The sequence below is a fragment of the Lycorma delicatula genome, chromosome 9, assembly GCF_047948215.1.
Source record: "Lycorma delicatula isolate Av1 chromosome 9, ASM4794821v1, whole genome shotgun sequence".
NCBI classification, from domain to species: Eukaryota; Metazoa; Arthropoda; class Insecta; order Hemiptera; family Fulgoridae; genus Lycorma; species Lycorma delicatula.
This window is the reverse complement of record NC_134463.1, coordinates 18,839,394-18,953,384: the sequence shown is the minus strand read 5'-3', so window position 1 is coordinate 18,953,384 and position 113,991 is coordinate 18,839,394. Positions and strand designations below refer to the sequence as shown.

At 29.2% G+C, this 113,991-nt stretch overlaps 1 protein-coding gene across 8 annotated transcripts; it reads left to right on the top strand.

Moving 5' to 3' along the window:
- Positions 1–1,008: 1,008 nt before the first annotated feature.
- Positions 1,009–112,630, top strand: Usp7 (Ubiquitin-specific protease 7). 8 transcript variants are annotated; one of them, XM_075375776.1, is made up of 24 exons: positions 1,009–1,367; positions 28,976–29,089; positions 31,589–31,767; positions 34,577–34,673; positions 40,609–40,727; positions 57,420–57,563; positions 58,610–58,795; positions 62,527–62,607; positions 62,827–62,917; positions 69,120–69,312; positions 76,651–76,804; positions 80,593–80,787; positions 86,269–86,490; positions 87,575–87,869; positions 92,325–92,449; positions 93,249–93,343; positions 96,735–96,902; positions 97,014–97,167; positions 98,125–98,261; positions 98,530–98,625; positions 102,399–102,522; positions 103,981–104,052; positions 104,269–104,365; positions 105,606–112,630. In XM_075375776.1, exons 1-24 carry the CDS (start codon positions 1,304–1,306, stop codon positions 105,707–105,709), a joined length of 3,306 nt encoding a protein of 1,101 aa, XP_075231891.1. In that variant the 5' UTR covers positions 1,009–1,303; the 3' UTR covers positions 105,710–112,630. The 8 variants fall into 8 exon arrangements, with proteins under 8 accessions (XP_075231891.1, XP_075231890.1, XP_075231897.1 ...); XM_075375775.1 differs by having other exon boundaries at positions 31,586–31,767; XM_075375782.1 differs by lacking the exon at positions 1,009–1,367 and adding an exon at positions 10,114–10,261.
- Positions 112,631–113,991: the final 1,361 nt, after the last annotated feature.

Below are 113,991 nucleotides of genomic sequence, written 5' to 3'. Positions count from 1 at the left end.
TCCTTCATTACATATGCATGTATAATATGTGATGCCTCACATTTTAATTCAAAAGTGTATAAAAACGTTCTAGAATTTGCAGTTTTATAATTAAAGTCTTGTTCCATATTCTAAATTATGTCTGTTTATTTACAAGTCGAAATTGTGCAGTATTAAAAATCGTTATTTTCTTTTGCAGGGAAACATGAAATGACCCAAACAAGCTATATGTTAGTTTTTGTGAAGTGAAAGACTAGTTTTAAAAAAACTAAACAGTTTAAATCCCGCGCAAAGCTAGGTTTCGAAATCTTTCCCGAGTGGTATGCTAGATTTCTAAGACAGTTTTTAATTTTCAGTTCAACAAAATCGACAAAAATTGCACTTTGACAGTGCAGTTATTCAGAATATAAATCTTTTTCTTATTCTTTATTATTGGCGGTTGAGTAAACTCTTTGTTAGCGTAAAAAATATTTGTATAGTAATGTAATGAACTAAATTTAACTAGTACCAACACTAATATTACTTTGCAAATTCCGCTTGCAAGGATTGATATATTGTTCAGAGATTCGGAATAAAACCGTATTCTAAAACAAAAACTGAGTAATGTAATTTAGTTATAAAATCAAAATTTAACAAAAAATATATTGGGTTGAGTATTATTTAGGGTGTAGGCCTCGTTTTGAATACCATACGTTATAAGCGGCAACACGCCGGTAAATATTCTGTCTAATAGAAAGTTGTGCAGGATTAAAAATGTGAATGTAGTCTAGTGGATAAATAAATGGGAAGTGTTTTTCGTCTTGGGAATAAAACCATGTTGTTAAACTTCAGAACGAGAGCAATTGTTAACTATTTATCTCAAAAGAACGCAAGAAATCGCACTTCCTATTATTTAGTTTAACCTATTGGCTCGTCAACTAGCATCAGTTCAATAATAACTGCTTTTAAGGTGTGCATTTTTTGAATGACATAGAAAGCTCAAAGGCGAGTCTGCCTGTAAAGCAACGCATGCGCATTTTGAACAGCAATATACTTTTGAGTGTCAGCCATTTTGTTTATTTTCGTGTTTCATAGACTCTGCAACCAGCGTTATAAATGTGTTTTAATTTATTTGACAATTTGTGAAATAATAAATTATTTGTTATATATATGGTTGCGTTGTTTCCCCTGGTAACAGGGGGTGAAGAAATCTGCAGACATTGGGCGCATCGCAAGTAAACCCGTCAAACTAACCGTGTCGGGTAAAAACTACAGTGCAGGAGAACGTGTGGTCACTAGTCTGAAGAAATCGAAAATCCAAAATCAAATTGCAGCTAACGAGAATATGAACCACGTGATTGATAGAGAAAATCAGAATAATGATGTTGAGGATATGGATACTCAAGAAGGTAAATTTATTGTTTAATTAATTGGATTTCTTTACTGACGGCGTCCATTGATTGAACCGAATTCTGGGTTGTATTTTAATTCATTCAAGTAGTTTAACTTGCTTAATCTTGTACTGTCGGGTTTATTTTGAAATTTAAGGGCTTTATTTTTATTTGTAAACTTTTGTTTATTTATTTATAGTTCCACTTAGTTTTAACAGTTGTTAACGATGCTGTGATGAGTAGAAATTTTTAGCACGTTGATGTAGGGCTTCACCGCCCGCTGCTCTACACGTAGACGTTTTGTAGGTCAGATATTTTCTTATTTGTGTATTATTTATTTTTGAAAATAGTTACTATTGTCTTGTGCATCGTGTTTAGGTATTACAAATTTTACCAAATTATTTTTTTAAGGTATTCATATTTTTTTTTCTAGTAAAAGGTATACATGCAGTGTGTTCTTATGTTAATATTTGATTTATGGTCGTTGAAAACGTTTACTGTAAGATCATTTTTCAGACTGTTATTTTATTTACGAAAATGGATGTTTCAATAAAATGTCACCGAATTAATTAAAAAATTAGACGACAGTTTTCAATAATTAATGAAAAAAAAACTGGTGCAAGTCATTAATCAAGTTAAGAATTTGCATATACTTGTTTGAATGTGTTTGTGCTTTCTTAGAAGTAATGGTTAAACAATAATTACTATGTTTTTATGATCATATGATTTAAAAGCATGTGTTCAGTTCTGTATATTTACTTTCAAGCAATATATAGCCTAGTTTTAATTTAGGCTAGGATATTTATTTCCAGTCAGGTATTCCTTTTAAATTGATTTAAAAAATATTGATTTTTCATGAAATTTTTAGTCAAGTAATTGTAAATATGTGTTAAGAAATTTTAATAGGTGTGTTTGTTTAATGACTGCAAATTTTATCAGGTAAGTAAGATTGATTAACAAAAGGTATTGTGTTTTTTAAATTCACTTTTTTTCATTTTATTTGGCTTAGGATATGCAGTAGTATTGTGATGTTTATAAAAAGACTTAGGTGATATTTAGTGAATGATTACTTAAGTTGTAATTATTTTAAGTACACAATTTTCATTGCAGAATTTAATTTTCTAAAAAAAAGAAAAAGAAAGAAAAAAGAAATTTAAAGTAGTTTAGTTTCTAGGAACAAGTTTAATGTTTTCCATACAAGTTTATGTTTGCGTTACAAAGTTTAGACGTCTAGAAAATATATAGAGACAAGGGGTAGTGAAAAAACAAACTAGTTAATTTTTTCTTATTAACTCCACTTTTTTAATCAAAAAATGCCAATTGTTGTGTTACTTCTAAGAAGAGAAAGGTTGACACTAAGTTTGATTTATTTTGGTTTCATTTACAAAATCTTTTATTTCTGATAGTTGTCCTAGATTTTTAAGTAAGCACTTCAATAGTGAATATTATTGATAAATTGTTTATTGTAGAAATGCCATACCGGTGATGATTTTGCTGTTGCATAATTATTTATCTAACCTTAGGTTTATTTTATAATAAAAGTTTTTTTTTTATATATTATGTATACTTGAGTTTGTACATTTTTTCAGACTGTACTCTGTATCTGTAATTAAAAGTTACAGTAATTTTACCTGATAAAGGAATTTGTGTTAAACTAAAAGTTTGTTGGTTAATAATTACATTTTAGACATTGTGGTTGCAAAATTAGCACAGCAGTAAAATCAGTTTGAAATTTTTTTAATAAATATTATATGTTGCACCTTGTTATATTTTTGGTGGTTTTTATATTTATCAATTTGTGTAGTAATTTTATATGAAGATTAGGTAATTAATTAAATTATGTGGTTAAAAATTTCAAGTGTACTAGTGGGTAACTGATTGGTGAATTTTAAGTACTCATTGTTTTTTTATGTATACTCATTTAACATCGTTTATTAAAAAGTAAATTATAAAACTTCCTATAAATTATATGAAAATTCCTATATTTGATTAACTGCAGTATGTTATCTGAAGAAAGTTTTTAAACTATTTTCATTAGTATATTTAAAGAGCAGTTTTAATTGTTAAAATTTTATTTTACTATTAGATTCTAAGACATTTTTCTAGACTATCAAGTTATCTTTTAAAATAATGTTTTCATTAGTATGAAATTAATCAAAACTGTTGTGTTTCCAGTATGCAATTTCTGTCTTTGGACTTTGTGTACAGTAGGACTTTAGTTATTGTGCTGTTATTTTTTGACTTGAAGTATATAACACACCTTTATTATTATCTGTGTTTAGGCTTGATTCTAATTAATTGAAATTTGGATTGCAGAAAATAGATATAAAAACAATGTATTGTAAATTCAAGGATTTTTCTATTCATGGTGAAAAATGTTCATATTTTGGAATAATAGTTTTGTCATTTTTTTTTTAATTTTATATGTAAACATTTTTATTTTAAAGTAATTGATCTTTTTTTATCGATGGTGATTGTCCCATGTAGAAGAGTGTTATTTTTTAACTTAATTGATGTCATCTGTGTATTTTTAAAAGTTACAAGAAACATAACAAGAAAAAATTGCAAGTTTTTGTTTTAACTGGTTAGTAATTTAGATGTTTGGGTATTTTGTGGAAATTATTTTTGACATTACTGTACAGAAAGTTAGAAGAAATACAACCACTTTCAAGATTTTTATCTTTCAAGGTACATGAATGAACATGATTGAAATGATATAAAAAAAGCAACGTCTGTATCTTTAAAGTAATAAAAAATATCATTCCCATGAGCATATTTTCATAGGTTATTTAAAAAAATCACTGCATCCTGTTTATATTAGATGAAATTCAGGTATGCATATTTTTTACGTATAAGAAAATTAAATTTGCACTAATTTGTAACATTTTGCTGTTTCTGCTTATTGAGTAATAACATTCATGGTTGTTTGCTGTTAAAAACAGTTATGTTTATTTTAACAGAAGAAATTTATTACAAACAGCAATTCATACAGTTTAAGTTATACTGTAATTCACCTAGAGACTGATTGCTTGATAATATTTAGGATTCATTCTGAAATAGAATATTTCATTAAAAAAAGGTAATAGAGTAGAAAAATATATAAAGGTTTTCATTTGTATGAAATTAATTAAAACTGTTGTGTTTTTTGTAAGCAGTTTCTCATCTTTGGACTTTGTGTAGAGAAGGGGTTATTTTCCCAAAGACTGGTTAGGGTTCATATGAAAATGAAACCTTCACAGATAACATAAGAAATATTAATTTTTATTTGTAAGCACTTGTAGACTAGACATATTTTTATTGTTTTACAAAAAGTTTGTGATATAATGCCCAATAATTTTTCTCTTGTATGATTTTGTACCCATTATTCTTGAATGAAATTTTCTGAAGTTCACTATTTTTTTTTTTAATTCTCTGCATCGCAAAACCTTTTTTCTAAATAGTCTTTTATTTCATTTTGTTTTCTAGTTTTGCAATTAATTTTCAGAATTAAACCTCGTGAATAAGTAGATTTGCTAAAGTCAATGAAAATATAAAATTCGGGATGAAAAAAATTTTATCTCTAAAGTGATAAAGTTGATGAAAATATTGCACTATTGGGTCAGGTTATTCAGATTTAACCAGGAAAAAATTGCTAACAAATCATGCTTGGTAATTTATAGAAAACTTATCAAGGAGTTGTGGTCAATGATCTTCATTACCTTGGTTGATATTGATTAATATTTTTATGCTATTGTGAGTTCTTATTATTTTTTATTCTAGTCTACTTTTATAATTGCTCATAGTGAAATTATTCACTTAAACTGTGAGTTATTTTAATCATGCTATTGAGTATTTTGAATCATATGTTTGTTATTAGCTAGTTACATGATTTCCTTATTTAAGTTGTTTTGCAATTTTCTAAATTTATATATCTAATGGTTGAAGAATCATTAATGGTGTTAATTGAAATAAATTTGCAAAGAAAAAACTAAAGTAGCATTTACAAAATATAAAACCAAAATGATTGCTACTGAATGATCATCATTCAATTTTGAAGAATTACATAAAAGACAATAAATCCTAAAAAATAAATAAATGGAAAACCTTTTATTTTGGATTGTACAAAGTGATGTGTTATTTTTTAGTTAACAGTTTTGTTTGTGCTCTTTTACTATGTTTGCTTATATTTGTAATTAACAAATGTTGGAAGTTATTTTTCAGTTTTTACCTTTATTTTTACTTTTGTTAGTTTCTTTGTATCTATTGTTGATGTTTGTTCATAAATTTAAACTAAGATATATTTAGTTTCAGATTTTTTAATTTGGTAAAGTGTTCTTATTTTTTACCCAATGCATTTTTGAAAGTATGTTTTCAACCCTGTAGAATCCTAAGATTTTTTAGTTAGGCTCATTTTATAATTCATAAATATATGCTGTCATTTTGTTGTGTATATTTGAGTAACATTAAAATAAAAATTATTGCAATTTTTTTCTGACAGGTAATTTTTTTAAAAATCAGATATCAAATGAAAGTGTGGTTTTTCTCTTAGTTAAAAAAAATTCACTAAGTTGTTATGAAAAAATATTCATTTCTAGGTCAGAAATTAATAATAGTGTTATTTTTTTTGTATTTGGTTTTAAATTCAGTTTATGGATATACAGCATATTATTAACTTTTAATTTTTATATTTGAATATTGGATATCAGATGAGAGATCCTTTAGCCGTATTTTCTTGAGAAAAGAAATAGTGACCTATGCAAAAGTAAAATTAAAAAAATAATTGAGGTTACATGTAATAATTAATTTGATTGTATCATATGATAGATGAGACTTTGTAAAATAGTTGCACAGTATATCATAGCTAGTGGAATAACTTAAAAAGCTATTAGTTGGTTAATATTTGTTACTTACAACCCTAAATAATGTCATTACATTAAAATTGTAGTTAGTAATATTCTATTAAATTCAATCTTCTGTAGCTAACAGTTGTTAGCCAACGCAGCTCTGTTAAATATTCTACTTGTTTTAGATTTTAAATTATATTTAAAAGTGAGTTAGCTTCTATTATTTAATTTTAGGCTATTTTTTTTTTGTCTTCAGTCATTTGACTGGTTTGATGCAGCTCTCCAAGATTCCCCATCTAGTGCTAGTCGTTTCATTTCAGTATACCCTCTACATCCTACATCCCCAACAATTTGTTTTACATACTCCAAACGTGGCCTGCCTACACAATTTTTCCCTTCTACCTGTCCTTCCAATATTAAAGCGACTATTCCAGGATGCCTTAGTATGTGGCCTATAAGTCTGTCTCTTCTTTTAACTATATTTTTCCAAATGCTTCTTTCTTCATCTATTTGCCGCAATACCTCTTCATTTGTCACTTTATCCACCCATCTGATTTTTAACATTCTCCTATAGCACCACATTTCAAAAGCTTCTAATCTCTTCTTCTCAGATACTCCGATTGTCCAAGTTTCACTTCCATATAAAGCGACACTCCAAACATACACTTTCAAAAATCTTTTCCTGAGATTTAAATTAATTTTTGATGTAAGCAAATTATATTTCTTACTGAAAGCTCGTTTAGCTTGTGCTATTCGGCATTTTATATAATTTTAGGCTATAAGAATTATTAAAAATTTAAAAGAATCAAAATAATAACTTTTCAAATTTAACGACCTTTGTGGTTAAGGACTGGATTTTTCTCCCACTTGCATTAAGTTTATGAAATTCATAAAAAAAAATTTGTCATTTGATAGAATCATTACACTTATTATATACAATTTATTAGGAGTCATCTGCTAAGCACCTCAATTGGTTTTTGTACTTTAACAGATTGAAAAAAAAAAAAAGTGAATAACTGGACTAATAATGTAGGCAGTGCACTGACTCTAAGCAGTAACTATATGGTTTCTCATATCCTTAGTTCATGCCCAATGGGTGGTTAGCTAAAACCCACCCAAGATCCTAGGAAGATGCCATTCCTGAGCTTCAATCTTGTGTAATATTACCTTAAAGATGTATGCTCATTTGCTCATAATATCTCAGAAGACTGGGGTATATCTTTACCCAAAATAAGCGCAGCAGCACATTATTGGTAATTATTTTATTGGCCAGCTCCTAATATTTCTTCACAAATTTTTTCCCTTTGGATAGACATAGAGATCTCTAATGAAAACTCTCATCCAACTTAAAAATTGTGTGGGATGCAGAAGTATCTGACTTAATTACAAACTTTTCAGCCATATTTTTAATAGAAGGTAAATAATAGAAAATATTTATAAAAAAAAGTCTACTAGTCTTTTGATGTTTCTGACAGCAGTATTATCATAAATCGCTGCATGCAAGTCTTTAGTGCATTGCATTTTCAATAAATAAAAAATTTTCAATAATAAAAGGCTCTGTTATGATCAGATTGTCCTTGTATGAAGCCAGAAGAAATATCTACCCAGAGTTAGAGTTATGGTAGTAGTAACTAGATGGTTTCTAGAAGCATAAATTTCCACTAAAGATTGTATTGTTCTTATAAAGATATGTACTATATACTCATCATAAATATTTCCATTAGCAAGTACATCCAGTTGGATTCATGTCCGACTGGATGTACTTGCTAATGGAAGCAAGTCAAGTTTAAGCAAATATGTCAAATTTATGCGAACATGTCATTTGAAAATATATGAACTATATAAACATTGATACATTTGCTATGGCATTTCTGTACACTTAAGTGAAGCATATTACTGATCTTCAAAAGTTATTTCCCAGTAACATTCCATTGTGGGATTTCTGACTTATACAAGTGCTGTTCAAAAAGTAATGATAGTGACCTTGAGGGGAAATATGTTGCAAAGGGGTTGCTATACCATCGTGTAGCCCATTCTTTTTAGCCATCTATAATGACCAGTTTCAAGTCAGTCGGTGTAGTGAGAGGACATATGTGATGATTCGCGTAACGTGTGTTATGCTTACCATGTCCAGCATTGATAAAAAGTTAGAGCAATGTTGTGACATGAAATTTTTAATGAAACACTGGAAGAACAGAAAAGACACGTATGAATTATTAACTACGGTGTATGGTGAAGATGTTATGAACAAGGTGACCTACAATTTGTATAAAGCATTCGTGGAGGCTAGAGAGAGCATCGCTGACAAGCTGCACAGGGCGTCCTTCAGTGTCTTGCACCGAGATTGTACAGAATACGTCTGCTGCTGTTGACTGTGAAGTATGATGAATTACCATTAGGGAGATCACCGCATGTCTAGTTATTTCATTTGGCAGTGTGTTTACAATTTTGCATGATGATTTGGCCAGGTGACGCGTGTCTTGCAGATGGGTGCTATGTCTGCTCACATGAGCAAATGCAACATTGTGTGTCCATGTGTCAAGACCTGTTATCACGGTTTTATGAGGAAGCAAACAAAGAAATAAATGGAATCATAACCATTGATGAATCTTGGGATCCAGAACTGAAACAACAAAGTTCTCAGTGGTCCCCACCACCAAAAAAAGCCAAGATGAGTCACAGCACCGGTAAGGTTATGATAATTTTTGATTCCGAGGGTTTTATTTTGTACTAACATGCTGTCCCTTGGCCAGACGGTCACGGAAGATTATTAGAAATCGGTTTTGATCATGATTTTACGTCATTTTAAGAAAAAAAACGGCTGCACAATAACATTTAACGAAATTTTACTGCATCATGACAGTGTGCAGCCCCATGTTGCTCACACCGTAGTTGATTTCGTGAATGCTCGTGGCATTGCAACTGTACCCCACCCAGTGTGCAGTCCAGGTTTGGCCCCTTGTGACTTCGGGCTGTTCTCCGAAGTCAAGTTCCCACAGGGATGGAAATTGAAGACCAATCAAGAGGTCGTCAAAGCTGTGGAGGGGCAGTGCAAGGAGCTTGAGAAAGAAGGTCTGGCATTTGTGTTTAAAAAGTGGCAAGAATGGTGTGAAAAGTGTATTAGAACCAAGAGGGATTACTTTGATAAAGAGCATGTAGATTTGGAAGACTGAATAAATTTTTTTTTCTGTAGAGCATTTTTATCATTACTTTTTTTGAACAGCCCCTGTAATATATTATTTCTGAAGTATTACAAATTAAAATGTGGCCTAAAAAGTAATATGCATATTTCATTAAATTTGATGAACTCTAAGAAATTAATTTTGAATTATAAGAAAGGGTTTGTGTCTGTTTTTAGACTGACCCAGATTTAAGAAATTTATGTAAAGAATGAATGTTATCTTTTTATCCTTTTTTGTGTATTTTTGAAGCCTTTTTTACTTTATTATATTTAAAACTTTTATATTACGAAATTTGAAATTTCTCTATAATTAAAATAATGCTGAGTTTATGATAATTTATAGATAATTCTGTTGAAGATCGACTGACCATTCAATTTTTAATTTTTGTTTATGAATTTGGATTTGTTTAAATTAAACAAATTTGTTTAAATTTAGATTTAAGATTAAATGTTAACTTTTTTTTATACTTCTGGAAAACTGAAATGAAATTAAGAAAGGAGGAAAACACTCAAAGATCCTTACCATAAAAAAAAATAAAAAAAGCAGTTTGATTAATTATGAAAAAAATTAGTGACTAATTTTTTTTTTAATAGCAGTTATAATACATAATTATTTTATCGAATAACATTCTATGCATTATAACATTTTTATGCATTTTCTCCATGAAGTGTTATTTATGCTAACTGACGTTAAAATGTATTTTTACTTTATGGCAGTCAGCCAATGTTGTGGTGACTCTTCAGTTTGCAGATGGGAATGTTTAGAAATAAGTCTTGTCTTGTTTTCTTCTTTTTTTTTTTTGAGGTTACATTCGTTTTATATATATATATTTTTTTTTTTTTTAGAAAGTAGACTTACATTACAGATTGTACATAATGTTTGGTAATTTTAGTGTTCATTATTATTGGTATGTTTGCTGTTTATTAGTTTTATTTATGTTAGTTATTACTGAATTAAAAAGTCTTTTTAAGTGTTTTCCTATATTTTTTATTTAAGTATATATATATATATATATATATATATATAGAGAGAGAGAGAGAGAGAGTGTGTGTGTGTTAGTAAATGTTTTGTGATAAATTTGAATTAAATGGTTTGTGATCATTCCAAGTTTACTAAAAATTAGTTTTTGTTCTGTGGATACAAATTTAAAGGGACTCCATAACTCTTGTGTTAAGAATAAAAAGTAAGTACTTATAACAAAATAGTAAGCTTGAAGCTTTGGTATAAGTTAAAAAAAAATATTATTTTATACATTTAATAAATTATTTTCTATAAAATTTCAAATCTCAAGAAAACTAATTTATAACTATTCGTTTGTTTTTTGGAAAAAACTAGAAATTTCCCAAATATATTGATCAAAATTAACATTCTTTACTATAATTAAAGAAAAATCCCTCTCCACTGAAAATGACATTGTCCAGGAGTATATTATATATAATTTGTTTCTCATAACTTTCTAATTTGAAATTTAAAAAAAATGGTGATTTATTTTTAGTTCTTCATCCAGTTCAGACAAGGAATTGTTAGTAATTTGCATAACAGAGTACTTTGGAATACTGGTAGTTGTTTCTTTGAAATAATATGAAAAACAGTTGCTGAAAGTTTTTAAAATTAATTAAAAAAATACATTTGTAAGTAAATAAAAACAGAAAAAAATAACTTAATTCCAAGTAGTTATATATTTTCTGAAAATGTGCATGTCTTGGAATATTTTATTGTAAAAAAAAAAAAAATTGTTAGAAGCCACAGTTTTAAAATAAGATTGTTTAACATCAAACTACTCTGTTTTAGTGATTCAAGTTGTAGAATAAGACTTACTGTTCATTATTTGAAGATTAAGAAAATAGTAGGAATTGTATGTTACGCTAATGTGTCACCGCAAGTTAATGTGGTTAATTAAAAGAAGATTGTTCGTTTTTATTAGATGAACTTTAATCACCGCTTCAAAAGATATTCAAAATTCACACCTTAATCATTAATTTTACTTAATGGAAGAAAAAAAAATAGAAAATAGAAGTGAAAAAATTTCATTCTAAGATTTGTGTTGCTCTGAAATTGAAAATAGTGACCAAATCTTAAATTATTACTGCTGTTGAATAAAATGTGTAATAGTTATTTGCTAATCTTTTTATATATAAAAATATATATATGTAATGGACATTACAAAGAAAAACAAATAAAGTAAACAACTAGCACTAGATGATTTGTCTGCTATGTAATAAAAACTATATATTGTGAACAAAAAAAATTTGGCAGGTGTGATAAAACTGAATGCTTCAAATTTGAAATCATCAGGAACTGATTTGTATTGCAGAATTAAAAGTCAACTTTCTTTTTCAGAGAGTTAAAATAACATTTGACTGAATGATATTATCTTAGCCTCCTATTCAAATACATGGATTTTTTCATTCGTGGGAAAATTTCTATACCAAATTCCATATGTAAGGTTTGAGTTTATATGATTTTAAATAATGTGAGGTTTATGAGTTTGAGTGGTTGTGATATCTTCCAAGTTACTGCTTTCACACCTTGCAAATCTACAAATTTGAAAAGCTAGTCAAAATTCCTGTAGCAGATGGTATTACTGATTAAGGGAATATTATTATAATCTATATCAAATTATAGTTATGTTACTAGATTTTTTTTTTAGATAATCTTAATGTTTAAAGAAGTAGTAATTGAACAGTTTATTTATATCAATTGAATTGTTAAGAAATACCATTTAAATTCTTCTGATTTGGCGTTTTCATCTTTATATTTAGTTGTTTTTCTATTTACTGCAGATACCACTTTACATTCTTCAGATATGGTGTTTTCATCTTTATATTTAGTTGTTTTTCTATTTACTGCAGATTCAGTATGATGAAAGTATTTTAGAATTAATGAAAATTTTTATTTGGAAATCAAATTTATGATATTGATTACTTTATTATATTAGTTTTATTAATTCTACAACAGAATAAGAATTATTGCTTATCTGGTGGTGCAAAGTATGTATATAGATAGAATTTTTAGGCAGCAGCCTGTTTTGTTTATATTTTGCCTAAATTTTTTTTTGATCCTTTGGAAATAGCATATCCTTTTATCACATTTTATTTTACTTGAAAACAGTGTTTTAATCTTGTAGTATTAGTTTGTGTTTTGTAGTAACTATGGTTTATATATATTTATGAGGTCTGTAAATAAAGTAATGAGACTGTTCTTTGAGGTGTTATTTTAAAGTTTGGAACAGGAAAAAGTCGTTGGGACTCAAGTCTCTGATTGAGGAACTACAGGAATGTTTTTCTTTGCCAAAACTCATTAATTGAGTGCATTGTAGTGTTACAGCATACAGTTGTCTTTGATGGTTGGTCTCATACGGGCAACTCTTTTCCGCAGTCATTCAAGAATTTCTCAGTAAACATATTGATTTGCGGTCTGTCTTGCAGGCAAAAACTCCTTATGGACAATGCCATTGCTATCAAAGAAACAAATTAGCATGGTTTTGATTGCTCATTTTTGCTTTTTTGGGACGTGGTGAGTTTGAAGTGTGCCATTCGCTCGGGCGTTTTGTTTCTGGATCAGTTTTAATTCGCCCTAGAAGATCGCGGCACACTTCCACTCTGTTGTTTTTCTGTTCAACAGTGAGGTTTTTTGGGACCAATTTTTCACATCCAATTCATTTGTCAAAATTTGATTGCCTGTAGTATGGTTGAAATTCAGTTTTTCTGCAATCATTCTGCCAGTTGAACCCTATCAAGTTTGATTCCCTGAACATTGCCATCACTTTTTGACATAATGGTCTTCCAGAGCATGGATTGTCCACATCTGATTCCTGGCCATCTGAAAATGCTTTAAACTTCCTAAAAACTTGGGCTCATGACAGAGCATCATCTCCATATGCCCTTTTCAATTATGAAAAAGTTTCAGTAGCATTCCCACAGAGTTTAACACAACTTGATTGCACAACATTGCTCATAATTAGTATCACTCATTTTTGTAATGTACAACAAAAACTCTTTTCATGAAAAGTTTGTTTAGTCTCACGTGGCAACAGTAGACTAAAAATATTAATACCAAATGTAAATCAGCTGTACATATAATAAACAGAGTAAGTCAAAAGTATGGAAACCTCTCCACAACTTTAAAATCGTTCTAGTTAGAATACTGTATCTTTCAGGAGGATAAGGTATCTGTCAACTACAGGATGATTCACAAAATGTTCCAACATGTTTTGTTAAAAAATATTTATTTGAATCGCAATACAGAAATGTAGAATATAGCATGTTTACTATACCTGGAGATTATGTTCTGCTTATCAGGTGCTCAATATGACCACCACCACATCCAGCAACTTCTTCCAACATGAACTATCTTGTTAATAAATCGAAACATGTCCTCTGTTATCTCATTGCATGCCACAATGATCAACAGTTACAGTTGCATCACTGTACGAGGATGTTTAGTGAAAATCTTTTCCTTCAGAAATTCCCAAAGAAAATAATCACATGGATTCAAATCAATACTGTTTGGGGACCAGTTCTGTCCACATGTAAAACAGTTAGGAAAAAGGTTAGAAATGACATTTGCATTAAAAGTTTCATGCAGAAAGTCTAAAACAACATTAGCTGTGTACAGTCTGTCTCCATCCTGCACGAACCTTCCGTTTTCTAATTGAAACCCTTTTGAAAGAAGGTGAGGGACAAAATTATTATGCAGCATGTTTAGATAATGTTTCACTGTTCAAAAAAGAATGGTCCTATTACCCCAAGAATGGTCCTATTGCAGTCCATTCAGCGAATTCCATTCTTTGATGTTTGTTGTTAACTGTTAATTTAGGCAACACTGTTATTTTGTACAGGTACAAATGGAAATCAACTTTTAAAATTTGCTGCACATATCGCTTAGAAATCCCAAGTTGTGCTGCAGCTTTTCTTGTTGATTTGCCTGGGCTCCTTAGCAATGCTGCTCTACAGCTTCAACATTCTGTGAACGAACATTGGCAGGCTGTTCGTTTACTCTCAAGTAGTGAGCCATCACTGTTAAATTTTTCGTAAAGTCTATGTACTATTTTAAATGGAGAGTGACCACCGAATTTGAAGATGTGCACGAAACTGTTTTTGTGTAAGCACTATACGTTTTGTTTAATTAAAAAACAACACAGTCTTTACGTGCTGTTCAACAGTCCTTTGTCAGCCCTCTTGAAACGATTCTCAAATAGTGCACTCAGAAAGAAAAGAAACAAATATTCATGAACTGCTGTCACTTCTGCCCACAAAAAACATATTAATAATTAATTAACCTAAACTATTATTGCCAAAACAAATGTAGGATCTTTTCGTGCACCGTCCTGTACTTTATATTTTGACAGGAAATAGAAATTAATTCCTTTCTTGGGGGATGGCCAAGTAGTTGTAACTCAAATATTTTAAATTGTAACACTCTTTATGTGATACATTATTTTAAAGGTCTCTTTTTAAGACAAGAAAAATTTTATAAAGTAAATGTTGGTGCAATTTCTGTACCCAAATTGGTGGCAGGTTAAAGTTTGTATTTTGAAAATTAGTAAGTTCAAATAATAAATTTAAACAAAAAGAAACTCAATTGAATTAAATAAAAGTTTCTTTTAAAAGTTAAATTAAAATTTAAAACATTAAATTTTTATTTTTTAACAAAAAAAAATATTTTGTTCATATGTAATAAGCAAATAAACAAAAATATTGTCATCTATTATGCATTCTGATCAACTGATCATTAATGGTCTCTTACCATTGTTGCAAAAATGAAGCTTACTTCATTATTGTGTAATATTCTATTTAGAGTGTTTCTATATTGCACTGTTAAGAAGTTGAGTTTCATAAGCGAACTAGGACTAAATTTTGTTGTGATCAACCTGTCTGGTTGTATGTTGCGTTTATTTTGCCTTTTATTTCGAGACATTCATGTAGTTGGCTCATAATAAGTAGAACTAGGCGCTAGGATTGCGCTTCTGTGAGCTTTGTTAGCTAGTTTAGAGGGATACGATGTAGGACATTCAAGATGTCTGGATGTCTACAGTGAAGGCAATAAGCTGAGTTATTAAATCACCGATGAAAATGTTAACCGAGGCATTTACATTGGTGGCATTTCAACGAGGCCAGGCTTATTACTATGAGATGTAAAAAGTCAAAGGGCGATAGACGAATCCTGTTAAAGCCCAACAGGGCAAGAACGGGAGGTGGGGTTGGCGATCGGAACATCACTAGGCAGGTGTCGTCCCCTACGGGGTTGGGATGCACTGTTAAGCTTCTGAAAATTTATTGTAATCGGTTGGCTAATGGATTTTATCTACCTTTACCACATTTGTAAGCTACATTTATTGCTAGCTGCTAATATTGCTACCAACATGTCACATAGTGAAAAGTAGACTGTCATATTTAATGATGGAAATTTAAACACAATGAAATATGAATGACTTTGCTTCTCTATTATCATTCAAAACATTGTTGGCATCAACTTCCAAAACATTGAGTTTTAACAGGTTTGTACCCTGCCTCTTTTTAGTCTTCAGGTACGTGAAATTTTAAATGCGTTTTTTCCTAGAAGGTGGATTGGCCAAAAGGGACAAGCAGAATGGTCAGCGAAATCACCCGACTCGTTAATATTGTTTTACATTCTACAGGACCACTTAAAAAGTATTGTTTATCAAAATAAACCCCAAGATTTACAAAATAGAATTCGAGAATAAGCACAAAAAATCACTAGGAAATCATTGAATAATGCAGTATCATCCTTTTACAACTGATGGCATACTGTCAAACAACAGAAGGAGGACATTCTGAACATTTATTAAAATGAAACTTAAGTAAATAAGCAAACGTTATACTTAATAAATTTATATAACTTTTTTTTTAAAATAAATTTATTCAATAATATTTGTTAATCAAAATTTTTATAAATTTATTATTTGCAATAACACTTTCTTAAATTATTAATGTAATTTTTTTCAAAATCCAAACTTTAACCTGGCACCATTTTGGGTACAGAAATTGTACCAACATTTTATTTATACAATTTTTCATGTCTTAGAGACCTTTAAAATGATGTATCACACAAAGGGTGTTACCATTTAATAATATGCATTACTATTATTTATTTTTTCAGTAATAGATTATTAATGCCTTATCACATTTAAATGAATTATAGCTGATTGTTATGTATTTTAAAATCATTAAGGTGTCATTATTTGATATATGCGTAATCAGCAGAAATTGTTGCTGCTTGATTCTGTTTATAATTCTGAAATTTGTGATTAGTAGCAACTTGTCATGCATATATGAAAAAAAGATTTATATTGTATTTGGACTAACTTTTTTTTGTCTTAAGTCATTTGACTGGTTCAATAAAGCTCTCTAAGGTTTCCTACATAGTGCCACTTGTTTCATTTTGGTGTACCTCCTACATCCTACATCCCTAACAATTTGTTTTACATATTCCAAATGTTGCCTGCCTGCACAATTTTTCCCATCTACCTGTCTCCAATATCAAAGTGACTATTCCAGGATGCATTAATATGTGGCCTATAATTCTTGTCACTTCTTTTAACTATACTTTTTCAAATGCTTCTTTCTTCATCAGTTTCCTACAACACCTCTTTATTTGTTGCTTAATCCACCCATCTAATTTTTAATTCTTCTATAGCACCATATTTCAAAAGCTTCTAATCTTTTCTTCTCTGGTACTCCGATGGTTCAAGTTTCACTTCCATGTAAAGCTACGCTCCAAACGTACACTTCCAAAAATGTTTTCCTGATATTTAAATTAATTTTTGGTGGAAGAAAATTATATTTCTTACTGAAAGCTCGTTTTGCCTGTGCTATTTGGCATTTTATATCGCTCCTGCTTTGTCCGTCTTCAGTAAAATTCTACTTCCCAAATAACAAAATTCATCTACCTCCGTAATCTTTCTCTTCCAATTTTTATATTTAGTGGTTCATCTACATTATTTCTACTAAATTTCATTACTTTTGTTTTGTTCTTGTTTATTTTCATGTAGTAGCTTTTCTGTAGGACTTTATCCATGTTATTCATTCATTGTTTCTTCTAGATCTTTTTTACTCTTGGCTAGAATTACTATATTATCAGCAAATTGTAGCATCTTTATCTTTTCACCTTGCACTGTTACTCTGGATTTAAATTGTTCTTTTAACATCATTAACTGCCAGTTCTATGTAAAGATTAAAAAATAACGAGGATAGGAACCCTTTCCTTGTCAGACTTTTTTTTTTATTACAGCTTATTTCTTATGTTCTTCAATTATTACTGCTACAGTTTGGTTCCTGTAAATGTTAGTAATTGTTCTTCTATCTATCTCTATACTTGAACCCGAAAGTTTTTAAAATGCTGAACATTTTATTCCAATCTATGTTATAAAATTCCTTTTTTAAGTCCATGTATGTATCCTTTGTAAATACCATGTATGTTGTTTTTTTTTTCTTTAATTTTCTTTCTATTAAAATGAGCACTAAAATTATTTCCTTTGTCCCTATACTTTTTCTGAAACCACATTGGTCTTCTCTTAACTCTTCTTCCACTCTCCTCTCAATTCTTCTGTACAGAATTCTAGATTTTTGATGCAAGAGTAGTTAAGCTAACTATTATGTATTCTTCACATTTATCTTCTCCTGTTTTCTTTGGCATCATGACATTAACACTTCAAAGTCTGATGGAACTCCCTCTTTTTTTTAAATATTACACCCCAGTTTGTATAATCTATTGCTTCCTCACGTGAACTGTGCAGTAATTCTGTAGGTATCCCGTCCATCCCAGGCTTTCTGCCATTCAGATCTTTTAACATTATTAAATTCAGATCTCAGTATTGTATCTCCCTTTTCATCCTCTTCAACTTCCTCTATAACATTAGTTTCTAATTTATTTCCTCCATATAAATTCCTTCCAATAATTTCCACCCATCTATTGACCTTTTCTTTTGTATTATAAATTGGTATACCATTTTTATTTAACATATTATTAGATTTTAATTTATGTACTACAAAATTATCCTTTACTTTTCTGTATGCTCTGTCTATTTTACCAATCTCTCTTTCCACCTCTGAACACTTTTCTTTAATCCACTCTATAGTATTTCTTAATTTTCGATGGTTCCTTTTACCTTCTTCATCACTAGCATTTTTATACTTTCTATGTTCATCCATCAGCTGCAATATATCCTCTTTTTACTCAGACCTCTTGCAATGTTCTCCTCAAAGATTTTTTTATCTCCTCTTACTCAAACTTCTCTAAATTCCACCGATTAATCTGGCACCTTTTTAAATCTCAATCTACATTTCATTATCACTAAATTATGGTTGCTATCAATGTCTGCTCCTGGATTTGCTTTGCAGTCTACAAGTTGGTTTCTAAATCTTTGCTTAACCATAATATAATCTATCTGATACCTTGCAGTATTGCCAGGCTTTATCCATGTATATATTCTTCTATTATGACTTTTAAATGGTGTTGACAATTAATAAATTATACTTTATGCAAAACAAGTCGGTCCCTTATTTCGTTCCTTTTGTCCAGCTCATATTCACCCACATTATTTCCTTCCTTGCCTTTTCCAATACTTGAACCTTCCAATCTCTTACTATTAAATTTTCATCCCCTTTTATGTGTTCAATTGCTTTGTCAATTTCTTTGTATACACACTACCTCATCATCATGGGCACTTGTAAGCATATAGACATTAACAGTTGTCGGCTTAGGTTTTGATTTTATCCTTATTACAATGATTCTATCACTAAGCTTTTTGAAATACTCTACTCACTTCCCTATGTATCTTATTCATTATGAAACCTACTCCTGCCTGCCCTTTATTTGACTCTGAGTTAATTATTCTTAAAATCACCTGACCAAAAGTAAATTTCTCTTCTCACCAAACATCGCTACATCCCTCTTTACAATTTCTAACCTATCAACCTTTTTTGCACTTCTAACATTCCATCCTCTGACTCGTAGAATGTTATTTTTTAATTTTCAGGTGACCTCTTCATTAGTATTCCCCACTCAGGGATCCAAAATGAGGACTAGTACTTACTCAGGAACATTTTATCAAGGAAGATGCCTCCATTTTTGTTATATGAAAATTTAGAGCTACATTTTCTTGAAAAAAAAAAAAACAGTTGTAGTCCTCCTGATCACATCTTCCTTAAGGGGAGTTGTATACAAAAAAAAATTTTTTGCACAATCTTGTTATTCATATTTTTCTGATTAATTTGATATAATATTTATTATTGTACGATAATTATGAATATATTTAATAAAATACAGAAAATTATTTGACATGTTGCATATTTCAATATTTAAAAGTTTTGAAAATAAATGTGCTTTTCACAATTTGTATTTGACATAATTTTGAAGTGTTGGGTTGGCAGTATGATGTACAGCTTGATCTTGTTGTAGAGAAAATGTTTTGTTCTATCTTTATTATGTGTTTTGATAATTTAGCGAGTTGTTTGCTGTTTTCGTGTGTGTACGTGCCTTACCGTTTCATTAATAATTACAAACATTTTTACCTGGGTCACAAAAGGTTTTTATAAAGTGTAAAATACACCATAATTTCTGTACAAAAAATGATCAAAACGTAATCTTGACTAGTGAAGGGATATATATATGTGTATATATATATATATATCAACTCCTCCTCTTCAGTCTGATGTAAATAAAAGTTTTAGTAGAAGCTCTTCAGATAAAACAATTTCAGAATCTGCACAAGTGTAATGAATTAATGAATGTATATGATGAAAACATAATTATTTCATTATCATTACTTCAAAATATATTGTCAGAGGTAAGGCCATGATAGGGTTGTGGTGGTAATTTGAAAGTAAATTTATCTAAAAGAATTGGTCTTGTGTCATTGATAAGTGTTTCTTGTGATGCTGATACAAGCTTTTTCTTCTCATCCTCTAATAAAACCAATTGTGATGATAAAGAACAAACATACTTTATATGATGTAAATGTGTGGCTTGTTTATAGGCTTCGTGCGTTAAGCAGGGGATATACTTCTGCTCTTATATTGAGTGGGATTTTAATTCTTCCTAAACCCCCTCAATTCATTAGATATATTAAAATTATTAAACAGGCTGTTCAGTCTATTTGTGAAACTGTAATGCTGGAAGCTGTAGATGTTCAAGTGAATGAAGGAAGTACAGATTTAAGTTTAGTGCTTGACGGTACATGACAGGAATGTGGTTTCATGTCACTCACTGGTATCATTACAGCAACAAGCATGGACACAGGTAAAGTGATTGATGTGACCATCATGACCAGAAGGTGCAAATATAGACTGACCAATGAACACACAATTTCTTGTCAGGTGTACTACAGCGGTGTGAGTGGGGGGATAAAGACCAATAGAGCAAAGAAGATTTATGAGTGGTTACTTACCTGAAATGTGCAGTACGTGAACTATCTAGGATATGGAAATTCAAAAGCCTTTTCATGTGTTGAGGAAATGAAGCTGTATGGGATGATTGCAAAATAAAGAAGTTGGAATGCATCGACCATGAGTAAAAAAGAATGGGAAAGCGTCTTTGAAATCTGAAATTAAGGTGCAGAGGGATGAAATTAAGTAATGTCAGTTCTCTGAGTGGACATAATAGATTGACATACACAGCTATAATTAATATTCAAAATTATTATGGGTTGGCCATTAGGAGAAATACTAAAAGTTAGTATTCAGTGTATAAAGCATTGTGGGCTGAGTTTTTCCATTTGAGTTAAAATTGATGAAAAACCTCAACATGGACTATGTCCTCCTGGTGCGATAGCTGGTGTAAGTTTCAAAAGGGTCAAGGCAGAAAGGTAACCACACAATCACTCAAAGCACTTTCATTTTTACTTGCTGTTGTCATGAGTGAAGTAAAAGGAATATTTAGGGACCTCTCAGCTTCTTTCTTTTGGTAAGGTGCATAAAAAGTAACACAGAACCCTATTGAATCGCTCAGCAGCATAATTTGGGCATGGCTGCCAAAAAGTCTTCATTGGGTTTCAAACACTTCAGCTTGGTGTATATGAAACCATAAGCTCTTTTATTAATAAAGGGAATATCATCAAATGCTTAGTTTTGAAAAGACTAGGAATCACTCCGGGTGTCAATTGTGCCCAGGTGATGAAATCACTTGATGTAGGAAGGATTGAATGAACTGATCATGAACTGAATGAACTAACAGAAAAGGTTTCAAAAGATAAAAGCAAGGCTAAGAAAGTGTTAGAAAATGTCTTAGAAGAAGAGGATCAAGCTGTAGGCCCATCGTATGCTTCAGGAATGTATTGAAAGGTAAAAAATTATGTATTAAAAAAAACTTAAGGCTTTGTTTTCCGAAAACTTCATTTTTCTGGCTTTATGATGTACCTTTTTCTCAACTTCTAAGAAATATACAGGAATGATTTCTTTTTTTTGGGGGTATTCTCGTTTACATATATTAATTAATGTTTGAGGGAATTAGGAGTAATCGTTCCAAAAACTGTATATAAGCTGTATAAATTTCAAATCAATCAAATAACTGGATTCTGAGAAAAAGGAACATAAAATCTTCTAATTTAATTACAGAGCTTGGGGAATATGACTCCCTCTAACAACTACTAAAAGAGCTGCTGCCTTCTTTCAGGAATCATTCCTTAGTCTGGCTCTCAACAAATACTTCTGCAATATGGTTGCACCTTCAGTTGCAACTGCTACTGAAGCTACTCTGTAGTGCTGAGCATTCAAGTCCCCCTCACAATCGGCAAGGTCTCATGATTCATAGTAGGAGTAACTTGTTTAATAATTATATTTTGAATAATGTTGAATAATACGTGTGAAATAAAAGGTTTTATTTTGCTTGAATTATGAATATATTTGGTACGTTATTAATATATCTTGCATCGATAGATATATACAAGTTGTGATTGTCCAGGTTGTCACAACCAAAACAGATAAAAACAAATTCATTTTATCATGTTATTTTAAAAATCTTTAACCCCTTCCCAAAAAGAAAACAAGAAAAAACAATATAATTTGTAAAATAAGAATATTTATTTGTGAAGCAAATAAAATGCAGAAAAATAGTAATTTAGTTAAATAAAAAAATTAAAGAATTAAAAAGAAGTTTTTGAACACTATGAAAATCAAGTATTTCAAAGAGTTTTTTTTGTATTAAAATAAATTTTTATTTCCTGAATTATTTATAAATTGATTAAAGTATAGTGATGTTCTTCGTTCATTTTGTTCAGACATTAGTGTTTTGTAAATTTTAGTGAGTTTACTAATAATGCTGAGTAACATGTGATTATTAGTTTCTGTATAATGTTTAATTTTTGCATGTAAAACTGAAATGAAAAATTTAATAAGGGAACTTCAGTGAAATTAGATATTAATGCCTTTTTTGATCTAACTATGATTGCTTTCTTTTTAGTTTTTTTTTTTTATTTCAATATTTTATTTTATAAACAAAATAATTTATTAGCTGTATTGTAAAACAAAAACTTACATTTAACATTTGTGCTCTAATGAATAAAGTTTTTCATTATTATTTGTTGTTTGTTGATCACTAAAATATACCCTTATCTGTAGAATTTCAATTAGGTGATTGTATCTGTTAAAGTTGGAGTTACATAAAAGATTGCTCAAAAGGAATAGGAAAAATTATATTGTACATCATGCGCAGTACCCTCAAATATTAATGGTGTGAACACTAGCACCGAGGGGGGATTACGCTGTGAATGGGCAGTAGATTGGTAGTTGACAGTTGATAGTTTAACTTACACGAGATAATCTGGTTATGAAAGTAATATGGTAGGTGAGTAGGAATGACCTTTATTAGGTCTTGAAAAATTTGCATTGTAGTGATAAAAAGATACAGAACCATACTTAGGTTTATGTTACTGATGATTTTGAAAAGGAACCATAATTAAAAGATGTATAAATTGGAAAATTGTACAATAATTACTTTATTGTTATGGATGAGGTTATTTTGCTTATTTCCATATTTGTATAAAAAAAATTTTATGTATTTTGTACTGTGTTTATATGATGAGAAACGCTATTTGTGAATAACGAGGAACTGCTAATTTGTTTCATAAAGAAGACTTGATTGCAGTTCATTCTACATAGTGGAAATAACTGTATTGATGTTTATTACTGTGTTATACTTTTGCAACGTGTGTGCTGGTGTTAAATTATTGTGTTTGTCTATTTCACATATTAGTATTGATTATAAATCATTTTTGTAAATGATTTATTTCATTTCTGCCTTCAGTAAAATTGATTAGTTACAGTTTATAAAGATATCATCGATGAAAATATTGAGTTCAAAGAAATTCATGTGTATGTATAATTTTTTTTCCAAGTATTATATAGATTTATATTCCACGGACATAAATCATTAAGTTAATTTAAATATACTTTTTTTAAAAATAATGACAAAATCATTGATGTAGAAGGTCAAGAAGTTGCTTATAAAAATTTTGATAGGTGATCCTATTATTTTCCAGCAAATCTGTTGATTAATATGGTTAATAATTTAAATTAGTAGGGCATAAATGTGTAAACAGGGCAATTATGTGAAAATATTTCTTAATAAGAAGGAAATAACTGCAACAAATTCATTCTTAACCTGCCATGAAAGCAAAGAACATTATTTATAACATTGTGAAGAACTGTTATTTTTAATATTATGTGTAATAATTTTAATTATTTAGCTGATATGAAATTGAGGATAGTAAAAAACTGCTATAAATGTTTAGTTACACTATCATGACACTATTTTGATGATTTTTCAAAAAACTATATTTAGCTTAATTTTGAATAATATACATTAGGCAGTTGAAACTTTTTTTTTAACTTTAAATATATTCTTTCATATATTTTTTATGTGTATAAAATTCATCATGGAAGTATTAACTAATTTATTCCAGTTAATTACTTTTTTCTGTACCAATAAATTTATTTTTTTTTTTTAAGGTTTGAAGGAAGTATATTCCTTGAATATTACTTTCAGTTGCATGATGGAAGTGGGGAATGAAAGTTAATTTTCTTTATGTTTTGATGAGGTATGAAGACTGAAAATACCATTCATTTAAATGTGGTTTCCGTTTCCTTTGTGGCTTGAAAATTTTAAAAATTACTAGATTCATTTCATTGAAATTTAGATTTGCTGTAGTAGTATATCTTAAGTTGTGCATGTGAAAATTTGATGAAGATTGGTTGAGTTCTTGAGAAGTATAGGTCGAAAAAATTGAGCGGGGAAAGTTGGAAAATAATACAGCTTCACATTATACATTTTCAAAAAATGAAGTCTGTAAGATTTTTCTTTATAATCAAATTGGCTATATTATGAATATTTTTATTTTTTCAACTGAAAGTGTTTCTTCATTTATAATGTAATATTTGTTTTCTGTTGTAATCAAGCTGCTTTTTTTGAGTTGTCACTTATTTGATTGGTTAGATTGCAATTCTTTATTGCTTTCTAATGTTTATTAACTTGAGCATAGTAATGCGTCTTGCATCCTCAGCTAACTTTTATAAACTCCAATACTTGGCTTCTACAGCTTTTATCTTCTTAACATAATCTTTCACATCCCTTAACAAAACTATATCATCTGGATATCTTTATAACTTAGAAACGTAGTTGATTTCTTTATAAGATTCTACCACAGATTTTTGTGCTCTTCTAATCATCTTAAGATCCCTTTATTTAATAAGTTATTAACCTTGCTAATACCAACTCCTATAATGCCATATTTTTCTATACCTTTCGTTTCTATTTGTGTTTTGGTACCATAAAGAGCTACATTCCAAACAAATTCTTTTAAGAACATCTTATTAATCCTTATATATTCCTAGATATCTTAGGTATTTTTACATATCCTGCCTGCATAAATGCTCTCCTTTTTTATCTCCACCTTGCTTTTTCCAGGTATAATTTAAGTTACCAAATATCAAAATTCTTCTGGTGTATAATCACTTATCCTAATTTTTTAATTCCTCTTATCCTCCATTACTTTTGTTTTATTCTTATTTATTTTCAAATTGATTTTTTTCTCTTAGCAATAAATCCCTGTTCAGAATTTCTTTTGTACCAAGAAATTGTTGTCAGTGAATCTTAGAATCTTTTTCTCTCACCTTAAATAATTATTCCACTCTGAAATGTTTCTTTCAATTCGTGAGTTGCTTCTATAAGTTAACAAAGTAATAGAGGACATGCAATATTGGCATACGCGTGCGTGCGTGTTTTACTTTTATTGCTATAGAACTCACAGAAATATTGCTATAGAAATAACAGTTTACATTGCATTTACTTTTATATACTATACATAAAAGATCTTGTTAATATGTGTTTGTGTTACTGAAGAGCTTGATCTCATTTGCTGGCTCTCTAGTCATTAACTTAAATCTTGGGTTTGATTTTTCATTGAAGAATCAGATTTTTTGTCAGAGATCGTGAGGGGGGGGGGAGAACAGTGAGTGAGTGAGAGAACAAACCCTTTTAACCCAAGAGTATATTTTAAGGTAAATTCTATTATTTTAATATTTGGTTAATAATGGGGTTATTAATACTTGATTGATGTAAAGGAATGCTTAGATTTGCTCCTATTAAACTAGTTTTGTTTTCCATTTAAATGCTTTCTTCTTTTAATATTTCATAACATGTATTTTGTTGTTGTTGATCTGTGATTGATATTAAATTATCTCTTTTGTGTTTATATAAATCACACTGCTGTGTTAATAATCTTTTGAGCATGAACAAATTGTTCATTTCCAAAAGATTTTTAATTAATTAAGAGATATTGTGTTGTAACAGAAAGCTGTACATTAATTAGTTGCTTTACTCTGTCTGTCTCAAGTCATAAGATTACAATGTTTGTAAATCACCAAAGGCATTCAGAATTGCTTTCTTTGAGAATAATGAAGTTTACCTAACAGCCATCTCATGGAATGAACCTAGCGTGGGACTTTTATTCTCTTGAATGTTGTATCTATTAAGTCACTTATGATTTCACCACTTATTATGGTTATAGTTGCAAAATTCACATATTGTGAGGGATGAGTGTAAAATGGCAATGAGGACAAAAGTTTATATTAGAATATCATTGAATCAGATAAAGATTTAACCAAAGAGGTAGAAGAAAATAAATTGCTTGAGTCTCATAGTGAAAATAGTATTGTTGTGAAAAATAGAAAAATAATGCAGCTTTAATTATTTTGTCAACCCTCATTTAGTTGAAGATAACATAGGATTATTTTTTCTGATATTAAAAATGGATAATATTTGAGGACAAGATTTTTATCAAATTAAGAAATCTTATTAATTGTATTTAATGTGAAGGAATATGTTTATATAAACTTTGATTAAGTGTAAGATTAAGGAAAGGGAATTGAAACTATTTTGCTGACTTCTAGAAACTGACTGGTTGTTTTCATCAGTAAAAAAAATAATTTTTTTTTTGCAAAGATCCAGGTTGCCTGATATAGGTTATAGGTTATGAGTAAGTAATAACATAATTAAGACAGGGCCATGTGCAGGCCCAGAACAACTGCGGGTAGGTATACTGGCTGTTTCTTATCTGTTATTATTTAATGCTTAATCAGAATAAAGAATAGTTTTTTGATTTAGTGTAATTTTACACCAACAGTAGAATGAAGTGCTATTTTTATTATTTTATAGTTGATGGTGACAGTTTCTGAATGTAGATGGAGTTATTGCTTCTGATTGGTCAATAATAATTAGTCTGTTAAGGTAGTAGCATGATGAGTTAGGTATATTATAATTTTATTTTTTGAATTAGGTTGTAGCTTTTAAACTGAAAATGATTTCTAATTGGATCTTATGATCCAGTTGTCGGTCGTGTGATATTTTATTTCTTTATAGTTTTAAGATGAAAATTTTTTTCTGTTTTCATATTTATTTAATTAGGCAGATCTTACATTTGTAATGAATAGGTAATAAACTGAAAGTAGTAAACATGAATGATCAATATAGTAAATATGATTTCCAATATATACAGTAACAGTGCATAGTTGAAGAAATGTTTAAGCATAGTCGATGAAACTTGTTTGGACCGAAACAGCTTAGGCGATTGGAAAAAATATCACTATTTTTCACATGTAGATACATGGGAAAGGCATGTTGTACATACATGATTGTTATGAAGGTTTTACTCAAATTACATAAAATTAAAAATTATTTTATAAAAGTACATTTCAATGACTGTAAGAGACCATATGTTGTTACGAATAACAAATACTTATATGCTGAAAAAAAATGGAAACAAGTGTAGAATGGGAGTAAAACATGAAAAAAGTATTTATTTACGGTATGAGTAGGAATATAATTATTGTGAGTGAAGCTGTTGTCAACTGTTTTACCAGGCGGAAGAAAGGACAGTACTTTTCAAGTTGACAAAGTTGTTAGTAATTGATGTCTGATGTAAGGAGTATCAGCAGCATGACAGATAATAACTATGGAAACAGTCATCGATCATATTATAAGTACTGGGGTACCGTAAGAGATTTGTGTGTGTTTGTAAGAACTATAGCTGAGGTGCTACTTATCGTGTGATTTGGGAGAAGCTTCCAGTTAGTGTCTAAACGAAACTATCAACTCCCAATGACATGTTAATGATTCACATAATTAGGAAACTATGCGTTTAGTTAGCTTTGTTTTATGCTCAGCATAAATTGTATTTAATATTCATTCAAGAAATTTGTGAGTAATGCACTAGGTGGTTTAGAAGATATGTTTTATGGTAAAATCCTGATGGTAACTTGTTATTTATGCAATGGTAAATATTTTTCTACCAACATTATTAAAATATGGTCTGGCTTGGTCTCCCGACTATCTATTTTACCTTCTGCTTGGGGAGCGAATTAACTGTCTCTGGTAACCCCTGCACTTAATAAAAAGTGTAATTAGTAAAGAAAGAAAAAATTTTTTTTTTTGTAAAAAGGGATTTATAAAATTAAAAACATTGAACTTAATGTAGCTCATATATGAAATATTAAAAAAAATTCTTTTTCCTTTCCATAAATCATTAGTGGTTATAAGTTGATTTTAATTTTTACTATTTTTAAATTATTGATCTACTTTTTGTAATGGGCTGAAATTTTAATAAAAAAATTATTCAAAGTTACATTACACCTACTGTTGTCTAAAAACACGAGTCAAGTGTCTCTTCTGTCTGAGGATTTATTTATTTGCGAATTATATGCTCAACATCGTGCAATAGTTTTGCTATCATTCAGAATAGAAAAAACATTAGTGTTTGTATACGACTAGTAGTTGAAGTAACAAGTTTAATAACTAACAGTAGACAGTGAATTATATTTAAACCTTTTTTTATAATTTTTGATTATACATTAATTCTGTTAACCAAATTTTATCAAACTTTGACTTAATATGTATTTCTATAGTGTCAGTTAGTTTATCTGAAACTAATTGGAAGAAACGTGGAAGATAACGTAAATTTTGTTATAAAATTATTGGATACCGTTGAAAATTAACAGCAATATTTCTTAATTATTATTTAATTATGAGCATTATAATTATATTAATTAATAATATTAAGTAGTATTTATGTGAAACTTTTTAGAGTTACTAATTGCTTTTGTATTTTCAGTGGAGGCTATGGAAACAACAAATGATGGTGGTGGAGATGGAACTGTTGATGGTAGAACTGTAAATGGTGAAGTTCAAGAACAAGCTATATCACAAGATACAGAAATGGCAGAAGGTATTTTCATCCATCGAATATTTAAATATATATAAATAATTTATTTTACATTGCTGAATGTAATTAATCATAGTAAAACTAGAAAAAAAATTAAAAAAGAGAAAACAAACTGTATTAAAATTGGATTTTTGCTGTTAATATTTTTTCTAGGTGTTTGATTAAACTACTTCAATAGGTAGTTAATAATATTCTCTGTATTAAATTAGATAGTTTTACTATTAATTTATTTGTTACTATTAGTTATTATCTGTTTTACTTACTTACTGTACATTAGTGTGTGAAGTAAAACTTGAAAAACTACTCTTTCAGAGAAACTTGATCATGCTGTAAGTTTAACATATATATATATATATATATATATATATATATTCAGTATTAAAGATTCACTTTTAATTTATAACTATGTTATTACTTTTTAGTCTTGGGTATTTATTTTTCGTTATGTATATATTTTTTTATGCTAACTGCACAATGGCTACAGGTTGGTAAATTTTATTGTCAATACTGTTTTATTATATATTGTGCTAAAGTAATTATAAAATACAGATTATAACTCCTGTTTGTTGATTCTAGACAAATGGTTTTAACGTCTGCAACAAGTATTATTTACATTTCAGCATGTTAACTTCATAATTAACAATAATTAAGTATGCGTACATGTTTTTTCAGTTTGAAATAAGTAGTTGAAGAAATTGTTAATTGAATTGATAATTAATTTCCCCAAGAATTAACTATTAAATTAATGATTCTTGTTGATTTTTCAAATTTTAACAGTTGTAGATGTTTTTGTTTGTGGCATCTCATCATCTATAGTTTATATTACGTTCAAGAATAGGTAGTAAACATATTTTAGTCAGAAAGATCAAAGTGGGGCAGATTATGTGTTAGTGAAGAAATGAGGCTGTGATTATGTTTTTTTTACATACATTTTGTTAGTGGTATTTACTGCCCTGTGGTTATATGTAGCTAAATTGTGATGTTTGTGCGATCTAAAAGAATTAACTTTACTATAATTGAATCTAGTTTTGTATGTTGATGTTTTTCTTTTTCATTCTATCAATGAATTTCCAGCCTGCTATTACCTGAAATATATAACAATACCCATAGGCTATTATTATTTAAAGCACAAGATTCTGATCTGTGCTTATCATTATTTAAATGATAGTAATTTATTTTGTTTTAAAATTCTGCTGTCAAAGTTTTTACGTTTGATGATCATTTATTTGTAATTTAAAAATGCGTTTCAATATATCATCAATACAAAATGAAAATTCTCTAATTTCCACTTATTTGTGTAGCAACTAACATATTAAACAAGGAGAATCTTAAAATTAGCAAAAAAACTCAACTACAGATAGCTCATGTTGCAATTAATTTTGTCAGTATATTCTGTAGTAGGAGAAAATGAACTTATTTAATTGTGAAAGAAGAGGAAGAAAGAAGCCATATATCAATTTCTCATAACAGAGCTATCTGGAATGGAAGTGGTTATTAGGTTTTAAAATATATATATATATATTTTTTTTTTATTATGAATGCATAATGCTGTTATAGACCATTGCAATAATAAATCTTTAAAGTATTCTGTAAAGTTTATTCAGATTGCAGTTTGGGAAATCATATTTACCATTTACAGTTTTAAAAAAAATTGTTTTACCTGTTATCATTTATGCAGTTTTAGACAAATCGCTTAATCCAGATTAGTTCATTCTTTTTCCTGTTATAAAGTGTTCAAAATTGAGATAAGTAGTGAGATAGTTGGAATAATATTCAAAGTTTTAATTTTTTTCCTTTTGTTATATCAAAATATATTTATTTTATAAAACGTCAGAAATCTACTCTTTCGTGCGTGCGTGCAAACACACACATGTGTGTGTGTGTGGAAATATAGATTGATTAATAAATAAAGTTTTCATTTAGAAATTAACTATTTATTTAATTTATGGCGATAAATTACACATCAACTAATAATTCTGATAATTTTAGTAGAATATGATCAAAGCAATTAAGTTGTCCGTAAGAGCACTTGTTTTATGTTAATTTAAAACTGTTGTGAGATATAATTGTATTAACTTATAATAGTGGTTTATATTCAGCTATATTTTTAAAGGCATTAAATACATTACTCTTTATTTATTTATCTTTGTTCAATTTACAAGTGATGACTTTTGATTTTGGAAAGTTAGCACTAAAAATCAAAGTAATGTAAACATAGATGATTAAATGTGATGTATCACATTTAAGCACATAAAGAGTGTTTTTCTATTGAAATTACAAAATTTGTATTTAGATATAGATTTTCTATTATTTGTTGCTGCAATTTTTGTTGAAAAATGTTGCAACTGTGCAGGAAGGTGGAAATAGTCAGAATGAATCTTGTTTAGAGTGGATACTACCTTACTTGAAATCAATTTTAAAGGTTAATATATTTATGAATCTTAATTAATTTTTTTGTTTTTTAATAATGGCTAATTAAACTTTTATTTTCTTTTTAAGTAGATGAAGCAAGATCAGATGCTACATTTCAATATACTGTACATAATTTTAGTAAACTGAAAGAGTCTCAACTTTCACCACCATGTTTTGTAAGAAATCTACCCTGGAAAATTATGGTTATGCCAAGACTTTCCCAGACACAGGAGAGACAGCAACAAAGGAGCCTTGGTTTTTTCCTACAGGTAATTTGGTGTAAGCATGTTGTTTTACTGTAAATCTTAAAAATTTGGTGGTGTCAAGCAGTTTATTTTTAATTAATTTAGTTATAATCCTAGATTTGAATTCGGCATCTGTTTACTTGTGAGAACGATTTTACTGAAAAGAAAGGAGATAACCTCTTACATTTAATGTGACTAGTGTATTCTGTTCTGTCATGACAAAAAATTTTTAATGGTGAAGGCAGTTTTAACAAGTGGCTAGAAGGAGGTAGACTAATTTATTGTTTTAATGATAAAACAGGTTCATACTCTATTACAATTTCTTTCTTTTTTTTACTTATTTATAATTTTTTATTTTTTAATAAGGTGATTTTGTAGCATGCAAGAAATGACAAGACTAATGGGATTTCATAATTCTAATGACCACTTTATAGAAAAATCATCTTTCTTTTCTTTTGTTCCTTCTGTTCTTTTTTCTATCTTTGTTATAAAGAAGTTGTGCAACATCTTTTATAGATTTATACACATAGTCTTTCCCTTTAAGTATGTGCTCTGGAGTTCTAAATGACAAATGATGTCATGATTTAATAATATCTGTAATGTCTTTTTATTTCCCTGTAATTATACAGTAACGAAACGTGAATGTATATATGTTGAATGAATGATCAGCTTTTGTGTCTCATCTGTATTAAAAGTGTTTTAAATGGTAAAGACAGCATCAAGAGCATAATTTTCAATATTGGCTTTGTTATTTATTGATTCTAGTATTTTGATATTTAACCCTTATGTGGTCCAAGTTTAATAGAAGGCTGAACTCTTCTAGGTAGTTCAGATGAAGCAGTAGTTTTCATTGATTTAAATTTTCATTAGCCTTGTGCAGCTTCATCAATTTTTATTTTAAAAATGTGAAAAAAAGTTAGGCATACAAGGATCTATACTAATGTATCAAAAACTCAGAATGATATGTTGATTTTTCATGGAAAATATGGGTCTTTTGGAATAAAAAATTAATTACAAGAAAATTTTGGTAAACTTTTTTTGAGTAAAATATTTTTTACATTATAAAAGTTTAGTAAATAAAAAAAATATTTAATAGATTTAATTTAAATTAAAATCTATTTTTTGAGTTATGTGATAAAAAAATGTTTTTGCTTTTATCACTGAAATTCCATAATAATTAATAGTGTTTGGTGTTGACTTCATTCTTCAGAAGGTAGATTAGTTTAATATTTTATTGCTTTTTTGTTGGATAAAAAATAAATGATTGTATATCTACTTTAATAAATTAATTTATTAAGTTAAATTATATGAGCAGTTACTTTGCATGCTTATATTAAATTATGTAAGGTCTCTGCAAGCACGCACCATTGATTTTTTTAAAATTGTAGTTTTCTTAAAATGATTATGTATGTGCTCTATTGAAATTAAAATTCACATTGTTAATTATTCTATTATATTAAGTTATACTTAAATTATTCTTCCGTCATTGGTGGTACAGTAGGATATTTTTGATAGAATGTTTTGTACGGTTTGTAGTTTACTTAACTACATTATTTCATTAATAGTTGTACTTTTTATTCAATAAAATTGATAATAAATTCTTAGAAGTTCTTAATCTCTTTGTTGTTTACAGTATTAAAATTTCTTTCTAATTTTTTTTTTTATGTTGGGTGATCAGGTTTTAATATACTATTTGTTTGGGTAGATCTCGGTGTTGTTTTCTTGGAAAAATATATAACGATCAACAGCCTCTACTAAGCGTTGCAACATGTTTTTTTATGCGAGTTTATGATTTCAATTTATCAAAAAAACATTCAGTATATGTTTTCAAAAAGAATGCCTAGGATTTAATGAAGAGGGCTAATGATAGATTTTGTGAACAGTTATTTTAACCATTTTACGAAAATTACTTGCTAACCAATAGTTTAAGTGCAGTGATGACTAGATCCAGTTCAGATACTTTTAAGAAATTCTGTTAGGGAAAAGAGAAAAAACTGTTACTTCTAATGTGTACAAGAAGATTTCTTGGCAGTTGCATAGTGTTAGTATCAGACCAGAATGATGTGGAAATTCTAATGTTGCAGGAATATTGTATATGTATATAGGTGATAGATAATGTATTAATATAAGAAAAAAGTAATAAGTATTGTAACAAGACTGGTGTAACGAACGTGAGCAATTTGGAGTGAAAGTACTTTATACTAGTCTTATCTGTGATATTGTTGTTAATACAAGACTAGTGGTTAAAAATGTTAAGACCCAGCGGTCATGCTAACGTCTTTTGTCAGTGGGGCTGAATTATATTTAACAGTGTTGAATATAATTCAGGATTTCCTGAACAATTACTGACGATTACTTTAAATTGTGTTTTGCATGAAATCACTGTTTATTATTATTATTATTATTGACATTTATTATTATTATTTTGATTGTGAGTTGTTTTTATTTTTGTTTATTGTGGTTGTTTATTATTCTATTGTCATTGTTGTTATTGATTTGTTTTATTTTATGTTTTTAAATTAATAAATTGTAACTACATGAACATTTTCAGTTGTCAGTCTCTCAATATCCTGATCTAGTCGTAAACATGCTACAATATTTAAAGAATTGACAAATTCTGCAGGTATATTGACTAGACTGTAAACTAATGTAGTGAACTGAATTTTGAAGTTTTTATGTCACAGAACATTTAATATTAACAATTTATTCATTTGAGTAAAATATTATTTTATTTTTAAATATAAAAAAATAGATTTAAAAATATTAATATAAAATTATTAATATTACTTTATAATTATATGTTATATTATTTATACAATTTTTTTTTTTTTAGTGCAATGGTGAATCAGAGAGCTCATCATGGAGCTGTTATGCAACTGCCGAATTAAAACTTTTAGCTCAGAAAGAGGGCTGTGAACCTTTCTGTAGAAGTGAGTTAAACTGGATAATTATGATTAGTTAATGAATTATTAATTCTTTTCACTGTTAAAAAGCTGGTCTCATTTTCTTGAAGAACTGCTGAGTTCTTAGCAGATGGCTCTGATTTTTATTTCATTATAGGCTTATGAATATTCAACATATCGTGTTGGATATCTTTACATCAAATTATTATTAACTATTGAAATTAATTATTTTCACTGCTTTTTATTCTAAAGAACTGGTGGCAAAATTATTACTTATCGTTAAGTAGTAAGCTTCCTATCAAAGAACATTATAAACTGTAGGTAGCATTTTATTTATTTTATGTGCTGTATCATTAAGCTACTCTTACATTATATTTGTGTTTGTTGTGTTTCATTAGTTTGCATAGACTGTTTAAAGCATTTTGATCCCTAATTTTGGCATCATTGTTAAATATTTATTTTGCCTATATATAGTGCTGACTAAAGTATAGTATTTCACCTTGGGCTTTTAAAAATGTTTGAAGTTATCAGGACTCAAATATAGGGTGTCAGATAGTTTTGTTTGGCGCCAGCAAATATTGTTCAACAAGTAGAGTGTTTTTAATAAATTTAAAATTTTGACATTTCTGTAACATTTACCTGCATTTTTGTACATTAGTACAAATTCGCCTAAGTAAAAAAATAAAGGAACAAAAAATTACCTAGGCTTACAAAATAAAATATTCATTTGTATTAAAAAACAGGTAACTCAGTTCTTTGTCTTATGAAAAAATAACTTCTCAGTTTCTACCAACAATTATCAGGAATAAAAAATTTACACGATTATAATTTTCCCTGATAATTTACATGAAAAGGCAAGTTATCTATTTAAACTAAACAAATGCTTTCTTCAGATCATAATACAATTATGTGTACTACACATCATGAAAGATAGGTTTGCTATTTCACAGATGACAAAAGTGAACTGCTTCAGCATTTGCCAGGAATAAAAACAATGGGGAAACTTTGATCAGACAAAATTTTGAATATTGTTTGCCAAAAAAATCAATAAGGGGTTATACTCCAATTAATTATTATTTTATACTTAAAATAATAATTTAAAAAAAATTAATTTATGCTTATTTTTCTTTCAACAAAATTCATAATTTTCTCTGAACGAAGTTTTCCCACTGCTTTTCTTTCTGACAAATGCTGGAGTAGTTCACTTTCATTTGTGAAATAGCATACCTATCTTTCTTGATGTATAGTATAAGTAATTGTATTATGATCTGAAGAAAGTGTTTAGTTTATTTAGATAAAACTTGCTTATTGTGTAAATTTTAGGGGAAAAAATTAGTAGATATTCAGTTTTCATTAAATGTTTATATTCAGTTTTCATTAAATGTTTTCTGTGTTGGTTGATACTTTATTTGTGTAGGCTGTGGATTCTTCTAGTTAATATTGTATTATTATTGTAAATTAATATATTCAATTGTTGATTATTTTTCCTTTATTTAAAAAAAAAGAAAGAAAAAAGGAATCCAGTTTCTGCGTTATTACTCATTTTAATTGTAAATAGAAGGAATTTTTTTGGAGTACTAAAAAATTGTAAAAAAGATTAATTTATATTTAAATGTTTTTTGTTTTTTATTTTTATTCAAAAGTAATGATGCAGATTTTGGATCTCATGGGTTATACAACCACCACTATAAATACATGTCCATGATCAGTTAAGAGATAACCAAATATATATATATATATATATATATATATATTTATTCAATCTAAAAGTATGAATATAATTTAACCTATAAAGTATAATATAATCTTAACCTCACTTTGCTTGCTAGTCAAGGTTAACGAATGTAAAGGTCTAGTTTAAGAACATCAAGGTTAAGTTTGGTGGATCTTAAAATAAATATATATATTTATTTGGTTATCTCATAAACAAACATGGACAGATATTTATTATGTGGTTGTATAACCCATGAGACCCCAGATTTTTTTTTTACTAAAACCCTTTCTAGTTCTGGACCATGCTCAACTTTAAATTATAAGCTTTGTCCTCTTGTCAGGCACAGTGTAGACATTATGTTTATTTGTCTGGTCTCTGATCAAGGACATTTTTGTAACATCATATTTGTGCAGCTATGTAAGCATATTTTTAACTTACATCCACAGAATTGCAGTTAAATGACATGACAATTACAAAGTCTATATACATATAAATATTACTGTGTTTACTTGGGTTATGTTAGCTAGTGAAATAGCATCATATGACGAGGTTCTGTATATAATAACTGTGCAGATCATTATTTTTATGAGATTCATTTTTTAATATAAAACTTTTACTTTTGCTGTGAATATTGCTGATTTTGAACTACTTTTTAAATATATTATTTTCCTTATTTAATTATAAACATAAACATTATAACAGATAAGTTTATGAATTGCAGTTATACATTATAAACTATGTATGGCCCTAAATCTATAAAATTAATTATAAATTTCTATTTATTAACTTTAAAATTCTGTTTTTTTTTGTGAATCTTGGCCTTACTCACCTAAAATGTATATTTAAAGGTTATTGTAACTTTTTTCTGGGTGTGTTACTTCTCAAAATAAATTTTAAATGTAGAGATAAAATTATATTACGTAAAAGTTGATAGAAAATGTTGTAAAGATATAGAAAACAAAAAGTTTAAGATTAAAAACTTTTAGAGTGGTTTTTTAAGGATTTATAACAACCAGTTTTTTTTTTTTACATAATGTTCCTCTACTACTATTTCTTTGATGTAATTAGAGTATATTGATAACTACATCCAAAGGGTTCAAAATTGACATTGTACATTACAAAAATAAGTTTTGTAGATATAGGAATTTTTGTAATTCATGAAATTGCAATAAAGCTGTATTTGTTAAAAAGGTCAGGAGCAAAAGAATTAACTTATGTGCTTTTATTTATTCAGATATTAAACAGACAAATGACTATTGAAAAATTATTTATTCAATGGCATTGAAACTAACTACTTATCAGCGTAATTCCTGGCTATATTTAGGTACTTCTTCAATCTTTCTGCAAGAAAGATTCTGGATGTGAATGTGGAACATGAACAGTTTAGACACCAATTTGAAGAATTCTTTACTACTGTAATAGGAAAAAAGAATTCTTCAACTAGGTGTCTGAACTGTTTGTATTCCACATCCACATTCTTGATCCCGCTCATTATTGCAACATAAAAATTCTGTAAGAGAACTAAACAAAACAAAAAATCTTATAGTATGATATTGGGAATAAAAGATGTTTGTTGCAGTGGGAAAAAATTCCCAATCCAACTTCTGATTGGTCGTGTGTTTTTGAGCGATATGGTGGTGGGCGTTAGCATGCCAATGAATTACCCCTTTTGGGAGAGTACTTGGATATCTTATTTATGTGGGTTTCACTGTACTCATATTTACTAGCATGTAACAATAGTACTCACTGTTGGTTGTATATTATTCTTCCAAATAATTGCTATGAGGGTAAGTCAATTATTATCTGCAATGTAGTTATAAATTTTATTTCAATACAAATAGGAAACTTACATGTACAGCATTTTTAAACATAGTCCCCTTGCATTTCAATGCACTTGGTCCATCGTTGCAGAGAAACTCCTGATGTCCTCATAAGATAAGGGTTTCGGTTGAGCTACGAGCCAGGAATGCACCGCTTCTTTCGCTGTTTTGTCTGAGGTAAATCGACGGCTCCTTAATTCCTCTGAATCGACCAAACAAGTGGTAGTCAGAAGGGGCAAAATCAGGACTATACGGAGGATGAGCCAGTACTTCAAAGTTGAGTTTCTGGAGCGTTTCAGCAGTACGTGGACAGGCATTGTTGTGCAACCTTTCAACAGCAGTCCTTGGCGTTTGCTTCGAGTTGCAGGCTTCAGTTGGCAGTAAGCATCTCACTGTAACGTGCACTGTTTATTGTTGTGCCCCTTTCCTCATAATGTTCCAGTACTGGGCCTTGTTAGTCCCAAAAATATCTATAAGCACCAGTTTTCCTGTGGACGGTTGGGTCATGAACTTTTTTTTTTATAAGGCAAATTTAGATGTTTCCATTCCATACTGTGCCGTTTACTTTCCGGCTCGTAATGAGGGATCTGTGTTTCGTCACCGGTGATGATTTTGTCTAAGATGTCCCTTCGTTACCATAGCGATCCAAATGTTTTTGGCAGATGTCCAAGTACGTTTGTTTATGCAACTGTGTTAGTTGTTTTGAGACCTGTCTTGCTCAGACTTTATCAAACCCAAGTCTATTGTGGAGATTTCGTAGGCAGAACCATGACTAATTTGCAGACGATGTGCCACTTCATCGATAGTTACTTGTCTGTCTAAGAAAACCATGTCATGTGCACACTCAATAACTCAATCTTTTCCTCATTTGTGGCGGTAAACGGTCATCTGGCTACTTTGTCGTGCGTAACACTTGTGCAACCGTTTTTGAATTTTTCAGTCCGTTTGTAGACACTCCGTTGTGGCAACACACGGTTCCCGTACTGTACCGAAAGTTTTCGATAAATTTTGGCCCCGATACACCTTCCGACCACAAAAAAGGATCACCAAAGGTTGCTATTCTTTGGTGCAAACAGAAAGCGAAGCAGCGATGGTTAATGGCAGGGCAGCGATAATAGAATTATCGCTAGCAGCATCAAACCTCCACAGACATAACGACAATTAAACCACTCATGCGTCATCTGTGCATCACGACAGTATTACCAACATAAACAAAAATATAACTAAATTGCGGATAATAATTGACTATCCTCATATAAATTTGACTTTTAGAGTCACAAATTACTGTTAACGTTACCAATTGACGCATAAGTTTTGTGAGGTTTTTCCCAACTGGAGAACTCAGAAATTTGCATTCCATACCCTGACAAGTTATAGCATCTCAAAAAGATTACCTTCTGCTAAAAACTATTGTTTAAGTTTTTAAAAATGTCAGTTCAAGTATCTGTGGTTTTGAGGGGACTGTCTGAACCTATCTTGAAGATATTTTGTATTAATTTAGCTTGTTGTGGACAATGAAATGAGCAATGCCAATACTTACACTACAAATTTCTTAAATTTTTGTACTTCTGTCCTTATAAATAAAATTATTAATGTGATTTTGCAAAGAGTTAGTGTAAACTTTCATTACAATGATAATCAATAACATTTATTGTGTTCAATTTAAACTGTTCAGTCCACTTATATAAACATTTTGCATGCTTATATAGTTTTACTGTATTATTTTAAAATTTGTAAAATTTAGGATGGTTTTATAGCTTTACAAAAAAAAATCTTAGCAGAGAGCACTGTTCTTTTACAGTACACATTTTAAACAGAGCCAACTGTTTGAAATAAACGAAAGAGGTTATAATAATGGAGATTCTTTTTCAACAGATAACATTTTCTATGCCAGAGGTGCCACTTGAACGTCAGACAGTTGAGTTCTAATTCACAGTTTTACTGCTGTTATCTATCATTTGTCTCTTTAATTGTTGAACAACCCTTATGTTATTTCTTTATTAATGTGTTAGTCATTAATAGTTAATCCATAGATTATTGGCTATTATTATTAATTTTGTGTTTCTTGGATGTATGCTGTTCTGTAAATAAATGTACTGAAAACAATAAATTATATTAAAAAAATGAATAAATTCAGTAAATTTGTTTCTTTATGATTGTAATTGTTATTTTAAAAATAATCTCCTTGTTGTTACTAAATTAATAGTAACAAATTTAACACAGCTTGCATTCATTTTTAAAGAATTAGTGTTCATCTATGTTACATCCTTTTAAAAATTCTTTTCTCTATTATAAAAAAAATTGTTTTGATACTGTACTTAAAGTATAATAATATTATATTTGTTTGTGTGTAATTTAAACAATTTCCAATTAGTTTTTATTATTTCTTAATAATTGGATTCACAGTGATTAATGTTTTTTTTCCCAGAAATTCAGCATTTATTCTACTGTAAAGAAAATGATTGGGGTTTTAGTCACTTTATGGCCTGGGCAGATGTTCTGGATCCAGATAAAGGCTACATTAAAGATGATTGCATTACACTTGAGGTTTGTGTTTGATTTAAGCTCTTAAATTATTGGGTTTTTTATTTTGTTTTTGGCATAATTTTTAATTTTTTTCAAATCTTGTTATGCATGAACTAGCAGATTTTTTTAAAAATCTTAAGTTGTTGCTAGCTTATTCCATATAAGGTTGTGTTTTTTTTTCTATATCTTAGTTTTGTTTTCTGTTAGGCTCAAAACTCAACACTCAGATGATGTCGAGAGATCTTGTATAATGTGCAAGTCATTCATTAACATAGCGACTGAGACATAGACCTCAGAAATCTAGACTACTGTTTCAGAGATTTAACAGACACGTATAATGTTAGCAAGAGTTAACAGCCCATAATAACAATGACTTGGAGAGTCAACTGGCCCTTTATAGCTCATATTTGATTTCTCCTGTAATTTATATCTTTTTCCAAAACTAAAAAAACCTACTAAAAAGGGAACTGAATTGCTATAAATCAGAAAAACATAGAAGTTGACAGCAATAAAAAAAAGTTTTCAGATTGTGGTAGGTATATTGAAGTAAGTTTGAGGCCTTAGGGAAAGAACTTTGTTAAAGACACTAATACTTAGTGTTTTAACAAAGTAACTTTAAGTAAGTTACTTTTATTGATTAAATGACTGAATATTCTAAGGCCGACATCATATTACAATAATACTTTAAAATTAATAGATTTAAAGCAACTCGCATTCTATGTGAGTTCCTTCTGTTGCTATTATTGTAATATGATGTCGGCCTTAGAGTATTCAGTCATTTAATCAATAAAAGTAACTTACGTATGGTCATTTTACTTTAGTGTCATTAACAAAGTTCTTTCCTTAAGGCCTCAAACTTATTTCAATATACCTTCCACAATCTGAAAACTTTTTTTATTGCTGTCAGCTTCTATGTTTTGTTCTTAATCTGATTAACAGTAATTCAGTTCCCTTTTTAGTAGTATTTTAGTTTTGGATAAAGCTCTAAGTTACAGGGGAAATCAAATGAGCTATAAAGGGGGCCAACTGATTCTCCAAGTCATTGTTATTATGAGCTGTTAAATCTCTGAAACAGTAGCCTAGATTTCTGAAGTCTGTCTCAGTCGCTATGTTAATGACTTGCACATTACACAAGCTCTCTCAACATCTTAGAGTTGAGTTTTGAACCTAGGAATGTGGTTGGTCATATATGCTCTTTAACATTTTGTTTGGTTGTCTTTGCTTGCTTTGGTTACGTCATTGCTTTGTTGTTATTCGGTCATCAAAGCAGGTTAATGATTTCGTAATTCATGATTTTTCATGTACGATTTGAAGACCACTTTAGAATTTTGGTGAAGACCACTTGATGATTTTTTGTTAGATTCGGTTTTATGCTAAAAAAAACAACTGGGCAACTTGTCAGACAGACAATTTGGCAAAATTTCATCGGTTTCAAGATTATGTTTATACTGATCATATTTGGTTGTCATGGCAATTATGACAGTCTGCCTAATAGAGGTTAATGTTTGTTGTTGTTGTTTAAAGTCTCACATGATATTGCAATTAATATTCGGATGATAAACAAAAATAATTATTATTTTGAATTTTACGACTGTTAATGTTTTTATTTTTAGAGAATATTTTATTGTGTTGACTGCATAAATGTAAATATTGTTCATTAGTTATTGTTTTAAGTTTGCCATGAAATTGTAGCTGGTTAGGAGTGAAAAGGAATGCTTTATTTTATTTATTTTTTTACAATACTCCATTTATTGATGTGTTGCATAGTACGTAGATGGGCTGAAAACATTGTGCATTTATCTTTTTTTTTAATTGATTATGACATTCGGATTGTAATATTATACTTATATCATTTTAGTGTTTTTTTTTCTGGCAACATTATTAGCGAGTTGCTATAATATGCAAAATGACCGGGGTACTTCGAACAACGAGTGGAATAGATCGAGAGTGTTCACTCTAATTGAGTTTTGTGTACAAACAGTTACAAAACTTTATTTTACAAATTTGACTTAAGTTTATCAATTTCTTGCCAAAAATCTTGAAATTTTCAGGTTTGACACAAAAAATGTCAACAATTCAAAAATTCATGATTTCCATAATTTTTTTATTTTTATTTTGAGTTAAGTGACTTCAATCTCATTTTTTGGGATTTTTTTTATTTCTGTTTTTGGGTTCTTTAATATCAAGAAAAGTTTTCAAATAATATATGACTAAAAAAAAAAAAAACATTTTTAGTTTATAATGCATGGTTTTCTTACAGTTTAAAAAAAACTGCTAAAAATTATTGATAATAAAAAGTTTATAAATTTTTTAGCACAAGCTTACAAAGAGTCACTATAAGGCCTGTAAAAGTTTTTACCAACAATAATATAAGCATGCGATTATTTTTTTTAATCTCCAAAATAGATCTGCTCCTCAAAGGGAATTATCTCTTTGAAGTTGGTCTTTTGGCATTGGTTTAATAAAGTTAATTTCATAAAACCATGTTTTACTATATTTGTTTGAATTTTTTTTCTTTATTTTTGAATTTTATAAGGACAATAACAAAATATTTTTCTGTTATAAAGTAATCATTCATTTTTCTTTTCCATTTAATATTTGTAAGCTGTAGGTTTTTAAAGCTTATGTAGTATTAAAAATATGAGTGCATTTTTTTATTTACATATAAGCCTTTATTTGGATAATTATTAAATGATATTAGGTTTATTTTGACCTCAATATTTGTTATTTTATTGGTAAAATATGAAAGTGGAATATCATTAATTAATAATAATTGAAGCAATTCCTTTCTCTGCCACTTTCCACTTTCATTTTAAGATTGATTTTTATTAAGAACTGTATTTGAATAAAAAGATAATGAGTTTGGTTTAATAAAAATATATATAAATATATATATATTTATATAATTTAATTAGTATATTTAAATTTAATAATTGATATTGAAGAATCTGTGTTAAAAGAACTCCAATGAACTTGAGTTTTCTAGACTATTTTATGAACTTTAGAACAATTCATTTATTGGAATCAATAAAAGATAGTCCAGAATATTTCTGTATAATGATTATTCCACTTTATCTTTTACATTTCTCAATTCATTTTGTTGCTTATTCTCTACAGTTTTATTAATCTAAATTAAGTTTTAAATGTAAGTACAGTATGTTGTGATGATGGTTAAATCAGTATTAGATTTAAATCCGTGATTATTGTAAATTATTTAAGAATTGTAACTTCCTTGCTTAAATGTGTATATAGAGTATAAAAATAGTTTAATTATTATTTCATGGGAAGAAAATATTTTTGTTTACTAACAGAACTGTCAGCCCCCATTATTATGAAACACTGATCTGGTCTAATGTATGTTAATAAATTACATAACTGTATTGGGAGAAAGGTTACTTCTGGTACAGATGATAAAAGTAACACAGTCTTTATTTAATATTTTATACATTAAGGGAGTAGGGAACCTTTAGTACTGCCCATGTTAAATTAGCAATTTTCTAGTACCATTTTCTCAGCTGGTAGGTAATTATTAATTGAAATTAATTTTCCAGATTTTCCTTTATAAGGTAGACCATTTTTAACCTGTAGTTTTGATTGGTAAAAACCAGAAGACATGCTTTAATAATTGACTTCCACTTATTTTTAATGAAAACCAGCTCCAAACTCACAAAAGTCTTTCTCTTAGGTGTTCTTTCTTAATGTTGGCTTCATCAGATTTTTTTTATAACACTGCTTTGTAAACTGTAATATTTCAATACTTGAAGTCCACATACAGTATTAGTGTATTTTTACACCCCATTCTTTCTGATACTTTAGATTTAGCTAGATTGCCATCATTAAATGTAATAACTGCATCTAAAACGTCTATCTTCATTGTACTGCATCCCATTGGGGTTCTAGGTTTGTCTGTGTATACATTTTTTTCAATAGTTATTTGTCAGCTAAGTCTCTAAATATGGGGATTTCTTTCTTTCAATACTGTTACTGTTATAGAATTTATATTCTATATTGTTCGCCAGTAATAAAACTATGTTTATACTTGCACCAACTGGATACTCTGTCCGGTCGAAGGACAGTGTTGGTTTATCATTCGTTGCTAGATTATGTGAAAAAATAAAACTTATATCTTTGTGTTTCTCAATGGCTTATTTTCTATAACAGTTTTAAAAACCTTTGAGTCTCCATCTCAAAGATATTTCGTATACTTTACACCTCTCTTTTCATCAAAATATGTGAATATATTTACAGCACCAGCCGACTTCATGACTCCACTGGTGCCTTTGTAATTACCCTGACAAACATGAGGCTTACTTGTGTTCCCTTTGCAAATATGAGAAAATTTGGAAAAACATTTTACATTTAAAACCTTTCCAATTTCAATGCTAGCGGCTGACATAACATCATGAAGTGAAGCGTGTCCTCGCTTTTGCCATATTCTGTCAAAGGTTTTGTTGTGTGTTCACTCACTAATGGATTCAGTAGCTGCCTGTTTCATTGAAAAGTCGGCCACGGATTCAATTGCTGAAAGTAAAATTGTATAAACATATTTTTTGGATGGAGCAGGTGGATAAAGGATAGAAGACAGGATTCTACCAGCAGCAGGCCTACAGCCAATCAATTTTAGACAAAACAGTTGGACACAGAATATCCTGTTGCTATATCCTATTCCTATTCCAAAATGGTGTTTTTTTATTGTGTTATCACATAATTGAGAGTAAGAAACTGTAAGTCCATAGCAACAGTTGTCATGGTGGGAAAGTTTTCTTTCAGCCAGTACTTACAAATGGACTTACTGGTAAAAGCTTCTGTAATAATTTAAATTTATGATACTACTACCTACAGCAACTTTTAGTTTACTTTTTGTCTTAGAACTACATTTGTAGGAATAATTTTTTTCGTGTATTAATACCAGATGCACTAGACAAACTTTCATCCACAGACAACTTAGAGACTCTGACATAAGTATTTTGTTGTTTTTTTGTTGCCATAAAACTTCTTTTCATCTTGATTTTTGGCATTGTAAAGTAATAATAAAGTTAAAAGATAATTATTTGTAACAAATAAAATAACAGTACAGAAATTAATACTAGTTACTCATGAAACTAAAACATATGATTTTACTTCAGACATCAGGCCAACATAACCCTACTTCTTTCATTAATAATATTTTCGTTATAATGGTTCACAGCAGTTTCATTTACAAAGATTGGAAGATGAAGTGGGCTTGATAGTCATTAATTGTCTACCATTTTTTTTTGTCCTCTATACAGAATATGAATAAATTTTTTTTTTGAGCAGCAAAATAACCTCATCACTGTGGCGTGTGATATTAAATTACAGAAAAAAAATTTTTTTTAGTGAAAAATGTTCTTTTCTCTGTAAATGATCATACCAAATTACTCAGAAAAATAGAAGACTATAATATAATAATAAAATGTAAATTTCTTCATTTTGAAGGTTCCCTACCCCCTTAAGATTTTATTTTGTTCAGTATCTTTACTTGTGCTCTATATATTGCTTCTAACTATGATATTACTCAGTAACTTAAAAAAAAAAATCATTGATAAAAAACATTTATATACATCTATTATTATATAATGTTTTTTGCTGTTTAATCTTTACTCTGTGGTGACTTTTATATGCAAATATATATTTTCTTCCTGATATATTCATTTATCAGATAAATTGTTTAATCTGGTATGCTCAATTCTAAATAAAATAATGTTCTCTTATATTTTTTACTTTTGTGATGTTTAATTTTTTAAAAGAATATAACTTCTTTTTGAACTTTGAAATTGTAAATTATATATTATACAGAAAGATAGAGAGAGAGAGTTAGAAACAAATTTATTCAGAAACTAAAACTGATTAAACACATAAAACTAAATGTACATAACAATCTAGTTGTAAACAAGGCTTTGCTGTATGCAAGTGAATTGTGGAATATTGGAAATTTGATATTATTTGTAATTAAGGAACTTTATTCATAACTGATTTAGAAATTAACAAAATATTTGTATGAAGTCGTAAATTTGCTGTTTGTCACATATTTAATGATTAGTTCAGTGGATTCATCTCATGTCATAGTAACATTGTATAGTATAAATTATAAGAGATTAATTTTGGGTAGAAGAATCATTTCCTTTTACTTCTGGCTTAAAAAGCCCTACTTCTATCTTAAGTGTAAAATTTTATGAAGAAAAAAATAAATGAATGAATGAATTTTGAAGTAGTAATAATATTCATGTATGAAAATCTTAATTATGATTGAATTTTTGCTGAAATTTCCGAAACTTTTTCTTCTGTATTATTAATATATATCACTAATTTTCATGTAACAACTTTTTTCTAAAAAAACCATGTGTGATTTATTATTTCTTAGCACTATGTAGATTAAAAATTCTTTAATTTACTGTATGTCTAATTATGTAGGAAACTGCATTGTACGAGGGTTTTACTGTCTTAATTGATGGTAAATTTGTCATTTTTGCGGCACCTCTTTTTGTCACTAATTTGTAATTGAATTTTTTAAACATAGAATTGTTATAATAATTGAATAAGTGATTTAAGAATAATTATATGTTAATAGGCATTTCTTTTTTAACTGTTGTATTTTCAGGTGACGATTTGGGGGGTTATTTTAGTTACAAACATACTTTTTCTCTTTGGGAAGTACGTTTGTAATTAGAATAAACCTTGTAAATTTCTGCTCGGCTGTGTTTCTTCTACTCAAATGGGAATTAATGTTTTAGCAGGGTTGTACTATATTTTATGGTAAAAAATGTATTTCTGTTGAGAAGGGTAGTTTCTTTACTATTATCTATCTTATTAGTAAGCAATTTACCAGGACTAAAAGTCTGTTTCTGTAGTAATTAGTAGAGTTAATAAAAAAAATAAAAACTTTTTTTATTATGTTACAAATCAAGTAAGTGTTTAAAGAATCCTTTTGTCCTTATGCGTTACTAAGTGTTAAACATTTTTTCCCGTTACAATTCTGTTCCAGTTATATAAAACCAACAGAATTTCCAATCATCCACTTTGAGGCATTTCAGGTCATTTAAATTTGAAGTAAATATTATCTTCAATGATTTTTATGCCTCTGATGATTTCTCAGAATGAAAAGCTGTAAGGTTAAATCACTTGACTGCAGTAGCCCTTAATTGTCCCTTGGCATATGGTATCCATTCAGGAAACTGCTGCTACTAAGTTTGAAGACCTCTGTGGGAGGCCAGTCCCAAGCTACCAAGCATAAGCATAAGGATGACCAATGTTGTCATAGATTGTTTAATAGCTTCAGAGTAACAACATCTTAAGACATGAGTACCCTGTTGCTGCACATCTGTCAAAAAGTGAATTTCAAGCATTTTTGAGCCCACACACAATTATTAGGGAGCCCACACCAAAATGAACTCAAGCTGTATTACAATACTTATTGATAATTATGCAAGACTTATATCAAACCAATAAATATTACTGATATATACTATAATATCACGGAGATAATAAATTCATCAGATTTCTTTCTTCTTTCAAAATCATTTTCATAAATTTCCAAATAATCTTGGCTAGTACTACATTAACTTTAATTTCTTTAAAACCTCTGGATATATCTAGTGGAATGGAAGCCATTCTGGTTGAGATTTAAGGGTTCCTTAATATATTATCATTGCAACAAATTAAAATGCAGTTAGTTTTAGGCATACCTGGCCATGAAGCATTTCCAACACTTCCAGTATTTCCAAATTTCATATCCAGCTTTTGTGAATGCTAACAGGTTAACAACAAGTAGTGTTGCATTACTTGTTACTTATTTTATTCATAAACATTTTTAGTATTATTTTTCTACCAATACTGAAGCATAAAAATTTGTTCTTTTTTTAAATGTCTGTTCTCAATACAGGTATGGTATAAAAATGGACTGAACACCAATTGGATTATAATTACATCAGCTGTGTGCTATAAACTGTAAAACCAAAATTTTCCACTTGTTAAGAGTTTAAATATGCGTGCAGAGAAACATACTTTTAGTCCTCCCCGTAACGTATCCTATGAATAGGTTACTTGGAATTTTGATTGGCTGTAGGAATTTTTATTTATTGCTCAATTTTGACTAAAATTTATTTTTGCATGTAAACAAAAAAAAATTTAAATATGAATTATTAGCTTCTTTTTTCATATAAAGAAATGGTTACATTTCAAAATATTAAAATTTTAAATATTTTGAAAACTAGGTTTACAGTGAAAACCACCATACATGATCACAAAGAGCTCCAAAATTTTCCTGAAGCCCTGAATTCAACATATGTTAGATCATTATTATCATCACATTTATAAAGATAAGTGATAAAGAAAAGTTAATAATTAATAATGTTTTTAAATTTAATTTACCAGATAATAAGAATAAAATTATAAAAAATATTGCTATCGATTCTGAATTTAATATTAATAAAATTTACCATATTGACAAAGATAAAGAAAGACTATGTAATATTATTGGTAATAATGTTTATAAAATTAAAAATATTTATGTAAATAAGAAACCACTTTTTAATAAGAGGACAGTATATAATTTAAAAGATAAGTTAAAAGAAAATAGCTGCGTTATGTTAAAATCAGATAAAAAAAATACGTCAGTTATTATGTTAATTGAAAAATATAATAATTTAATGGAAAAGTATATAACCTACAATAATTTTAAACAAATAAAAGACCTAACCAATAAATTTTTAAAGATTACAAAGAGTTTAATAACAAACTAGACAATTTTTTATCATGATAATAAATTGAAGTATCACACTAGAAGATTATATCCATTTAAACAATTTGCCCCGAAACTTACTGGTCTTCCTAAAAGCAAGGTAACCCAATGTGTCCATTAATTAATTTTAAATCTGCACCTTGTTATTTTATTACTAAAGTAATTGATAAGATACTTAGATCTAAGATTGATTTACTATATAAATATAATATAAAAAATGGGTATAATTTGGTTAACAAATTAAATAATTTAACTATAAATAAAAACACTAGAATGATAAGTTATGACACAAGCAATACATACCCTAATATTCCTGTAGATAATACATTTGGATAATAAAAAATATATAATAATGAGAATCCAAAATTTATTGATGATTTTCTCACCATTATTAGAAACATGTGTCAGCAGAACTATTTTGAATTTAATATGTGTATTATACAAAAGAGAATTCTTTACCGATGGGGTTTCCTTTATTGGCCATTATGTCTGAGATTTATTTGCAGGGGTTCAAAAATAAGGGAGTTTATGATATTACTCATATACACAAAATTCTATTATGGTTTCAATATATCTTTGAACCTATTATAAATGATGAACATTTTATAATATAGAGAATACTCATTTCCTATCATGACAATTTAAAATTTACATATGAAACAGATACGTTCAGAAAAATAAAATTTTTAGATGTTAATATTGAAATCGACAAAAAGAATCATATTTTAACATCAGTATATAGAAAACCTACAGCAAGTAAAATAACTACTAATAGAAAATCAAATCATTCATGGCCACACAAAATTAATATATTTACAAACATGTTAATTAGAGTGATACATTGCACACAGAATAATAGAGAAAAATTAGATGCAGAAATAAAAATTACAAAAAGTGTTGCAGTAAAAATGGATATAAAGCCTTGTTAATTCATTTATAAAAACAAAATTTAAAATCTAAAATGTAATCACATTAAAACCTATAAATAATACACACAATGTTGATAATATCCATATAAAATTCTTTTATACTAATAATATTGAAAATTTAATTAGTATTTATAATGATGAAAAGTATAAACCAGTATATAAGCCCAACAATCATATATTAAGACATTTAAAAATACTATATTGATAATAATGATTTTAATAGTTTGTGGCGTTTATAAAATAATATTTAATGATGGCGATGAAATTTATATTGGGAAAACTAATAGATCATTTAAAGTAAAATTTGCAGAACATTTTAGATATAAACAATAAATTTGGTTATTCTAATGTTGCAGACCATGAATAGTGAACAAACATTCTTTTTCTGACTTGGAAACTAATTTAAAAATAATCAAAGTCAAAAGAAAATGATAATAATAAAAAATAAGACATTTTAGAAAAAAAATACTCTTATCAAAGCTGCTATAGATAGCAGCTTTGTCACTGTGGTCACTGTGGCACCATTAAATGCTATAGATAGCAGCTTTGATAAGAGCAAGCACTTATGTCAGTATTAGGTAAAGTTTATATTGTATTAGTACAGTGCTGTTTTTAGTAGCTGGCCACAAACATGTTAATTATTTGACTGCGTGTTATTATGTCTCATATGTAATAATATTAATGTTTTAATTTGTAATTAATTTTTAATTCTAATCAACTGATGATGAGGAATTTCCTATTGATATATAGAAAAGAAAAGAAAAAAGAAAAATAATGAGATAAGGTAAGAGCTCTTTTTGATTCTGTACTTTGGTGGATTGTGCTGAATTTTGTTTATGCTTTTGGAATTAGCACAGAGGAATATATGGATAAAAAAAAGATTTTACTAAATTTGTGTGTTTATGTTCAAATACATCCGTAGACAGTTTAAACCTTGTGAACTTGAAAGTTCTATCTAAACATAGGTAAAATGTTTGAGAACTGGAGTTTTTTTAAAAGTTACTTCTTTTTTTGTCTTCTGCTGTAAAAAAAATGCTGATTTTCAAGATTGCATATTTTTTGTGCAGTTTCAAAAAAAAATTAAAAAAAGATAAATAACTGTAGTCAATCAGAAACTGAAAACTCATCTGGGATGTATTTTATTAAATTAATTATTTTGTGTATCAAGTGAATATTTACAATAAAATCATAATTATACAGTTAAATGTTTTTTACCATTGTATTTTAAATGAGTTTTATTGTGGGGAAGGTTTTCATTTAGTCATTTTTTTCTCTTGGAAATATGTTTATAATTATATTTAAAAAAAATTATAAATTATGTACAGAGCTATGTTTTCTTCAGTAGATTTTTTCTAATAATGATGTAATTGTAGTTTTATGTTACGAAATTTTGTAGGGGTTTATTAGTCATATGCATACTTTTTATCTCGAAAGAATGTTTATAATAGGAAAAAAAACCTTAGAGATTATCTGTTGTATGATGAGTGTATAACATATCCATGGTTTATTTGTATAATACAGGTGTTAGTAAAATTATATTAACACACTTCTTTAATGGAAGAAGTATCTAATTAAAATAAATCCCTTGAAGTTTATCAGCTAGGTTGTGTTCTGTATAGGCTATGGGTTAAAATGACATCATTCTTCATTGAGTCTGTAGTAGGGGTTTACTAAAATTACATACATTCTTTTTCTCGTAGAAGAATGTATGTAATTTTTAAAAAAACCTTATAAAATTTCTACTGTGCTGTTACTCTTCTAAGCCAGCATTTGTAATAATGTTGCCTGATATATAAAATTTTTAGGGTTTACTAAAATCACATACAAACGTTTTCTCAAATGGAATGTGATATAAAAAAAAAAAACTAATGTGTTTGTTTTCTTCTGAATATGCATTATAGTGGAAATGTCATATTTCTGTGCGAGTCTGTAAAATGGGGGTGGGTTTGCTAAAATTCCATTAATACATTTATTGTTAAAGAATTTATATACTTTTTTTACAAAACCTTACAAATTTTCTTCTAAACTGTTTTTATTTCCTGTTTGAACATTGGTAGTAATTTGGCAATCACACTTAATGAAGTTTTATTGAAAATGCAGATCCAGTTTTTCATTGGAGTGTCTATATTTAAAAGTAATATTGTATTTAAATTCACTTAAACAAAACTTCCTACTAGTGTATAAGTAGAATCACTGTAATAAGGATAAAATCAAAACCTAAACCGACAACGATTGTTAACATCTATATGCCTACAAGCACCCATGATGATGATGAGTTAGAGTGTGTATACGAAGAGATTGATGAAGCAATTAAACACGTAAAAGGAGATTAAAATTTAATAATAGTTGGAGATTGGAATGCAAGCATTGGAAAAGGCAAGGAAGGAAATATAGTGGGTGAATACAGGCTGGGCAAAGGGAGTGAAAGAGGGAACCGACTTATAGAGTTTTGCACGAAGTATAATTTAGTAATTGCCAACACCCAATTTAAAAATCATAATAGAAGAATATACACTTGGAAAAAGCCAGGCGATACTGCAAAGTATCAGATAGATTATATCATGGTTAAGCAAAGATTTAGAAATCAACTCGTTGACTGCAAAACTTACCCTGGAGCAGACATTGATAGCGACCATAATTTGGTGATTATGAAATGTAGATTGGGGTTTAAAAACCTGAAGAAAAGGTGTCAGATGAACGGTGGAATTTAGAGAAGCTTGAGGAAGAGGAGGTAAAGGAGATTTTTGAGGAGGACATCGCAAGAGGTCTGAGTAAAAAAGATAAGGTAGAAAATGTAGAAGAAGAATGGGAGAATGTTAAAAAGGAAATTCTTAAATCAGCAGAAGCAAACTTAGGCGGAATAAAGAGAACTGGTAGCAAACCTTGGGTTTCAGACGATATATTGCAGCTGATGGATGAACATAGAAAATATAAGAATGCTAGTGATGAAGAAAGTAAAAGAAACTATCGGCAATTAAGAAATGCTATAAACAGGAAGTGCAAACTGGCGAAAGAAGTGGATTAAAGAAAAGTGTTCAGAAGTGGAAAGAGAAATGAACATTGGTAAAACAGACGGAGCATACAGGAAAGTTAAGGAAAATTTTGGGGTACATAAATTAAAATCTAATAATGTGTTAAACAAAGATGGTACACCAATATATAATATGAAAGGTAAAGTCAATAGATGGGTGAAATATATTGAAAGAGTTATACGGAGGAAATGAATTAGAAAATGGTTTTATAGAGGAAGAAGAGGAAGTTGAGGAGGATGAAATGGGAGAAACAATACTGAGATCTGAATTTAAGAGAGCATTAAAAGATTTAAATGGCAGAAAGGCTCCTGGAATAGACGGAATACCTGTAGAATTACTGCGCAGTGCAGGTTAGGAAGCGATTGATAGATTATATAAACTGGTGTGTAATATTTATGAAAAAGGAGAATTTCCGTCAGACTTCAAAAAAAGTGTTATAGTCATGATACCAAAGAAAGCAGGGGCAGATAAATGTGAAGAATACAGAACAATTAGTTTAACTAGTCATGCATCAAAAATCTTAACTAGAATTCTATACAGAAGAATTGAGAGGAGAGTGGAAGAAGTGTTAGGAGAAGACCAATTTGGTTTTAGGAAAAGTATAAGGACAAGGGAAGCAATTTTAGGCCTCAGATTAGTAGTAGAAGGAAGATTAAAGAAAAACAAACCAACATACTTGGCATTTATAGACCTAGAAAAGGCATTCGATAACGTAGACTGGAATAAAATGTTCAGGATTTTAAAAAAATTAGGGTTCAAATACAGAGATAGAAGAACAATTGCTAACATGTACAGGAACCAAACGGCAACAGTAACTATTGAAGAACATAAGAAAGGGAGTCCGACAAGGATGTTCCCTATCTCCATTACTTTTTAATCTTTACATGGAACTAGCAGTTAATGATGTTAAAGAACAATTTAGATTCGGAGTAACAGTACAAGGTGAAAAGATAAAGATGCTACGATTTGCTGATGATATAGTAATTCTAGCCGAGAGTAAAAAGGATTTAGAAGAAACAATGAACGGCATAGATGAAGTCCTATGCAAGAACTATCGCATGAAAATAAACAAGAACAAAACAAAAGTAATGAAATGTAGTAGAAATAACAAAGATGGACCACTGAATGTGAAAATAGGAGAAGAAAAGATTATGGAGGTTGAAGAATTTTGTTATTTGGGAAGTAGAATTACTAAAGATGGACGAAGCAGGAGCGATATAAAATGCCGAATAGCACAAGCTAAACGAGCCTTCAGTAAGAAATATAATTTGTTTACATCAAAAATTAATTTAAATGTCAGGAAAAGATTTTTGAAAGTGTATGTTTGGAGTGTCGCTTTATATGGAAGTGAAACTTGGACAATCGGAGTATCTGGGAAGAAAAGATTAGAAGCTTTTGAAATGTGGTGCTACAGGATAATGTTAAAAATGAGATGGGTGGATAAAGTGACAAATGAAGAGGTATTGCGGTGAAGATGATTGCGGTATAGATGAAGAAAGAAGCATTTGGAAAAAATATAGTTAAAAGAAGAGACAGACTTATAGGCCACATACTAAGGCATCCTGGAATAGTCGCTTTAATATTGGAAGGACAGGTAGAAGGAAAAAATTGTGTAGGCAGGCCACGTTTGGAATATGTAAAACAAATTGTTAGGGATGTAGGATGTAGAAGGTATACTGAAATGAAACGACTAGCACTAGATAGTGAATCTTGGAGAGCTGCATCAAACCAGTCAAATGACTGAAGACAAAAAAAAAGTGTATAAGATATAATAGGGATTTATTGAAATTTTAAATATATTTTTATCTAAGAAAAACAGATGGTGTCTGATCTGAAGTCCTAAACAACATAAGGAGTGTATTCACATAAACAAAACCATGTACTTTTATTTTGGAAGTATATTTCAGAGTAAAGAACACATAGTCGTGGAATAACTACAATTTTTCCTTCTTTTTTGATATTATTAACATTAGGTACATATGTTTATTTTAATTGCGTTAATTTTTCTTAGATTATTAACTAGTTTAGATTATTTTAACTAGTTTCAAGTTTTAGACGTTACACTGAATTTACTTTGATAAAGATACTACACATACAATATCTATTTTAAAGATAATTATATCAAGGAATCATTTAGAATGTCTCTTGATAGTTTGCAGTTTTGCAATCTGAAGTCATGTACTGTTTTTTAAGATTATATATTTGTTTAAATGTATCCGATTTTGATGTGAATAATAGTTTATATACATAATTTTTAATTAATTTATTCAGGAATAATTACAGTATATTATTTAAGCGGATTGCTGTGGTACCAAGCAAGAGGTAAATATAAATTAATAGACCTTTATTCATTTCAAAACAAAATGATTAAGTGCTTGTATGAATTATCTATTTATCTACATAATAATTTTATAATGTTAATGGGATTGTTAATGTCACCAAAAGGATAATCTTAATCCAAATTCTGTGGTCATAAGTAATACATTTGTTTTTCAGTAGTGAGTTATCATGAATTGACTGAATCTATACTTGGATGTATTGAGTATAAGTGTTTTAAAGAAATAATTGATACAAACAAGTTATATTTCATAGTAGTAATTGTTGTGTGATAATTGTTTGGATATTTTTAACTAATGAATAATTCTAAGCAATTTTACTTGATTTTTTTAAGAGAAAAATGTATTGTGTAAACTAAATTATTCATAAATTAATAACAAATAAGAATTAAGTTTTTATCTTATACATTGTTTGTTATTTACGTCTGTATACTTAGTAAGATTATGTAAGAAATAGTTTTATTTAAAATAGTAAAACAATAAAGTAATTTAATTTTATGCGGTTTTTAAATTGTTGTTGTTGGGTAAGTAACACTTAAAATATTTTCTTTAATATGTATTATTTTATAAAGATTTATTATTTAATAATATAATCTGTAATTATGTATGTGATGTACAAAAAAATATTTATTTTTTGTGTCAATATTTTCTTGCATGAAAAGTATAAATATATATTAGCCGGTCAGGGGGCTCTGCCCGTGGACCCCCAACGTATGTGTTTTCCTCATGGTTTTGAGAATATTAAAATATTATACAGATATTAAAGAAGGAAGAATTAGTCATTTTATTTCTTTTGCCATGGTGACAAAAATACAACAAAAGAAAAGGATTAATTTTTGTTTCTTTAATATCTTAATTTGCAGGGGGGCTAGGGCCTTGATCTAGGCTTAAAATCTTCCCTGAAATAATACAAATGAATCCTGAAAATTTGAAAGCAGTTGGTTCGGTTTGTTCTTGCGTAATACTGATGCAAACAAACAAAAACAGATAAAGTCACATTTTATATATATATTTTTTATCTGATATTTTTTTTTATGCAGCAAAGACTGTTAATCTGAAATTATGAATATTTTTTTTATTTTTATTGAAAATTAAATTTTTGCCCAGTATATTTTGTAACTAAAAATGGTCATTCATTTTAGAAAATAAAATGTTAATAATAAAATTGATACAAAATAACTGAGGTGCATTTCATTATTACAACACATTAGTAGAAGTAGTGAAAACAATGGGAATTTCATTAACCAGGTGGGTAAATTTTGTTTTAATACATTCATGTATTCTGAATCTTATACATTTCAAGTTAGTTTCAGTCATAATTGGTTAAGACTTAGAGGTCATTCTGTATCTTTCTTTAAGTTATCTATGTATCAATATGTTATTTATTTCTGTGCTGTTTACTTAACATAATTATTCATGTTTATAGTTATATAATTTTTAACTGATAATAAATAACAAAGTAAATAGTAAAGTGGTTATTTCCTTAGATTATTTTTTCTATCATATAAAAGTTTGTTTAAAATATGCAAAGCATACTAAAAATTAAATATCCTATCCAGGTATCCTCCTCCTTTAAAACTCCTACTTTTAAAACAGCAGAAAAGTAAAAAAAAAAATATATAAAATTGGTTTATTAAGGTATTGTTTTATTTTTTCAGGTTCATGTCGTAGCTGATGCACCGCATGGTGTTAGTTGGGATTCAAAAAAACATACTGGTTATGTTGGGTTAAAAAATCAAGGTGCCACTTGTTATATGAATTCCTTGTTACAAACACTTTATTTCACAAATGAGCTTCGAAAGGTATTCTTATTTCATTACTCTTATAAATTTTTTTTTACATATTTTCTATTAAGATGATACTGAAATAGAATAAAAATTTACGATTAGTATGTTAACAGTTTTATCCACGGATAAAATATCTGTTAACAGTAGTTTCAGTTAATCGTTTGTTGCAGATCTATTTAATATTATATTCCTTTAATATCTTTATATATGAAAAAAAGATTTGTATAAAAAAAAGATGTTAAATTTTTGTAGCAGTTTAGACTTTCATAGAAGTAATTTAATATTGCATACTGTTGTAATCGTTCCACCATATTGCAATTTTTCATTCCAGTCTGTGTTCAAATTATGTGATAACGAGTATGTAAAGGAAGCTCTCTGAAGAAATTTTATGCTGTTTACATTTAAAGAAGGAAACGTATTCTTCCGGAGCTGGATAAGATTGTTAACCTGATGATTCTGCAATGCCCTAGAATGTTTTCAGAGTGCAACACCCAAACAGTTGGAAGTTCTGATACAAGACATGTTATTAACAAAACTTGCAAAAAAATTTCCAATATTAACAAAAGCACATGATGGCTTTCTAAGAGCATGAGGAGTGAAGTTGTTTTCTGTTTTCTTCATTGCCGAGCCTAATGTATTGAGATTACTGCATCAAGCCCTCTGAAATGCAGATTATTTTCAGTCCTGTAAGAGACACCTTCATTTTGTTAATTTCGTATAGACAGTATAATGAATGTTATTGCTCTATGAAAAAGAAATTCTTTACTAGGTTAAACACATCACAACCATAAGAAAAATTGTAACAGTGATAAAAGCAGAAAATTAAATGTATCTCTTTCTGTGGGGAACAATGCTTTCATCAATGTGGTGATGCTTGCTTATTGTCTATAAACTTTACATTTAGTAAAATTACAAAGAAATCTCACTATTATTATTGAAGTACTGCAGTCTGCTTCATATTGGTTCTGTTTCAACTTTATTATAAAATAGCAGTAGATTTTGATATTTTTATTAGTAAAAAATATAATGCTAATATAATTGTTTTCTAATTTACTTTGCAGGCTGTATATAAGATGCCAACTGAAAGTGATGATTCAAGTAAAAGTGTAGCGCTGGCGCTACAAAGAGTATTTCATGAATTACAGTTCAGTGATAAACCAGTCGGTACTAAAAAATTAACTAAGTCGTTTGGTTGGGAAACTTTGGATTCTTTTATGCAGCACGATGTTCAGGAATTTTTAAGGGTGGTCAGTAGTGTTTTCATTCAGTTAATTTATTACTATTTCTTCATTTGTATTATATTTAGTTTTAGACTTTTATTTAAATGTTACATGATTTATCATTGTGGTGAGTTAGGCTGAAACATGTATGTTCATATTGATAGAATAATATCAGTAATTTTTATATGTAATTTTGGAAACCTTAATATATAAACAAAATTTTAAATAAAAAATAAATAGCTGAGCTAAATGATATTAGAAGATTACCTGAAAAATAATTTACAAAACATTTTTTATTTAAAATCTAAAATCTAATAATTGCAATTTTCATTGTTAAACAGTTATAATTAATAACAAAATCGAGGAAAAAGTTATATAAGAATACAAGTAAATAAATAAGTGAAAAAGAAGAAATAACAATGATAAAAAGCATCAGTTGACAAAGAAACAGTACTTATGGAACATTGCGAAATAAGCATCCTAGTAAAGTGCTTTCAGAACAAGCGCATTGCTGTCCTAGGCAAACTCAAAGTCCTAACCAAGCTGAAACATCTAAATTATTGAAACCCCCATTTCAGTCTACCCTTCTTTTTGGTATAACATAATAGAAATAAAATATTTCAATATTTTGTACACAAATATTTTTTCAAATTTATTTATTTATACAGCAATAACCGGTTTACACCCATTTACAGTTTCTTATGGAGGATAAATGAATTCAGTTGTATGTGAAAAATGTCTTGCCCTGAGGACCTGTGGATGAAAGGCTGAGATGCTACCACTTCTCCATGGAGTTGGTGGAGTGAAAAAATGAATATATTCATACGATAATGTCCCAAGAATATTGATTATAGTATTGGTGTGATTGAATATTGATTGTAGTTTTTATTCTTGTTGCAAATTTAAACGATGTGGTGTATTGTTACTGGTTGGTTGTTTTCTATGAATATTCAATTGTGCTATATGATTTTAGGGGTGGGGAGATCCTTTGTTGTTAAAAATGTTAAGTCTTTTTTCTGGAAAAAACCAGAACTAATAAAAAACCCTAATTTAAAACCAATTATTGAACTTAAGATCTTAAGAACTTAAGATCTGTAGATGACAAAGTAACTGGTGTACAAATTTGGCATATAAATTTTGTGAATTAATTCATTAAACATTATTATAAAGAAAAATTGTGTTTGACAGTTCAGGGTATAATTAACGAACGAGCAACAATTTTTTTTCTTTTAATAAAATTTTCATCCTTTGTGTATGGTAACTTGAATATATACTTTACTTGCCCACTTTTCAATTTCAGTGTTGTTTTTTTTTAGTTAATTGCTTGATAAAGAAAATTTTTGAGTTTTTATAAGACCTTTCATTATTTCATATGTGATTTTTAGATTTATCATAAATGTAATTTCACTTAATCCAGTGATAGACAGTGTTATTTTCTTTATTCAGTCTGTTTATAAAATTCACAATTTTTAACCTGCACAGATTACAACTGCTAACAAAATCTATTTGATTGATATAAATTAGTAGTTTATTCAAATAAAATTATGCATTTATGGTTGCATGTAATTTTGTTAATCATTATACAGAACCACTATTATATATTCTAATTTCTGAGATTAGGTCAATGTTAGTAGAATAATTAAGTTAATAAGTAGGATTAGACTTCTATTCGTTAAGGATGAACTAGATGTTTACTGTAATTGTTTTATTTTGTAGTGTAGAAATCATTTTTGAAGTTTTTTTGCCCAATTTTGTAATGAAAGAGCCTATATTATTATCTTCTGGAAGTAATTTTTTATTCATTAGAGCTTAAACTACTAGGATACTTTTAGAAATTATGTAACAAAGAAAAATATATTTAGAAAAAAAATAAACTAGGTTTCCTGAAAAATTTGTTTGAAATATTGTTAAACAGTGTTTCATTATTTAATTAAAGAATTAAAATTGAAAACAAAAAACACTTAACGAGTGTTTTTAGTAAAAAAAAAAAGTATATAATGAATATTTTGTGACCCCCCTCAACCCCTACCCAATAAAACCTAGTTAAAACTATTTAACTGTGCTGATAGCGACAGGTATGAACTTGTATGTATGAAGTATGCAAACATCAGCAATTTACAGGTTCCACCTTGGTGTATACATGCTCCTTGTAATTTAGTCTCCTTACATGTACATTTGCTGTTAGAGCGTCATGTTTGAACTTGTATACGATATGTTTCAATAGTTGTTCTCTCTCTGTAACGGATAGCTGAACATCAATTTAATTTTGAACGTAGTGTGTGATGCCTTTTAATGAATTTTATGGTGCATCTATATCCAATGAATTGATGAGCTAAAAGACAAGATTGTGCAATGACAGTTATTTAAAGTATGGTTTTACCTCATTGGATGGAAAGCCACTGTGCAGTGTTTGCTTACAAGTCCTCTCTGATCAAAGTATGAAGTCACCAAAATTAATTTGACACTTGGAAGTTTACATCTGGCTTGTAAAAGCAAACCTTTGGAATTTTTCAATAGAAAATTACATAGTTTGAGAAATCAGCAAGTTTCTATTTGTAAATCAAGCCATTCTGATAAAAGTACCCTTGAAGCATCTTATATACCATTAACAATAGCTAAGATGTCCAAACCCCATACAATTACAGAATCCTTAATTTTGCTTGCTGCAATTGATATGGTCAAGTGTTCTCTAATAGGGATGGAAGAAGCAAAAAATTGAAGATAATTCAGTAAGTGAGTACAAGTGAATTTTTTAGTATTCAATTTGATGAATCAACATGGCAAAGATTTCTCAATTCTTATGTTTTATAAGATATGAATGCGATAGGGACAGATCAATCAAAGAAAATATGATTTGTTTGAACATGTCATGCTCTCAGCAGTGTAAAAGAGGTATGTAGAACATCAGTTTAGTTTTAAATGTGAAGTGTGCATCAGGTGTCTTGATTAAGTTTCAAAAAGTGTAGTGTCAGTGAAAATAATAACTGAGATTTCAGTTTTTTAGTGCAGTCAAACGGTGTAACTGTTTTTGCTTTTTAATTAGATTCTTATGCAAAATGGGTAAATTTGTGAAAAAAAAACAAAATACTGAATCTATTTAATGAAAATGTTGTTGCAGCTGCTAAGTTACCAATTGATATTCATGACCAACTCATTGAAATATCAGCCAATAAAACTACAAATTCAAAATAAATTGTTACAAGTACGATTCACTGAAAGTTTAAAAACATTCTGGCTCACTCGTTAAAATGAATATGAAAACAGCCTCAGAAGCATTGAAAATATTAATCCCTTTTGCCACAATTTACTAGGTGGAAAGGGTTTTTCATCTATGGCTGTGCTAAAAACTATATGAATCGTCTTTTATCACTTTAAAGCAATTTGCTTTTAACATAGATCCATGTATGGAGAAATTTTTAAATGAAAAGCACATCCATCTCATAATTTTCTTTGAATGTGTACTTATAATTGTATGTAAAATTTTTATAATAAATGATTTTTTCTCATAAAATGATTTCATTATTGTTAACGTGTAAAGTTGTAGGCTAATTTTGTGACTTCCAGATTGAGAAACGCTGTGCTACAGAGTCATACCAAATTGATTTTCTGGGCTCATTTCAAGAATTACTGATTGTGTGGTTATAAAATTTCTGTATACTGGTTAATTAGTCTTATCTTTGTGCTAGATATTAAACAAACATGCTACTCCTGTGTTTAAAAGGAAAAACTAATTTATTTATTCATTTTGTTTTTTGTAGCTTTTAGATAAACTTGAGAGTAAAATGAAAGGAACATGTGTGGAGGGAACTGTCCCTAAACTTTTTGAAGGAAAAATGGTGGTAAGTATGCATATTGAATGTTAATCATAGAGTGTATATGTTATTCTACACACGCATTAATGTAAATAGATTCTTTATTTTTGTTTATAATATTCTTTATTTTTGTTAATTGTTAATAGTGATTAATAATTTTAGTAAAGAATTGTTATGAAGAAAAATTAATTTAAAAACAAAAAAAGCAGAATTTTAATTAATGTGTGGTATATCTTACTGTTTCAGTCCTTCATCGAATGTAAGAATGTTGAATACAAATCTACCCGTGTTGAAACTTTCTACGATATCCAGTTAAACATTAAAGGAAAGAAAAATAGTAAGTTTTTTTTTAAATTAAAGAGGTTTCAAGGATATTTTTTAGTTTTGAAGTGATGCAATTTCAAAAAAATAAAATTTTACAATTTTAGAATATAGCCTGAAACCTTAGTAGCTAGCTGTCTTAATTCATATTTAGATGTATTATTCCTTTAATTATGTTTTTATCAATGAACAGATTATACATATTTATAAAAGCAACATGATTTTAAAAAATTGGTAAATGTTTTTTAAATTGTAAATAGCAACAGTTAAAAATTTAGTGTTAACTGCACAATGCAAATCATAACATTATTGGCATGTCAATGTATAGAAGGAATTATATGTATCAATGTTTCATATGTGACAACTTAATTCAGATATTTATTTTATTAACGGATGATAAATGATAGGATTTAATGTGCATGAAAGAATTGTGTTAATGTATACCAAGAAAAAATTATTTACAAATATCAAAGTTTGCATAGAAACCTTATTAATGAAATTGCCGATTTCCATGATGGAATTGTAGTGTTTTGGCCTTTCATCTGGGAGATCCCAGGTTCGAATTCCAGTCAGGCATGGCATTTTTATGTGCAAAAAATCCCATTTTATATATACCCATGTACGAACTTCAAAAGCTTCTGAGGTGAATCATTTCATCAAACAAAAAAAACAAAATACTAAGAATAAAATTTAACAATTGCATTAGATATAATGCAAAAAAAAGGTATTACTAGAAAGCTCATTTGATGCCTAGGGAATAAATTGCTGAACTGGCAAATGCCTTCTTGCTACCTGTTTCATCCTGTCACAGTACACTACCATGTTCATTGTGCTATTATCAATACTAATTTTAGTTCATATACCCCAGGAGAACTGCTCTGCATATCCATGTGTATATACTTTTTTAAAAGTGTGTGAGTAATGGTAATTAAAATATCAATAAAACTACTGAATTTGCTCAAAAAAGAAATATTAAAAAAAAAATTATGTAACTTTATATTAATAAATCATATTAGAATGAATTTGATTATTTATAAATTTGAACTTAATGGGGAGGAGGTACTTGAAAATATAATATTATTACTCTACATCATAAAAAAAGTCTAATGCCACTAGTTTTAAATATTTAACCTGACACAGAATTTATATGAAAAGCAACATTATTTTTACATATATATGCTCATAGCACATAACAGATTATGAGTGAAATATAATGTTAGACAAATGTCCTCAGGCTCTGCCGACATATCGTGATTCTTTCCCTGAAGTTTTTCATTAGTTTCCAACAGATCTGGCCTAATTTCTGCAGTCCACACTAAACAGTGATTTTCAGTGTATGTTACTGAACTTCAAGAAGGGCTTGAAGATTTTCTGACCTCCCAAATTCAATAATTTTGCAGGTTGACATTCTCATCCATATAGAAGTGTGCTTCATCACTAAAGATTACTTTACTGTGCTTGCAAGATTCCTGTTTATAGCTTGATGCTGATATAACGACCAGGTAATCTTGTTAGGTGGAGTTATCTTATTCCTCCCCCTCATATCCAAAATATAGCCTATTTGTGAGGGGGGTGGTCTAATAACCACTCGTATCTAATACTTGGCTGAACCCCCATTTTTCTACTACTTTTACAACTTGCAGAAGTTTTTAAAATTGACAGCTTTATAACAAATTATTCAACTACAAGTAAAAAGAAAAAAAATAATTGTGCTACTCATTACTTATTAATTAATCAAAAAATAAACATCACCTTAGTTTTTAATAAAATAGGTATTAATTCCATTAATAATTAGTGAAATTATAAATGTATCGTAAATAACATAAGTTATTTATTCATCTATATATATATCAGAGAAATTTAATAATTTCATAGAATTTCAGTGGAATTTAATATTTTATATGTGCAGCACAATTTTACGTAGATTTTTGTCACTATATGGCTTCAAAATGTATCCAGTTTTCATATTCTAAAATAAAATGTAAATTTTTTAATTCTATAAATAATTAGTTATAGAAATTTTAGATATTAAAGGCTTTTATACTGTACCATATAAATATTCCAAGAATGTATATGAAAAGTACTAATGAGAAATATATATTTTATTAAATATAAAATGTTTCATAGATTATCCTAAGTAAAAAATTACACGCAAGATGTAAATTTTCTTGTGAAATAATATAATAATAATATATTCGTAACATTTAGTAAGAAAACTAAGCAGCAGCAGTTAGAAAATATGTTCATGAAACATTAAAAAGAATTACCTTAACTGCTTGCATATATGAATAAAAAGAATAGACTGACTGATATGAGGGTGACCAGATTACTTCTTATCTAAAATAGCTTTTGTTTCTTCAAATTTTCTCGCTAATGGCCGAACTGTTGACTCATTTTATGCTCTTTCCAAATATTTACCAATATATACCAAATATTTCCTGAATTTTACAAAGTTTCCCCAAAACACATTTGTGGTGACTTTTAATAATAATGTGATTTTCCTTTATATGGTGATTCACAACTACTTATCAGAACTAATGCAGTTAAGCAAGACATTCAAGGTTGATAATCCCTCCAGATGATAGTAACGAGCAATTTAAAACTGGAGTTATCTTTGGCCCACTCAATATGAAATTTAAAAAAAAATAGATGAGATAATGCTATATTAATTAAATCTGAATGAACAAGCTTATTAAAAAGAATGAAAGTATCAGTAATATAGAGCAGTTTATCAGTAAGAATAATTTTGTACAAATTAATGATCTTACAATAAACATTTTAACCAATAATAATCAAATATTTAAAATTATAATCTCAACATATCGGTCTGCTATACCTACCAATTTTGTGCTTAAAGACCCATAATTAAATGGATTATTGAAATATTTAAATCTAGATAACCCATCAGACTGCTAATTAATTTTGAATTTGTGCCAAGTGTATTTTATAAAATTATCAGGTTGTAATGTCTAAAAATTATCTTGAGTTAATTAAAATGTAGTAATACAAAAATTATTTCATATACAGAGTTCATTATTATTTTATTTCATATTCATGAAGTTCTCCAGGGACTTTCATAACCTATTCTAGTTGTGAAAATAATGGAAAAAGTTCTTTCTAATGGAAAATTTTAAGACGTTAATTAAACGGTAGAATTTGTGATTTCTTATGGTATTTGACTTGAAAAATCAAATAAAATAGGTCCCAGAACCGTATTTGCAGTAGTTTTTGAGAAATATGGTGAGAAAACCAACAAATTGGGATAAAAAAACACTTTTTATGTGTAACAACAGCTGATCAACAGTGTGGAATACTGTATTAGTGTTTAAATTATTTTGTAAGGTGCATTAACTGTATCAGATATTGTGAACTGTGCTGTCATTAGCGAAGGTTTTCTGTGAATTTTAGTTTGAATGTGATCCATTTGCCATTGAAGTAATGACGCAGTTATCTGCAACAGAGGAATATACTGATATGGTATTCATTTTGGGTGTGTAATGTTAATGCTATAGCTGCTACAGTAGAATATAAAATATGTTTACTGAATTGCATGATTCCAGATCCAAAAACAATTAGCGTGGGATTTTGCAATCTTCAGGAACAGGTTCACTACCTAGTATTTGTACCAGCTATGAACAATCTACATCCAGCACTATGCTGTTATTGATGAAATTATTATCAATGCAGTTGAGTGTAGCCCAGCGTCAGTCAGTACATGATGTCTTTCTAAGGGATCAGATTTTCACATTTGATGTTTGGTTTAATCAAAACAAGTTTTATCCTTATCGTAAACAGCCAGTTAATTCTACATCTACACACAGGAGACACTTAGCTTCACTTTGAATTTTGAAATTTGTAGATTACAAATGACAACTCTACAAGAATGTTTATTTAACAACAAAGCAAATTTCATTTAAGATGGCGTTAACAATTTAATGCAGTTGTGTATACATGGGCAGAAGTAAATCCTCATGAAATGGTGGAAGGCAGTTTTCAACACAGATTTAGTTACAATTTATGGTGTGACCTTCTTCACGATCAGCTGTTTAGACCATTCATATTGTCTGGCCACTTAAATCCTGAGATTTACTTTTACTTTCTTCAAGAAGAATTGCTGCTGTTGCTGTTTGAAGATGTTCCTCTAGCACAAGTATACTTCCAGCATGGTGTTGTACCTCACTTCTCTTGTGCTGTTTACAACAGCTTGGTCTTGGAGTTCACACTCCTGACCTCCAGTATCGCCTGATCTTAAGACCTTTAGAATTTTGCATCTGTGAATGGATGAAAAATACTAACAAAAATTATATTCTTGTAAGAAATTAATTGTCTGAATTATAGATGTGGCTGAGCAACATAAGGACAATCCTCAAAAACTAAAAAGAGCAACAAAGCCAGTAAAGAAGTATAAGAAAATGGTGGGCTCATTTTTGAACATCTATTATTAACTTGTATTTATAATGCACTTATACGTTGTCCAGTTTACTATTTCTAAATAAAATTCAAATTTGTTTAACTTTTCTTTGTTTTATTCAACTTATCTTACACCAATTAGTTCAGAATTAAGTTCTCTATAAGTATTTTTTGAATTTTTTATTTATTACCTATTTAAACAAAGTTATTGTATATCAAATATAAAAAACTGGCGTTGTTACGCCAGTTTATTGATTTACACTCCAGATTTCTCAAAAACTATTGCAAATACCGTTCTGGGAACTTTTTTAGTTGATTTTTCAGGTTAAAAAACATAAGAAATCACTAATTCTGTTTGTTAGTTAACATTTTTAAAATTTCATTACCACTTTATTTCACTGGGTGGGTAGCTGAAATTCAAGCGAAATCTTTCATTAGCCATAACTTGCAAAAAAACCATTTATTTTCACAATTAGTTTATGAAAGTCCCATGAAAACTTTATGATACATCCGTTACATAACCAGCATGTATAATACAACCCCAGTAAAACAAAACTATATCAATAAAGTGAAATATTTATATAATCTGTAAACAGCATTATCGTCTTCTTCAAGCTTTAAATTTTTGTTAGGTATTAGATTTGTCTAATACCTAACATCTTTGTCTTCAAAAATGCAGCTGATGTGTCTTCAAAAATCAGCTGATTTCGAAGTCTAGAGTTCCAACGTTCAAATCTTAGTAAAGACTTTTATACGAATTTGAATACTAGAACGTGGATACCGATGTTCTTTGGTGGTTGGATGTCAATTAACCACACATCTCAGAAATGGTTGACCTGAGACTGTACAAGACTACAGTTCACTTACACTCATTCATTATCTGAAGTAATACCTGATAATGATTCTCGGAGGCTAAACAGGAAAAAATCTATCGTCTTATATTACATTTTTGGAAATATGAGACTAGTCACTATTCTGTTATTACGATGTTTGTATATTTAGCAATTTTTTTTTTCATTTAGATGTTAGCTGTTAGCTATCATGTTAGCATACAGTTGTATTTAGTAATAAAAGTGGCCATTTGAATCATGTTTATGTACTTAGTAATGGTATCAAGTTAATATTGTGTATTATTAATTTATTATAATTTCAGTGTCAGGCTAACTGGGAGGTAGTAGGACAGTGTGTTAAGTGCTGTAATGCATATGCAGATACAAGTACACATTTAAAAATGTATAAAATAATTTAAAAATTATTTAATAAAAAAATTACATTTTTTTCTAAAATAATGAAGTTTATAAAATGTTCAGCCTTAAAAAAAAAGAAAAAAAAAACAGTCTGTAGTGTGATAACTTACTATTCTAAACTTAATACTCTGTATCAAAGTTAAAAGAAGTCTATCTTTTATGAACAAATGGTATATTATATTGGACATTCTAGACAAATAGGAATTAATATAAAATTAATCTACGATGTCTAAAACAAAATTAAACCTAACTTTGTAATCATGGTTATCAGTATAATATTTTGCATAATTCTTACCGGCATTGTATATAACTAGTATTATTTGATGTTGTTGATAGTAATTAACAAAGTTATTAATAGCATGTTCTACTTTTTACTTCCTTAACTTTAAGGTTAAGTGAGCTCTATTATTATTTAGTTATTTACTTAAAAAAAACAAAAAAAAACAACAAAAAACCATTATTAATGAGATGCTTATGTCATAACTTTAGTTATGATACTTCACTAATTGTAAGGAACTTTTAGAAAAAAATTAAATAAGTTAACTTTTTTTTTTGTTGCAGTTGCGGAGTCATTTCACGATTATGTTACAACAGAGGTACTAGATGGTGATAATAAATATGATGCTGGAGAACATGGACTGCAGGATGCTGAAAAGGGAGTAATATTTTCTTCTTTCCCTCCTGTATTACACCTTCATCTTATGAGATTTCAATACGATCCTGTTACAGACTGCTCAGTCAAATTTAATGACAGGTATTTTATTCATTGCTCTGTTTTTATTTTAGATTTGTTCACTTGAAATTTAGTATTCTGTATATCTGTTATAGATGATTTAATATGGTCTATGTCTCATCTTTTTAGTAAGATTCTCTAATTTTAATTCATCTTAAACTTCTCTGTTTTTTACACACAAAGCCACCAAAATTCTCAGTATTTTCTAGTAATAGTATAGTGTGGTCAGGAAGTCACAGTATCCTTAAAGTTAACGATAAATAATGGGTTAGTATATGTGTTTAGAACATACAGTATTTTCGTAGCGTCAAGGAGCGGTTATTGACAAATTATGGTTTCATGAATGACAGCATACGAATCAAGCAATGAAGCCAATTAGTCATTTGTTTTGGCAACATTTTGATAAGCCATCACCATGAAAAGTAAGAATGTTGTCTTGGGAAAAACGTGCATTTGAATTAGGCATTGTTAAAGATAGGCTGCAGATGAATGAAAGTTAACATGGTTAGAAACACGTTGTGTTGCTGTTGCAGTTTCCATTGAACAATTTCTAGTGAAATCAAATTGCAAACGGTCAGCTGAATTTCATATAGAGCATGACACCATATGATATTTTGTATACTGCACAACAATGCAAAACCATATGTAAAAGGACTTGAAAGTTAGACCATTTCGTTTGATGTTTATCAATGAACTGTTAGATGCAGACATGGAATGTCGTACTGCATTCTGCCAGGCTTTATTAGAAAATTCCGTTGCTGAAGTGCACCGTGGAAAGTTGCTTTTTACTGACGACTGTGCAATCTATTGCAGGTATTCACGTACCAGGAATATGTTATTTTGGGTGAAAGAAAATCATTATTACGCGAGTTGGAAAGAAATACATTGCACATCATGATATGAGTTGGAATGACAGCTTGTCTTTTGTTTGGTCCTTTTTTTTGACGAGCCACAGTGAATGCACAAGCTTATGTATGGTTAATACCACAGCTTCAAGAGAAGGATCTCATGGAACGAGTGTGGCTGCAGCATGATGGAGCACCTGCACATTTTGTTTTATCAGTCAGTGCGTTTCTGAATGAAAGATTTCTGGAATGTTTTGGTTTGGCTGCCGTATTCCAGCAGGCCACCACGAAGTCCTGATTTCATCAAACCAGACAATTCATTGTAGGGAATTATCAAGGCACATGTATCTGCACGTCACTACACCACAAATGAAGAATTGCATGATGCTGTAAGGGGGGGTGCCTTCTGTAACATAACACCAGAAATGCTGTGTCACATGTCACAGAGAACGTGGTGATGTATAGAATAGTGTGTGCAACATGAGGGCAAACGCAGATCCACTGGATCTGCGTTTGTAAATTAATACTATGTATTGAGTGAATAAATAAAAATGAGTTTTATTATATTACATTTTTCATTTATAACTTTATTACAAATTTTTAGTTCTAACTTTAGGGGATATGTTGACTTCCTGGCTACTGTGCATTTCTAAAATCCTGAACATTAAGACCATGAAGTCACTAAGTATCATTTTCTTAGAGGTCTGACAGTTCTAATAAGCTGCAATTTCTACAATTCTTAAACTCAGACTTTAAGTAGACTGCCAAGTCTATGTACAATATACATGTTTTGTATCATACTTTTAGAATTTATTTTCGTAAAAACAAAAAAAAATATTTTTTAAAGTTTTTAGTTCAGGAAGTCATTTTATAACCTTGTAAAATAATCTGATAGAATTTTTCTATATTGAAAAAACTATTACTGACCACATTAACTGTCTTCAACTATGGACAGTTTTACTTTAAGCTTAATTTTAGTTAACATTTTTTGTCTTAATAACAGCCAATAAGTAAGTTTGATTCAATCTTGGATCAGATATGAAACATACACATGCCAAAGATGAAGTTATCTGTGTGGTTATTTTGGTAGAATAAAAAGAAAAGTAAAATCTGTGAATATATTATGGTAATTCATTGTTAAAAACGTTGGGCCCTGCTGTCAAGATAACTTTGTATATAGCAGCCATCAAGATGTATTTTAAACAGGTCAACCCTTGCAGATTTATTAATTTTCAATAGATAATGTTTAATGTTAGTTCCTTAAGAGGAATTAACTTTCGTAATGATCTGTTTTTCTATATATTTGATACTAAGTTCAATTTATATTCTAAGTTATCTTTACATACAGTTAAACATATTCTATCATATTTTTGTATATATTCCTTATATTTTATGTAAAAAACATTTGAGCCACAGTTGATTATAATAGTTTATCTCTGGTTTGCAGGGCTACATTTTTTAAAATAGAATATTACATATATAGATGTCTAGGTCCATATTAATCAACGATTACTATAAAAAAAAAAAAAAAAAATACCTAGTTACGCTATGTAATTAAACGTTACGTTATTTTATGTAATTGAACCTGGCATTTCAGGTAACTAACCAATGTGTACATGTTAATTTCATTTATTCAATTATGTGTATAATTTTAGATCTGGAAAAAACTTTTTATGAGTATATATAATAATTAATTGTAGGAATTACTTTATATGGTGTTTAGGAAAACTATAATCTAATTTCACAATTATAAATTGCAGGATGCAGTGCTAATCAAAGATTATTGTAAAGAGTTCATTTATAAGTTAATACCATACTATATTGCTTGTGCAGAAATAATGTTATTACAATTGTAATTATTTATAGCCATTCATATGTATAGCATGGTTGCAACCAATAACTTATTGATTTTCAAATTATTTTGGTAAAACAAACTTATATATAACATGTAACAATGAACTTTGTTGTTTTTTTTTTGTCTTCAGTCATTTGACTGGTTTGATGCAGCTCTCCAAGATTCCCTATCTAGTGCTAGTCGTTTCATTTCAGTATACCCTCTACATCCTACATCCCTAACAATTTGTTTTACATATTCCAAACGTGGCCTGCCTACACAATTTTTCCCTTCTACCTGTCCTTCCAAAATTAAAGCGACTATTCCAGGATGCCTTAGTATGTGGCCTATAAGTCTGTCTCTTCTTTTAACTATATTTTTCCAAATGCTTCTTTCTTCATCTATTTGCCGCAATACCTCCTCATTTGTCACTTTATCCACCCATCTGATTTTTAACATTCTCCTATAGCACCACATTTCAAAAGCTTCTAACCTTTTCTTCTCAGATACTCCGATCGTCCAAGTTTCACTTCCATATAAAGCGACACTCCAAACATACACTTTCAAAAATCTTTTCCTGACATTTAAATTAATTTTTGATGTAAACAAATTATATTTCTTACTGAAGGCTCGTTTAGCTTGTGCTATTCGGCATTTTATATCGCTCCTGCTTCGTCCATCTTTAGTAATTCTACTTCCCAAATAACAAAATTCTTCTACCTCCATAATCTTTTCTCCTCCTATTTTCACATTCAGCGGTCCATCTTTGTTATTTCTACTACATTTCATTACTTTTGTTTTGTTCTTGTTTATTTTCATGCGATAGTTCATGCGTAGGACTTCATCTATGCCGTTCATTGTTTCTTCTAAATCCTTTTTACTCTCGGCTAGAATTACTATATCATCAGCAAATCATAGCATCTTTATCTTTTCACCTTGTACTGTTACTCCGAATCTAAATTGTTCTTTAACATCATTAACTGCTAGTTCCATGTAAAGATTAAAAAGTAATGGAGATAGGGAACATCCTTGTCGGACTCCCTTTCTTATTATGGCTTCTTTCTTATGTTCGTCAATTGCTACTGTTGCTGTTTGGTTCCTGTACATGTTAGCAATTGTTCTTCTATCTCTGTATTTGAACCCTAATTTTTTAAAAATGCTGAACATTTTATTCCAGTCTACGTTATCGAGTGCCTTTTCTAGGTCTATAAACGCCAAGTATGTTGGTTTGTTTTTCTTTAATCTTCCTTCTACTATTAATCTGAGGCCTAAAATTGCTTCCCTTGTCCCTACACTTTACCTGAAACCAAATTGGTCTTCTCCTAACACTTCCTCCACTCTTCTCTCAATTCTTCTGTATAGAATTCTAGTTAAGATTTTTGATGCATGACTAGTTAAACTAATTGTTCTGTATTCTTCACATTTATCTGCCCCTGATTTCTTTGGTATCATTACTATAACACTAAGTCTGACGGAAATTCCCCTTTTTCATAAATATTACACACCAGTTTGTATAATCTATCAATCGCCTCCTCCCCTGCACTGCGCAGTAATTCTACAGGTATTCCGTCTATTCCAGGAGCCTTTCTGCCATTTAAATCTTTTAATGCTCTCTTAATTTCAGATCTCAGTATTGTTTCTCCCATTTCATCCTCCTCAACTTCCTCTTCTTCCACTATAACACTATTTTCTAATTCATTTCCTCCGTATAACTCTTCAATATATTCCACCCATCTATCGACTTTACCTTTCGTATTATATATTGGTGTACCATCTTTATTTAACACATTATTAGATTTTAATTATGTACCCCAAAATTTTCCTTAACTTTCCTGTATGCTCCGTCTATTTTACCAATGTTCATTTCTCTTTCCACTTCTGAAGACTTTTCTTTAATCCACTCTTCTTTCGCCAGTTTGCACTTCCTGTTTATAGTATTTCTTAATTGCCGATAGTTCCTTTTACTTTCTTCATCACTAGCATTCTTATATTTTCTACGTTCATCCATCAGCTGCAATATATCGTCTGAAACCCAAGTTTTCTACCAGTTCTCTTTATTCCGCCTAAGTTTGCTTCTGCTGATTTAAGAATTTCCTTTTTAACATTCTCCCATTCTTCTTCTACATTTTCTACCTTATCTTTTTTACTCTGACCTCTTGCGATGTCCTCCTCAAAAATCTTCTTTACCTCCTCTTCCTCAAGCTTCTCTAAATTCCACCGATTCATCTGACACCTTTTCTTCAGGTTTTTAAACCCCAATCTACATTTCATTATCACCAAATTATGGTCGCTATCAATGTCTGCTCCAGGGTAAGTTTTGCAGTCCACAAGTTGATTTCTAAATCTTTGCTTAACCATGATATAATCTATCTGATACCTTGCAGTATCGCCTGGCTTTTTCCAAGTGTATATTCTTCTATTATGATTTTTAAATTGGGTGTTGGCAATTACTAAATTATACTTCGTGCAAAACTCTATAAGTCGGTCCCCTCTTTCATTCCTTTTGCCTAGCCCGTATTCACCCACTATATTTCCTTCCTTGCCTTTTCCAATGCTTGCATTCCAATCTCCAACTATTATTAAATTTTCATCTCTTTTGACGTGTTTAATTGCTTCATCAATCTCTTCGTATACATATTCTACCTCATCATCATCATGGGCGCTTGTAGGCATATAGACGTTAACAATCGTTGTCGGTTTAAGTTTTGAATTTATCCTTATTACAATGATTCTATCGCTATGCGTCTTGAAATACTCCACTCTCCTCCCTATTTTCTTGTTCATCACGAAACCTACTCCTGCCTGCCCATTATTTGACGCTGAGTTAATTACTCTAAAGTCACCCGACCAAAAGTCGCCTTCCTCTTCCCACCGAACCTCACTAATTTCTACTATATCCATGTTTACCCTATCCATTTCCCTTTTTAAATTCTCTAGCCTACCAACTTTTTTTAAGCTTCTAACATTCCACGCTGCGACTCGTAGAATGGTATTTTTTACTTTTCTGGTGACCCCTTCCTTAGTAGTCCCCACCCGGAGATCCGAACGGGGGACTATTTTACCTCTGGAATATTTTACCAAGGAAGGCGCCTCCATTATTGCTTTTGAAAATGCAGAGAGCCACATTTTCTTGGAAAAAAAAACAGCTGTAGTTTTCCATTGCTTTCAGCTGCGCAGTACTCAGAGGACTGAGTGATGTTAATATGGCCGTTTAAGTCATTGTGACTCACGCCCCTAACAACTACTGAAAGAGCTGTTGCCCTCTTTCAGGAATCCATCTTTCATTCCTTAGTCTGGCTCTCAACAGATACCTCTCAGATATGGTTGCACCTTCGGTCCAGCTACTCTGTATCCCTGAGCACTCAAGCCCCCTCACCAACGGCAAGGTCTCATGATTCATAACTTTGTTCTTAATTATATTTAAACATTAGTTTTTTGTTGTGTATAATCTAATGATGAAGTTATGGATTTTTGAAATTGTACGATAGGCAAAAATTGAACTATATTTTACCTTTAATTTGCCATAGTTCATCAGATGTTTTTGTATTATAAAGAATAATGCAAAAAAGAACAAGATTTAATGTGGTATGTGACAATCTTTTCTCATATAGTGGTTTATAACTGTTTTAAGACAAGCTCCTTCTTTCTTAGAGAATACTAATAAAACAGGAGAAATTTTTTTTTTAATTTTTTTAGATGGGCTGAAAATTGAAAAACTTACAGTACATAATTTTCTGAATCGAGGAAACTAACTTAATGAACAAGTAATCGATGTAAGCTGTTACTTAATAAAAATCCATCATAACAAAAGAAAATAACAAATATGTTATTTGATTTTTACAAAATGGTTTTTAAAAAAAAATCACTATAACCCTTTGGATACACAGTGGTACCTTCTTTGGGTTTTAAAAATAGAATACTTAGAGCCAAAAGTACATATAATGAAAAAAGTACACATAATGAAAAAAGTACACAAAAATGAAAAGAGATAAAATGCACAAAGGTAAAGAACATCAATAGGGAACACTCTCTATTGATGTTCTTTACCTTTACAGGTACACATGTACTTGTAATATAAATTAATGGCAAGTACATTACATTTTATCTCTTTTGGTTTTTTATTTGCTTTTTTTGTTGTGTGTACTTTTAGCTTTAGTATTTTGTTTGTAACACCTGAGGAAGGGAATGTGTATAAAAACAGCTGTTATGATTTTTTTTAAATATCTGTGAAAATCAAATAACACATTTATTTATTTTATTAAAACAAATACATTTTCCCAGAACAATTTTTTCTTAATATTAAAATTTACTTTGTATGTTAATAGTGAGTGACTGCATTAAGTATTTAAAATTACTTAAATTTATGACTGCATACAAAAAAAGTTTACAACAGTCCTACAACCATAGTTTTTTAAAAGTTGAAAAATATATCAGATGTTCCATTATGGATACTGATATTTTTGGGTAATCCTACCTTAACAGATTGATGTTTAGGGAAATATTTGTTAAAAAATTTGTTTGTCCTAAAAGCATTAATAATATTTGATTATATTAAAATTTAAATTGGCTGAAAATAGTTACTGATTTGACATTGTAATTGTACTTTACTTTAATAGGTTTATCAAACTGATTTCTTTTGTAGAGTTTTTGTTTGTTTAGTAATTAAACTTTTTAATTCAGGTTCGAATTTCAAGAGAAGGTTAGTTTGAATCCATACCTACAAGCACCTGAAGCTACACCAGCAGATTACACATTACATGCTGTTCTTGTACATAGTGGGGATAATCACGGTGGGCATTATGTTGTCTTCATCAATCCTAAAGGAGATGGCAAGGTAGTTAAGCCTTGTTTATTTCATTTATCATTGTAAGGATAATCACCTCAAGTATGCTAAAATTTATACTTTTATCTATGTACTTTGCTAAATCAGAATATTAAATTTACCTTTTTCATGTTATCAGTTTTTATTATTCACCAGTTGATTTGAAAAATGAAATCAAAGTTGGAGTTTTTGATATTTAAAAAATTATGTTACTGTAGAATTGGATACATTCATGTTGTGTTACAAGTGTATGTAATATCTGAATGTGGGTCAGTAGTGCGCTGTCGCATCCCCCTTTTTTTTTCTTCTTTTTCCTGTTTAGCCTCCTGTAACTACCGTTTAGATAATTATTTAGAGGATGAATGAGGATGATATGTATGAGTGTAAATAAAGTGTAGTCTTGTACATTCTTAGTTCGACTATTCCTGAGATGTGTGGTTAATTGAAATCCAACCACCAAAGAACACCAGTATCCACGATCTAGTATTCAAATTCGTGTAAAAATAACTGGCTTTACTAGGACTTGAACGTTGTAACTCTCGACTTCCAAATCAGCTGATTTGGGAAGACACGTTAACCACTAGACCAACCCGGTGGGTGGAAGTGGAGGGGATGCAACAGCATCCCCTCCACTTCTTTAACATCACTCAGTGACTTCTCACACCTGCAGCCAAACTAGTGTATTGCAAAACATCCATTAATTTACAATGACTTCCACTGTATCCAATTATGATGTTACTAATGTAGTAACAAGATATGTTCTGGTAATTTGTAAATAAAACTATTTATGCCAGTATTTTGTTCAAGATGTATATGAAGTAATTTAGTTATTTATTTCTTGAAAGTATAGGTTTTTCTATAAATAAACAGAAACAATTGCATAATACAAAAGTATGTGAAATGGGTTGTTTATTTATTGTAGGCTATAATGTTACGATTTTCTTTGACGTGGTGTAGTTATTTACAAAAATATTTCTAAATAACACATATGCACCAATAACTAATATTCTTTTGAATTTTATAGGCCTAGAACAACCAGTAGCCAAGGGTTCTGCATAGTGAGATAAGAATATGGTATAGAAGAGGCAGCTTTTAGGGAGGACCTGCCTTTAGATTTTACATATACTATAGCATGGTTCTTTAAATACTGATTTTAATAAATAAAAAAAGGAAATACAAGGTCTGTAGTTAACACAAACTAAAGGACATGACATACAGTGAAACTTGAATTTAGAGAGTATAGTTTTTCTTTGATGAGTCTTGTGAAGATGAATTGTGCAATATCTTGGGATTAATTTTTATGTTTGAGTAATATTAACCCTCTTTAATGATAGGTTTAGATCACTTAAGTAAGCATTAAACCATTCCTGATAAAATAAATTTATTTGTTTTATACAAGTTTATAAAGTTTTATTTATAATACTTTATATTGGGATGAACAACAAACAAATAACATAAAAGTCTCTGCTTTGTATTGTTAAATGTCCGCTTTTCAAACTGTGTGAACTTTCATCTAGGGGGAACTCTAAACCCAAATAAGATGTAAATGTGACTACCACCTCCTCTATCAGGATATTTTTTTGTAAAACCTATGTGAAAAATGAAAGATGTTAAAAATATTTTTGCAAGCCTTGAATTGGGAAATTTTTTACAAAATTGATAGTAATATGAAATTTTAGTTACATTATTCTTCTGGTCACTTTACATAATCTATTAAAAGTAAAATATACAGTAATAACATTTTTGTTGCAACAGTTCAGAATATGTATCATGATATTTGTTATACTACATGTTTTTGTTTGTATATATACTTAGGACATATTCAATTATCTTAATATTGCTAATGTGGCATTATAGCTTTGGTAAATACAGTGTTGATGTTGAAAATGACATTTAGTTTTGTATTATTCTTACAGAATAGTAAAATATAGTATCGGAATAGTGTAGATTGTTAGTGTTTGCCTTCCTGTGTTCGAGGTGACAATTTGAAGCCTGACCGAGCCAGTTTCATTTTAATGCTAACGCATTCTTGATACCATATCCAGTCGGTGATGTGTTTGATAGTAATTGAAATCACTTTCTGGCCCAGTGACCCATGTGACAGTCTACAGGCACATTGCTGCATACAGGTCCTGAATCAAGAAAGCTCCACCAGATATTTAGAAACTTGACATAAATATTTGGAATATTTTACTAATTAAATCTGTAGATGTTGAATGAATCAGATCAGTTATAATGATACTCATTATGATTTAACTGCTCATTTATAAGAATATGATTTTACTGTTTTTTGAGTAATGTTCTAGATGAGTATCCTGAATTCTTGTGTTTGTAGAGTGAGATGAACTGCAACTTTATTTCTTACATATATCTAATCTCATGATCAATCTTTTAATAATCCTATAAATAGGTGTTCCTACTCGCCACCAGCTGCAACATAATAAAACATTTCATTGCAAAGATCACTTTTGAACGAGAATGTTTTTTTTATATTTTGCAACTTTGTTAAATGGATATTTTGTCAGGTTTTCATAGTTAAAGAAATGAGAAATAATTTCCTTTCATTTTTGTAATGAAATATGATATGATTTTAAGGTAAAATAGAATATATTAAATGTTAATTCTACTGTATTATAATGCTTAGAAAGCAGGATTTATGTTTTGCAGTTAGATAATAATATAAGTATTCTTTCTTTATTTGCTTTAATATTAAAGTTTTGCAATTTAGATTTAGATTAGGATAGGGTATATGATCTCTTTTTTTCCTGTTCCCTCTGGGAATTACCAATAGGTATTACTTTAGAGGATGAATGAGGATGATACGTATGAGTGTGAATGAAGTGTAGTCTTGCACAGTTTCAGGTTTTCAATTTCTGAGATGTGTGGTTAATTGAAACCCAACCACCAAAGAACACCGATAACCACGATCTAGTATTCAAATCCGTATTAAAGTAACTGCCTTTACTAGGACTTGAACTCTGGAACTCTCGACTTCCAAATCAGCTGATTTGGGAAGATGCATTCACCAGTAGACCAGCCTGGTGGGTTCAGGGTGTGTGATGTAACTTTGGTAAAAATACTTCCACATCTTTTGCCAGCTTTCTTGTGTAATTTTTTAATTTACTTTACGATCTCCAATCATTTTACCTTTTTAAACATTTTTAATAAATTTTATTCTTTATCCTACCACTTCATGTTCATCTTTGATTTAATTTTATAAGTTTATCATTATATCCTTGAAGAAGCCCTCTTGAATGACAAACTTGCTTTCTTTGTCTTCTACCCCCTGATAACTTTAAATTATTTTTCTACATTTAATCTACCTAATCCTTAATCTCCTCCTTTATTTTCTACATCATTGATTTTCATCAAAACACTAATGATCTGATTTTTTCGATCTCTTCAGAAATTCTGCCTGTATTATTCATTCCCATTTTGTTTACAGTGTGATTGCTTACATTGCTTGTTCTACATGAGTTGAGTTGAGATCCTTTTTAACTGACTCCAACTCTCCTTTATGAAAGCATTTGTCAAACAGAGTTTTCACAAGTTTCAAAGATATCCTAGATTATCATACACTTTACTTCTTCCGCCACAATTATTATAAAATTAAAAATTATTTATAATGATAATAAGATCATATTTTTTTGGTTTAACTAGATCTGAGCATATACAAGTGTTACCAATTTACAACAGTAACTTTTTGTGCAATTAAGCTTTATTTTTTTATACTGAAATCAAATACTTTATGGGGAAAAAATGTGATAACATATAAGTTTAATTCTGTATCTTCTTTCTAGTGGTGTAAATTTGATGATGATGTGGTATCGCGGTGTACAAAACAGGAAGCAATCGAAAATAATTATGGAGGTCATGATGATGACTTAAACATGACAGTTAAACATTGTACAAATGCATATATGCTTGTTTATATAAGAGATTCTGAACTTAAAAATGTATTACAAGAAGTTGGTGAAAGTGACATACCTCAAGAAGTAAGTTGGATCATTAATATGTTTTTTTTAAATATAGTTTTAGATTTAATCACTTCTTTTTTGAATATTATATTTATAACCTCATATATTGTTATATGTTCAGTAGTATGAGTAGAAAATGTACTGCTTTTAACGCAGTCCTTGTGAATCCGAATTTACAAACAATATGAAGACGATCCACATTATAGTGCACATATGGGTGTTCGTGTCTGGCATGTACTACACCGTATAAATGTTGACTCACATTTTATGTTGTTACCAATGTATTCCTGTTCATATTTTTCATGGAGAATAATCTTATAAGTTTTATGTTAGACCTTACGATATACAATAAAGAATCACCACCTATCATTTTTCAGCAAATATTTTCCCATATTCTCTCCAAGACAAACCCAGACACAATAGTATACACAGGTGGATTGAAACAGAGTGATACTGTTAAAAGCGCATTTGTTGTTAATGGCAGAACCTATATGTGTGGTCTACCTAATATTACAAGTGTATTACTGCTGAACTGTGTGTTATCAATAAAGCTTTGAATATTGTTAATTCACAATACCGCCATATTCTTATTTGCAGTGACTCATGTGTGCAGTGCTCTCCCATGAGGATAAATCAAATATAAGTGGGATTTTATTTTTCTACATAGTTTCCTGGTGTAGAAATACATTTTTCCCAACGAGAAGGAAGGTTTTTTAGCGCAACATCGTAGAATGAAGATGGTTGCTTCAAGAGCTAATTACACATGAATCCCTCCATGCCCTTGTCATTTTAAAATCGTTGCCCTCCTAGAGCTTATTTAAGCAGCCCAAAGAAATGAAAATAGCAGGGTGATAGGTTCGGGCTGTAGGTAAGACGATCAAGTTGAGTTCAGCGCATTTTTCTATTAAGACTGTTAGAGCTGCAGTATGGGACCTGTAAAAGAGTCACGTTGGGGAGCCTGGCCCTCTTAAATCGGTTTGTTTCATCTTTTGCAGTAATATGCAGCCCTCACCTTGTTCAACAGCTTGCAGTAGTAAACAGCATTTATTGTGCATTGTTCATGCTAAAAATCAGAAAGCAAAATGTCTCATGGTTGAAAAAACAATTGAAAGAACCTTGCCAGCTGACAGTCGAGTCTTGGCTTTCACTGGGGCTGCCTTCCCTTTCCGCTGCCACTACTGGCTTGTTTTGACTGGGGAGTGAGTGTAGTGGTGGACCCATGTGTTGTCGAAGGTGATGATCTGACTCAAAAATGCATCACCTTCTTTCTCAAATCTTGCTGTAAGCCTCTTGATAGACCTCTAAACGTCTCAACTTCTGATCTGTGGTTTAAAGGCGAGGGACCCATTTGGCACACATTACAAAACTGAAGTTATTTGTGATGATAGCTTGACAGCTTCCATAACTTACTACGTCCTGTTGTGCAATTTCAGATACTCACCCAATGATCGACTTGAAGAATGTTAAACCGTGCGAATGTTTTCATGTGTAATGCTGGTCCAACGACCGTGATTGTGTTCCTAATTTTCCGCTCGTTCTCATCCTTCCTTGAACTCTTTATGCCAGGCACACACATGAATCCTTCACAATGTTTGGTCCCCAAATTATGCAGTCAGTCTCAAGAAAATTTCTGTCACTTGAACTCCTTCACGAGCAAGAAATTTTCTAATTATGAGTTGCGCAGTGGGAGGGGTTCACTTGTTCCTCTGACATCATGAGCGTTACTGACGAATTGGTTTGGAGTGTGGAATGGCCAGTGGGGAGAGCCCCACTCCTAATGACTCCACCCAAGCGTACTAGAAGCACAGGCCTGGGCCTGTGCCTGTGCTTCTTGGTAGGACTGGTCCTACCAACCATTGACACTCAGGAACAAAAGTCTTGTTTATATTGATTTATCTTCTTACCTTTAGAAGATTTGTATTCTAAATATCCTTTCGTTACCTAGATTTATAATACAATCACTGAGTTGAATCACCGCAACATACAAGTGAGTTTCTGTTGGATCCCTAGCCACATGGCAATTCTGGGTAATGAAACTACGAATACCGCTGCTAAAGTCCTTTTGATTGTGTGCCACATCCTTGTGGATTGCATAAGTTATGCAGTTTTGTGTCTTAAATATCAATTGTCCAGAAACATTTGACAAATGGAAATTTAGACCACGTGTTATTTCTTATGGCTGTCCTTTTTATACTCTGCTATTTAATTTACTTTAGTGCATCGGCTCTTCATACTAGTTGCTGTATAGCAGTTGGAAGTTTTATTATTCTAATTAAGATGTAAAACGTGAGTGATATCTATTTGTTTATCTAGCAAATGTGTCATGTCCGGGCAATAATGACAAAGCGTTTTTTGTCCAGAAAAAAGGAAAAAAAAATGAAAAAAGAAAATGTACAGCAGGAATGATTTTGACAAAGTTTCTGCTGCAAAGGCTACATGTGATAGATTTGTAGATGGCAGTAAATATTGCTGTAAGAAATATATTGTACTGTAGCCCTTAAATTGGTTCAAAATTATATAAGATTAGGACAAAGAATACAATAATGTGGTATAATGCCACAATCTACAGTATTCATATTTGTAAAATTTTCTAAGAAACGTTTCAAATGTAACTATAATATGTGTGGTGCACGTAAAACGGAAGGCACACCATAAAAAATGTTTAGTGAACTTTTAAGTGTTATCTTTGTAATTTAAGTGTAAACTTTGACATATTATGATTCCTCCAGTTTATATCCACTTTTTCACCAAAATATAAGTTACATTATTTCTATTATGTACATAACATTATTTTTTTTATTGCATGGTTTTCATGAATTGAATTTGTCACTAGGTTAATTTAAAAGGACATAGCAATAAAACAATATTTCAACTAACATATTTCGAGTAGCTGATCTGGTGAAGAGACTGAATTGATTAAAAACATTTCTATACAGAATGATAAGAAATTAAGAAATTGTTATATCAGCAATGTGTATCAACTTTCAAAGTGCGTGGTGGTTCTTTACATCATCAATTAAAAAAAAAAAATAGAATTTCTTTCTTGGTATCTGTTAGTGCTTTGTCAGTAAAATCTGGAATTTTTATTGAAGTTTAAATGTGAAACTTAATAACTTGGAATAAATTTGTAAAAAAAAATGGTTAGTTTGTAAAATATGTTTTTTCAGTATTGGTCTGAATATAATTCCTTCGATATATATTTTAAAAATAACTTATATATAGATGTTTTTTGAATACTTTAATCATTATATATACAGTGTGGCCATAAAGTCTTACCATGATTATAAAAATTTATTACAAAAAACTATTACAGTTAATAGTTGTGTGGTTTGTGACAAAAAAAAGAAAAAAAGATGAAGTTTTTTTCCATGTCAGTAAACTTCAACATGTGGCACCTTCTGTTGCTTGTAAAATGTCTAAATCAATTTCATGCTGTATGTTTGTCAAGATTTCTTTGATAACACTAGCAACAGCTTCAGTTGTTCTCAGTCTCAATGTTTCCAGATCAGGTACAGATTGCATAGACTTTCCTTAACATAACCGCAGAGGAAAAAGTCTTTAGGAGTTTATGTCTGGTGATCGTGGTGACCAGGGAGTGGAACTGTCATGTCCAACCCATGCCATAAACGATTTATTCAGACAATCTCAGAACTAGTAATCCCCAATGTGGTGGTGTGCCATCCTGCTGGAAAACCACACTAGGTTGCAAATCATTTAGTTGAGTTATAGCAAAGTGTTGCAGCATATCCAGGTAAATGTTAGCCATTATTGATTGCCCAATGAAATAGAAGGGACTGATGATTCTGTTGTTCATCATCCACACCACACATTCACTTTAAGAGAATCTCTAATTTTTTCCCTGGTAAAATATGGATTTTCTAAGCCCTCATATTCTCACATTATGCCTGTTTACTTTCCCTTAGGTGTGGAAAGTAGCCTTATGTGAAAAACACATGCTGCAGGTACTCAATGTCATTATCAATCGGTTGCAAAATTTAGGTCGCAAAAGCAGCGCAACAAGGGTTATCTGGCTGTATATGTTGAAATATCAACTTTTTATGCATGCAACCTTAGTTTCTTGTGTAAAATTTTGTGCACTGTTGACTGGGGAATCCCTAGTTCATGAGAGACACAATGGGTAAATTTGGAAGAGCTGTGTAGAAATGCTTGTTGCACAACATAAACTTTCTCTTCACCAAATGATGGCCTCCCTGTTCATATAAGGCCGACTATACTTTCACTCTTCTTAAACTTTGCGTACTACACAATGATACTTTTGCTATCACATGCTGGTCGTCAATATTCCCTTCTAAAATTTTGCTGCACAGTAATCTGTGATTTTGACTGAACAATTTTTTTGTAATCATGTAAATACTTTATGGACACTCTGTATTTATTATCTGCCCTGAGGCAAGTCCTTAATTATTTGATGTACTTAAAATAATCTAAAAAAATGCATAAATACATTAATAAAATCTAGTATTAATGTTGTTCATAAAAGCAATGAAAGGAAGATTAATTTACTGCATCATCTAACTACTTGAGTCTACAAACCTGGAAGTCGCAGGAATATATCCAGATAAGAATTGATGGTTGTAAAGTAAGGATAAAATTTAGTAGTTAATAAAGCAGTTCCACAGGTCACCCAATTTACATAATGCTGAATTCAGTTTTCCTGTGTGCGTTTTGGATGTTTAATTAGTCGATGATCATAGTTTGTTAATGGAATTATTTATATTAATCTTTACAGATTTTACTTTTTTCTTGGACAACAGTAGTAGTATGTTTTTGAAGTTAAACGTAAGTCTAGATGAAAGAAAGAAGTATGTAATTAGAACCACTATTGCTCAATTTTTATTGAAGTTTTTAACTCCATAATACTTGTTCCAAGTAATGCTGTTATCATTGTGTGTAACTGTCTTGGTTGCTGCACCGCTTAGATAAATCAAGGCATAAATTTAAATGTTCAGTGCTTAATGCACTTATAATTTATTGATTACTACCCTTATTAGATAGTGATATAGTGAATATTTTTCACTCCTACTAAGTTGAAGTGATGTAATCATGCAACACATTACTGCTTAATTTATTATTTTAGTTGCTTTACAATGTCTGTCCCATTCTTTCTTATGACTGTGGTGAATGTAAAATATAAATTCAAGAAACACCTTTCTAGAGTAGCTTTCTGTGACAATAGTGGTATTATTCTCTATACATTTAGTTACTAGATTTAATAAAGTTGAAATATCACGTGTAATTTCTCTTGTATTTCAGTTAGTTTGGCATACTGATATGTAATTGTAGAAGATAATGGGAAACCACTTCACTTCTTACTTTCCTTAGTAACTTGGCAGTGAGTGTGCCTGTTATTATCGTTGATCATGGCTATAACATATTCATGAATAATCTGTGACTTGTCAGGTTGTCTACAATAGTTACTGTAAGGCAATTTGTGATTCAGCATGTATTTTATATTAAATATTTAATGTTTTTTTGCAGTTAGTAGAAAGATTATCAGAAGAAAAAAGGTTAGAACAGATTCGACGGAAGGAAAGAAATGAAGCGCATTTGTATATGGCTGTACATGTATTATTAGAGGATAGTTTTGATGGCCACCAAGGGAATGATTTATATGATCCTGAACGAACATTATATAGGATTTTTCGTGTTAAAAAGACAATGACGTTTCAAGAATTACTGGAACAATTATCTGAAACATTGGTGAGTGAAGATTTATGGATGGTATGGATCTGTTTTAATTTTAAAATTTGCAAATACTAATTTTTTTCTTGATTACAATATATGACTTTTATTTAATTTGTTATGACATAAATGACAAGTAATAAAGCAACAGTTCAGCTTGGTAGTTGACAGTGCTACATATGATCACAATACTAGACTGGCAGTGGTGATAGGACTAGGCAGTTACATTGAGGAAACCCACCGGGTTGGTCTAGTGGTGAACGCGTCTTCCCAAATCAGCTGATTTGGAAAGCCGAGAGTTCCAGCGTTCAAGTCCTAGTAAAGCCAGTTATTTTTACATGGATTTGAATGCTAGATCGTGGATATCGGTGTTCCTTGGTGGTTGGGTTTCAATTAACCACACATCTCAGGATTGGTCGAACTGAGAATGTACAAGACAACACTTCATTTACACTAATACATATCATCCTCTGAAGTATTATCTAAACGGTAGTTACCGGAGGCTAAACAGGAAAAAGAAAAAAAGTTACATTGAGGAAAAAAAAGCACTGCTAAAAAAAAGCACAAGCATGTACAATTAATAAATCTGTTATTGTTAAAATTATTTTTTGAGTGTATGATTGTGTGTTCTTTCATTAATATGCATGTTTCTTAATACCAAAATTTGTCATTAGGACAAATTTTACACCTGTAATAACATTAATACATCTTAATAACATTACACCTGTAATGTTCATTACAGGTGATCCTTCGGTCTAGTGTGCCCTTAGTATGGATTGGTAGCATTAGAAAACCAGTTGGATATTTTCTTTGTCTATTAATTAGCTGCTGGTATACATAATTGATTTAGGCCATCTGTCCAGAGATCCAACCAGCACCTATCACTTTTCATGCACCATATGTCTATCATTATTGTGTAGATGTCTCCATTAAAGTCAATCATGGTTAGAAACAAGGGGGGGGGGGTATGGTGACTGGAATCACCACAAGGTGAGTGTCTTCTACAGGGGTTGGGATTTGTTGATGTGATGTATTATTTAGTGTAGCTAACCAAGATTTGTTATGTCTAAAATTTATTTTGATATATATATTTTTTTTCCAGAAATACCCCGTAGAACAGATAAGGCCATGGCCTTTCAGCATTAGATCAAATCAGACAATTCGACCTACGCTTTTAGATGTAGAGTTGGATTTACATAAACCAGTTTCTGATGTAGCAGAATTACAAAACCCGTGGAATATATTTGTTGAAACAGTGCCACCAGATTCTGGTCTATCGTCATTGCCTCAATTCGATAAAGATAGTGATGTATTGCTATTTTTTAAAATGTATGATCCTAAAGCGAAACGTATTTATTATTGTGGACACCATTATGTGCAAGTTGCATCATTAGTCAGTAAGTGTTTATTATTAATAAATATTGTAACTAGTTTGTATATTTGATATTTGGTGTGAAATAATTTGACAACACTCTTGATCTGTTTGTGTTAATATGTTTTTAAAATTCAAATAATTCATCAAGATATTGACCAAAGTGCTAATTAAATTAAAAAAAATAACAACCCCCAAAACACAGTAACAAAAAATCTTTAAAAAAAAGTAATACCGATAATCAACTTACGGGATCCCACATCATCAATCAGTCTGTACAATATTCTATAATTACATTAAATAAATAACTAAAAAAAACTTAAAAATTTAGAAAACTTAAACACATTAATAACATTTACACACATTAACAACACATGTTGTTAACACATTAACAACACATGTTGTTAACACATTAACAAAATTTGTAATCACAACTCCATTGCAATTATTGGAATGATGTAAATTTATAATGTTACACATACATCATTGTTTCTCACTGCTACAACCCACTAAATCTTTAATTAAAACATCATCTTCAAATATGATCTGGTGGTTCATCGGTTAATACTTTTGTTTAAATTTATAAGTTTATACATTTTTATAAAGTTTATAAATTTAAATTTATAATAAATCCAAAATCTTCTATTTTATCAATTAATAAAATTCCCCTCCATCTAATTTCACATAATTTCCAAAACCAGTCCTAACCATACCAGCAGTATGTTAGAAATTACATATTGTCATCATTTTATCAGTCATTCTATTAAGCATTGTTTGATAACTGCATTTTGAATTCTGTCAAGAGTCTTTTAAGAACTATGTAATTAAAATTACATTTTTCTTGTGTGGTGTACTTAGGTACAGTATGGAGAATCTGAAATGTGGTTTTGTATATATGAATGATGAACATTTAAAAATGTAAATCCAACTAATTAATTTATATTTTAAAGTGTTTACAGGAATGCTTGTAAGTACTGTTAAACTTATTTTAAAGAAAACATTTTCCATGGAAGTGTGTTATTAATGTTAAATCTTATATAGAGTGCTAATCAAATCATTTGACAGAATAAAAAAGTTTTCAAAGAATGTGGACTACATCATTTGATGGAATTCATAATTATGCAGTTGTAAATGTTACTACCATGTCAAAAAATAGTATGTTTAAGTGGATTCTATTGTGTTCATAGTATTTTTAATATATTAATTCTCCATTAGATCACTTTTCTAACAGCAATCCATGTTTGTTAGCATAAAAAGTGTCGAGGCACATTTTGAGGTTAGTGTTTTTATGAGTATCATTTTAAGTCATTTAAAAAGTTTTGACAAAGCAATTGATTTATTAATTTTTCTAAGTATAATGCTAAAAAAAGAGATGTCATAGGATGTACAAGGTAAGGTGTTCTGAAAAGGGAACAAATGACAGGAAATCCTCCCATCAATGTGAGTGCACAGTTGCTTTTATGTGAAGAGAAAAACTTATCACAAAAAAACTTATGCAAAAAAAAAACAGTAATTATATAAGTGTTAGCAAGATATAGAAAAATACAAGTATATAATAGTTCTAAAAATAAATAAATTAAAATTATTTTTTTCATTTTTTAGACACATTTACATATTGTTAACATTAAAAATTAGTAGATAGTAGTTTTCTGCCATTTAAACAATTTCAAAATTACTTGTGTAAGAAGTATAACATTTCAAATGGCCATCATTCTACTTTGGCAGCAATCTGTTTTTAGATTATGGTTAACAGTTTTTGACTTATTTTGTGCCTACTTTAGAATAACAACTTTTTGTATATCTTTCGTTATAATAATTTGCTGTCATTTTGTTCAGAAGTATGTTGTACCAATTTCTTTCTTTTTACTCCTTTGACCCTCTCAAAGTATATATTTAAAAAAGATTTTAAATTTTATGGTAGGTTGTAATCATTAGGGATTATAGGATGGATTGCCAAAAATTTTTCCATTTGAAAGTTTATTGACAGTAATGTAGCATCAGATATTGTCAATAACACACACACACAGAGGAAGATTTTCAACAATTCTGAATTGCCTTGCACATCACTTCAGTGATTAAAAATAGTATCTATGTTTATTACTTTAACATCTTGTTTTATCTTAAATTCAACAAGAATGTTTTTATTCCTAGAATAACATGGTCTTTTTTAAAGAGAGATTTAGTCAAGAGTGACTGCTTAAAACTACTGGATTTGAACGGTAAATGAAGCTAATTCCATTCTGTTTATGTTCAGCAGAATATTATATCAGTTTGTTTTAAGGACCATGAAAGTATGATTTCTGTACATTTATAAAAAAGAATATTTATATAATATATTATATGTAGTGTACTTTAATGTTTTAAATTATGTTTTCTGTTAAATACAGGTGTCCCACAAAGAAAGTAAGAAACTTTCAGAACATGTTCTACTGGTGAAAATAATGAAAAAAGTTCATATAAACATAGGTCTGGAAACTGTCTTGAGTTACAAGAATCTTTCTAGCGAAAGATTTCTTCCGGATTACAGCTCCGAATAAAAAGAAGCCCTACTGTAATTTTTGGGACCCAAATTAAAGAGTAAAGTTTGTGGTTTCTTATGTAATTTGAGCTGGGAATTAGGATAACAGGTCCCAGACCTGTAACTCCAGTACTTGTTAAAATAGATAGTGCAAAACACAAAATTTGATTTAAAAAAAAAGGTTAGGTTTGTAGTATAGTTGCTTTGTTAAATGATTAATAAATGTGAAAGATTTAATAAGAAAATTTTTAGAGAATATAATTCTGTGAAAATTATTGTAAATACAGCCAATAAAAAGTAATTAGAAACTTTTTATTGAAACAAAACTTGAAAAATAGAAAATCGTATTATTTTTTATACCTTATAAACATTATTCTTATAGCAAAACAAAAAAATAAAATGCATGAAATGATAACAATAATAAACCTCAGTTACAGTAATTGTTCAAAGTTCCCTCCTACACAGCACTCTGCCTGACAAAATATTTCGAGTGGCTTTCCATATCATCTCAGGATCGTTTTGTATAAATTCAATAGCATTTTGTATTTTAATGAGTAACATTTCTGTAGTGTAACCTTTTATTGGTATATTGTTTTCATATGGCTCCAAATGAAGTAATCTATAGTGGGGTTGTCAGGGGATTGTGGTGGCCAATTGATTGGTTCACCACGCCCAATCTAGTTTAAGAATTTAGCATTGAGGTGATTTTTAGCTTCTAAAGAAAAATGTGCCGTTGCACTATCGTGCTAGAAAATCATTTGCAATCTGTTTTATAAGGTACATACTCCAAAAGAGCCGGAAAATTATTTTTCAAAAAATGAATGTATGTATCTCCTATAAGGTTTGCATGAAATCAATTGGTCCCAGAATTTTTTGTTAAATAATACCACACCAAACATTAATGTTGAAAGCTGTGTTGGAAACTAGTTGAATTGTCTTTGCTCCATAAATGAAAATAAAATTGAATTTACCTTATCTGTTGTTTAGAAGCCAATGACAGAAGTTTAACTGTTGAACAAAATTTTGAACCTTCTGCAGGCAGAAAGGATAAAGATTTTCTTTCTGTAGGATGCACCCCACTCTGATTTTTAATAAACCAGTGCGACATGAAATTTGCCTTGTACTAATGGTAAGACTAAGCTGAATCATGATGATTTGCTTGGAATTCAACAAAAAACGTTCACATTGGAAATTATACTTTCGTTCGTAAATGGTGATACACTGAAGAAAAGTGTTCTTATTGAAATCCACCTTCCAGGAAATCTCTCCTGATATTCATGTGGAACGGCTTCAGAATTTCTTTTATAAAATCCATAAAAATTAAATTGACATATTCCTCAGAAGATTAAAACAGCATTTTTATACTACGGAAGATAAAGGAAGCGTAGTGTTATCATATCGTAATGTAAAATGCTGTTTTAATTAAAGTTTTTTAATTACTTTTTATTGGCTGTATTCTCTACAATTGTTTTTATTATATCTAATGCAATTGTACTGCAAATCTAAAAAAAATTGTTTTTCGACAACTGAATTTTGTGTTTTATATCTGATATTTTAAAAACTACTGGAGTTAGTTCTGGGACCTGTTTTATCAGTTTTCCCAGCTCAAATTACATAAGAAACCCCCAACTTTACTTATAAATTTGGGTCCCAAAAATTGCAGTAGGGCTTCTTTTTGTTAGATGAACTGAAATTAGGGTGAAATCTTTATCTCCATAACTCAAAAACAAGTGTTTCCAGACTTTTGTTTATATGGACTGTTTTCACCAGTAGAACATGTCCTGAAAGCTTCTTCGTGAGATACCTATATATAAACATAAAATTCTGATATAGCAGAGATCTCTATGAAAAAAACTTGACAACAAACTAAAAGCAGTGAGTGATAAAAAAATTGTTTGATAAAATAAATATATACAAGTAAGCGTACTTGTTATTTTATCAATTTTTTTTCTTTATTTGCAGAGGAATTAATACCAATATTAAATGAAAGAGCGGGATTTCCTCCTGATACAGAATTAGAGTTATATGAAGAAATTAAACCAAATATGGTAGAAAGGATAGAAAATCATAATGAACCTCTTGAAAAGGTAATTGTTATTATATAATCTGTTTGTTAGCATTTATTAAATTTTGTATTATTAAAATACTGCTGTAGCATTCTTCTGTTGAAATGCTAATATCTTTGTTTATAGGTTCATTATCTGTAATGTGATTTGTTCTGTATTTAATAGTTTAATCATAGAAATATCTTCATAACAAATAATAATTTATGCAGTCATTGCTGTTACTAACAAGTATTAACAATAAACATAAACATTTTTTAGACATTTATTTGAGACAGCATATAAGTTAAATCTGAAATTGAGCCTGTTTTTACAGCTTTTCAAAAATCTTAACTCCGGTTGATTCATGAAATGTACAACTGCTTTAAATTTTGAAGAATTATTCATCAAAGGTTTTTTTCATCAAAGATCTTCAAACCTCAGATCGCTTACTATTTTTGAAATTTTTATGAAAATTGATATCTTCACCGCTACAATTATAGAAACATGGGGATCTACAATGTTGAATTTCAGTTATGAATTGGTTATTAATTCAGTGTTGTAATTTAAATATTAAGTGATATTATGAGGAGCAGTGTTTAAATTTATTATGTCATGGTTGTGGCCGGAGGAGGAAACAATGTTGCAAGATTCTGGGAGGTTTGTAAAGATACTCATAAGCAGTCTACTTTTACAAAAGTATGAAAAATGCAGAATTCAAAAAAATAATTAGCACAATACTTTTATTTTGTTAAAATAAAACAAAAAAAAATTTATGATGCACAAGGTATTTTGCATATTTTGATTTAAAAAGCTATTTAGATATGATTTATTTCTGTTACAGGTATTAGAAGAATTAATGGATGGTGATATTATAGTTTTTCAAAAGAATGAAAGAGAAGAGCTATCTGAATTACCTACTTGTAGAGATTATTTTAAGTAAGTTTTTATTATTTGTCCATTTGTTAAATACATATATGTTTCTCTTCATCAATAACACTCCTGTTTATTCTAGTCATTTTTTTCATTGGTGTTCTCTTCCAATACAACACTTCTAGAGCTGTTCATTTTTTCCCCTCATCCTCTTAAAATTAATCACCAAACCATCAAGAGTTTTACCTTTCCTGCTATACCCAGTATGCTTTTTATATTTGTTAGAGCTCTTACATTCCTTAAATGATCATTCTTTGTCCTGCCTGTTTTATTTTAAAAAATTTCATACTCATCATTTGACAACAGGATGCCTCTTCATAAAGTGTTGTGTTGCCTCTTCACAAATATATGTGTTGTGAAAACTTAAATTTTTCTTATTTCATAATGCCCTTTTGGCATTAAATATAATAGTAAATCTTGCATCCAGTTCTCTTTTTCCTATCTCATCTCTCAATCTTCTCATCCTCTGTCTCCTACTATTCAAATGAGTTGAACACTTGAGTACTTCAAAAACTTCATCTTTGGTCTTAATTTCCCCCTGATTTTTGGTTGCCATTAATCTTGTTGCTATCTTTTTCATATTCCATTTTGCAATCCTTCCATGCCAAACATCAAACATTTTTTCTCTGTACATCATTTTCACATTATCCCGTAAAACATTTTCATTAGCAAACATACTTTTCTTTCTCTAGTCTTATCTTTTTATCCTTCATTATTATAAACATAAGTGATGGCTGTGGACTGCTTGGTTTCATAATATAATATATGAATTCATTCTGGGAATCCTATTTACGTTTTTACACCTGGAACTTTGTCTTGACCCTTCTTATTACCTCCTTTCCACACACTTAAATTTGTAAAACCCTTCATATTCATTTTTTCCAACACATTAATTATTTCTGATAGTTAGCTATTATAATTATTGCTGATAAAAGGAGGACATGATTATTTTTAAATTGACATTATAGGTCCTAGACTTTATGATAAATTATATTTATGAGTAAATGACATAGTTTTATGAGTTAATGACTTAGTTTTTAGGGTTCTGAAAGATAGGTTTTATGTAATTTTGACATCAGTTTTTTCTGTAAAAATTGTAATATTTGTTTGAGTAGAGTTGTACTTTTTTAAGTCCTCATTTTTACATTAATAATTATATTAATATTTCTGTAGAATAGACCTACATTCAGAGATATGAATTTCATAGTGGTGCCTACTAAATTCTACAAAAAGGGATAATGGTGGGCCGTAGGTTAGACAGTAATAATTTGCATGCTTACAACCTGACAAATTCGAACATATCAGGAAATAGGATCTAGGAATTAAACATTGTGAAGTTAGGTAAAATCCCAATTCTTAACCTAAGTCGTGTAATAAAATTGTTTCACTAGTTTACAGAAGTTGGATGCACTTTTGCTACATGCTGTTTACATTAATTGGTGACTATTGTCCTATCTCATTAATAATTTATAAATAATTATTTGTTTAACAAATATGAGGGTGAATAAAAAATTACCCACACTTCGCTATAATAAACCTTCAAGGTTGTCATATTGCCTTCTGTGCAAGCATGCTTAGAGATGGTACCACTGCGATCTCATCTGTAAAATTTTATCCCAACAGTTGCCTAACAGCTATTACAGTGTAAACAATGAGCAGTGATCGTATTTCTTTGTTTGGAATGTGTGAAAGAGGCTGAAATTCATCATAGACTTTTATCACAATACAGGGACAGTTCTTTATCATGTAAAAGGGTTTTGTCATGGTTCGAGAATAGTTTAAAAAATGGCCAGACTATAGTGACACAAAGAGGGAGCAGGATGCCTGTCAACTACCAACATGGACGACAAGATTCAGTGAGCTTGAGAGATGGTACTGATAATTAGGCAAGTTATCATTTGAGGTAGTGTTTTCTTTGAATATCAGTTATACTTCTGCCCATCAAATCATCTTCGACGAGCTCTGCTTCTGTAAAGTGTTTGCAGTGGGTATAAAGACAGCTTACTGCAGAATACAAAATCAAACTTGTTGACATCTACCAGTGCATCTTGATTGCTTCAACAAACAAGGAAGGCAACACATTTTTGAACAGAATAATCACCAGTGATGAAATGCGGGTATGGAGTGGAAACAGGTGGGATCTTCGATGAAGAAAAAATTCAAGACTGAGCCATCGGCGGGAAAGGTTATGCTAACTGTTTTTTATTGTTTTTTTTTGACACAATAGGGCTTATAAATGGAAAAGGGAAATATGATCAACAGCGCAGTGAAGCCAGCAATTTGCAACAAAAGAAAGTGTTTTTATTGCATGAAAATGACTATATACAGCTTGACACACTTCAAACCATCAAGTTGAATTTTGACATACTAGAACACCCTCCCTACAGCTCAGATCTTGCTCCATCTAACTTTCATCAGTTTGGGTTGCTGAACAATGCTTTGTGAGGTCATTGATTTTCCGCGGTGTGACCCACTGAAAACCTTAGAAAGAATAACTCAAGCTTGTGGGCTGCTAGACCAAGCGCACTGACAAGGGAGGTCATATTGCCTTCTTTGCAAGCATGCTTAGAGTTTGTACCAGTGCGATCACATCTGTGAAATTTTATTTCAATAGTTGCAACAGCTATTACAGTGTTAACAAATCCACAGTGGTCGGACTTGTGATCAGACTATGAAGAAAAATGTTGCACATGTTACCCCTACCTTTGTGTAAGTGAATTGTAGAATGAAAAGTGAAGATAATTTTTGACTCGCCCTTGTATATTAAGTGCTTATGTAAACTGTATTGTACTGATCATGCTTGATCCTAATGGACTGTCTGCAGAAAGAGAACAAATATTATCAGATTAATTTTATTGTATGATCAGATTTCATGAGTGATAGTGTAAATTGTTATATTAGTTTTACCTGATTCTCAGTTGCATATTTATCTCCAGTGTATTTATTTCTTTCTGTTTACAATGTAATCCAGTAACAGCTAGAATTTTGTAAGCACATTTTTTTCCTACAGAGACTTGATTTTTGCTTTACAACTCCATGTGTAACTGAGGTGAAATAATCTTTTAAAATGTGTTAAGTGAAATAGAAATAACCAAACAAATCTCAGAAAATAAATTTAATCTAGAAGGACAAGATATATTTATTACACAAAATAAAAACCAGAAAAATCCTAAACAAGGCAAATAATTCAAAAGACTTATCTGTTTTCTAAGAATTTGAAAGATTTTTGACTATGACGTCCTATAATGAAAATTGACCTGGGATAGTCTTTTCAGTCAACTATAATAATTGCAGTAAATAATAAAATGTGATCTTAATATTTACACCGACCAATCAATGCTTTAACATGAATCTTAATTGTACTCATCAGTTTTGATAAATTATCTTTTTTTTTCAGGGATCTATTTTATAGAGTAGAAGTAACATTTTGTGACAAAATGATTCCAAATGATACCGGTTTTACAATAGAATTATCTGTTCGAATGACATACGACCAAATGGCTGCTGCAGTTGCGCAGAGGGTTGGAACTGATCCGTACCGATTACAGTTCTTTAAATCTCAAAAGTAAGTTAAATTTTCTTTTTCTCCTGTTTTATTTAGTAATATAAATTTTGTGTAGTGTTTTGTAGTTATAATAAATTCTGAATTGTAATGTTTTTGTCCTTTTTGTTACAGTTATAAAGATAGTCCTGGTCACCCATTAAGGTGTACTTATGAAGGTACAGTAAAAGATCTGTTAGTTTATACAAAACCTAAAGGAATCAAAAAAATCTACTATCAGCAACTTTCAATACCTATAAATGAACTTGAAAATAAGAAATTATTTAAGGTAAGTTTGATTCATTTGCATTTAATTTTAAAATTGCAGAAATAATTTATTTAAGAAGCTTTTTGTTGTTTAATTAGGTTTTTTTGTTAGGATTTTTTACAATACAATTTCACTAACTTCAGTGCCTAATTTTTGAAAATCATCTTAATATTTTTGATTATTTTACTTCATGAAGTACATGTAAATTAATGTTAGTCTGATCTGGCGCAAGTATTAACCCTAATATTATCTTCATAACTTGACTTTACTTGTCAAAGAAAAGGAAATGTCTCACAAAGGTTAGCTGGAAATCCTGCTAAAAGAAAATGTTTTAGCCTTGAAATTATTTTATTAATTATGATTAGATTTTGCGTAATAAGAAAACAGTTAAAGAATTTGGATTGCCCATTATTTAAGTGGAAGCTTAAGACAGAAATCTTTGCAATTTTGGGCTTAAAATGTATTTTTAAAAGTTCTCAGAAATAAAGAAAAATGATCTAATATGAATGTGGAAGTGTGTTTTAAAAATTTTGACAAATATTTTGGAAATAGTGTTTTCAGACTTCTATCTGGAATTTATCCTGAAAAGAAAAGAGTGAGAGAGAGTGAGTGTGGGTGTGTATATATATATATATATATATTAAAAGTGAATATAATCCACCAGATCCAGTTCAAATAATAGGCAAGAACACTCATCTAACTGTAGCGCTTTGAGAGTGTTACATCATCAGCAGTCAAATTTTACAAATTACATGTAATTAAAATTAAAATATTAAAAGTTGTTAGTGAATTTCTTTAGTATGTGTATACTTGTGTTGCAGTTAAAAGCTCTTACTTATATTTACCAGGGTTAGATAATGTAATGCAATTGAATGTTCTTACCTTTTATTTGAACTGTATTTAGTGGATAACCAATTTCTTGCTTTATATATTCAGTTTTATCTAATTAAATTTAATTAAAAAATGTTTGTTTTCTAGTGTGTATGGGTAGGTCCTAAATTAAAAGAAGAAAAAGAATTAACGTTATATCCCAATAAGAATGGTACTGTGGCAGATCTACTAGAAGAAGCAAAGAAAGCTGTTGAATTGTCCCCAGATGGCTCTGGTAAACTAAGGTAAACATAAATTTTGTATTTGGCAAATATTCTGATAGATATTTTCTGGAATATTCCAAATCATTTTATTTGGAGTTAAAAAATTTTAGGTTTTTCTTGTTAACATAGTTATATTTATTCACTTTATGAAAGATTTGTGAGTATGAACTTTCCTTTGAAAGTAAATGTTTTTAAAACATCTTCTCTTAAAAAACCTAATAATAAATAATATTCTTTATTTACCTTTGTAGTTTCAAATATACTAATTTTTTATTGATTCTTTTTTCAGGATAGTTGAAGTAAGTTGTAGTAAAATACAAACCGGTCCAAAAGATGACATGCCATTAGAACAGCTGAATTCTTTAAATAATACTAAAATCTATAGGTACGGTAAGAAAATTAAATATATTTTTTAATGTCAGGTATAAACTGTAATAATGTTGGTAATGAGAGAACTCAGATACTTATTTTTCAAAAATTAAACTGTTAAATTAGTTTTCAACATGATTATTTGATCATTATAGCATAATAAAAAGATGTCAGTTTAATACAAATTATTAATTGTTTGGATCAGATGTTTTAAGTTACATATGAATTCAATTTATGCACTTCCATTTATATATATATATTTTTTTTATTATTATTAAATGAACAGAAATGAATTTATTAATTTTTATTGAATGTCTTCATTAATTTATAACACATTTTAATAGTGCAAGGATAGGATCTCTCTCTACTTCCAAAATTATTTTGAAGAAGTTAACAGCTGTATCATGAAGGTTTTTTGTCATTTAATTTTACCCTGTACACAACTATTCCATGACTTCATGGCAGTCTGTATTAAGAAAATGATTATTTTCTTCATCTACGTATACTAGGTACCCATATGAGACAAATAAAATTTCATAATAGTATTCTTTTAGTTGATATGTACAATTTGTTGCTTAATCTAGGTAATAAAATATAAGGAATCTCATCTGATATATGGTTTGCTTATTTCCTATATTGTTGCTTGCAGCTTTTAGATTTTATGTTAAGAGATTCTTTTAATTCTATTCACTATTTTGATGAAAGTAAACTATAGTCTATGCAATAACTAAGCATTAAAAATTAATCTTCTATTAAATGTGTTGAAGATTAGAACAGAAATTTGCAAACGACAGTTCTTCTAAAATGGATTTTGTTTTAGATAATAAATTTGAAACAGAATCACTATTATACAGTAATGCTTTTATTTAATTAAGATTAAGTTATTTATGCACAGTTAAATTAAATTATTTGCAATCTGTTCAAGAATTAGGTAGCAGTTATAAGAATTGAAGATTAAAAAATAATTTTTATTGAGAAATGAACAACACAACATTATAGTTTCTTATCTTCCAGTTGCTCTTCAACTTGCATATAGAAAGAATAGAAGGGAAAATTTGATAATGAAGTGACTCTCCTAGATGAGAAAATAAAATTTTAAAATTTGTAGATTATGTTGTTCTTATAGAAAAAATTAAAAATGAGTTAATAAAATTGAATAAATTGTGAAGAGCATGGATGTTACTAGGAGAGAAATTCAGTTTAAAAATATTGAGAAGAGTAAGGCAATAAAAATGTGATAAAAGGAAGATAAGAAAATAAATATTAAGGTAGGGGAGCTTATATCTAAGACAGAAGAATAACTACCATATAAATAGTTTGTTATTCTGGTAGTAAAGTCACAAAGGTTAGATGAAGTAATGAGAGATATCAAAAACTTATTGAAAAGTTGTTTTTCAATGTAAGTTATTTTTCAAAACTGTACTGTTTGCTTATGATGTTTTTGGTAATCTAATTTTCAAACACGGCTTTAGACATGGTTAAGGGAATAAGTGATACCATCTACCCATAAATCTAAAGTTGGGGTCTTTATGAAAGATACAGGTAGGAAACGTCCATTTATCCGAGGCCTTTTATTGATGCTGCAACGAGTAGTACACTCTTTAATTAAAATTGTAAATAATTTACAAGTTAAACTATAGTTCCTGCAAAGAATTAAAATGTGAATGACCAGTCAGATTAGTATACTTCAGCCAGTCACCAGTAGATTCTTATGCACTGAGCTGGTGCAGAGAACCAGGTTTATTTTATTCTATGTTTTGTTTTAAGATATTCTCATTGATATTTGTAGAAAGTTTTTCTTAGTGTTTATTGGAACAAACTCCATTCTTTCTTTACAATCATTCAGATTAATATACTTTAGCCGGTCACCAGTAGATTCTTAACGCACTGAGCTGGTGCAGAGAGTTAAAACCTCCATGTTGGAGGTTGAATGGCAGAACAAAGTTTTAACATAGGCTTTACACACAACCAACTCTAATTATGTTAGGATTTAATTTTAGCTACTTAATACATTCTGGCTTGATACAGGGATATATCAAACTGACTTGCAGTTATTTAATAACTACAATTCAACAAAGCATCCCAAGATCCAGAGATTTTTGAAATGTTATATGAATATATAAAAAGTTACACGTTTTTATAAATTAATACTTGAAAAAAAATTAAATCCAACTAAGTATGCATTATTGTTGAATTTATTTTTGTTTTTACTTTATATTTTTAATCGGTTGATCTTGAAATACAAGTCCTGTTCATGACACAGGAGGGTTCATGATCATTTTTATAATGGAATTTTGAAATTTTGATAAATTGAAATGTGTATGGAAACATAATGATAATACTTTTTTAATCAAATTGATGTATGTATATACAAGTCCTTAAATAAAGTAATGAGACCGATTCAAAAAAAAATTTATTTACAATCCAATTATACATAGATTCTTATCAGCTTTGAATTAGTTTCCTTGGGAAGCCACGCAACATTTCAAATGGTTTTTCCACTGTTCATGTCATTGTTGGAACTCAGAAACAAGATTATCCTTCAGATGGTTGGTTACATTTTTTTGTTTTCTACTGTTTCAAAATGGTGTGTTTTGATGTGCTTTTTTAAAGCCGGAAACAGGAAAAAGTTGCAGGGACTCATCGTGTGAGTAAGGTGGTTGAACTACAGGAATGTTTTTCTTTACCAGAAACTCATTAATTGAGAGTGCAGTGTGACAAGCTGCATTGCCATGAAGCAGCATCCAGTTGTCTTTGATGGCTGGTCTCATGGGCAACATTTTCCAACACTCTTTCAAGAATTTCTCATTAAACATATTGCTTTACAGTCTGTACTGTAGTGTTAAAAACTCCTTATGGAAAATGCCAATACTATTGAAGAAACAAAGCATGGTTTTGATTTGCTCTTTTTGCTTTTTTGGGACGTGATGAGTTAGGAGTGGCACACTTCCTCTTGCATTTTGAATCTGGGTTGTACTCTGTACTGTAATACTGCTAAATATCCAAGATTCATCACCAGTAATAACATTTTTTAGAAAATCAGGATCTGTTTCAATTCACCCTAGAAGATCACAGCACTTTCTCACCCTGTTTTACTGTTCAACAGTGAGGTTTTTTGGGACCAATTTTTGCACAAACTTTTTTCATGTCCAATTTGTAAAAATTTTATGTACTGTGGTATGGTTCAAATTCAACTGTTCTGCAAACATTCTTTCAGTTAATTGCTGATTGTACCGTATCAAGTCTCTGATTCAGTCAACATTGTTGTCGCTTTATGATGTTAACGGTCTTCTAGAGTGTGGATCATCTGTGACTGATTCCCAACCATCTGAAAATGTTTTAAACTACCTAAAAACTTGGACTTGTGACAGAGTGTCATCTCCGTACGCCCTTTTCAATTTTTGAAATGATTCAGTAGCATTCTCACAGAGTTCAATGCAAAACTTGATTGCATAACATTGCTCATAATTAGTATCACGAGTTTTTGTTGTGCGTTACAAAAATGAGTCACTCATTTTTGTAACGCACAACAAAAACTCGTTTCACGAAAAGTTTGTCTCATGTGACCAAAAATATTGATACCTAATATAAATCAGCTGTTCATATAACCATATGTGTACTAGTAACTTTACAGTGTTGCCACTTTGGCTACCAAAAAAACATCTCATTACTTTATTTACAGATCTCATATGTACTAAAAGATCAGTTATTCGTTGACAAATCTGTGGTTGTTTTTATATATGAATGTTTTTAATATGATTTTATGTTTAAATAATTAATATTTTACAGGATAGAGGAAATTCCTAAGGATGAGATGAATATAGCTGAAGATGAAATGCTCATTCCTGTTGCCCACTTCCACAAAGATACCTTTTCAACGTTTGGTATTCCGTTTTTATTGAAAATAAAACAGGTTTGTTTAAGAAATAAAGATTGTTAAATGATACTAAATTAGAATTCATTATATGCTTTGTTTTTTGTTTTTTTTTTTTTTACGTGTTTGTTGGGGAAACATCAGCACTTGCTATTTGGAATTCTGATTAGTTAAAATGTCCGATAGCTTACAATCTAACTTTTGTATAATAGTTGAACTTATCCTGAATGATTACTCTATGAGCTTTTGTAAGATATAACTTAGAAAACTAGAAGTGGAGTTAAAGCATTATTTTAAGTGATCATTTGATGAAAACAGACAAAATTAAATTTTTTAAATTGCCTTGATTTAATTGGCCGTTATTTTTAATTGAAAGCCCATAACAAGCCAATAAGGAAATTTTTAATAAATTTTAAATTATTTTTAAGTAACTTGTCTTAAGTATATGAAACTGTTTTCATACACTGAGTTCTTTTACCCAACTATCCATTTTATGTTGATCTGTGCCATTTATTTGATGGCAAAATATTTTTGTTCATTCTATTGCTATATAATGATCTCCAAACATATATATTCTTATATCTATAGTTTCGGTTTGTGAATATAACTATCAAACTTCATATATTTCAACCAACCTGTATTTTGTTATGTTTCGTTTTAAAATATTCTCATTGATATTTGCAGAAACTTTTTCTTAGTATTTATTGGCACTAACTCCATTCTTTTTTACAGTCATTCTCCTGCATTTAATGAGGTAAAGGTTTTCAACTCTTGACAGATTGTGATTTAGTGTACCACTACTGTGTTACATTAGTTATGCTTTTTACTAATTAAAAATGTTATTTTAAAACTGAATGTCAAAAGATTTCAGATAGTTTTGGGTCTGACATATAGAAAATCTGAAACTACTGATTCTCCTGTGTCTCTTAGTAAAGTTGAGATTTATGGATGTATTTATAACTTGTATATGTATTAACTACATTTATTTATGAACATTTTTATTATCCATATTGAGTTAGATTTAACTTTAAGCTTTTTCTTTATTTTTGATTTTAGTGACAGAAATATTTGTACGTACAACAATTTCATGTAATGTTACACTTAACAGGTGCTATAATAAATTGAGAAATATTACAAGGTTAAAAATTAGTACATTTATAAATAAAAAAATTAAAAATTATTCATTTTTTTAATTTACAATCTGGGTGAGTTAAACAAATTTGCAGAACTACCCTGCAGTAAAACTAATAATAAATATACTGGCAGTTTGGATTATGGTGTTTTTCTATTACCTAGTAGTCAAGGAAAGCATTTAATAATTGAAACTGCAGATTTTGTAGTTGATGAGGCCAAGAGACACTTGATTTTTTCATTTTAGGTTCATAAAAATTTTCTTACTAATTACTTTGTTTTTCTTCATTTTCATAAAACTCATTATAACAGATTGTTAATGTACATGATGATAAATGGTAATTTTTTTTTTGTTTTTATTTACAGGGAGAATCATTTTCTAAGGTTAAAGATAGACTGGCTAAGAAATTAGGTATCCAAGAAAAAGAATTTGAGAAGGTTAGTAGTGTCTGTGATTGAATTAGTTTTATTGGAGTTTAAGTATGGATTTGTTTTTGTATATTTGTGATTTATTTATTTTTTTAACAAACAAGCAAACCCAATTTTTTTTCCATTAAAAAAAGATTGATTTAATTCTTTCTTGTGTATATGTGTAAACATTTCATTCTTACTTTTTTGTATCTTAAATTTATTTGATATTTGTTTCATTTACAGTTCAAGTTTGCGATAGTAACTATGGGAAGAGCACAATTTATTAATGAAAATGAATACCAGATAAGTCTTCAGGATTTTAAAATTCAGCCTACACATGGTATTTTTCTTTTCTTTTTTTTAATTACATTATATACTTTTATATTGTTTTAAATGTATTTCAGTTAAAATTATCATAAGGTATTAATTTTGCATAGTTGGGGTTAGAGCTCTCTTTTGTTTTATTTGGAATTACTGGTTGCTGTAAAGAGGTTCTGAATTAGAAATACATAAAAAAAAATTATCCATAGTAGCTCGTGTTTACTTAAATATAAATGATTTTTTGTAATTTATATTTATCATCAGATGTTTGTTTTAAATTAAAATTTTTGATGGCTGAAAAATAAAAGTTCTAAATTTTGTGAAGGCTAGAGGATCAGAAAATAATTATATACTGTTATACAATTGTAAAAATCTAAATTCACTTGTTATAATGATTTTAAGAATTTCAAATTCTGAAGAAAGGGAACATTTTATTTAAGAGACTGGAATTAGATCACTTATCATATTTCTGCATTTATAAGAACAATCTGTAAGCAGCAGTTAGCTGAGAAATACGATGAATGAAAACTGTCTCTGGTCAGAGATAGTTAAAATTTATAGTCTGCTCTCATCTGACTAGTTTATACTTGAGTTAAATCCAAGCACCCTACACATTAACAGCAAACTTCCAGTAAATTTTCTGAGAGGCTACTCTTCCATTATATGCTCCCTGCTTTGGAGAGCCACAAATGCAGCTAGGATCTCTTTTCATCTACCTTCTCCAGTGTATATTCAATTTCAACAGAAGAGTGAAATCTAAAATTTGCAGTTAAAAAAAAACCGTTTTATATTTAAATATTGTTTTTATGTCTTTAATAGTCTGTGTGAACAAGTTTGTTATTCACAGTACAGCGATGAGTTCATTCTACTTTTATAATTTTTTATTGTCACTATCATATTTGGTCAGCTTTTTTTTTTTAAAACTGTTTAATATAAAACAAGTAGTGCACTGCCATTACCTAATCGTCACTCCAATGTTATTAGATTTGTATAAAATTAAATTTAATACTGAATAACGCGCTACAAAAAATTAAAATTAGCCATGAATATTTAAACATGAATTTTGAAGAAAATTAAATTGTAAGTTAATTTTTTAGGAAATGGGGGCACGTATCAATAATGCTTTGAATCAAAGTAATTTTTAATTGGATTTTTAAAAAAAAACTGTTTTTCACTTAATTAAATGTAAATAAAATTAAATGTAATGTAAAATTATTTGTATTAAGATTTGATTTTACTATTTATAATTTTTTTTCCAGGTACATCCGCTAATAAACCCTGGCTTGGTTTAGAACATATAAATAAAGCACCAAAGCGTTCACGGTTTAATTATTTGGAAAAAGCTATAAAAATCTATAATTGAATGTTAATTAAAAAAAGAATTATAATAATAAATAACAAACAATCATCGTCGTTTTATTATCATCGGAAACATGATCGATTCTATTGGATAATGAATGAAGAAAAAAAATATTATTTTGGCCTGACTAAATCACTGGATCTCGTTGCTGTTTACATTTATATTAATATAAATAATAATTATTATATAATAATTAAAAACTGCATAAAGTATGTAAAACTGCATAAAAATAAAAAATATCAATTAAATCAGTTACAAAGTTGTAATAAATGAAGTTACAGTAAATATATAAAACTTTTAAAAATACATTTACAAAATAGTTGCAATATTGTCATAGTTATGACCCTGATGAGTAATAAGTTCGTTTAGTAATTATAAAAGTTAAACAATAGTTTTATATTAATACACGACTGTTACAATAATAACTATTAAAAACTGAACGCTTTGTTTCGAATTATGTCATGTCATTTTACTAATTGAATAATTATTTTATAACTATTATGAGCTGTTATTTAACAACAGCCTATTCCATACCCGAAAACTCTTAGGAAAAATTATTGGGATTTTACTCATTTTTAATATCTTCGTATTTTTTTTGTTTTTTTATTTATTTAGTTTTTTTTTAAATAAAGGAAGTATAAGAAATTATCAATTGTTTATTTTAAATAGGGGCTGTGATTTTTACCAAGTGGCTACTGTTGTTTAATATATACATATAAATGTATACATATATATATGTATATATATATATATATTTAACGTGGAGAATTATTTCCTGTGTTTTGATGTTAGCCTAATTTATATTAGCAACACGTCTCAGTGATTACATAATAATAATAATAATAATGGACTATAATTATATTATTAATGTAATTAGCTTTGCTGAAAGTATATATTATATATATTATTATCATCATCAACGTATAACCAAACTAAAATAATATATAAGAAAAACTAGCATAATTCATTCTTCAGAAAACTTAAAGACTGAAATTATTATGGATGAAATGCGCTAGCTATTATTATTTTTATTATACAATATAATAATAATAATTTATACATAATATTATTATAACGCATGTGTTTTATTATTTTACTTAATGCATAATAGAGTTTTAATTAATTGGTTATCCATCACATAAAAATTTATATAACGATCAATTTTTGATTATGAAAAATTAAGATGTACTATTAATAATTTAATTTAAATAGTTTACTTGTAATATATTATAAATATATTTTTTTTTCTTTTTTTTAGTAAATAGCTTAATTATTATTAATATTAAAACATGTAATATTTATAACAACGGTTTACAATAAAACTTTTTTTTCCTTTTTTTGTGTAATATTACGATGAACTCAAAAAAAACATAATTTGTTCTTTTTATTTATCATCATCATCATCATCATCATCATCATCATCATTATTATTATTATAATAAATTAAAATAATGATGTAGAACTTTTAAATTCGCTATTAAAATTATTGTTTTTATTATTTATTTGTATTTTTTAACATTTACATTTTTCTCAGTTTTTATTTTATTTTTTTTAGATTCTTATAATTATTAATGCTATATCTGTTTATAATACTTGTAAAATATTTATTAAGATTCATCATCATAAGTATTGGTTTTTTTAATTATTAGTACTATTATATAAATAATTAAAAGTGTACTTAAAATTACATAACTAATTTCACATAATTTATATAGTTTTATGTAAATATTATAATAAGAGAAGTATAAAAGAAACTAAAATCGTTAAATATTTATTTTGTTGATATTTTCTGATTTGACGGTTCAATCGATATTATTTTGTTTTCTCATAATCTCCCTGTTTTGTTTTATTTTTTTTTAGTTAATTTTATTTTTATGGTTGTTCATAACTTTTGCTTTTATATATGATATTAGAATAGATGAAAATATTACTTCATCTTCAGGAGTTGCGCATAAAAATATTTAAAGAAGCTAATGGTTATTGTTACAATCAACTAAGCTATTGAGGTAACTCAGATGTAATGAGATAGTGATTTAATTTAATATTTGTTATTCTTTAAGCTTATTTACGTTGATAAATTTAATGTTACAGAAAAAATTTTATGTATCAGATATGTTCAAAAAGGGTAAACTTTCTAAATTTGCTTGTCATTACTCGATGTAATATTCGGTAATGAAACTCAAAGTTGTCTGGTTTGTGTACTTTCCCTAGCCATTATGCTGAATGTAGTTTGTTAGAAGTGAAGTTGGCAATGCTTTTACTTTGTTATTTGCTACTTTATGTTGTTACTAGATGGGGAACTTAATATCCTGCAAACAGTAAAATATTCTAACTGTTTTATCAAAAGTATTACAAGGTATGTGCTAATGTTCAGATATAAACCGACATTATGCTTATGTGCGTGTCAAAAATGAGAATTGTAAAATAGTTTTACTTATAAGTCATAAGAAAAGGTTACTCCAGTGCAGTGACCAAGCAAAGTAAAATAATACAGTTTATGGTAAATAATTGCAGATGCTTGCATGGACGTGATGTCTGTGAGGTTAGGTTACTATTTATCAAGGTTACTGAAGAGCTGATTGCTGCATAAATGTTTACAGAATGTTGTGGATAATAGCCTTTCTCCCGCTTTCAGTATGCTCTTATGCTCTTTACTGCATACTTGTTATATATTAATATAGTCAAAGGCATCTGAAACAATATTCTCTATAGCCATTCTCTAAGAAAGTATTTTTATAAAAGAAGAATCTTGTCGTTCATGTTTTGGAATGATCATTGATGATTCTTTAGAATGTGGTACAGATTTTGTGTACTATTTTCCTTCCTGTAACTTTAATGGAAACTAAAAAGCAACTTAAGCCTGAAGGTTAGCCCACTATTCAGTTGTCTTATCTAGTAGCATTTGGTAACACTGATGATAAATTATGTCAGTTGCCTTTATAATTATGTAGAAGGTGTGTGTTGCTGTGAAACTATGACTTCTCTTGAGGATACTTTTCTCATTGAAAATTAATTTAGGATAGCTGGAACAAACAATACTTTTTTTAACATTTTGTATTTTACAACAAAAGTGTAATTTTGATGATCAGCATAATGTTAACTTCAGTTCAGTGCAATCCTAATTTTTTTATATTTCAAGACAAAACTTTATTTTCCAATAGTTGTCATTTGATAAAGTGTTGGAGAAAGGTTAGAAAATTGTTTTATGTAGGGTTAAAAAAATTATTTTCTAGTAATTGATGGTTGTTTCAGATTGTTTGAGAATTTTTATATAATAAGAAAATTATTTTATGAAGATTGCTATAGTTGTGAGTATTGCACAGACTTATAAACATTATAAGGGAGTAGGGAGGGTGGTTATTAAAAGAATGTTGATAAGATTTAGAAAAGAAAAGCTGAAATAGTTTGGCTATTGAAGAGATTACAGAGCGGCAAATCATCAAAGGTAATTTTTTAAGCAAAAAAGAGGAAAATACACTGGAAAAAGTAGTATTACAGGAAATAGGAAAAGGACATGAATTGAAGAAATAGTGCTCTTTCAAAAAAATGGTAAGTGAAAAAGTATGATAAATGGCTTGACCTGTTGACGTCTGGAAAATGGGAACAGATAAAGTAAGTATAATATTAATAATGAATTCAGAATAAATAATAAGTATATAATTAAAAAGAAGTAAATTCTATTTTAAACATAGATTGAAGTAGTAATACTAATATAATTATTATATCTATGTCTCCAGTTCAGAGTAGAATTCAGAAGACAGAAATTATAAATATAAATCTTAAGTAAAAAATTTAAATATTTATGAAAATTAACATTATTGATTATAAATAATGTTAGAATTATTTATTTCTAACTAAAACACATATATTTTGAATGAAAAGTCTTAAGAAAAAAAATAAATATTTCTGGTAGTTATTGTATTTATTTACAACAAAAACCAATACAGACACATCTGCAATCCGTGAAATGAGTTGATTAAACATGCATTATACAACATTCTTTAAATTTAGTTGGAAATGCTATATACAGTATTCAAATTGATTATATATATTTATGTACATTTCAGTTGGTAATAATGATTATTTTCATCACAAAATTGTTTACACGTTGAGAAATTTTGGTTAAGAATCTCTTGTTGAAATGCTATAGTCATTCATGAATATATTAGGTTGTGCAAGAAAGAATATCAGTTGCAAAAAAAAATCGGTTGAATGAAATTTTCCTGGACTGCTGGATCGATTTTGATGTTAATTTGCTGTTATCTCATCTGCTGTTAATTTTACATCTCATCTCTTGGATGAGATGTACAAAATTGATTTCCTATCTTTCTGCTTGATGTGCCACTAGTAAAGTTGGCGACTAAAAATTTTTGTTGAAAAATTAAACTCAAAAATTAAAAATTGCAAAAACATAGCAAAAAATTGCAAAAAAATGACTAGCTTTATGTTTGCTGAATGTGAATCTGTAGTTAACAGTTGAATGTGCTTTTTATAGAAAGTTTAATTATGGTCCTTCGAGTGAATAAGATTTGTCAATGGCGTGATCGGTTTGAAATGACCAGATGTCTGAGCAAAGGATAGAGTTTTAGGCAGCTGAGGGTGTTTAAAAAAAAAATGTTAGGGAATCTTTCCTGTGTAATCCTAAAAAAATTGTTAGGAAGGCCGCCCTGAACTGGCAGTGTTGAAGTGTGGAATGTTTTAACCAAATGCTTAAATATTTATCCATAATATTACTGAAGCCTCACTTCGTAATTGAAATTTTGCAGTATGAAGATGACAATTATTTTGATTTTATTTTGTTAGTGAGGGTCAACACTTCATCTTAATGGCAAATTAACTTACAACATCCATATCTGGGTTCAGGAAATCTCTTTGAATTTTTATTATTTCAAAGGGATTCTCCCAAAGTTAAACATTTTCTGTGTAATATCTTGAACCAAGTTTTTGGGTTGTTTTTTTTTTCACTGAGGACCATATAATTTATTTAACAAGGTAGAATACCTCCGCACTGGTATAACTATTAATGATTAGTTGAATGAAATTTTCGTGGCTTGCTGCATCAATCAACATGGATCTGATGACAGAGCTTCTTCGCATGTAAATTGATTTTGCCTCGTGCGACCTTCTTCTTTAGCTTTGTAATGGATTTTGTATATGTGCCTCTGCTAGATACTGATCTGTCAGATTTGAGACAGGATTGAAATAGTTGTTGCTTCCATTACAACAGACATGTAAATTAAAGTACTGGATGAACTCCTATCTGTTGTGTGCAGTGTGATGAAAGGTGCTGGCATTGAATACTCGTAGGGAGAAACTAAGATTACACTCATTTTATTTGTAATTCATTACTGCAACTCAAAATTAGATTTAAATTAGCTTTAAAATGCTGATATTCTTTTTTGTACACTACATATATTATGTAAATTTGGAGAGATAAAAATTATTAAATACCCAAAATCAATTATTTAAAAATTAGTCATTGTTTCTAGTTCTCTTTGTGAATTTATGCAGTTTTCCAATTGAATGTAATTTTAATTTATTATATTTTGTCATTAGGGTGTCAGATTGAAGAATACTATATTTTATGAAAATTGTGTGTGTTGTGTTTCTGAGTGAAAATCAATTGTCCTAATATAATGTGGATGGTGTTGACTGTAAAAGTATTTATTAGAAAAAATAATATTTTATACAATAATATACTAAAATACTTGTATAAATTAAGAAAAGTAACATTTTTTCTAGTTTTAATTTACCATTTTTTGTGGGGATTTTTTTTTAACTAATTTTTATTTCATTAAGGCATTATTAAAAGAAATTCCAAGTTGCCTGATTTATGTGTTGCTGATAAAACAATATCAAAATTTATAATTTTTATAACCTAGCAAAAGTTCATGTAAGGTACTGAATTGCATAGTTTGCTGTCTACTAGAGTTTTGTATCGCAGAGAAACTCCAATGTAGTGAACCCAAATAAAAGTAACGCAGTAAAATCCTTTATAAAGATTATTAGTGTACCACCAGTTTCTCATTGAAGTATTTTAATTATTTTTTATAGTAACTATGGATTTGCAGTTTAAACAGAACATAAATACCACCAAACAACTATTCTGTTGTCATTTGAGTTTAGGATTTGAATATTTAAGCACAAAATAAAAATGTTAACAGTGGTCTATGATATATAGTTAAGGTTTATTAAAAATAGACTTTTTTTAAAAATTATTTCTCTATATAACACTTTTTGACATGCTAACTACAGTTTTTGGGCTGTGTTTGAATGAAGGTGTATTTATTATGTGGCAGAATTTAATTAAAAAAAGAAAGTTTTCTGATCACCATTAGCCAAATATTTTTTGCTATTATGCTTAAATGTATATTTCTATTCTAAGTTCCCTGAACTGGAAGCTTTTTTAACAAAAAAAGACTTAAAATGGTCATCAACGTTCATCCGATCATGTAGATATCTTGTATTAAAGGAAAAAATGATTGTGCAACTAATGCATTGAAAAATTCCATGTTTTTGGCTATTATTCATTGTAATAAATTTTCTGTGCTTAAAAATGTTAATTTTATGTCAGCGTTTTTTGTTCAGAACATTAGATTACTGTCCAAAAAACTTTTTTAATAAAAAATATTTTCCTTTAAATTTTGCAGCTTTTTTTCAGTTTTTAAGATATACAAAAAATGTTTGTTCTCATTCGCAGTATGTAAATAGAATAAATTTTCCATCTGTATGGAACTCTTTGTAACTTATTTTTCAATGAAATTATTATGTTCTTATAAATGTTATGATGACGGCAGGTTATTGTATTTTCTTATTGGCCATTATTTACCTATTCTAGCTTATTGCTATGAAATTGTAAAACTTCATATTTTTCTTATCTGTAAAATAATTTCTGAAATTTTAAATAAAATTTGTTAGTTGCTATTTTATTATTTTTCCTTATATTCAAAATTTATTTGCATTTAACCATGAAGATTAACCAAAGTATTATGTATTATAGTAAGATAAGGATATGTAAAACCACTTGTATATGAAACTTCTAACAAAGAAAATTTCAAACAAAATTGCTGTTTTGGAAAATGGTATAACAAATTTTTTTTAATTTTTGTAAAAAATTGATGTTTTTGTGAATGAAAGAACTGCCATTGGAGGTATCTTAGAGTATAAATATTACCCAGTATAAAAAAATGTGTCATTTAGGGAAGAATTGAATTCATCAGCTTGTTTAATATCATAGTAAAAAAATTTTTTATGGTGTTAAATAAACTATGGCTATTGTTCTATGACCTAAAAATTATTTGTTAAAAAAAGTCTTATCAAAAAACATGTCAAAAGTGATTTGCTTGACAAATCAATTGCAATTGGTTTTAGCTGCACCTATTTGTATAACAAAATCAAGCACATTAACCTTGAGTATTTGTTAAGTCTGAAACATTTAAAATAATTACTGTATAAACAAATGTGGTACAGAATGTAAATTGTACTACATAAAATGCCAAATTCCATGGAAAAGTGATCTGGAGATCCCAGGTTCAAATCCCAGTCGGGTGTAGTGTTTTTCATACACAATAAAATTCTATTAAAATATTCTCTTCAACAAGTTCTGTGATGAATTAATAAAATGAAAAAAAATTTGTTTACTGTACCAAAGTTACATTTTTCTAGGTAACTTTGTTTTGACTTGTGTGCATGGGGTAATTCATGATTAAGCATTATTTAAAGCAGTGAATATATTATCTGTAATAGTAGACTGCAAAGAAAAATGTCGACCACTTTTACTTTTGAAAAGTTCAACAGAACGCGTTCAGATTTGTTGAATCATGTTCAAGTTACCTTGTGTGTATTTCCTCGTACAGTTCGGCAGCCCATAATCTCACAAATGTATGAGTATACGAAGCTTTTTCAATCGCTAAAGGATGATTCTGTGAAACTATGCATTTAAATGTAAAAGGTTGTGAAAACATGTTCAGAATAAGGAAAAAAATAGAAAATTTAGGAAGGGAAGACGCGTTATAATTGTAACCAAAGATGTATTAACCGTCAAAGAAATTTTAAACTGTGAAGTTGTAAGTAAATTAGATAATAGCTGAATTTATAAATAATAGAATACAGTTTACAAATTTAGAATATCCATATTTCAGATCTAGCTTTGTCGTGGTATATATACCATGACAAAGCTACACACGTATGTAGTTTGAAAGTGCTGTTTTCACAGTTAATACGGTAAACTTCTGTTTAGTTTGAATTAACCAAATGAATTGATTTAACATAATAATTCTTGTGTT

Bases quoted from the DNA above. Each gene is read 5' to 3' on its own strand.
- Usp7 (XM_075375775.1), top strand. From the start codon at position 1,304: ATGAACCACGTGATTGATAGAGAAAATCAGAATAATGATGTTGAGGAT. The intron at 58,796-62,526 runs GTCAGTAGTGTT...TGTTTTTTGTAG, and splicing joins TTCAGGAATTTTTAAGGGTG to CTTTTAGATAAACTTGAGAG. The intron at 76,805-80,592 runs GTAGTTAAGCCT...TCTTCTTTCTAG, and splicing joins ATCCTAAAGGAGATGGCAAG to TGGTGTAAATTTGATGATGA.